This window comes from Lathamus discolor, chromosome 2, assembly GCF_037157495.1.
Source record: "Lathamus discolor isolate bLatDis1 chromosome 2, bLatDis1.hap1, whole genome shotgun sequence".
Classification (NCBI taxonomy): Eukaryota; Metazoa; Chordata; class Aves; order Psittaciformes; family Psittacidae; genus Lathamus; species Lathamus discolor.
This window is the reverse complement of record NC_088885.1, coordinates 148,365,485-148,476,435: the sequence shown is the minus strand read 5'-3', so window position 1 is coordinate 148,476,435 and position 110,951 is coordinate 148,365,485. Positions and strand designations below refer to the sequence as shown.

At 45.7% G+C, this 110,951-nt stretch overlaps 3 protein-coding genes across 12 annotated transcripts; 2 read left to right on the top strand and 1 right to left on the bottom strand.

The window, feature by feature from the left end:
• Nucleotides 1-22,757: 22,757 nt before the first annotated feature.
• Nucleotides 22,758-47,101, top strand: FBXO32 (F-box protein 32). The gene is made up of 9 exons (XM_065668909.1): nucleotides 22,758-22,993; nucleotides 25,931-26,043; nucleotides 27,751-27,800; nucleotides 28,482-28,574; nucleotides 34,890-34,983; nucleotides 35,840-36,024; nucleotides 39,420-39,602; nucleotides 41,137-41,280; nucleotides 41,940-47,101. The coding sequence occupies exons 1-9, from the start codon at nucleotides 22,878-22,880 to the stop codon at nucleotides 42,027-42,029; spliced, it is 1,068 nt and encodes a 355-aa protein (XP_065524981.1). The 5' UTR covers nucleotides 22,758-22,877; the 3' UTR covers nucleotides 42,030-47,101.
• NTAQ1 (N-terminal glutamine amidase 1) lies at nucleotides 25,289-72,310 on the bottom strand. Of its 7 annotated transcripts, none has more exons than XM_065668917.1 (6): nucleotides 71,924-72,283; nucleotides 71,711-71,810; nucleotides 71,127-71,177; nucleotides 69,000-69,148; nucleotides 68,550-68,674; nucleotides 25,289-25,311 (listed from the first exon to the last, which is right to left on the bottom strand). In XM_065668917.1, the coding sequence occupies exons 1-6, from the start codon at nucleotides 71,995-71,997 to the stop codon at nucleotides 25,304-25,306; spliced, it is 507 nt and encodes a 168-aa protein (XP_065524989.1). In that variant the 5' UTR covers nucleotides 71,998-72,283; the 3' UTR covers nucleotides 25,289-25,303. The 7 variants fall into 7 exon arrangements, with proteins under 7 accessions (XP_065524989.1, XP_065524986.1, XP_065524984.1 ...); XM_065668914.1 differs by lacking the exon at nucleotides 25,289-25,311 and adding an exon at nucleotides 33,874-34,211 and having other exon boundaries at nucleotides 71,924-72,286; XM_065668912.1 differs by lacking the exon at nucleotides 25,289-25,311 and adding an exon at nucleotides 38,831-38,948 and having other exon boundaries at nucleotides 71,924-72,291.
• On the top strand, nucleotides 72,180-108,063 carry ATAD2 (ATPase family AAA domain containing 2). 4 transcript variants are annotated; one of them, XM_065668908.1, is made up of 28 exons: nucleotides 72,203-72,724; nucleotides 79,167-79,309; nucleotides 79,826-79,872; nucleotides 80,239-80,392; nucleotides 81,134-81,227; nucleotides 82,181-82,265; nucleotides 83,203-83,316; nucleotides 83,766-83,874; nucleotides 88,619-88,732; nucleotides 89,513-89,621; nucleotides 89,817-89,932; nucleotides 90,696-90,870; nucleotides 91,498-91,586; nucleotides 91,927-92,086; nucleotides 93,064-93,154; nucleotides 93,573-93,884; nucleotides 95,429-95,555; nucleotides 96,597-96,780; nucleotides 97,571-97,756; nucleotides 99,143-99,278; nucleotides 99,422-99,618; nucleotides 100,261-100,420; nucleotides 100,784-100,906; nucleotides 101,003-101,152; nucleotides 102,422-102,682; nucleotides 103,223-103,347; nucleotides 104,473-104,601; nucleotides 105,375-105,564. In XM_065668908.1, the coding sequence occupies exons 1-28, from the start codon at nucleotides 72,506-72,508 to the stop codon at nucleotides 105,414-105,416; spliced, it is 3,951 nt and encodes a 1,316-aa protein (XP_065524980.1). In that variant the 5' UTR covers nucleotides 72,203-72,505; the 3' UTR covers nucleotides 105,417-105,564. The 4 variants fall into 4 exon arrangements, with proteins under 4 accessions (XP_065524978.1, XP_065524976.1, XP_065524980.1 ...); XM_065668907.1 differs by having other exon boundaries at nucleotides 72,203-72,736; XM_065668906.1 differs by lacking the exons at nucleotides 104,473-104,601; nucleotides 105,375-105,564 and adding an exon at nucleotides 107,501-108,063 and having other exon boundaries at nucleotides 72,180-72,724.
• Nucleotides 108,064-110,951: the final 2,888 nt, after the last annotated feature.

The window sequence follows — 110,951 nt, the reverse complement described above, 5'->3', positions numbered from 1 at the left end:
AGTGTGACTCATTTGCCCTGGAGCTGCAGGAGCAGCGACCATGTGAAGATCCAGATCAGATTGGTGAATCAGCAGCATCTGACACAGTTTAAGAGGTTAAGCCTATTTATATACAAATGAGGGTAATTTTCATAGCTGAAGGGATTGGATTTTATTACTTTTTTATAAATTCATAATAAACTCTAGGGAGGAGAATACTGAGATCTGCTCTCAGTTAACTCCTTGGAAACACGAGGAATTTTGTCCAAAACAGGGATGGAGTCAAAGAGACAGAAACTCAAGACTGCATTATCCTCACTGCTTTGCATTTTAACTACTCGCAGGATTAAGTTATGCATTCAGGACAGTACAAAGCATGTCTGTAGAGCCAGACCTTGGTCTCCCTGCATTGCACATGGGTGGGACTTCCCTGGCACCCACAGAACTGCATTTAATGGGGAAACTTGGAGGTACAAATCGGATGTGCACCCTTGGGGAAACAAGTCTCTTCTTTACAGGGGACTTTCTGTCCATCAACTCTTGCCTTAGCTCATACTTTACTCTTGTTTGTCACTAATGGTAGACACAGTTTGTCAGTGTGCATTAGCAGTGGTATTACACGGCATAATCAGCCAAGTAATATAGGATGGGACTTGCTGATTGTAGGTAAAATGCTATTTGTGTCTCTACTGCCACATCTTGAAAGTAAAGATAATACCAATGGCACAAGGACATTGCAAATGAAGCCATCAAAGCCTGAAAAACGCAGTCTTTTGTGAATTGCCACAGGCTGCTGTTGTGCCATCCTGCTGCAGCTCCTTGCTATTTGGGAAGTAACCACACCTACAGAAACGATGCTTTTAAGTGAAAATGATGATGTTCTTAAATGAACTGGTAACTGGTTGGATAAGTACAAAGACTTATAACATGAATGTGGATCTGGGTTTGACAGAGACTATCCACCCCACACCGCCCCAAAAAAACCCTAAATGTTCCCTTAAAGACTATCAGTGCTAGGAACAGCCTTTTGTAAAGAACAGGGCTGAAGTTCACGACCACTTCGTTTTCCTACAGTATGTTTTTGGACACTGCTTTCCACAGAAATCAAGAATGGATTGAATATGGAGTTATAGACCCACTGGGAAAACAGGCCTTATGAAAAGGACACAGGCACTTGTAGTATTTGCAGATTGATCGTGCCCATGGACTGGTAATGATTTTACTCAAGCAAGGGCTCTTCAGCTTGGAGGCAATCTCCCAAGTAAGCTTGAAGGTATTAGAATCATCCCTTTGGGTTCAGCTGAAACTTCTTTTCAGACTCAGAGTAGTGATGTGTGGAGCATTCCACGCACTCATTTCATTCCCAGGTCTGCAATGTCAGATCATGCCAAAACATGGCGTTTCCATAACACGCATTTCTACACCCACAGTCTGTAGGACCACTTCCTCGCTTGTTCTCTTGGAAAACAGCAAGTTTTTCAGTTCTTCCAATGTTGTTGCACCAGTCTTTCTGAGACGCCTTCTTATAGCCTCCCCTCAGCATCTGTTTTATTTTAAAAGGATAAAAATGCATCAAAGTCTCACACGTTCTTGCTACTTTCAAGGTTCTCCAACTATGTTATTTATATGGGGTTTTTCTGTATTTTAAATTTCATACACCCAGTGGCAAGGACAGAGACCTGCAGGGTGTGTTGTTTCTAAAAAAACCTTTTATTTTGTCTGTTCTGTGCTCAAAACTGCCTGCAAATGTAGGATTACAAGGATGTTTGGGCACCCGCCATCACTCTATTAACTTTAAGCTGATCTAGGAACTGGCAGTACTTGACTATCCAGTTCCCAAGTAGCACTGCGAACCACAGGAGTCCTTCAACCTCATCTTCCAAGCACAACTCCTTAGGTCCCTGCACTCACCACCACTCTCGGCAAGCTCAACCCATCCTGAAATCCTAAACTAACACAAGGCATCTCCATTCCTTGGCCTGTACATGCCTGTCGAGGCACTAAAGGAGACAGCAATGGAGGTGCTCAACCTGGCAACCCAGAAGACTTAACAGAAGACTTTCTGGCAGTGTTCAAGGCCAGGCTGGAGGGAGCCTTGTGTGGGATGGTTTAGTGTGAGGTGTCCCTGCCCATGGCAGGGGGGTTGGAACTGAATGATCTTGAGGTCCTTTCCAACCCAAACCATTCTATGACTGTGAAACAGCGCACACTTCATCTGTGCTTGTCCAAGTGAAAATTCCCTGATTTATCCCCTGAAGCTTGATCTGACAGTAAATGGATCAAATGCTTCAAAGCAGCCTTGGGGTGTTGGTTAAGTCCCCCAGGACTAGCAGGGGGGGTCCTTGGTGCTCCACTATTTCTCGCGCCTTCCCAAAAGCCGCTCTGCTCAGCATGCTTCAAGCAGGCAAGCAAACCAATTAACTATGTTTGACAATCCTGGCCTTGGCCTGTTATGCCAAGATTCTCTTGATAACAGCACTGCTCGGAGTGAGCAAAGAGCTTTCCTTGTTTTCCTCAATGCGAATTCAAGCAAACTCCTGCTGACCTCTTCATTTTGGCCGTTTGATTTCAATGGGAAATGGGCTGCACAGGGACCTCTGACTGAAAGCCTTGTATATTTTCTCTAATATTCTTTTATCTTCACTAAGAAACATTTACTAATATTTTAAGCTAATGTTTCTCTTCAGAGGGTCACACACAGTTCATCAGCATCCAAAGATTTCTCTAGGTCTCCAGAGTTAAGTTTTCCTAAACAGGTTGAGTATTTACTTGCTGCTGCTGAAGGCAGCCAGCAGAGCCCTTCCAGCTGACATATGAAATAATGAAAGGAAAACAATATGTAAACCATACTTTCTGGAAATAAACTGACCCTTCTACATTTACAGGGTCAGGGGAGTACAAGTGACCCCATACGTCCCCATGTGACTGCCCAAGTTTCTGCATAGCAGGAGGGAACAGGGCACAGTGATGTAGGTACAGAAGATGAAATGGGGATGCAGGGGAGATGAGGAAACGGAGCCAGATTTGGAGCAACAGGTGGGACCCACGAGGGATGAGTGGTGCTGAGAGCAGCCTCTGCTGAGGCAACCGCACGGCATGGGGTGGAAAACTGTCTGCAGGGATTTAACCCATGGAAATCAGCAGGGAAACTGGCACACGCAGCATCATCCTTTTCCTAGGATTGGTCCCGCAAGGAGCTCTGGAGAAACCTGACCCTGCGATAAGGGCTGTACCTCAGGACGTTGGAAACACGGGGTTTAGGCACCTGCTGTCCCAGGCTGTGTGGGACGATCAACAGACCACTTGGCCACGATGTGCAGATCCCAACAAGTGCTTAAATACCTTCACAGTCGTGGGCGTTAGTGTCTCAGTTCTCCTGTTTCCTTTCCATGTCAGGGGAAAAAATAGCTCTTCCCTACCTCGCACATTGGAGGAGACAAACGCGTTCTGCTGCACCAAATGTTGTTTGAAATGAGGTCCTTATTTTAGGGGCCCACTCGGCTCAGAAGAAATAACCCATGCCCATGTCTCTAGCTCAGCACAGGTACCTTGTGCGACCCTGCAGGTTTCTGCCTGGCAAGGGACAGGTCATACAGAGGCAGAAATCCAAGCAGAGCGCTGCAATCCAGAGGAGATCATGAAGCCACAGGCAGCTATGAGAGTGAACTCATAGCATGTCAAGAAGAAAACAATTAGCACAGGGTTTGAAATACAGTCTCTGGGGAAGCTCAGGAAGACTTTCCATAGGCATTTTAGTGTCTCACTCTGACACTGAGTTTTTTCCCCACCATCCTACCCCTCGTGTTGGCACGAGCATATAAAGAAGGCATGAAATACCATTCAACTTTATGTCATAGTTTGCCTCCAATTCATGCTTTTGAGCCTGTCCAAGAGAAGGAAGAGCTGGATTTTTACATACTAAGCTTACAGGATTACATTGCTGCTATGTGACTGGGGCTTTTAGATGTTAAAGCCAGATGGAGCCAGACCTCTCCTAGTCCCACTGACCTTTTCCCATTGATGACTAACATCAGGCCTGCCTATACGAACAGAGAGCAAACAAGTCCAGAGCGGCAGTTCCTTGGCAGGGACTTAGTTTACCTTTCCGTGCCACATTTAATAACACTGGATGGCACTTATCGGAATAGATTTTCCAGCAAGTGGCATGCCAAAGCCTTGATAAAATCAAGCCTTCTGTCTGGTGTCAATCACGTACCCTTTGCTAGTTCAAAAGTGCTGTCCATGCTGGAAATTCAAGACCCAAGGAACACTTCAGCCCAGAAGTGCACAGCTAAACCTGGCCTAGCAATACACTGTAGTAAAAAGAGGTCATCAGTGCATAGCCTTCAACTTCTTCTACACTTTGCGTTAAACAACACACTCACCAAACTGAGATTTCAGGGGCTTTAGTCTACAAGTCCTAGAACTTCTTTCAAAGATAAAAACGTTCAAAGCTTTCCCATCTGATCCTGCTCTTCATGTCAGTGTTGCACAGCCATTTTCAAAATGCTTTTACACCCAATCAGATGTGCCTTTTCAGAAGGCTCACTGTACATGAAATTCTTCTTTGCTTGTTTGAGAAATCAAACAGCAGCAGATTTTAGGTCACTGTAAAATAATCTCTTTTCTTTCCTGCGTAAAGTAGTTCTAGTTCTGGACTTTAGATACACAACTGAAAGTTGTGTCTGAATCTGAAACAAGGAACTGAAGCACCTGTACTAGTGTTGCAGGCCAAAACAGAGCCTTACTGCTGGGTGTGCTTCCACATGTCTTCCTCCCTGTTTTATAGGGAACCTTTCATGGACACTGGAGCTGCAATACATGCATAGGCATGGGTATCTATCAAGGTTATTAGAAGTAAAAGTGCATTCACCACCTTTTTTGCAGACATTCCATAATCTTTACAATAGACAGCTGATTACACGCATGTGAAGATTCAGGGTGTGGGCAAAGCTATTTCTCAGCTCGTGGCCCGAGCCCATCCTTGCTAAATATGCAAAACCAGACATTGTTCTCACCCTAGATTAGGTTATAGTTTTGGTTCTTGTTGTTCCCTGGTGTCAATAGGAAGTATGTTCTCTGGCATCTGCATTAGGCCCACTTGCACCAGTCCCCGATGGCTGCAGAGCTGCAAGTTCTGCTTGTGGGTGGTGACTTTGCCTCCTGATCTATTGTTTTCAGAATGCAGCTGCAGAGGAGAGGAACACGGCATCATTACTGCTATGAAAGGTCTTTTCATCCTCTGTGGTTTCCGGGTTAGAGCAGTGTTGGCTGAGGATTCCTCCCCCAGGGTGGAGGAGTAATGGAAACGCAGCCTAAAACAGGATCAGGAGGAAGATGTGAAAATGAGCGCAAACGCACAGCGTATGAGTCAGTACCACAAGGAATCTCTATCCCATAAGTCAAGATCACACCTCCTCTTGGTACAGCAGAGCTGTTCCCACACAAAAAGAAGGCATCATGTGGTGTTCAGCATCTTAAAAAGGACTTATGTCCTGACTGGAAGTTTAATAGTGGGAAAATGCTTTCAGGTCAGTAACACTGGAGCTTCAGAGAAGGACAGGAAAAGCAAGCACAGCATCACAATGTGCTGCATTCATTACCTGCTGTAAAATAATATGGACCTGGCACTGAAGGCCAAGTCCTCGGCATGTGCAAATCAACAAAGCCTCACTGGTGCTAAACTGATGCTGAACTGATTAACTCCAGCTGATGAGCAGGCCTTTGTAAACAAAGCCAGTTCTTGTACCATGAGGGGTCTCATGGTTTTAACCTGTCACTAACAGCCTCACCTCAGGCTGTGCAGGGGAATGAAACTGTAGCTTTAGCACAAGGAATAGGTGAAACTACTGCTCCTCTGTCAAGTGTCTCCAGACTCCGAGACCCTAAAGAGGCAGTCAATGGCAGCCTGGAGCTGCCTGAGGTTGGAGCTCAGACCTGAGCCTATGGGTCCTCCAAGGCAGATACAAAGTCCATCAGAGTTGGAAGAATTTGTCCCCCAAAGAAAGAGTAAGGGCCCAACAGAGAAAGAGCTTCTCCTCTTAAGTAAGCATGAACAGGGCAAGGCAGAGTCAAGCCCAAAGAGTAGGGCCAGGTTTGAGCCCAGGCAGGATTAGGAGGTACTCCAGTCAAGGCAGCCACAAGGCAGACTACAGAAGCTGCAGTGTACTCTGAACCAAAGGGACTGGCATGATCAAGGTTAAGGTACAATATAAAAAGAGTTATTTTTATTGCTGTTTATATCTTGAGGACCTGAATCAGAAGTGGGATGTAAGGGGGCAGGATGGAGCACAGCAACGGGGGGTGGGACTGCTACATAGACCTAACCATGGAGCAAGCATCAGCCCTGTTTCAGCTCCTCCTAGTGAAGCTTATCAAGCCCTGCCTCTCCCAGGGAGCCAGTTACCGTCAGGGACAGATAGCCTGGGTAAAGCCTCACGGTCCATGCAGCTGCACACCTGAGCACACATCGTGCTTGGCACCAGCTCACCGCTTCTCTGGATGTGCCTCACCGATAGCTGCAGGGCAGCCGCATGCCACACTGCCTGCTCCCGTGTCACAGGGCACACAGCAATGCAGCGCTGAGCTGCCCGCAGGACAGCCTGCAGCCCCGGGCAGCACGTCACATTCCTCTGCCATGAGTATGGCTCGCCTGGCCGCACCCAGCCTGCCACATCCACATTGCAGCACCAGCCCTCCTGCCACAGCTCCCCTGGGGAATGCAGGAGGAGCCTTTCCAGGAAAGAGGATGCTCCCAGAGGGGGTGGACTGCAGTGGGCACATGGCTCTGGGGACAGCCACCTCCAACGAAGCGCAAGATGAGGATGCTCGAGCATCCTACCAGCCTGCGAGACACCTCAAGGAACCCAGAACAGAGGAGGTCCAGGACATGGCCCAGGAGGGCAGCCTGGGCCATATTGGTGCTCTTGGTACCCATTTCCCAACCGACTCTTTAGGGGTCTCCATGCAGATGTTCACTCGCACTGGCAGAGGGGACACCTCTGTCACGCCTGGATCAGCAGGACATGGCCAAAAGCAGGTACTAAGCCATAGTGAGTGTGCTATTTTCAGGGAGAGGCAATGCTACTCTGTATTATTAAACATGCTACTCTATATTATGGAAGCCTCTGTGTGGTTTCTCGCAGTGACTGGTCTCTGCCATGTTCAATTTGTAAGTGCAGTGACTCTTCCTAAGTGCTGGAATGATGAATGCCGCTGGCCTCTGCGGTTCAGGATGTTCCCAAATAAAAACTGTGTTTCTAAGGACACATGCACATCTTCCTTTCTTCCATGAATTGGCATGGCTGGAACCCAGTGAACTGCTGACAAGGCATGAGGAGGAGCAGGACACAGGTCATTCTCTGGTATCCATCCTGGCTTATTTGAAAGCAGACCTTGTTTCAAATACAAAGCGCTGAGCAGAAGATGCCATTTGTCACTCTTGGGAGCAGATTTTCACTGTAGAGGCCCCACTCTCATGTACAATAAGTTGCCTCATAATGTGTAGGTGATTTATGCCATTCTTCAACTATGAATTGTATTTACATCTACTCCATGGCCTTTTTACATTGTTAAAGTGTAGTAATGTGACTGTGGGGTAAGCGATAGTGATAACTTGTCTACAAGGAGAAATACATCAGGATAACTGTGTGCATGAAGAGAAGCCTTTTTCATCTTGGAAAAGCATTCTGTCTGGTTTCCTCATGTGAAAAAAACATTTGCATCACAGATTTGATCTACAGGCGCTCTTTCACTTGACCCCAGCACCACAGATATGTGCTATGTCTTCCTCTGAAATGGGGTCAGGAATTATGAATCTCTCACATTAACTCACATTATTTTAATTCACAGTGTTCATCCAAAGATCCCAAGCAAGGAGGAAAAAGCTTCTTTCAGCAGCAATGGAAATTGTGAATGAGGATAAATGTGTCCTGTTTGCTTTTTTGGTTTGCTTTTCCGGTTTGCTTTTCCAGCATGTGGAGACTATATCTCTTCCTATTATAAGCTATTTTTCAAGGGTGATGTTACCTACGAGCAAAAATGAGCATTGTGAAATCAACTGTTAAATTTAGATCTTCGGGCTGGTTTCATCAGAACAAAAACACAGGGATTTGTAGCTGTCAGCTTTCCTAAAACTGATTCATACAGAAAGCCCAAATCCCGAGCTCAGTTACCTTAAGGTGGTTTCCAGTGATACCGGAGCCACAAGCATGAAATCAAGGTCCCTTAGGATGAGGGATCTTTTGAGCATTTCAGGCAATGACCGGATCAGGAGAGGTGATTGGGAAAGAGCCATTTTAGCGGTTTCTCGCTGCTAGCTTCCTGATGAAACTTTTGAAAGAGGAAAACAACATTTCTGGTGTCTCATTTTTCTTTCTATTTTAGGATATTACTTTGGCTACAGTTGGAGCTTTCTAGCTTTGAGAGCCAAATTCTACCGTTAGTTCTGCAGGGCATTTTATCTGGGAGGGGAAGAAGAGAGTTGGCTGGAACATGTAATGGAGGGCCTGCAGGATTCTTCTGTGCTCCAAATGCTGGTCTTGGTGGATCCATGCCGACTGCATGCTTGGGATAATACTGCATTTTGTTCAAGAGGGGGCAGTTCCACTACTACCTGCACCATTGAAACACATGCCATGATTGCCTGTACTAGGGGCTAAATCCTCCATTGTACTTTCTGATGACTTCTGAGGTCATATTGCTTAATACGCTAAATTACAACCTTATTATTAGAGATATTTTCATCTAACATGCCAGGGAGATGAATATTGTGCATAACACAATGCCTCTGAAGTTCACAACAGTGATTTCTGAGAAGAGACATCCATCCAGTTCACTGGTAAAAGTGATGTCTTGTATCACTTCCCAGCAGAAGGAATCAACCACTTACTGGATGAGCCTTCAGAGCTGTACTTTAGTCTAGGAATTCAGTCCAAGAACTAAATCCTGGGCCAAAACTCTGGTATCTGTCAACTGGAGTTTTCACCCTCCCCTGTTAGCCCAGCAAATCAGATCAATGATCTGACTGATACTGTGTCAGTTTAATTGCAGGAATCGTGTTGCACCACTTAAAGCTTTTACATGCAGGCTCGTTTCTGTGTTGTTTTGGATGTCCTCTACATCAGGTTGGTCTGTCCGAGCCCTGACCCTGTGCATCATCTCTATCATCTTGCTTTTCTAGGCGAAAAAAACAACAGCTTGCTACCAGACTCACTGATGCTGATAGTCTGTACTGGATAAAGTAAATTAAACCCATGCATGTGGTTGGTCAGAAAATTAGTTTTACATGTGAAGAGGCTTAACTCCAGTGATGGCTTTTTTGTATCCCTGTTAAACATTACAGGACCTGTAGTTAACACACGTTATGCTGCCAACTGTATGGGCCATTTCACTGGCAAAGGCCAAAACCCCAGGAAGCCCTGAAGAAGGAAAATGGTATTTTACAAGACTCACTGGTGCTGGTGCACCACAGAAGACCTTCTGTGGCTGACGACAGCCCATAGAAAAGGATTGGAAACCAGAGAAACAAGGATCCTGCCTTCTGGGGTACACCGAGGTAATATAATGGCAGCAAACCCCTCACATTTCTAAACCCAGAGTTTCCCTGGAAAGCAGACACTTCATGAAAACATGATAAAGTCGAATTTAAGCTTTTGCTGCTGGAAGCATTACAACCAGGCATTTCGCCTGCTGATAGAGGATACCCCTTTCCCTTTTCCTTTCTTTTGTTAACAATAGAAATATTTAGGCACATTGTACGGACAGTCAGGGCATGTCTACAGCTAGGGGAAAGAGACAGAGTCGGAATTTGGGAGGTGATGTCCTCTCCTGCCCTTTGTGCTCTCCATGCCTGGGGAACAGGGAGATATTTTTGGAATATTATTTTATAGAGCCGAGAGGGGCTATCAGGTTCCATTTCATCTGTTGGTTCAGGCCTGCAGTGCCAATCAAGCTACAACTGTAAATCATAGAATGGAGCCCTACGTGGCGAGAAGCAAAGGAGGAGACAATGCCCTCCTTCGCAGCTGGGGCATACCTGTGACCACCTGCATTTTCACCACTAAGCCCATGTTACTGCAATTACTGTCTGCCTCGGACTTACTTATTTGAAGCCTATTATGTCAGCTTAGTCAGATCAGCGCAGTAATGCTCTGCTCTCTGTGCTTCAGCCCCCAGCAGGAGAAGAAATAAGTTCCCCTTTCTAGAGGGAACTGAGGCTTTTCTGGCAATGTGCGATAGTGCACGAATACATGGATAGCTGACATCACCCAAGGTCTCAGGTCTTTACCCAAGACCCCCTCAGGAAGATCCATCCAGACCCCATGCACCCGAAGGAAGGAGGATTAACAGGGAGCACAACTGACTCCCACACACACTCCTCTTCTGTCTGGGAACAGCATCCATCTGCGCTTTGTGTTTTGTCCCTTCTTTACAGCCTACAAATCTTTCATCCATTATGGTTTTACTCCAACTTCCACTGTTGAAGCAGCTGCTGACTGTACAGCCTGACCATGTGAGGAAGATGGCCCAGAGATGCACTGAGCATCTCTCTGTTTATGTCCAGATAAGGCTGGATACTGGGATGAGGAAAGACTTTGAAGATCCATCAAGATTAGGGAGTTGAGTGGTATCCCCAGTTGACTTTCCTTGAGAAATACATTTCAATGTAGACTTGCACAAATCCCAGCACCAGGGAAGGGTGAAAAAGGGATCAACTGTTCTCATGGCATCAGCCACTCTTGTAAGCACTCAGCTGCAGTGAAACCACACCAGAAGATAAGGTGGGTTCTGACTGTAATGACACGAACACTTTGGGGCTGATCTTGGGTCTAAAGATTTTAAGTTGAATTTACCTTCTCTTTCTTCCTTAAACACTCTATTCGAAAGACAGCAGGAAGGCTTGTTCCAAAAACAGTGTGAAATGAGTTTTGTGGGAAAAGTAATACATTTACATTTTGGCTTGCAGGGTTGTATATTGCCTACACTGCCACAATGAGCTAATTTAGCTGGAGGAGTTAGGCTCCAATATGATGACAAAGGCTGTTTCTGCACAGGCTAAACAATAACAGCTTTGTACAAGATAAGCTTCAGTGCCTGGGAATGGGTGGAAAAGACTGGGGTCAAGCAATTTAAGGTAGGTAGCTGTCCTATAATGTATCTCTGCTTTTCAAACAGCTCTGAGGTCTAAAACCTCAGCTGTTTAATCAGCTGTCACCTGTTCAAGGTTTCCTCATTCTCCTACGCTACGCACACAGCCTTAGATGATACGTATTTTCCACAGACACATGATGAGACCTCCGTTAGGCCCCATGTGTCGTTACCCTCCCACATCAGAGCTTATGTCCTTCCCGTAATGCATGTAGATACACAGATGAACACGACATATCCCCTTCAAAGAAAGCTTTCCATGCTTTTTCTCCATTAAGTTAACCTCAATTGTATTATCTGGAATTAATTTTGCTGCAATAATTGGATGTTCAACAGAAAGATACAAGCTCTTACGCAAATTTTATGCTCACTGGAACAGCTGATCACTAAACTTGGATCTGGAAGGGTTTTCCTTCCTTGTGCTCCAGCTGATGTATTTACAGTGGTCACACTTTTAAAGTCAGCATCCTGCACACAGTGCTTAATACTTTCCAATAAATAGCACAGTATCTGCTGGGAAATGCTATTTCTTGGCCACCAGCTTTGCCTCCAGACTACTGGTCCACTGCAGCTGTCAGCAAAAAGCCTCATTTGCACCACCACAGAGTTTCCAGCTAGAGTATTCCTTAGGGACACGGGCTGCAAATTTAAGAACAAAACCTGCTCCACTAATATCAGTAGGAAAGTCGCCAACAGCAGCTGCAGGCACCAAGATAGATGTTCTGGCAGCAGAAGAGGAGACTTACTTTGCACTCTCAGATTGATAGAGGTACTGTGTCCCTCCTAGCCCGGGCAAAACCCACGTGACTTAGAGCAGAAGAACCTTAAAATTAAACGCAAACTTAGAAGGACCCACCTTTTTTAATGCAATATGGGGGGTAAATCACATCAGATAATAAAGCTCTGAATAAAAGCAACATCTGCTCTTAGGGACCTGCAACCTAAAGAACAGGCGGGGACAGACTCAACCAACAGACTCCTCCTTGCAGTTAAATACTGAGATGTAACAACATTCTGCCTGTGAGCTAAGCTGCAGTAACTGTCCCGAGCACACTTCGGACTCCAGTGAAACACAAGGTAATCTGACTCGTTTGATGAGCGGGCAGGCAGATAGCATCACCACCAGGAGCACGGAGCCACCGCATGCCCGCAGCTCTCCTTGTGCACCGGGACTTGTTAAACCCAGGTGACTGCGCATCGCGGCTGCCAAAAACCAGAAGAAAGGTCCTGTCCTGGGCCAGGTGATGTGTTTTGGATCAGAGGGACAACATTTTCTCCTGAACTAGCCTATAATTGTAATGTGGCAGCTCACGTATCCTTCCATGAGCCAAGGAAGGATGGAAGGTAACTTTTTTGTCCTTTAGGATTGATTTGCAGTGGCTGGGTACAGCACATAACTGCTTCTGCAGAGCTCAGAGGCTCATAATGCATACCAGCTCTTGCCAATGGAAAAAACCCAAAATCGATGTTCCAGCCATGCAGGTGGCCTGCTTGGGTTTCTTCTGAATTATGAGCCTGCTGAACTTGTTGAAGTTATTCACAGTCCTGCAGCCCCATATCCCACTTTTACTATAGTAGGGATTATTTATTCCATCAACCCCAAACACCTGATCCGCTGCCAACGTGTAAGGGGGCCTTTTTGTGATTTTGAGGGATTGTCATGGCTTGTACTTCAGCCTTTGGGAAAGGAGCCAAAAAATGCTCCTGCCCACCAGCCAAGTGCTGAGATGAGCAACTCAGCAAGAGGCTGTGTAGTTGCAGTATTAGCCACAGTTAGGAGACGGGACTTGTCTTTTTTAAATGGGAAGATGGTCAAAGCAGCAAGTTGCTTTATTTCCTGCAGTTTTAATTATATTTTAAAATCAAGATATATTTAGACTATATTCCTTAGAAAATAGATATTTTGGTATTACTTAGGTCTTCTTTCCATTTTACAAGGAGAAGGCTGCCTCTTTCACAGCTAAAACTTGGAAAAGAGAGAACTGCTGCCACAGAAATATGCACTTAAACTCAGAATTCATTCCTGCTGTTGCAAGCACCAGTGTTGTGCCTTCTCCTTGCACTTCCATCAGTCCAGCTCTGGGCTGATGAAAAACCTCTTGGAGAGCACTGCTCCCCCTTTCTGGCATCTTCTAGGAGATGGGCTCCAACTGCTTGCAGAAAGACTAAACGATCCTAAAGATGAAGTAGCCACTCATCACCAGTGTGTGCTGAAAATCCCCTCCTTGTAATAGCAGCAGTGCTGCTGTGACTTCTTGGCATTTTCTCTGCAAATCCACTTGCTTCCTGGAAAAAATCAGGCATGCCTTATTCCATGCCTGGCCAAGAAAGTCCAGATGCTTTACTGCTGCATCCCTGTGCTGCGCTTAGTTTGTTAATGCTTTTATGTGGAAACAGCGTGACACATGGGAACCATAAGCTGATACTCTATTTATTTCTTCTGTAAAGTCACTTCTTGGTGTGAGAGTTAAAGGTTATGAGTGAATGGCTGCTGACTCCAGGGGTTACTCTTCTAAAGCAAACCAACACTGAGTTTTATATCTGTTTATCTGAAGCTTGCAGAACACTACACACCATGTAAACATCACAAGGCAGCAAGGGGGGAGTTGAAAACAAGGACTGACCACTGTGATTACGTCTGCAAACAGCACAGGGAAGCACAAAAAAGCGGATTAAAAACTGTGATTGCTGAGCCACAAAGTCTTTGCCTCCACTGGGGCAATACCAAGCCTGAGAGACATAAAGCCGAAGTCCCTCAAATACATCTTTGTATTACCTATTGGAAGGGAAAATCTCTGATGTGCAGTGATCTTCAGCAGGAGAAGATGTTCTTTCATGCAGCTATTCATACAAAAAAGGTTATAAAAATATCGTACTTGTATGTATTTAGGTTAAGAGCGCTGGCATTACGGCTGCGTGCAGGCAGTAACGGGCAGGGCAAGGGAAAGGAGCCAACCTGGTCTGATGCCTCCTCCCTGCTCTTCTAAAAGGTCCTGGGTATGAGAGGAGGCCCATTGAGCTCACCATTGTCCTTCTCAGCACTTCACAGCAGTGAAGGGAAGAATCCGTCATCTATTTCAGGACACCTAAATCCCTGCAGTCCTAGATCTCAACATTATAAGTAGCTTCATAACAAAAAGGCTTGGTACACTGGCTTCTTTCCCTGACATTGCCAGTGCCAAATGCTTAAGGACCACAACTTAGCCTTAAAAACTTAATATTCCTTTCTGATTGTTTTCTTAAGCAAAGCACAGGGTATTTTGCATCTTTTGAACCATGGGAGCATGCTTAGAAGTCACCTCAAAGCTCGTCTCTGCAACTGTCAAGGCTGCAAATGTGCATTTAAACGAAAGCTGAGCTTCTCACCCCAAAACTAGGCTCCAGATACCGGTGCTGTCAAAGCCAGTTATCACAAGACAACAATAAAAATCAAAAAGATGGTGACTGCCCTTGCAGCGAAGCATTCTTTGTGGCTACGTGTAGCCAGCTGAATCTCAGCTATGTGGTTTTAGACACACAAGTTAGTTCCTCCAGCTGCGTGACAACAAGCCTTAACTACATCAACTCAAGAAGGCAGCTCCACCAGTGTCCCTGCTCACTGGGACCCACACTGGCCTGATGCACAGCTCGACAGAGGACAGTGGTACATGCACAGCACCCGTCGGATGCTCAAGGAACAGAAAATAAAGCTGAAAAAGTGGTGGTGCTCACAAGCCATAGATGTGAGGGGTAAAGAATAGATGGCGTTGGGTAGAAAACAGCAAAAAAGACCAGTAATTACAATACTTCTGGTCCAAGTACAAGTACACGGGCCAAGTGTCCCTGTTCAACTGAAAATGTATTTGGGAGAGGTCCCACACGAAGCCGCAGCGCTATTCCTGGCCGCACTCCGGGTGAGCTATGCCGGCCCAGAATGCGTGCTTCAGGAATGCAGCTGGACAGGCTGTGTTTAGGAAAACTTGTGTATCCTACCAACAGGGAGGAGGATCGGAACTCTCTAATAACCACACTCCTCCCTCCGCGGGGGGTTTTGCACGGCAAATTGCCCTGCTGCCCTTTGCTCCCATCACTGCACTAGGCACTGGCCACCCACGAGACTCAGCCACCCTGGAGCAGCTTTGTACGGCCCTCCCTGTGAGGCAGGGATGCTCCCTGCATCCCACTGATGCTGCCAGGGTGGTGTTGAGGTGAGGCTTGCTGCAGACATGGAGGCAAGCATCCTGATAAACTCCTGTGGGATCTTCACTGAGACCAAGCAGGAAAAGCTCTGGCTTCCATAGAATCAGCTGCTGGTGCAGGAGAGGGCTTCTTGCATGTGGAAGAATGAGCTGTTCTATCAAACACATAGTTCTGGCGTAGAAATATGTAAGGGACAAGAGGGTCACCTAAGGGGCACCTTCAAATCCAGTCAGGAGCAACTACCCAGGCTGCTCCCCCTGCAGTGCTTTCTATAGCACGACCATGCAATCTGCATTTGCTTAATGCTTCTATGATCTTGTGATTAATGGCCAGTGAGAAAAGCTGGGAGAACAGGTAGATGTGCTGGGTGGTCCCGCTGCAAGGAGTTACCTACCAGATTTTCTCTCCCATCATGTTGAATGAAGGCCTGAAGTGGGCAGCATGCCCCATGGGCAGGGCTGTAACCCCTGGCATCTTCCCACACCCCGCCTGGGGCCACCTCTCACCTTAGGAAAGTGCCCTGCCCAGGGATGGCTCCTCACACAATCGGGACAGCTGCTTTCTGAGGCTGCAGGAGGGACAGAAGGGTGGGAATTTCACACTCCGTTCACTCCATCTGTGTTCCTACCTTCCCTTCCAGGGATACCCATCCTCTGCAGCAGGCTCTGCCCTTGGACTGCACCATCCTTCCAACTCTGAAGGCTTCAAATCCCTATAGGAGATTAAGACGCAAGAAGGCTGCAAAAAGGAGTACCCCAGCATTAACCACCTCCCTGTTAACAGGCATCTAGAGAAGAGCAGTGGGCAAAAACAGGGAGAATTTGAGTCACCAAACTGGGTCCCTTGAGACTGCAGGCAACCAGGCAGTGATGCTTGTTGCACAGGGCGGCCTGAAAGCCACAGAAAACACTGCAGTGCCAGTAACAAACTTCACACCCATTGTAAGAGCCACAGCCCTGATGTGCCACAAGGAGGACGGGATAGATGAAAAGCATGGCCACTATGTGATGTCCCTGGGGTAATTACAGGAGCCCACTGATTATTCTAGGAGCTCGGCCATGATCTGCACTACAAAGCCAGGCCAAGCCATCCCCACTGCTCATTTGAGCTTCTCAGGTGCGATGCCCTCAGAGGTTAGTGCTTTTGGTCCCTTTTGCTTTCCCCAGCACTGGCGGGGCAGCACACACACCACCAGCAAGGCACTGAAGCTGATCCAGCTCTTGGCTTGGTGCATTGCTGTCCCCCAGAGAAACCCGTGTGCTGCAGGGCTGTCACTGCAGCCAGTTCAGGCACCGCTGGCTGATTGCCCACTGCAGCTCTGGATTCCTGCTCTTCTCCATTGTGGAACTGAATGTCAAGTACTAACAACTCCTGGCTGCAAAACCCTAGGCTTCGCCCAGTGGGTGGGAGGTGGAGACACCCTTTGACATGGAAAACATATATTTTCTATGAAATCAAATCCCAGACCTGCTGTCAGCTGCATCATGTGCTATTTGCTGTAACCAAGAAATAATTCCCAGATATACTTCCAGTTTGACAAGACACGAGTCCCTCGGGCTGCTCCTCCTTTCAATTTGCTGATATTAACTTGCTGCCAACCTCCTTCCTCCTTTAGCTCTACCTATGGCACAGGGAGGAGGGAGCACTGGCCCATCGCGTGTGACATACGTGGAAGCTGGCTCACAGGCAACACCCCGCTGTTTTTCTTTAGTGCATGGGGAACTGCCAGTACTATTGCGGCTTCCTCTTCCCTGCTATCTGTCCTAACCGCATCACCCGTGTTTAGGGGCACACTTCTGTTAATGAAGGTAAAGCCAAGTCATCATCTTACTTTTGCTAAGTATTTTCTGTTTCACACCAAACCCACTCGCAGGTATTTGCCCAGGAAGCTGTGCTGCTCCTCTCCCTCTGCTTCTTAAAGAAGCTGCGGCTCTGCACTGCTCCCATTTCACTGCAGAGCAGCCTTCTCCCCAGGGAGATCAAGTAACTCACCCAAGGTCAACCAGCAGCTGGTGAGACCAAACCCGCCCTTGGGGCCAGTGTCCTGGCTTGAGTCCTCACTTTACACAAACAGCCCTCTCGCCCCAACATCAGCACCAAGACCCCATCCACAGGGTTAAAATCCTAGGCTTGGGCTTCCAAAGGTGACAAAAAGTTCAGCCTCCTGATCCAGCCAGGAGCTGCTTCCCTTTATTTTCCCTTTATTCCCTTTCCGCATCCTTAACTGAGTGGTGTCACTGCCAGACCCAGGAGTGAGCTGTTGGAGGATGCACCCCGCAACTCCCCAGCCACATCCAGCACTGGAACCTGCCTCTAAAGGTGAGTCATGGCCCAGCACCTCCCCACGGGCTGCGTGACCTGCGCCAGAGGAGTCTGGCTCCCGCACCTCCTTGCATGCCAGCTACCTCCTTGATGACTACATGAGGTTTAATGGTCACGGGACAGGCAGGCAGGAACTGCTGTGATTTCATTGCAGCCGTGACCTGATTCACCCTTCATCACACCATTTACTCTGTCTCTCTGTGGAGCAAGGGTCAGGGGACTCGTCTATCTGGTATGAGCACTAATTCCCACCACTAGTGCTTTGAAGATGAGAAGAACACTGGGTACCACTGTTACTGATCTTAGACCTGTGCTGTGCCAACCTGAGAACCAGGGTCTAATAATGTACAGGCAGGAGTCCCTGGTGAGAGGCATTTGGTCATACACATTTGCATGATATCCCATCCCTGTTCCAGGAGGATCCCAAAGGAATTCACTGTTGGGCGCCTTGACTGACCCACGTCCACCAGGTTGCCACCAAGAAGCGTCTAGGCAAGGGCAGGAGGGTCCCCTCCCATGCCCAGGGCCAAAGGGGGGCCTGATCCAGGGTAGAGCTACTGAATGTTTTGGAAGATAAGGCTCCACAGGACACCTGTGAGCATCCAGACAGGAGAAATAGCGTCCCAGGCACAAACCAACTCCCCTAAAGCATCCCTGTAACACACACACCAGCGAGCCAAGCTTATTCTGGCATTTACTCTCACTCAGTGACTTGCTGCTTTCAGGGAACAGAGGTGTAGTAAAATAAAGCTTGGGCCACACCACGGCTCGCTGTTCCCAAAGTCTGATGCTCTTCATCGTCCCTGTGTGTCTTTGCCAGACAGCAAACCCTCCCACAGCACTGTGAGCCACATCGTGCGCAGCCAGGGATGACGGGGGCACAGAGGCTACCAGGCCTGTTTCCCTAAGGAAGTATCCATCAGCTGGTTCATGTGGGGGTAAAAGAGGGACACTTTTGCTTCTGAGGTCTGAGAGCACAGCTGCCAGAGCCAAACACGGCTCCTCGCCTCTCCCCATCAGATGGTGGGAGCTCACCGGGGGTGACCTGAGGATCCCCTAAGATGTGCTAAATGAGGGCTTGTTGCCCAGAGCTTGCTCTGAAAGAGGGTTCCTGTCTTTACCCCCGTGCAGGAAATGCACTCTTTTAATGCAGACATTGATGATACAATGACCACATCAATGTCTCTCCCAAAGTCCACTTTCCTGTGGGAGCCCAAGTGAGTCACAACCAACAGCCAAGCACCCGCTGCCTTTCTGTAAGCCAACACTGCTGGGTTTTGTTACACACGGCCCAGGGCAGTACCCCTCACCCACAGCCTCAGTGCCCGTTTTCACTGACAGAGCTGATTTCCAGTGTTAGCTTTGCCCTGTGGTGTCTGTAATCCATATATCCTGACCATGAGTCCATAGAGGTTGAAGTGGAGACACTGCTGGACCGAAGTCCCGACCACCCTGCATGCAGAGCGGCACCACTGCACCAGGGCTATGCCCACTCCCAGCTGCACCCTGTGGAAGCTTGGCAACATCACCCTGTACCCAGCTCATCCCAAAAGTTCATTTTTTCCCTTTGAAACTGTGCTATGGTGAATCCCCTCTGGCTGCAACCAGCTGTGGGCAAGGGCAGGGCCATTCCTGCATGCCCTGAGGTAAAACTCATTCCTCACATGAAGAGCCCAGCCCTGGAGCGGTTCAAGGTTAGGGAGCTCAAATAGGAGGCAATAGAGGCCGCTTTGATGTCTGTGCAACATGCACACACATGTGCACACCAGGCTGGCTGCCTTAATTGGTTTCTACAGGGCCAGTAATGCTGGCTGTGATGGACGTGCTGCAGGGAGGCCTCTTCAAGAGCCATCATGCTGGTGTAGGGATGGGAACATTCTCCCTTCACAGCTAAACACACCACTTTTAATCCCCCTGCTGCCGATCCCCAGATCCGTAAACAAGGAGCCACAACCAGTTACAGATGTACCACCTTTGGACAAAACCATCCCCGCATTTGCAAAATCTCTGCACCTTCCCAGGCAGTGCATAGGTTTGTGCTTGCCACGTCGACCCCTGCGTGCCAACAGCCTGAGGGCAGGGTTTGGGGTACCTGCTAAGTAAGGGTACTTTAATAATACTATAAAGGAGGCTGCTGCCCTGCAACACCTCGGTGTGGAAGCACACGTGTGGGAGAAGCCCCCCAAAAAGCCTCCCCACTGTGACCTGCTCCCATGCGCATCACAGCTACTGCGCCCGGCCGGTGGGAGCAGCGCAGCTCAGCCACGAGCACACCTATTTTGGTCTCCAGGGAAAGGGTCCATGCTCCGGAGCAGCAGCTCTGATTTCTGCCTATGCCACCGTTTCTGAAGTGTCAGTGCCTGCGGCAGGTCCAGCCCAGTGACCCCTGGCTCTGCGCCTGTGTGATTGCACAGCGAGCTCTGCTCTCAGTTCTGTGTTGTGCTTTCAATCATATCATTTGGAACTGGATGATCTTAAGGTCCTTTCCAACCCTAACGAGTCTATGATTCTATGATTTTACGGCTTGTGTTCAGGCTGTCCCACAGGGCTGATGGTGGCAGGTCTCCTGCCACACTGCGTTAAAACCTCTGCAGGGTTTAACGCTCCCCCTGCTTGGCTGAATCCAGAGCTCTCACCAGCTCACAGTGCTTTAGGGCAGCAGCCGACCACCTGCTGCAGATCAAAGAACCACAGAATGGTTCGGGTTGTAAAGGACCCTAAGATCAACCAGTTCCAACTCACTGCCATGAGCAGGGACACCTCACACTAAACCATCTCACCCAAGGCTGTCCAACCTGGACTTGAACGCTGCCGGAGATGGAGCATTCACAACAACCATCAGCAGTGGCTCCCGGGCAACTCACAAGGGTTTGATGGTGCTTTTGGGTGATAACCCCAGATCATGGCAGCTTTTAAGAGATGGGACAACTCAATGCCTGCATCTGCCTTCCCTCACACTCATTTCTCTCTGCATCCCCTTCTGCAGGCTGAACCTGCACTTTAGACCTGCCAAGCGATCCTTAAAGGATGAAGATATTTTCAGTGGCATGGATCTACCTGGCTTAACCCATTCTCCAGGGCAGGATGTGAATGACAGGCCACAGCCTTTCAGGGGCATACTGAGCTCAGTGATGCTGTTAACAGGTTGCCTCACACCAAGCAGCTCCACTGCTGCGGACCTGATCCCCTCCAGGATCTGCTGGCTGCATCACCTGCAGTGATTGTTTTGGAAGATGCTCGCTGGAAGGCACGGGGCACTTAAACTGCCGAAGAAACCCAACAAAGGTGATTTTGCTACTCAAAACACTCTCACAGCCTAAACAATATTCCCTGCCATGCAAATAATAGCTGGCACTGCTGTAAAGAAGGGTGGACCACTGCCCTGGGAGGGTGGATTGGATGAGCAGAAGGAGAGCCTGGCCCTGGTGGCCTTGTATTTGCATTTTATTTTATTCACGGGCTGTGGCTCAGTGCTGCTCTAAAGCACTTTCTGTCCCCAGGGACTGCAGCCACCCGTCAGACATGGCAGCATCTAACTGATGGGTTTTCACTCTTCCTCCCACTGGCAAGCCATGGCAGGAGATGGAGGTGGGATGGCCAGGGGATGGCCAACGCTCCTGGTGTGGAGCTTCCAGCATCAGCAGACACACACCCCACAGCTCTGCTGCCTGCCTTCAGCCGTGGCAGCACTGCATCTGCACACGCAGTCTTCCAGTGCTTGTTTTTCTTAGGGATTTGGGGTTTTTTTGAGGGTGAATATGTAACACCGTCACTTGCAAGCGCCAGATGTTGCCTAATGCCTGATAGCTGCCGGTAGTGCAGCCAGGGAACTGCTGGCAATGTGACCTGGATTAGGGCAGCTTATCCCAGCGGCCCTGCAGGCAGCTGCTCACCACGTCTCTTCTCTTCAGCCCTCAGCCCCAAGCACTGGCCAGGTAAGGCCGATGGTTGCTCCATCCCAATGGCCACCCCATCCCAATGGCTGCCTGTCCCTTCCCACAGGATTGGAGCTGCTCCTGGCCACCCAGGAATGCCCCACATGCAATGCCCCCAGGTAATGCCAACCAGCAATATGAAAATCAGTGTGTTGAGATCTATACACCACAGCACAGGGTAAATACGTTGTAATCCTAATCCAAAATGTCCTATATTTACAGAATGTCCCATAGTGCATCTCTGGCTGTGAACATGCCCCCTCAGCCTGGGCTTGAGTGCAAGACCCCTGTGTTTTTAATGTTCAGTACCTAACATTTCTGCTACCAAATGCCAGTGCATGCACACAATAAACTATGTGTATATATATCATACACACTTCCACATGCAATATTGCTATATATATTTATGTATCTTTCATATTATTTATCTATAAAATATAAAAATATTATATATGAAAATGAAATTAATATAAACCCACATGAATACATAAAAAATAGGTATATAAAACATACACATATGCTATACATAAACCATGTTATATACATGTTATACATGTTTTATGTTGTACATACATAAAACTTTATGCAAGTATAAAATATATACATATGAAGCATATATTTAGAACCTATTCAATACAGAAAAAAATCTCTGTATGTAAGTGTTCTCTATATAGAACCACATACTACATCGTATATATAGCCTGCATGTTTTCACAAGGTTCTAAATTTGTCTGTACGTTCAGATTCTGTATATTTCTATAAATAGAACACAATTTTGTAATACATGAAAATGTAAACCACATTCACAAGTATTAACAAACATGCCTGGGTAAATGCTTGTTGTTATCAATAAATCGAATATAGGAATGTATCTGGAATTGCAATATGCACAAGACGTTACGTTTACGTGTATCTGTAATCGATAGTTGATGTTCTATCAATGGAACGCAAGCACCCACGCTCACGCGCAGTCCACGGGCTCACGCACGTCTCCTCCCCGCATACGCCCTGTGACCACGCCCCCTCCAGCCAAGCCCCGCCTCCTCCAGCCAAGCCCCGCCCATAGCCCCGCCTCGGGCCTCTCGCGGAGGGCGGGGCGGTACCGATAAACACCGCCACGTGCGGCGCGGCGGGGGCGGGGTCAGCCTCGCGCTTCCGGCAACACTGCGCTGCATAAATAGCGCGGCGCGGCCCGGCGCCCGCAGCCCCGCGGCACCCGCAGCGCCGCTCTGCTCCGGCAGCCGTCTCCTCGCCGCTCCTCCTCCTGCCGGCGTCGGTCCCTCTCCCGGTGTTGCCCCGCTCCGTCTCGCCGCCATGCCGTTCCTGGGGCAGGACTGGCGGTCCCCCGGGCAGAGCTGGGTGAAGACGGCTGATGGATGGACGCGCTTCCTCGACGAGAAGAGCGGCGGCTTCGTCGGCGACATCAGCAGGTACCCGCTCCTGCCCCGCCTCAAGGCGGGGCCGCCAGGGGGCGCCGCGGTGCGGCCGCCCGGCGCCGGGGGGGGTCGGTAAGATGGACGGCGGCCTCTCCTCTCGTCCGGGCTGGGGCCGGCGGGGGAGGCTCCTGTGCGGGGCTGCCGGTAACACCGGGCCTCCTTGTCGCTGAGGCGAGGGGTCTCGGCGGCTTTCCCCCGCGCATGTGATGGACCCGGAGCCCGTCTCCCTCAGCCCCGGCGGCGGTGCGGGCTGTCTATGCACAGAGGCCGTTGTCCCTCTCGGTTGTGGGACGGGAAGGAGGGGGGTGAAAACAGCCGCAGCCGCACGGCTTGGACGATGTGCCTACGGGGAGCATCGCTGAGCCTCCCCTGTGGGATCTAGGGGTATCCCCGTCATGAAATAGCTGTGCCTGGGGCTTCCCGGCTCTTGGGCTGGAGCGGGATGATGTGTTTGAAGCCATGACTCTCCGCAGCCCATGAGTAATGTAGCTTCCGTGCTGCTTGACTAATCTGCCTGCACAACATCAACAAACCCCCCGAGCTGCGGCGGGCAGGAAGCCTGCGCGGCAGTGTGGGTGTTCGTGGTCTCCGGCCAGATTGCTCCTGTCAGAACCAAGCGTTTCTCAGAGCTGCATCTTGTGTTCAGTTAGGTTTGGGCTGAGGGATGGGTCAGGAATGTCCATGGCAAAGGGACGTGGAGAAAACAGGGATTTGCTGCGAGCCATTGCTGAAATGTTGTGCAAGGAGGTTTATGTAGCAGGTCTCCCTTTTGTGCAAGCTCTAAGTTAAAATGAAGTTTAGAATGGAAAGCATCTCATTTGTAAGTAGGTAGGAAAATGGCTGTTAATGTGATTGTGTTGGGAATACTGGCTTTGCCTTGGGTTTATACATCGCTTCTCCCATTAAAAAGCGAGCAGGTGACATACTGGCCCCAGTCTGAGGTCCTTCCAGTGCCAGGTGCTGGTGTCCAACTGTTCAACCTGTCAAGATGTCTTGGAGAAGCGTGTGGAAACCTGGCAGTACATAAACAGGGGATAATCTGCCTCCCATGCTGGAATTCGGCCACTGCTGTTGTTATGGAGGTTTCAGATTACAGAGTCATTCAGTAGGAAGTCAACAGTCAGGGGTGTGCTGTTGACACATGAGATTTAAAGCAGATCCATCTTGTGCTCTTGGGCCTGGATTCTGCCACCGCATGGAGAGTGCTGACCCATTATCGATTCTGTGTAACCCTGATAAGATGTGAGCTCGAACATCTCAAACCTGCTTCTTCCTTACTGCCATGCTCTGTTCTTGGGCTTTGGTTCCCTACCAGAAAGCAGCATGGATGGGGGAGATGTGCAGCTGAGATGTTCTGCTCTTAGGTTTAGGTGATCCTGGTGGAAGTGTCAGGCTCCCTGAGCTGTTACTGTGAATACTGTGCACCGGCATTGCTGCTGTTGTTCCCCTCCTGCAGTGTGGTGGAGGAACCTGCAGGAGTTGCTGCAGTTTTGTTGTTATCTGAGGAGAACATGGAGCAGAAGGGGGGAGCTGAGGCTTTTGATGTTCTGAAGCCAGGGACGTTTCTTCTGCATTGAGAGCCATGTGAGATGCCAAACCAGAGGCCTGGGTCCCTCATGGTGCTGAAACTGACCTGGTCACTTGGTTTCCATGTGTGCTGCTGATGTGGCTGTGCTGACGGGTGGCAGACAGGGGAGATGAGGAACCTTGTTGCCCAGATTTCATTCCCTTGCAGGAGCCTGTGCTGGGTAGCTGTCAGAGGTGTGAGCTGGTGTGGTGCTCGTGTTGTCTTTTGGAGGCAGTATAAACATGAGGTCTGTGGAGGAAGCGGTCTGGCTGTGTGAAGGTCCTCATTGCTGCTGTGGAGGAAGCTTGCCCAGGGCTGTAAGCAGCAGCTCTCAAGGGCCTGCCAGAGCTCCAGGGGTGTCCCAGCCACAGCAGTCGAGAGGTGCAGTGGTGTGCTTGGGACCCTTCTTTGAACTCAGAGCTACAGACAGCTATCTCCCATCCCTTGTGAGCTGCTGGGGCAGTGGGGGAGCTGTCTGTTTTGTTCTCTTGCATGCATATCCTGTCTTCACAGCATCTGCACACATAGACATCATCCCCACAGCTCTGGGCAGCATGGTGGGTGCAGGGTCCTCTGGTGTGAAAGCTCCTGGTGGGTGCTGCCACCCCCATGGAACTGTGCTACAGTGATGTGACTGCCCGGGGGCTTCCCGGTTTCATGTTGCTACATGGATCTGCTCATTTGCAGGTCTGAAGAATGTGGAGATGTTGATGCAGATCCTCTTTATAGACAGTCTTTCATTGCCCTTGAAGGAAATAAGGGGTTATAGTTCTCTGCACTAATCATATAGTTACAGCAGAGCTCCAGCAAAAGCAGATGGGCAGTCTTGAACTAGAGATCCTAGCTGTTAATTAGTATAGCTGCTACTATGTGGTGTTTGGAAAGCCACCAGCCGAGTCTGGACCTCAGCTGAGCTTGAAAGAATGTTTTGTAGGGACTCTTTTGTTAATAAATATTTTGAGTGCATATACCTGTCCACAGATGTCTAAATATGTCTCTCTGTGGAAGTCTGAATGGCTCAGAGGAATATGCCACCTACAGCAGGCGGATACGGTGCTACATAAAGACAAACAGGTTAAAGAAAGGAAAATACTGGCCAATAGTGTCCCAGTGCTAACTGTGCAATCTGTATTACTTGTTCCTGTTTGCTGTGGGTATTGTAGCGCAGAAATGAGACACGAGAGGCTCATTTAAGAATACCATTACTGGATGCAAAATCTGCATGTAGACTTCTTGAGAGCAGCCTGCAAGGAGGCAGCTTTGGAGCTCCCAGAGAAAACCTGTGTATTTTCTCTCCTTGCAGGAAACATAGTGTTCAGCAGACTGCAGAAATAAACAGAAACCTTGCTTTGTGTCATTCACAGCTTTTGCAAGAAGGATGATCACAACAAAGAGAATCTCTTCAACAGCCTGAACTATGATGTTGCTGCCAAGAAGAGAAAAAAAGACCTGCTGAATAACAAAGCCAAGATTCAATGTAAGATGTCTGTTTGGGCTCTCTTTTTTAAGAGGAGTTGCTGCAATACAATGGAAAACGCCTCATATCTCTGGTTTTTGCAGTCTATGAAGGCTTCCAGAGTGTCTTGAAGGGCTTTGCGCCCGTGTTTGACCTAAGTAGAGAACTTGGATACAGTTTAATGTGAAGATTTATGCCCCTGTTATAATCCTTGCTCTGAGGAGTTGTGCTTGTTCTGTTCAAATTTGTCATTTGTGCTTGTCAGAAGGAGGGTAATTTTTTCCTATGGTACATTCAAATGAACCAGTTCCAGGGTTTGGTTCCCCCCCTCCCCCCCACCCCATAGACTTCCTTGTGCACAACAAGCTAAATTTATTCTTCCTTCCATATGCATGTTGAGCACTAATCTACATTACTGGAGGCTATAAGCCTGAATGCGAGCTTTGATCCTATCTCTGTGCGCGGAGTGCGTGAAAAATGAAATAAGATTTCAGCTCACTCAAAACAATGGAAGGTTTGAAATCTCTGTGTGCTCAGTGAGCAGCAGGGGTCTGGATGGTGCACTGTGGAGGACTCGGGGGAGCCTGCAGGGGCGGCAGGGTCTGTGGTGATCTGATTGGAAGATAGGTACTAGAGTTCAATGTGAGGGCTACAAATGTAAACACACACAGAGGAAATGAGTTACAATTCCCACACTACTATTAGCTCATTGTGCATCCCCCAGGATTTCAGAAACTGGTGCCAGAAGTTGGCCCCTCAGTGTATTTGGTTCTCTGAACAAACAGATGTTACCATGACAGTTTTTGGCTGGATTCTGCTGTGACCTACTATTTAAAAGGGCCTGGTGCAGGGTCTGCACATCTGTAACTGGGATGGGTTGGCCTTGGGCTTGCAGTACCAGACAGCAGTGACATCGCTGCATCCTTAGGTGGAAGGATTCCAGAAGCCTGATATTTTCTTTAAGGAAAGAAGTCTAGCAGGACAGGGAGAATAATTTTCCTTACTCTAGCTGTTGATTGACAGCGTGTGGTGGAAGTAGTGTCAAAAGCCTGTGGGAGGAGGATTGAGCAGCAAAACTGCTTACAATAAGGGCTTTACTGCAAACCAAGTCAGTGTGTGGTGGGTACAGGAAAGCTATTTTGGGGAGTGGATGGGACAACTCCCATTTCTGAGGGAAGGGAGGGGCAATTAGAAATGGGAAAATTTTGGTCCCAAATAGGTTTTTCTTTTTTAGCAAGTTAGCTGCAAGCACAAGCATGCTCCTCTGAGCCTGACCTCACTGCTAAAAGCTCTCTCCCACATGCCTGGTGTCTCATGACATTTTTGCTCAACTTCAAATTTGACATTCAATCCCAAGCCTGTAACTAAGGTAATGAATAGTTAATAAAATCAATAACAACAGAACCTGGCTGTCAGCCACACTTACTGTCTGGGACCAAAGAAGAGGAGGTGCTATGGTATATCTGTGGCTGGCAGATTAAACATTTAGAGTCTTGAGCTGTGTCACTGAAACAGAAGCCCTCTCTAAGGCTCAGGGCTGCAGTCTCAAATGAAGGAGTATGGAAACAAAGCAGCTTAGCAAGTTGCTAGATTTGGTTTCAAGTGCAGATGGTGTAAACACAAAATAACTTCATTTGCACTAAAAGGGCAGTGAGCGTTATGAGCAGAACAGAGATCCAGCCCTCTGAGGTGGGAGATTAACTGAGCAAAATGTCTTTATCCAAACAGATTTCCACCAGGAGAAGTGGATCTATGTTCACAAGGGGAGCACAAAAGAGGTGAGTGCCTCCATAGGTTCTTTGTTCCATTTTCTACCGTGTTTTTTTTTCCACACAGTGGGAGATACTGTATTGATATAAATCAGCAGAAGCTCTTCAGAGATAAGTGGAAGATCTGGCTTGTGGTTGGAATTTCAGTAATGATTTTAAGCCCCAATCAGGGAGCCAGGGCTTGCTGCACATGTGTTTAAAATATGACTTGTTTGCTTCCCTCAGTTAAAAAAAAAAAAAAACAACCAAAAACCCAGCCATTTGCAGACCAAGCCATAATACTGTTCTTGGCTTTCACCCAGAACAGTCCTAACATGGAAAATCATTGGAATTCATCACAACGCCTTGCTTGTGCTCATGGAGAGAAGCAGCTGTATGAGACTGTTCTGAACTTGCCCTATATATTGAACCATTGGAATGTGTGGCTTATTCTCACCTGTAAATTCATGGGTCATGAGCAGATCTCAGGTCACTGTTGAGGAAAATACCTTAATCTACATCTGGCCATGCCCACTCCTGATGTCAGTAAGTGTGGCTCTGTGGGAGGCCTCCTCCAGCTGCAAGCTGCTCTCATGGTTTGTAACCATGAGCTTGCTCAGTTGAGTTTGCCCTGGGTCACATTTACCTGGTGCTGTCAGGACTCATGTCGGGCAAAACATGACCCAGACTGTGTTGTTTTTATTTCCTCAGCGCCATGGTTACTGCACCCTGGGGGAAGCCTTCAACCGACTTGACTTCTCCAGTGCTATCCTGGACTCCAGGAGATTCAACTATGTTGTGAGGGTGAGTGAAAGGCCAGGGTTTATTTTGCTGTGATGGTGGTAGAGGCTCTGAACTGAGCTGCAATTGGGTGATGGGAAGCACTGGCCAAGAGAGGCCCAGACATGAAAGGAGAGGGTGTTGTGCTTTGCTGCATGAAGTACTTGATTGTAGCTGTGTTGATAGATGCCCAAAACTTCCTCTTTGATCTGTTGAAATGGAGAGGCATGTAGGTGGTGGTAACGTAGGTGATGGGCTGTCCTTAGCCTAGCATTCCTACTACTTTTCCATTGTGAAATTCACTTCTGAAACCCAGAAAACTTAGCTTTTCATCCCTGACTTCCAAGTTCAACTTAAGTGTAACTTCTGTAGCCCCCAAAAGGAGCATGGGCTCTCTGCAGAGGCCATAGAGCAGCAGAAATCTCTTCATGTAGAAGGCTTCAGCTCCATGAGGGCTGTGAAGCTCTATCTTGAAGTGATAAAGGAGAGACACTGAGGAGCTGAGAGTTTTGAGAATGAGAGGATGGGCTGAACCTCTTGGAGGCACTGCTCTTCTGTGCTAAAGATCATGGTTGCTCTAAATACTGTGTGACTAGCAGTGGTTTCAGTGGGTGAAGCATTTGGTTAGTCCTGACACCATTAGTTGAAAGGAAGGAGGAATCAACCCCAGGTTCCCCACATTCTGGCTTTGCGTAACAGGTCTTTTGGCTCTGTGTGGCTGAAGGGGGTGGTAGTGGTTGGGGAGCTACTGTCTCAAGGACTGTGGATGCTTGTATGTTATGTGCATGTGATCTGCAAATTGATCTTGAATTTCAGATGTTTATCAAGGTTTGGCATTCAATAAGCTTAAAAAAATCTGTTATTAACTTGAGGCTGTTTATAAACAGCTCCTTTTCATATCTCATCAGCAGCTGATCACTGGTGAGGCACCAGCTGTTCAGGTTTTAGGTTCTGGAGCAAGCAGCATTGGTATTGCTTTCCCTTTGGGTCAAATGTCATGAAGTGTCTAAGGAAGAAGTGATCTGAGCAGGTTCACCTTGGTTTGTCTAGGTGACAAGGAGCCTGTGGAAGCCTCTGTCAGCCTGGGAAGGTATCTTGCATAGGACTGCAATGATCAAGCAGAATTCCCATTTAACATTTGGAATAGTGAAGTTTCAGTGAGGCTGGTGCGGTCTGGTGGGGAGACTCTGGCTGACCTTCTTCCCCTTTTTCCCATGAAAGCATCCTGAATCGGCTGTGTCGAAAACAGCAGTTTTCTGTATGGAAGTCAGCATGTGTCCTTGTTTCTCGAGATCGCCTCTCTTCTGAGCTTTTAAGAATAGCTTTCCCCTCGGTAGTTTTAAGGATACAGCACTACTGAGAAGTATGAAGCTTTCTAATTGAGGCTGACTTGTGGTTTGGCAGATTAAAGAAGGTATTAAACCTGGTACCATGGATCAAATAGAAAACTGGCTTCTTAAAATGAAAGACTTGTATCAGCCAAGTCTCCGGTGGATAGTAGCTCATAAAGTGCCTTAGGGGCCAGATTTACTCACGAAAAGCTCTGCCTAGATGTGGATCTTGTTTATGGTCCTTTGCAAATCACAGGCCTCCTAGAGCACACAGATGAGCAGACTGTCACATGGAAAATGCCTTTGAATATTGGCAGGCATAACATTTTTCCTTTCCCTCCCTTGTTCTCTCTAGTTCCACCCGTTGCTTGGGGTATCTGATTAATGTCATGCTACTTAGTTCGCCAAGCAAATGCTTTCCAAGGAGGGAAGTTTAGAGTTGGAGGCTGGGGAAGAGTAAGAGGTTGTCTGTAGGGGAAAGGGGGAGAGAAACAGCTGCAGGCTTGGGATTCCGCTGGCTACACGCAAATTTGCCCTATAGAGAAATAAGCTACATCAGTGCTGACAGGAAAATGGGCTCTCAGGCTGAGCATCAGCTTGTCTTTTTCAAAGCATTCCTTTCTGAATTTCTCTGAACTTAAGTGCTACAGTGGTTTTGGTGCTGATTTTCTTGTCATGCATGAATGTCTGCTGCTTAAGATATTCCCAAAGTAATACTGACAGTGCACTGATCAAATGGGCACCTCTGAGGTGGTGTGAGCTGCAGGAGGCATGGCAGGTATTCACGAAGCCAGTGAGTTCATATAACTGAAGAAATTCTCTTCCAACATCAATCTCATCTTGACAGTCTGGTGATACAGTGCTGGAAGTGCTAAGTCTAGGCACTGGTGCTAGGATTTGATTCTTGTTGATCTTTTAAACTGTACCATCTGCCTACATGTTACAGGACAAAGTTTTGGAGCTAGTAAAGAAGTGTGTGATTGATAAAGAGTACCCAAACTGTTCTTGGTCTTGAAGCAGCCCTGGTTTCTCTGGCTTTAAAGACTGGAAGTATTTTGTAAGCAGAAGTAATATCAGCAAAGACAACAAGTACCTACAGCCCAGCAGTTGTTTTTTATCCTTTGGGATCACTGTTCAGATGACAGTGAGGTTTTACAGGTTGCTTTCTTAAGAAAGGTTTGTTGTATGATGGTTGTGCAGTAATATCTCAAGGGAAGGTGCTGTATCTCATCATAAAAGCTTAGGTCAGGTTGAGCAGCATGGGCACAGCTCTGGAATAACATGATCTAGATAGTGTGCAGTCTGCTAAAGTAGTCTCTTATAATGTTTTTACGGCAGTTAGCTCCAGGAGTCCTGGATTTATGCTGTGCTGAAAGAAATCAGCTCGATGCTGTCTCATGGAGATCTGTCAGCACCTGTGCTGTAAATCATTATAACTCGCCCTGCTCTTGCTCTACATCCAAGCTGAAAGCCAATGTGACATTTCAGCCACAAACTGAAGGGCTGTGAGAGCAAGGTGGGGCTGGAGGAGGAATTTTTCATTGCAGTACATTTTTCTTAAGCTGTACAGATGTGAGGAACCATAATCCCCAATCAGGAGGAGCTTATGGATCCCCACAGGGTGCAGTCCAGGTTCCCTATAGCTGCTTTGAGGTATTAAAGGGGGTTTACACTTGAGTAGTTTGAGACTTGTGATTTTAATAATTACAAATCATTTCCCTTTTTGAGTCAAGGTTGCACCCATCTGCTGGGTGCTGCAGGCCTGCTGGGGGGGGTTGGGCTGTCGGTGCTATAAGCCCTTAGCTGTTGGTTACCTGGGGTATGGATTGCCCATGCATCCCGGTGTTGAATGGAGACAGTGGCACAAGGGCCATCTGGCTGTAGCAGGTCTAAGCAATGCTGTGCACAGTAGTTGCTGTATGCGACTCATGTCGTGTGTTCTCATGGTCCTGAAACAGGGAACTTTATGCCCTGCCACACAGCAGTGTTGTGTTTGCTGGGTTTTCCCCTTGTTATGATAGGAGAACCTGCTCTGCTCCTGAAGCTGAGTGGCTCATTGCACCAGCAGCTAGTGGGGTTTGGGCAGGAGCCCCATCACTTGTGGGGAACTGAGCAGGTTATTGCCCTGTTGCTGAAGATGCTGCCTCCTGCCAGCTTTGCAGAGGCTCTGGAATAGCCCGCTGCACCTCTCGCCCTTCCTCTGTGGCTCTGGCAGACCTCTGAGCACACAAAATGTGGGTGAGATGGTAGGAAGGATTTCCTGGGGAAGCTACCAGATCACCTTTATCAACTTCTGAGGAGCTGAAAGAGTGAATTGGGATCTAATGTCCTGTTTTCTGAAGGTCTTGCAGGCTTCCCAGGCCTAGTTACAATCAGTTGGAATGCAATCACTTAGTGGTTTTGAAAGCAGGCCTTTTAAAATTGCTCTTAACCTTTCCCTGTGCACTCTCTCCTACCATCTGTCCCTCTCAGTTGAGCGTGGGTTGGACTTAATGCAACTGCATCAAAACACATGCTTGCAGCTCTCCAGGCTTTTTACCCTACTCAGCATTAATCTGAATTCATCAGTCTGCTCTTGGTCTGTATTATGCAAGTGGCAATATTGATTTACCTTTTATAATGCTGTAGACCCCCATTTGGCAGTCCATTAAGAGACCATACTCTGGGTCTGTGCCAAGGCTGAGACCCTCCAATACACTGAAGCATGTGGGACATGGATAAAACTGTATTGCTTACTTGGGTCTTATGTATTACATGAGGACAGAAGAATAAAAAGTGTCTTGGTTTGGAGGGCTAAGCTGGTTGCTTCAGCCAGCAGTCCCTGTGGAGCAGTCCTAGAAGTATTCACAACATAGTTTTCATATGGAATTTCATCCTGTGTTTATTGCTGCAGGGAAAGGGAGGTGACACGTGATATCTAAGCTGGTTCACTGAACATAAATTGAACCTTGATAAACAGAGACAGGGCAAATTTGAATCTGTTCATTTGCTAAATTGGGACAAAATTAATTTAGCCGTCCTTCAAGGAACTGAGATTTTTATCCTTGTTCTTAAAGAATGGCCCTGGCTTCTCACTCCTACAGTATTGCATTATGTGATGCTTATCACTGGGTGCATTTTGGTGTTTTCTGTAATGGGCACAACATTGCTAACACCCAGCCTGGAGGAAGCTGTCTCTGTGCCAGTTCCAGAATGGTGCAATCTGGAGACAGCAGTTGTTCATGCACAGAAGACCTGATCTGGGTGCATGTGTGGCTAATGTACAGATGGAGTCTGGTGAATTGATCACTATAATCAAGGTCTAAAGGCTGAACAGTTCAGTGTAAGCAGGGTATTACAGACCACTTTGGGGCACTGATATTTTTTTCTAATTCTGTTATTTCAAAAAATGAATAAAAGACTTCTTATTAAACATCTTGAGCATCTTGCAAACTGCCTTGTTTTTAAGAGTATCTGGTTATTGTCTCAGTTTAGCTGATACAGCAAGATGATGCCTGTGCACCAAGTATTACCAAACTCCTGCATCTCTTGTTTCCCCTCAAATGAGCCAAGAAAACAGGCAGCCTGCCCTTCACAGGAGCTAGCACAAGTCTTTTTTCATCTTGTTTTCTTTCAGTTGTGAGAGGTACAAGATATTAATAGAATGTAAACTCAAATCCATCTGATGGTGGTGTTGGCCTGGAAGTCAGACAGAAGAAGATCAGTCACTCAAGGCAACTTCACTGCTCCTAAGTGGCAGTCACATGTGAGCAAAGCAGGCGAGTGACTGCAGTGACACCTCTTCCCAGCTCCCTGCTTCATGGCAAGCTGCCGGTGACTTTTTGGATGCATTCCTGTCATTCTTACAGCGGGGCAAACAGTTCAGCTCATGACTTATCAAGTCTTGTCAAAAGCCATCTTAGTTACTTGACACAAGTGGTTGCACCTTTGCTGGGCTCTGCAGTGCCAGCAACTGGATACTGTAGCTGCAGATGATAAAGGATTAATAAGCTAGTCATGTGGTAACGTGTTGATTGACTTGTAGCATAAAAGGTTTTCCCTTTCCTTTCTAAATTAAAACAGGAGGCTATGTACATCCAAACCAAATGGACTGACATGTGGATGGCCTGTGTATTTATATAATGCTGGGGGAAGGGAGGAAGGCTTGGAAGATCACAGGATACATATTCTGCAGTGCATTATCCATAGGGAGCTTCCACAGCTGTTCTTGTGGTGGTAGAGCTGGGGAGGAGAGGGCATCTTCCCTACGGGAAGTGCTTCCTTTAGCATCTGCAGCCTGAATTCAGTGTTCAGCTTGTACACAAGTCAGATCAATGATGGGAAACAAATCCTAATGGAAAGTAAAAGCGAGACCTCCATTAGGGGAGGTTAACAAGTAAACAGGACAAATGGGGAAAGGTGGCTTGGTGTTTCAGCTGTAAGAGCTGAACAGGGGAGGAAACCTTGGGGGAAAAGGAGTTTGTTGAAGGGGGGAGGCTGTTTTTAATAATACAGTGCTCAACCTTTCTACCATGGTGACAGCACTCTGACAAAACCCATGCAACCCAGGAGCTTGACGTAAATCGCGGAGTCTGATTCTCATTAATGCTCCATCAATAATATCCCCATCCAAACAGGCATTTGCTCATGTTCCCTCATGACAGGGCTTGTTTATGCCCCAGCAAAGGACAGTGACGTTGGCTGTTCGTTGTTCTCTTGGTGTGAATAGAGGCTGCCAGCCTCAGCGCTGCTCTGTGGTTTCTCTGTCTCTGAACCATGAAATCAAGTTTTCTCCCCCCACCCCCCAAGATCATTAGAATGCTCTTATCCCCCCCTTCGATGTGGGTTTAATTATTTGGCCTCTGCTCTCCTCCCCCTTTGCATTAGCTTGCTCTGTTGTTCTAGCTCCCTTTTATTTTCCAGCAGCAAACAAGTCCGTGGACTGTTTTGCTGTGTCATGTGACCAGGAGTCAAGATTAGAAAGGTATCTCTGTGCTCTAAGGCTTGCAACCTCTATTTTTATCCCCAGCTGCTGGAGCTGATAGCAAAGTCTCAGCTGACGTCACTGAGCGGCATTGCCCAGAAGAACTACATGAACATTTTGGAGAAAGTGGTGCAGAAAGGTAAGAGACAGGAGCGGGGAGGAGGAGGCGGATCTGATCTGATCTAATCTGCAGTCCTGTGTGAACCACATCCTTGAGAACAGCCAGGCAATACACGATGGGTGAAGAGGGGCACCATTGCTTATTTCTGTAGTGCAGCTCCATTTTCCCTCAGGGAAGGACTGGAGAAGGGGGTGAGTGGGAAATGGCTGTATTCCAGTAGGTATGTGAGGTGATTCCTCCTTTTCCTTGCTACCACCCCTTCTGCATCCTACTGAGTCCTATTTCTGACTGCAGAAGAGATGGGCTGCTCCTGCCCCCAGCCTATCTGCAGCCTCTGCTGCCGCCTTGTTGCCAGTTTGCTGTATCAAGTGCTCCCACTGCTCCACAGGGAAGGAAAGCTCCAGAGCTGCCTTCACCTGTGAGAGGGGCTGAATGGTTGACATGTGGCACTTTCCTCCCTGATGCTCTAGCTCTGTCTGAGGGCTGGGAATAGAGAACAGCCTCTTAGTGTGTGTATACATGATGAGAAAGGAGATCCTGAGCTGTTTCCCTGCATGTCAGCTGGGGTAGATGAGGAAGAGGTACACATGGATATCAGAGGGGAAAACTGGCTGCTTGCCAGTGGTGGGAAATGGGAAGTGATGCAGAAAGGGCAGATAGTTCATCTGTTTATCCTGGAGGATCTCTTTCCATCTGTTGTCTAACCTACTGTGCCTGGCTAATGTTTTAAGTGCTTTCCTCTAAAAAGAAAATTACAGGCTGGCTCTCCTGGCCTGTGGGGCTGTAGCAGATAAATGGACCTGCCTGAGGAATGTGTAGATTTAGAAAAGGATTTGGGCAGTTTCTAATTTTAACCTTTCCTGTTCTTCCAAAGTCCTTGAAGATCAGCAGAACATCAGGCTAATACGGGAATTGCTGCAGACCCTCTATACATCCCTCTGCACGTTAGTTCAACGCGTTGGCAAGTCTGTCCTGGTTGGAAACATCAACATGTGGGTGCACAGGATGGAGAGTATTCTCCACTGGCAGCAGCAACTGAACAACATTCAGATCACCAGGGTAAGCACAAATCCTGAAAGCTAAAAATAACGTGGCTCCTTTGTGAAACCTTCTCATGTAGCAGCTCTCACTTAGGTGACTGCATCTCACTGTACTCCCAAGTGCAAGCACAGAGTGCTGGGGAAGGACCTGGAGTTGCCAAAATAACTGGATGCATTCCTAGCATTACTTGTGTCCCTTAAATCAAACTCAGTGTACATGACCCAGGATCATGCTCACTGTTACTGGTCACAGACCCAGTGGTTTGACTCCTTAATGGCCGTGAAATGTTGTGCAAACAGAGCTGGGCAGGAAACCACCTCCCCCACATGAGAGTCCTCAGAGACTAAGCCTCAGTATAAAAAGTCAACTCAGTCTTTGTGAAACAGACTTTGTCATCAAAACCTGTTTATCAGATAGTTGAGGTTTTTAGATTTGCTCAATCTGTAAATTAAATGCAAATTTCCAAAGAGCTGTGCAACTTCGTGCTTCCTGGCTGAAAATATCAGTGATTCTTCCAATAGTCTGGAGCTGCCTGTTCTAGCTGGATGAGTCCTGCTTTTACAATGTGTGTTTTCAGCAGTGTCTGTGTGGATGGGGAAGATGTATTGAGAAATTCCTAACCTGGCTTTGCATGGGAATAGTCTGAATTTGCTCCATTTCAGAGAATCACAGAAGGGTTGAGGTTGGAAAGGACCTCTGGAGCTAGTCTGGCCCAACACCCTTGCTCAAGCAAGGACATCTACAGCCAGTTGCCCAGGACCATGTCTAAACATTTTTTCCACTTGGGATGGATACCTACTCACAGGAATGATCAAGCTTTCCCCCAAGGCTGATCTCTGGTGTGCCCTTTGTAGGACTTTCCTGTAGTGAACTGGACTGTGAAATTGGGTGGGCAGACCAAGGCATGGCTCAAGAGACTATAAAGAGCACCTTTTTCTCTGGGGGGGTTAACCAGAGAGGCATTTGCAAAGGATTAAGCAAAGGGCCTGTATTCACCACTTTTCCTGGGAGCACCAGGAAACAATTTCCAGTCCTTCCCTGAAGTGATGCAGGCAACAGGACACGGGAGATAAACTCTGCGGAGTTTGAAGAGCTGCAAAAGCAGCAGTGCCTGATCTGATGGTGGTCAGGGAGTCCCCACCTGCTGTCCCTCCCAGTGTGCAGCTTTTGGGATGGGCCTTGCAGGGGAAGCACTGGCCCAGCTGTGTGGTGGCTCTGGGGCACAGCAGGTCCATGAGCTGGGGAGCTGCCCTGTGCCTGGGCACTGTCAGGCTCAGCTCACCTGGGCATCTGCTGCCCCAAGTGCTGCTTCCCTCATAAAGGACAGACAAGCATTTCAAAGAACTCTGTCTATCTAGACTAAAGCGCATCAAAATGTTGCTTGTGAACAGAATTCATTTCTGTGTAATTACATGTGTATTTACAGGCACTTTTCTAAAATAAAATAGGTGTTGAGCTTGCAAAGCAAATTTCACACCCCTGAAGATGACTGTAGGTTAAGTTAGAACAAAACCAGCTGAGTTTAGAGGAAGGAAGAACAAGCTCAGCTCTGTGCAGCCAGTTGCTTACAGTGCACTGAGTGCTTCTGGGGTTTCTGGAGGGGGGAAATGTCTTGCAACAGCCAAGACCTAAACCTTTAAAATAAAGAAACTTGCAAAATACTGCTTGCTAGAGCTGCTTTAAAACAAAAAACCAACTCTGTCCAGAAAGTGACAGCGAACTGCTCTGCTCTGATCTCATCTGTGTTCTTTCTCCAAAATAAGTAATGTTCGAAAGTCCTGGAAAGGAGTAGTGAGGGAAAAGAAGTAGCAGATAAGTCTTTGGCCCTGACTCAGGAAACCTGTAAGGATTTGCTTGAGTCACTCGTTTCTTCAGAAATAAGACATAAGCATGAGCTTTGGGGCTTTTTTGAGCCTCTGAGCTTAGTCTTTCATGTTGTGCCCTAGCAAAGTGTGTATGTTGAGAGTGCAGGAGAATGGAAGGGAGATCACTGGGAGGTGATCCAGGGCTCCAGTGTATTCTTCCTACCTCAAGATATGACCCAGGCTGTAATGGGAAGAAGTGTCCTCTGGAGGTGGCAGAGACAGTTCACTCCTGGAGCGTTTCTTTCGGGCCTGTTGCTGGTGGAGATGGCCAGAAATGATGCGTTTGAAAAGCTGTGGCACTTGCAGGTACTGGGCAGTGCTGCATGGTTTGGCCAGGCTGGTGATGAGGGCACTGAAGGGAAGGTGGGAGCTATTTGTGTACACACATACTTGTTGTGCCTGTGGAGTTTCACATGGGATGACTGGAGATGGAACCACATGATTAAAAGCAGCTTCATGCAGTGTTCCCCTGCTGATGGTGGGCCTCGTGCTTCTTGTTTGAAACAGTTAATAGCTCTGCCAATTGTGAGATGGGTGCTGTGACTCTGTGACTTAAAATAGCAGCATCTCTGTACAGGGTAAATGATAAACTTGGCACATCTGTCTAACATTGTTTCTTCATTGGGACCTAATCCTAAAAGCTGCTGTTTGCCTTAATAAGGCTGGGGCTGGTTTTGGAGCAGTTGGAGTCTGGGTTGTGGTCCTTGCTGATGCTTTGCTCCCATGTGTGCCTTGGATTTCCCCCAAGTGCAGGGCCTGCAGATCCATTGTGGTCAATTTGTCCTGGAGCTGTGCCACCATGATGACTTGCAAAACAGTCCTGCACCCCATGTAGACCAGGCAAAGGTGGATGGGGTGTGAAGGTAGCTTTTGTCTCTGTGGGCTAGGATGTGCTCTGATGTGGCTGAACAGCCTGGAAAGCCATGGCTGCAGCTGATGGGAAAGGGGCAGGTCCTTCAAGTGTTCACAAAGTTAGTCTTGCCAGCAGCGACCTGAGAAGACATGCAGGGAAAAACCCTTCTGTGGGTACTCATCAGTCACTGCTGTGGTTACAGCGGGGTCCTGTGACAACAGAACCTAAAACACATGTCAGAAGAGCATGAGATTCCCAGCAATATGTGTAACATGAGGCTGAACTTGAGAAGTAATACTGATCTCCCTCATGGTGGAGAGACCTGGATGGTTTATAGTTGATACCATGATGCAGCCAATGTCCTGCTGTAGTGAAAGCTGGTGGTGGTGCTTCTGGGAGCAGTCTCATGAGTATGGATGTGGGATGCACAAAAAGGGGAGGAGGAGACTTGAACCGCAACTCTGCTTCTAACTGCTGTATTACATGTACATGGCCTCATCCTTGAAGGTATTTCAAACTGTTCTGAGGCAAGAGGCTAAATATCTCTATGTAAAATGTCTCCTTGTTCAAAGAGGCAACTACAGCATTATTCTTTATGTGAAGAACAATGCTAAGAAAGCAGTAACTCTGCTGCAGCATAGAATTACTTGGGTTTTCAGCTTCCTGTGAGCTCTATTTTTGTCTGTCTCTTCCAGCCTGCCTTTAAAGGAACCACTTTCACAGACCTACCATTGTGTTTACAATTGAACATCATGCAGCGACTGAGCGATGGGAGAGACCTGGTTAGCCTTGGTCAGGTGGCTCCTGACCTGCAAGTGCTCAGCGAAGACCGGCTGCTGTGGAAGAAACTCTGCCAGTACCACTTCACAGACAGACAGGTACTACCACCACTTTGCTTGTTGTACCCCACTTGCAAGTGAACACATGGGTAGGACACTCTTTATTGACTCTCCTTGGATCTAAGTGCTGTGCCACAAGCTGATAATGCAGGCTGGCATGAGGATGGCTGTGAAGATGATTTATATAGAGGGCTTTGCATGCCACAGCAATGATTCCTGAAACAGGAGCCTGAGGAATTAGTCATACGGTGAACTTCAACCCTAATCCAGGTAGTAACAACTGCAAGTCATGCTCCCCTCCCCACGTGTGTGGGGAAAACATGCAGGCAAGCTCCAGCCTGGACCCTGATGTCACAAGGACAGACACCCTCATGGTGAATCTCTGTGGATGTGGTCCATGAGCAATGAGTTGTACTGCCTTACACTTTAGAGCAGGAAATCCCCTCTGAGCTTTTCTGTGAGTGACAGGACTATGCAGAAAACAGCCCTGTGGAAAACAGCCCTACCAGTACCCAAGTTTACATAGGCAAGCATCTTTAACCCTTTACAAGCTGGTAATCATATAATTGCTCGGGTGGGAAGGGTCCAACCCCCTGCCACGGACTGGGACACCTTCCACTAGAGTAGGTTGCTCCAAGCCGTCCAACCTGGCCTTGAACACTGCCAGGGATGGGGCAGCCACAGCTTCTCCAAGCAACCTGTGTCAGTGTCCTCACCACCCTCGCAGTAAAGAACTTCTTCCTCATATCTAAATCTACCCTCTTGTCCTGTCACTACTTGCCACTGTAAAAAAATCCCTCTCCAGATTTCTCGCAGGCCCCCTTTAGGCACTGGAAGCTGCTCTAAGGTGTCCCTGGAGCCTTCTCTTCTCCAGGCTGAACAAGCCCAACTCTCTCACCATAGCAGAGGTGCTCTAGCCCTCTGATCATCTCCACGGCCTCCTGGACTCATTCCAACAGATCCCGGTCCTCATGTTGTGGGCTCCAGATCTGGGATCTTCTGAACTTAAAACCAAAGGCCCTCTCTGTATTTATAGGTGAACGTCAGGGGTATTTATACCAGACCTCAGCACTTCATGGACCATGTGCCACATCTCTGACTTGACTTTATTTGCGTATTCTGAATCTGCCTTTGGAAGTGACTGGGGAAGTTAATTCAAATTCGGTCTCTGCAAGTAATGAACCCTTGAAGATGGGTGTTGCCCAAGCTAATGTGACAAATCATTGACTCTGCAAGTCAGCGAAGGAGCAAAATAACTTCCAAAACAGTTAAATGCAACTGTACTCACTGTCCTGCCAGCCAGAAACAGTGGCTAAAGTAGTTACAAAATAGCTCCCAGTGTTTCAGGCTTCATATGGTAATGTTAATGAAATGGGGATAGACCCTCATAATGGTATTGGGTGAGGCTGTTGCTATTAGGAAGCTGGTTGTAGCTGGATATTCAGAGCAGGAGCTTTCTCGGAAACTGTTACGGGACCTCACAAGGATGCAAGGGAGAAAACATGAATTGGGAAGAAAAAAGCATTATTTTTTTTTTTTTTACCTGCTTCAGTTGTTGTTATTTTCTCTTCAGATTCGCAAACGGCTAATCTTATCTGACAAGGGACAGCTGGATTGGAAAAAGATGTACTTCAAGCTCATAAGGTGTTACCCACGGAAGGAGCAGTATGGTGACACGCTGCAGCTCTGCAGGCACTGCCACATCCTCTCCTGGAAGGTATGAGGTGCTGGTGGGGCAAACTCAGTTGGGGTGGGAGCTCTGAGGCACCCAGTGCTTTGTCTGTTTGCAGCTGGTTTGGGGTGCTGTGGTTCCTTTGCCTCCATAACCTGGTGTTTTCCTACATCTTAATCCCCCCTCAGCTGTTAAGGTCCTTTCTCCCCTATGCTTGAGATCTCATCTTTATCTTGAACAAAAGTAGTGGCCTTCAAGGCCAGAGGGGAGGGAAATGGGCATACTGTAGGGCTGCCTGCAGTAAATCACCCTAGCATTGGCAGCAGCTCCTCCCACCCGTTATATGGAGGTGGAGATCTTGGCAACACAATTAGCTGGCTACAGAACAGCCTAGACAAAAATCTGCTGGCTGCTGTGGTAGGGCAGGTCTCTAGTTAAGCTCGTGCTGCTGATGGGAGGCTGCAGCCTCTCATCCCTCAGAAAAAGGGAAAAGTATGAACTGGATCTTTGCTGGTTTTATTTCCTGTGACTTGCCAGGAGCCCCTAATCCACAAAGCCCAGTTCTGACTGGAGAGTAGAAATATTATTCTGGGCTCTGCTCTCCTTGCAAGCAGGATATCTGGCAGGGGGCAGTGCTAAGTTGGCTGATGCTCTGGCGCCCTTTCCACCGTCTCTCTAAATGGAGTTGTTTTCTCCTTTCCCAGGGCACTGATCACCCCTGCACAGCCAACAACCCGGAGACTTGCTCCACTTCACTTTCGCCGCAAGACTTTATCAACTTGTTCAGGTTTTGAACTTGTGTCACCGCAGCTTATGTGATTCTTACAGGACACTTTATGCCACTGAGCTTGGACACTCCATTTGTAAATAGTGTAAATATTCATGTCTGTTCGAAGATCCTGAGTCAAGGAACAAGAGGATCTCAGAGATGAAAGGTGAAGTTGCTCACTGACATGCAGCACTTAAGGAATACAGACTTCCATAGGACTGGTGTATAAAAGCAGCACGTTGTACAGAGTCCCTTTTTTATGAATCAGAGTACAAGATACAGGGCAAAAAAAACTTCATTTTCTTGTTTTTAGAAGTTAAAAAAGAAATTGCCCCTCAACCATTTGAGAACTCTTTGGGTTTGTTTCTTACAGAGAGAAAGCAATACGAGGCTAGGACTGTTGAACTGTTCCTCCATCTGGTTTTATTTAGCATACATATTTATAAATATGATGTTTTAAAACTATTTATGAAAAATATCCCTGTGACAAGTTTAACTTTTGTTTTTAAAGGACACATTCTGAAATGCATAGAACTCTAGCCTACTTGTGAGAGAGAATGGCAACATACTACTTTCTACCTCTACTAGATTGAGTACCTTTCAAACAAGAATCCAGTGTACAATGTGAACTTTTGTATTTTGTACAATGATTTAAAGGGAAATGTTTGTGATAGTAAGCATCTTTTCTTGTATTAATGCTTACCTCTTTACATTAGTTTTCTTGCTCTGTGCTTGAATGCCTAGATGATAGGCACCATATAAATACCTAAGACTTTACTCCATCCTCTTTTAATTTGTTGGGTTTATGAAAGACTAAGCAAAAGGGGAAAGTGAAGCCACAAGGATGAAGATTATCTAAAAGGGAGGAAGTTCTATTATAGAGAAACAAAGTACTGGATTTTATCTCATCATGTAAAGCCGTATCAGCTCCACTAGGTTAATTACACTGGTTGAAATCCCAAGTGAGGTTAGAATCTGGTTCTTCAAGCCATGTTTTCCCACACTGCTCTGTATTCCCAGTGCTGTCAAGTGAATTCAGTCATCTTGGGGCAGGTAAAATACAGGGAGAACTGGACCATCCAATCTAGTGAAATTATGCGGTTTTTAGTCACTGGAGGACTGGCAGCATCATTTCAGACTACTGGAGTTTAGGGTGATGAGCAAGACAGCATAGAATCACAGAATAGTTCGGGTTGGAAGGGACCTTCAGAAGTCATCTGTTCCAACCCCCATGAAGAAACTGGTCAGCATTTTCCTAAAACCAGCAGTGAAGTCTGGGGTAATCAAGGGATTTCCAGCATGGCACTTGGCATCTTTGCTACTCACACAGAGAAATAACCAAAGACCCAGCCTAATCCCTTCCACTTCCAGTGCTGAGCTGCTTTATGGGATCATCTAACACCAGTCTAGAGCTAAACTTTCAGTCCTATGGAGTAAGTGGTCAAACTGACTTCATTGTGGCCGTGATCTGGCTCGACATCTCCTCTGTTGCATGCAATGCTTTGCTCTTCCCTACAGTGGAGCTCGAAGCATCCAGCTCATATCTAACAAGGTATGGAAGGGTTTTGCTGTTTGCCAGTAGATTTCCTGTATAGCACTTTCTCTGTGCTGATGTAAGCAGGATACCTTGGAAGGGTAAACATTTATGTGACTATGTACAAAGAACTGTGAGGAAGTGGAGTACTCAGGACAATTCAGGAAGAACTACTTGAGTTAATTATTGTTAACTACTCTGTTCCTTTTTTTTACATTTTTATAACTGACTTTCCACACTTTTCTGCAGGTGTTTATATTAAAAATTGACAGTATTTGCATTTTTGCAAACTAAATCACTTTGCATTTTCTTGGAAGAGATGCAGAAAGGGAAAAAAGCTGCCTCTAGATGGAGCACTGGGGAATGGGGGAGGAAAACCAGGAAAATGCTGACAAGAGCTGCCCTTCTGCTTTCCAACAGCAAACCCAAGCTTTTGCTCTGTGAACCTGTGCACCCTTAGCCATGGCCCAGAGCTTGGCACTCTCCAGAGATGAGGAGACAACACATGCAGCATACAGAGCTTTGTCTTGGTGTTGATGCCCCATCCATCAGTTTGCTGGTGGAAAGCATAAGCCTGCTGATCATACTCATGTCAACTGAAAGTGATTTAACAGCTGTTACCTTGGAGAAATGAACTTGTGCTTGTCTGGGGGGATGTTTGAGTGAAGGAGGCCAGTTTGTTTTCATTCCCACACTGGGTGTTCATATTCATACCCACAGTGGGTAGATGAGGCTGAAATCTGGCTTTGTGAATGAGGATATTAAGGACAGAAACATGCAAGTGAAATGAGTGAAGCACTGCCACTGTATTTGGAGATTGTTGTAGCTCCTTTTTCTGGAAGCAAGAGTACCTGTGCCCCTTGGCAGCATCTGTTTCCAGCTCTGACCTAGGGTGGGTTTATTCCGTTGGCTTGCCACCCATAGTGAGCCAACTTCACCATGGTTGATGGGAAGGCAATGCTACTTCACTATGAAATGCTGGGGGGTTCTGCCTAGTCTGAGTCCATGCTTAGCAGATAACACTTATCCACTGTGAGATTGTGACACTGGGTGAATTTCAAGCTTGGGTTTGAATCCAGCCTAGTCCATTCCCTACACAGCAAGACAAAATCTCAGCATTTAGCTGTGATTTGGGAATGTGTGAGCATTACCCATTGTCTCCATCAGCCCTTCGCTGCTCTTGAGCAAAGAGTTTACTCTGTGTCCTCTGCCCAGAGACTACAGGTCATGCTCACAACATAATGAGCAACTGAGGCTCCTATTTATAAAGCATCAGTTAGAGGTGGGGTTTTTATTTATTAGCACTATATAATCTTAAATGGTCAAAGAGGTGAAGATTATTTGTTAATACTTACAAACACTTGTTTGTTGCTCTTGTGAGGTCCTGAGATACTGCTGTCTGTGTCCAAAGCAGCAGAAAACCAAGCAAGTACTGTGCTGGAGAACAAAATGGACTAAACAAAAGGAAACAGAATAAGCCTCACTCAGTTACTGCCTCAGTCATTACCCTTCTGCTACAGCAAGAGTCACATGAGGCCTTGATCTCTTTGGGAAACTGATTGTTTCTTGAAAGGCTGGTACAGGAAGATGTTGTGGTGAATTCAATACTCTTGTATTTCAAATGAAATGCTGTTGCATCCAAATACCTTAGTCCAACAACTTACAAACAAAGCGATCAGTATTTTAGCAGTGCAAAGGCATCTGCTTGGCTGAGGATGGCAGAGTAACAGAACTGACAGTGATAACAGGGGCTTCCAGGCTGGATTTGGTTTGAGGCTGCTCTCGTGCAAAAAGGACCTCTTTATTTTAAGACAATGGTGGCAAAGCTGTTGTAAAGGGAAAACAGACTTTTACTTGTATTTTGGAAATAGAATGTTCTTTTCAAATGACATTTCACCTTCCAGTTAGTGGAAGGAGGGTTTTTTTTCCTCTCTTGTATTTTTTCCTGCCAGCATATCCAAAGAAATCTCATTATCTTCAGAGGATGTGTTAACCAGTGCAGCAGTGTAGAACATGGTGTTGTGAAGAGGAAAAATAGATCCATGCAGGGGAAGGAGGCGGCTTAGGAAGGGAGAGATCCCAGAGATTGCAGTTCAGCTTTCTAGAAGAGGCAGGCATTTGGAGTTCGTTTTAATGTGATAGCCACTTCAAGAGGCGTAATTTCAGCTGTACATACCTTAAGCCCTTTATACTAACTATGGTATGGTAAAGATTGATCATAAAATGTGTACCTCCTCTTGTATTGTTTGGGTTTCTGTTTTTTAACTGTGGGAGTTTCTAGATCCTTTTATTTTGTAAAGCGCTTAGGAAGGCCTGTATTGCTCTGAAGATACTGCTTTATATGTAAACATTTATTTGCACCCTGCCACTTTCTGTATATGGGAATATCTTTTGTATTCTTTTTCTTTGCCCCCACGTTTTGAACTGTTTGTGTTCCCATTTCTGTTTGACCTCAGTTACCTTTGCTAAGCTGTCACCTTCTACAACATATGCAGGTACTAAACCAGCTTTTCCTGCCCAGAAAATTCCTTGGCTCTTAGTAGCTAAAATGTGATGTAGAGCAGGAACATTTCAAATTCTCTTGTGTAGCTCATAAATCAGATGTGCTGTTTCACACTTCTCTCCTGCTCAGGATAGCAAACCAGCATTGTTTTCTGCGGTTGTTCTTAACAAACCCATTGCACAATTTCCCCATAGATCAGCACTTTGCCAAAAAGACATAGCTTTAAATTAAAATGCCACTCTTCCTAGCTGGCCTGCTTGCAAAAACACACACCCTGTGGAGCCGATGGCTGATTAGATTGATAAAGACTTGCTGTTACAAGGTTTGGGTCTCTGGTGTTCTGCTTGTGCTGCTTTTCTCAGCTCATGGCTTATAATGGTGCTTGTTAAAGGTTCTGAAGACTGTCACACAAGCTGTCAGCGTGTGGCTGCTGGGCTGTGTGAGTGTCTTTACCTGCCTTTAACAAAATCACTGGAGGGAGATGTGATAGACATCGGGTGCTGGTAATCAGCTTTGCAGGATCTGGCCCTAGGGAGAACAAATCCATTTTGTCCTTGACACATGCAGTCTCTAGTATATTAATACCTTGAACATGAGAGAGATTCTCCTCCACTAACCAAGCATTGCTGCTTCCCCTACTGGGAGGGCAGCTGAGGGTGGAACTTGCGTATTTGTTTTAGCCATCATGTGCTGCACAGAATGCTAACAGGTCTGCTACCAAGAGAACATTTTAATTTGAAACAGCAAATATGCTCATCCTTAGGAACTCATCTGCAGTAATTATAAATACCTACTTATATATGGAAGGGAGCGTGTGTACTGCTTTGTTTTTCCTTAAAGCTGTAACTAGAGATGATACGAAGTGAAAGGCATCCCTTATATAAGACTTCTGTTTAATATTATTGTGTGGTTAGAATCCTTCCATTATAAATTTGCACTTTTTTTCCTTCTTCCCTTGCATGTTCAGCTCTGATTTTTACATCTGTTCTGTGCAGACAGTAATGTATTTTTGTAAAACATTTTTGACACTGAATTGCAATAAATGTTCAAACAATGTGAACCACAGAGTTGGTTGTCTTATTGCTTCGAAGTTGACCTTTCAGACTTAACATTTCTGGTAACTGTAAGCAACAGAGGAACATCCAGATGGAGGAACATCCAGAACTTGGGTGGTTGTGGCAGTAGAAGAATAAACTGGATAGAGCTGTGGCTTCATTGGACCTTGAAGGAGATTGAGGTGAATGGAGCCCTTACTTCTAGCAAAAAACATTGCTGATGTGGAGCTCGTGTTCTCTGGACAAAGCACAGGAGTGATTATTGCCCCAAAAGAGATCACCAGTGCTCACTCTGGTCTGATAGCTTCAACGCTAACCCGTGGCTTACAGAAATGTTGTTTTTCGTGGGCATGTTATCCAAGCTACTTATTTTTATCTTTTTTCAGTTACAATTGCATCTGGTTGGCCAGGACTGCAACAGGCTGACCCAGGCTCCTGCTCAGAGGGAATGTGAATAGGAGCCTACTATAAGGACTCAGTAAATAGGGGGAACAGCAGTTGAAAAGGCAAATGATATGTTTCAGGTTGGAAGAGGAGAAGTTACCATGGTAAAACAGGATTGCTTGCCTGATAAAAGCTATGCCAGCTATGAAAATAAGCATGAAATGCAGATGCTTGGGGTTTAATCTCATTTGCACTGTCAAGGTATGCTTGAGTGGTTTCATAGGTCTTTCTGTAGTTATGCTATGCCTCAGGTTTAGAATTAAGAGGGCTGCACCCCCAAGACACAAGGCTTTGCAAACAAGAGACAGTCTGCAAGATGACCAGAGCCTTTTAAACAAGGGGATGAGAGAGCTGTTAAGACGTGTTTATTTTACACAAACTTCCTTGAAAATGTCCAATTCAATGTATTTTAATAGGCTCAGTCATTAAAGGGGGATACTTTTTAGGAATATGGTGGGTGAGGTCTGTCTACAATTCTCATATTCTCTATGAATATGATAATTATATATAATTCTCTATATTATTCTTCCCCTGAGAAGAGAAGGCTGCATGGAGACCTCACAGAAGCCTTCCAGTATCTGAAGGCAGCCTATAAGGATGCTGGGGAGGGACTCTTCATTAGGGACTGTAGGGATAGGACAAGGGGTAATGGGTTAAAACTTAAACAGGGGAAGTTTAGATTGGATATAAGGAGGAAATTCTTTCCTGTTAGGGTGGTGAGGCACTGGAATGGGTTGCCCAGGGAGGTTGTGAGTGCTCCATCCCTGGCAGTGTTCAAGGCCTGGCTGGATGAAGCCTTGTGCGGGATGGTTTAGTGTGAGGTGTCCCTGCCCATGGCAAGGGGGTTGGAACTGGATGATCTTAAGGTCCTTTCCAACCCTAACTATTCTATGATTGTTCCTACTTCTATGTCATTGCTGTTAACATCTCTACCTTTTAAGAGCAGTCAGGGTAGCTGTTGAGGCAGCCAGAAGCATGGATGAGGTCACTGGATGGTTTGGGTTGAAAGGGACCTTAAAGATCATCCAGTTCCAACACTCTGCCATGGACAGGGACACCTTCCACGAGACCAGGGTGCTCCAAGGCCTGTCCAGCCTGGCCTTGAACACTGCCAGGGATGGGGCAGCCACAACTTCTCTGGACAACCTGTTCCACTTGGACCAATAACCAGTCACCCTGCATAATTCCTTGAAGCATCCTCAGTGCTTGGAGCCTAACAAAGGAGCAGAGTTTGGGCAAAAGGCATTTTGAAAAGCACACATCAACTATTAAGATCATGACTCTCCTTTGCCCCAGCTTTCCCCAGTTCTCAGTTCTGCTTCACAAGGGGTGTGGGGTGAACCCCTGTCAATCGTGTAGGGGGTTGCTTTATTTTTAACAAAACCTGAGCTGCTTCTGTCATCAAAATTGCAGGAATGGGAGAGCTGTTTTCTAAAAGGCTCTATAAATAACTCGTGTGGGTTCAAAGGCCTTCCCTAAGCTGGAAAGAAATGAGTTCACCCCTTGCCATTCTTGATGTGCAATATGCTGTGCTTTTTAGTAGAAAACAAGCAAACTAATGTCTTTTTAATGTGTTTTCCTTGGATTGTTTCAGTCCTGCTCAGAACAGGCCTTGGATGCAGGAGGCAGCCCCAGCAGGTTTTGGGGCTGAGGTGGCAGACCCAACATGGGGTGCTGCGGTCCTCATGCAACTGCTGGAGGGAAGGAGCCCACTGCCCTCTCCACACACAGGGTAAACACCCACCCCTGTGGGGTTTGTGTCTGTGGAAGAGAAATGAAGTCAATGTAGGAATTGCAAGTCCCTCCTTTTCATAGCATGGATTCCAACTGACTAACAGGGCTTTTGAGCACTGAGATAAGCTTGTTCTCACAGGCATATTATTTGTGAAGTACCTAAAAAGATGTCTCTGCGGGTAATCAGTGACGGGAATGGTGTGTGTGGCAAGGGGCAGCCTAGAAGCCATCTCAGTCTGTGCCTGCTCCCAGGGCCAGGGTGGCTGCAGTTCTCTTTGCTCCTTGCTTTTCCCTCCAAAGCCTGTACTTTGCGAGGGCTTCAGCTCATGTCACTGACCAGGAACCTCTTTTTCTCCTTCCTCCTGCCCTGGTGCAGCATCCCGGCCCACAGGAAGAGTGTCAGAGGAGGCTGTGCACCCACGGGGCCATTGCCAGGCTCAGCCTAGGGCCAATGTCCATCCCAACCACCATCCAGCTTGAGCCCACTGGGTCTGGTCATGCCTGAAGAAGTACTTAAATGATGTGGAGTTTGGGCCCTAACACACTGCAGCCAACGTGAGGTGCCTCTTGGTACTGCTTTAACCCTTGAAGTACAGGGACATTCTGTCCATGGGTCTCCCATCAGAACCTGGCCATGGTTTTCAACGTGGGTTCTCTTCCAAATGACTTTCTCCCAATCTTATTATAGCTTTCCCAGTGAAGTGGAATTTATTCTTTCATTTTTGGATGTAGCCGGAGGTGTAAATCCAGACAAATATAACTCACGAAGGGGGATCAATGTGTCCCTGCTGCTTGTGTATATAAAGCAACCGGGAGCCTTTTTAAACCTGTGAAACTAAAGTTATTTTATTTGGGTTTTTTTTTCCTTTTCTTGCTTATAGACAATTAAATGGTTCTCCTTGAGAAGAGCTGGCTCCTGGTTGTAGGTAGAAACCTACAATCTTTCTCTTACCACACACTTTTATATATAAAGCCTCTATTTTTAACCCAATGGTGGGATTGAGGGTTAATGCTCGTTAGATCTGTGTCTAGACAGTTGTGAAAAACAGGAAATGAATTACATTATAGTACGAAGGGAGAATTTAACCTTTTCTCTCCTCGCAGACGCACGTGACTGGGGAAAACATGTTAGTGCCCAGTGTTTTGGAAAGTTTAAGGAAGTCGAAAAATGAGAAGGGAAAAAAAAAGAAACAGAGCTGGGTTTCCACAAGGCCACGTGGGAATTGTTTCATAGAAAATAATGAGCCAGGCTCTGCCCCCAGCTACACCCAGGCAGGGATTTGTTTCCTCCGGTCCCTGAGGAAAAGTTGTATTTTATCATTGCCTGCTTATGCTGAGCGCTCAGGAGCAAAGAGCCAAGTGAACCACCTCATACACGTGTAGCTGTGAGAGAGCGGCTGCCATGCGGCACCCGTCCTTGGCACATGGAGCCAGGCAGAGCGGGTCTGGAGCACCGCTGGGTGGAACAGCAGCACCTCACACCCCTTCTCCTCAGGTTGCCAAAGGCCCCAGGGTCACTTCTTTGGTATTTACAAAGTTATTTATTCTTTACTTGAGTTAAGAGACTGCAAAAATGCAGCATTCCCTCGGCTTGGCCCTTCCGGAAAGCGGGAGCCTGAGGGCTGGCTGCCCCAGGGCCTCAGCACAGCGATGCTGCTCTGCTGTCAGCAGGGCAAGACCTCAGTTTTAAAGGAGTGTTGCGAGGAACCCAGGGCACAAATTAAGCCTGAACTACTGCGGGCAGCTGGTCTGCTTGGGAAGAGCTGGGAAGTGGAGGCCTGGCGGCTCTTTCCCCACTTATACCCCTTGCCCCTGCAAAATGGCTGCTGTTGGGATGTGCAACACACCATGATCAAAAGCAATGCTGCAAGCATAGAATCACAGAATCATAGAATTGTTTGGGCTGGAAAGGACCTTAAGATCATTCAGTTCCAACCCCCTTCCCTTGGGCAGGGATGTCTCACTCTAGACCATGTCTCCCAACATGTCCAACCTGGCCTTGAGCACCACCAGGGATGGAGCACTCACAACTTCCCTGGGCAACCCATTCCAGTGCCTCACCACCCTCACAGTAAAGAATTTCCTCCTTATATCCAATCTAAACTTCCCCCGTTTAAGTTTTAACCCGTTACCCCTTGTCCTGTCACTACAGTCCCTAATGAAGAGTCCCTCCCCAGCATCCCTATAGGCCCCCTTCAGGTACTGGAAGGCTGCTATGAGGTCTCCACGCAGCCTTCTCTTCTCCAGGCTGAACATCCTCAGTTCTGCTTCAAGCTCTTTCCTCAGACCCCCAGTGCCCCCAGTGAGGTATTTTCAACCCTTTCTCAAGCTGTTCCCCTGTCCCCAGCATGAGCCGTCAGCCGGGAGCCCCAGGAGGCTGCAGAGGCACCCAGCAAGTGCCCAGCTCCATCCTCCACTGACGGCTTCATCTCCCTGTGCCCACCTCTTCCCCCCTGCAGCCCTTGCTCAGCTTAGGCGCTATCGCAAAGCCCCTCTTTATCTCATGCACAACTTGCCTCTTGTCTGCAGCCCTTTGCTGGAGCCAAATGTTTACGCTCGCTGCACAGGCTGTCAGCGGGCCAGAATCTTTAACATCCCCATGGCAGAGCAACAAAGCCCTCCCAAGCTCAGCCCAGGGTCTGCCGCTCCTGCCCTCCAGGGACCCCGGCTGGCTTTGGTGGCTGCTGCGAGCACAGGGGAGAGGGATTAGGGCCTCCTCAGGACTGTTTGTTTGCTTCGTGTTATCGTGGTTGCTTTTAATTTTGAAGGCCCATGAAGTGTACGAACCACTGGAATAATACTGTAGTTAATTTTATGGCGTCTTTAGCACCGTCCAAAATGAGAATTAAAACCCAACAAACAAACAGCTCCCCTCGCAATGGAGCAATCTAAATAAAGTTTTTTAAGCAGGACAATATTTGCCTGTATGGCTGTCAATGTTTCCACTGCCAGTTTGTCTCCTAAGGAACCAAGCTTTGGCATAGCTTATATCAGGAAAAGATAACATCTTTCAATGTTTCCAAGGGGGTATGGGATGGGGGAGATGATGGGAGTGCAGTAGAACACTGGCCCGAGAGCCTCAGAAAGGAAGGGGCCTTGATTTAACCAGATTTACTTGCCCATGATTGTGCCAGCGAGGAGGGAGCAGAGCAGGAGCCTTCACATCACTTACACCCAGGTAGGCAGCAGCAGCCAAGGTGTGGGTCCACCTCAGGAAGAGCCAACTGCTAACAGAGCAGTGAGGATATAATTTAACACCTCTCATTGCTAATGCTGAGGTGAGCTCAGCAAGCTCAGGAACCGATACCCACTGCAAAGGAAGCCATCTGTGTCTGTACACGCGGAGAGGCACGCAGACACGCGTGTGCGGGCATGTGGACACACAATAAAGATGTCTTTCAGAAGTCTCACTCTGTAGTGTAAGAAGGCCAACAGTTTTCTTGTCAGCAGCAGCTTTGCTGGAAGGAGAGGCTTTAGGACACGGCTCATCCTGCGGTGGGGAAGGAATGTTTCTGTATTAATCATGAACCTATTCTCTTTTTCAGGCAGAATGTCTTCTGCCTGATGTAACTACAGCCTGCTCAACAGTCTAACGCAGCCAGAAACGGTGTTTGATTTATGGAGGAGGTAGAAATCCAAATAATAGAAAAGGATACACGTATTCCAAGGGCCCTTCTCCACGAGCACACATTACCCCTGAGGTCTCTTGGCACTGGAAACTGATGGAGGAACCCCAAAGCTCCTCTTGCTGGTTGCTGTCGTACCCTCTCAGGTATCTCCCCCAGGAAGCCACCTTTACCTCCAGCCCATCCTCAGGTTACCAGATTAACTGCTTCAGTAGGATCTTGCATCCCACTTAATATTTAATCACCCTTTGCCCTCATTCTCTTCAGTTGGCAGTGAAACCCTACCGAGCCTGCGTGCCACAGCACTGGGGTGTTTTATTGCACAAAGCTCAAAACAAAGCTTCCACTTGCTAATCCAGCCGTGCTAATGGCTGTACCGCTGCAGATCCATAGATCATTCCCCAAACACATTAAGCAACAGCAAGAAGTAGTCATTATTTGAATCATCTGCAAGTAGGCTCTACTGCATTATGCGGGCAGGGCAAAGGACCTTACTGCAAGATACAACAACGTCTCTCTCATTTCAGATGAGACCAAGTGACAGTGAAGACGATAACGCCTCTCTTGGACCCCATGCATGTGCTTTTGTTACATGTTGGGCCTCGGATGTCCTCAACACTGGACAACTTCCACTTATGGGGTTTTGTCACAGACTCCACCTCCTAAACCAGGGCATTTGCTCACTGAACGAGCATAAATAATCCCAATTTCTGAGGATTTCCATAAACCCAGCAAGTGGTAATGTCCTGCCACCCCCACTGCCTGCACTGCCCCTGCACAGCGCCAGCAGCAGGGCCATGATCCCGGCAAGGGCTGAGGATGCGCCCGTGTGGCCAGGGCTGGGCTGAGCCATTCCACAGCCCTGGATTTCTGTGGTGATTCAAAGCAGCAAGACCACAGCGAGCACCAGCAGTAAGGTCCCACTGGGGCTCTGCAGCTGCTGGAAGGGTGACTGCTTCACCCTGGTTCACTCAGCCTTTAGGGGGAGGCTGGGGCTTTGCTTCCATGCATGGATCCAACCTGTGCCTGGTGTGAGCTTGGAGGGGCTGCCAGGACCATGGGAGTGTCTTCCCTGCTGGGAATGAAGCCCCTCACTTGGCCTTTCAGATCTCAGAAACACCCAACCTGGGGGGGGGTTACTTAATACTTGTCAAATAAGGTAAATGAGATCAAGGATTAAGGAAACTTCTGAGTAGAACACCTCTGTCAAATACAGCCCTGCAAATCCCCTCCAAGTCCATTCTTCCCACCTTTCTGCTGGTACCAGGCTGGATCCCTGCAGCACTGGGTATTTTGCATCTCTGGAGGGAGCTACTTGCGCTCCGCTTATTTTGTAGCAACTCCATGGAATGATGCATTTGAAAACAAGCCCTGGCCAGACGCATACCTTAGTGTATTAAAAGGTATTTTTAGTACCTCTGGCAGAGCAGATCAAACTGTGCTTTTAGCTGCACTAAGACAACTCTACGGACGCTGCTGGCAGTGCTGCCTGTTCATACCAAGGTAGCTGCTGGTAGAAGCTACTTGACTAAATAGTCCCATTTCCTTCACAGACACAGCGCAGACAGAGGCTGGTGGGATCCCTGCCTTCCACAGGGCTGTATTTTTTTTCCCTCGGAGCACGACTTTGCCTGACAAAAGTCTGAGCTGCTGAAGAGCATCACGTAGTGAGGAAAGAATACTCTGAACGTCGCCTCCTCGGTCCGCGATGACTTTGGTTTTGTGCTGGTATAAATAAAACTGTCACCATTTCATACAGCGAAGCGCTCTGTGATGAGCACAGTATAAATAGCCGAGCTGATTACACTGGCTATAAACAGGGACTGGAAACCCTGGCTTCACGCCGGCAGTGGAAGAGCTTTACAGCGAAATGGTTAAAAGCCACAGCAGAACGTTTTCTCGGGATGGCTCCAAGTGCGGAGCTGGTGCGCTGCCATTTCAGCAGCCAAGCTGAGACAGTGGGAAGCACGCCACCACAATTGCATACTAAAGAGAAGGGAAGGCTGAGATAACTACCATCTTCTTGCTGTGTAGGCCGTTTAAAAAGGAATAACATATAATGATTCCTGCCTTATTGCAGTGTTTGGGTTCCAGATATAGCCCTGCATGGGAAGGCCAGTATGACACTGAACCAGGCCAAATGAGCATTTCCTGCTTTGAAGTAATATGATGTCAGGAATCCAGCTCATCGGAAATACCCTGCTCATGGCCCTCTGACCAGACACTTAAAGTGAGCTTCAGGTGAATAAAGCTGCTTCAGCTCAGGCTTTGTGAGTGACAGTTCACAGCTGAGGTCCTTCGAACACTTATTATTATCACTATAAAATGAAGCTTGGTACGCCTCATGCCTAAGAAGTGGCTCAGCTCCCTCAGAAACCCAGGGACTTGCCAGAGGCCTTAGATAACAAAGTAAGATTTGGTTTAGCTGCCCTCAATATCCAAGGTATTTCCTACTGTAAGTATAAGGAAACACTGAGGATACTTAAGGAACCATATTTGTTTATCTTAGGTCAAACTGGGGAGATTTTCCAGAACCACTGGTGCAGCTGCACTTAACTTGTTGAAAGACTGTATTTGTATGGAGTGCTTCACTTCTCACTCCACGGTCACAAATGAAAGCCTTCACCTAGAGTTGAGCTCCATGGAAAGGGTGCAGGCAGCTGCTGAGCAAACCTGAGCAGATGTCTCCACACTCACTCTCTGGGTATGCTTCATTAACCTTGGCCTCAGCTGGGCCAGCTCTTGCGTAAGGAGGGAGCCAGAAGGGAGAAGAAAATCACCACATTCCCTCCCTCACATTTCTGAGTTGGTGATTATCAGATGTCCAGACAGGTTTCACCTCAAGAGGAGATTAAATTCTATTCCCTAGTACAGCTTCTCAGGTCATTCAATCCACAGCTGTGTTTGATGAGATATGATAAGATTGGACCAAAGTCATTCTAACAAAAGGGAAGTGGACCCCAGAGGTGGTGATTTCACAGTAGATGTTTGGAAAGCAACAGTGCTTCAGGGCATGCACAAGGCTCTGGATGGACAATGACCAGGTAAGAAGTGGCCATGCAGGTCAAAATGTCTTGACCGGGGCTGTCATACTGGACTCTGGCTCATACAGATACACCCCAGTGTCTCTCTGCCTCCTTAGGCTCATGGAATAGTTAGGGTTGGAAAGGACCTTAAGATCATCTAGTTCCAACCCCTGCCATGGGCAGGGACACCTCACACTAAAGCATGCCACCCAAGCCTCCTTCACAGCACAGATCAGAGTGCAGTATCCCTGGTACATAAATGTAACCTCTGAAATCCATAAATTGACAGCGAAGCAGTTAGTCTGACATTTTAAGGGATTTCCCATTTCAGTAGGGATTGTGAATGCTGAACAGATCCCCAGACACTGGTAGGTGTTTTGACACTGCTGCCATATAGCCCTTGATGGATGGACTGGCTCTCACATTAGAGACAATACATTGCCCACAGCCTTGCAGATACAGACTACCTCTGCACTGCTGTCAGGGTTATCTTTCTGTAACTGCAGCAAGCACCAGCAGGGCAGAGCAGGCAGGAGAGCAGCTCTGGCCAAGAGTCCCAAACCCGTCCACCGAATGCTGACTGCTCTCTCTGCTGGCCAGCTGAGAAATGGTATTTTCTCAAGACTGAGCTGCTCATGCTGGTGAAAACACGCTGACCAAGCAAATACATGCCAGGAAAAACAACCTTTTTGTTTTCCTGAAGTCCCAAACAGGCAAACAGAAAAGGCTAGTTACCAAATAAACTATATTATTAACCAAAAACCAACAGCATAGAAAAGAAAAAGGCAGGAAAGACGAGGGTGTCCTACCTCACGTTGCAGGTTACTGCATCAATAGCCTGATGGACACAAGAACTACCCTAAGATAGAAGGACATGGAACTGTTGGAACAAGTCCAGAGGAGGCCACGAGGATGATCAGGGGACTGGAGCACCTTCCGTATGAAGACAGGCTGAGGAAGTTGGGGCTGTTCAGCCTGGGGAAGAGAAGGGTGCGTGGAGACCTCATAGGAGCCTTCCAGTACCTGAAGGGGGCCTATAGGGATGCTGGGGAGGGACTCTTCATTAGGGACTGTAGTGATAGGACAAGGGGTAATGGGTTCAAACTTCAACAGAGGAAGTTTACATTGGATGTAAGGAAGAAGTTCTTCACTGTGAGGGTGGTGAGGCACTGGAATGGGTTGCCCAGGGAGGTTGTGAGCCCTCCATCACTGGCAGTGTTCAAGGCCAGGTTGGACAGAGCCTTGGATGACATGGTTTAGTGCAAGGTGTCCCTGCCCATGGCAGGGGGGTTGGAACTGAGTGATCTTAAGGTCCTTTCCAACCCTAACTATTCTATGATTCTATGATCCTAAGATAGGTTGTCCCCCCATTATGAGTATAAGGCTATCAGGGACTTGCCCTATGATGTCTAGAAGCAAAAGTGATGGAGAATTTCCAGTGACAAACAGAATACAGATGCTGGGAGATCGTGGGATTGTGAGTAATTGACCTGAGAGCAAGGGGTTTTCTCCTGGCTTTGTTCAGTGCCTGACTCAAGGGTGACCTAGTCTATAAACCCACCACTTAGGGGCCTTCAAAACATAACTACTGTAATAACCAGACAACATAAAGATTTCACGATGCAAAGGACAAGGTAACGAGGGCTGAAAGGCAATGGAAAGCTAAGCTGCACTAAGAAACCATTGCAGTGAAAGCGAATAAGCAGATCGTCTTTGTGAGGGACAGAGTGGGACATCATTTGGACACAGGGAGATTAAAAGTCTCACAGTCTATCAACAGCATAGAGTACAGGTGAGTATGTGCTGTTCCTGCTGTGCCAGTGCATCCCAGCAGTAATGCCAAAGCTTCCATTGTACTTCGTATCTCACAGCAGCAGTAGCCCAGCTCCCTGCAGCAGGGTGCAAGGCTCTCTCTAGAGCACCACTTTGGCTGGGTGAATGTGCTAGCTAGTTTGGAGCTGCACCTGAGGACCACCAAGTCATGCTCTACTGTATGGCGTACCCCATGCCTATGCACACCCGTGGTATAAAGTCGCTTGACTCTTAGGTGTTGAAATACACCTATTATCTCAGAGCTGATAATCAGTGGTAATTAGTGGCAGTGAAGTTGCCTCATCACCATCAGCTTTACAGCGGCTGTTTATTGCTTGTACTTGACATGTGCTGCTTCTGCAGGCACTTGGCAAAGCAGCTCTCAACGAACTCTGCTTTTCTGCCTGCAACTTGTGGGGCTGAGTGAGTAAACTGTGCCAGTGGGGCCACCTCACACATCAGTCTGAGGTACAGAAGAAAGGTTAACACAGCAAGTGCCCCAAAACAGTCAGAACAAGGGGTAATTGGAGAGAGAAAGGAGCAAAAAGGGAGGGAATTCACTAAGTCCCTCTAATGGGACACCAGGGCTAATGAGCTTTAGAAAACAGGCTGGTCTCTGTTAATTGTAGTGAAGCAAGCACCTCCTCCTATTTGGGCTGTAAATGAGCACTTGGTGTACTCCTGAATTGTTTCTGATAGCACAGCTTCCGAAATGGTGATGAAACACCACCAGGCCTGAAGGGCTACACAGGCAGCACCACAGCATCAACCTGCTCAGCACTGAGTGAAATCATGCTCTGTCTTCTGCCTGTCCCTGTGGAATGACAACTTTCTGCAAGAGCTACAAAAAGATGGTTAATTCTAGAAAAGCTCTCATGACACCCAGCTTGCTACATGCAAAATTAAGCATCTGTTCAGCACGATTAGACAGAATTGGTGGGTTTTTTTAACTTCTATGTTCTGAATAGTGGTCGTGACTGTTCTCCGTAACAGCCTTGACCGTGAAATTAGATTAAACCAGGCAAATTCTTGTCTCAGCCCCAGTGAAGGGAGTGTGTCATGGATTTCAGGCACTAGAAACCAGCTGAGGTTGTCAGCTCAGTATTTAAATCAAATGACATATTCAAGTACGGAGGGATGAGAACCTCATGTTCTGCAACAGCTTAAAGGGTCTGTTGATCAGTGCAGAGGAACACTGTGTATATGAGATTCAATCACTTGAGGATTAAAAGTGCTTAGCACAACCTGCTCTTCCAAAGTGTGCATCTTTAAACTCCTAGTTCTGCTACTGTCTAACATGGGCAGCGTTGGGCTCTGGATTGTCACCTATACAGAGCTCAGCAAACAAACTGCTGCTGCTGTGCACGTTCACAGTCAATCTTGACATCACCCAACAATAGTAAGTAACACCACCTTCACTCACTCAAAGCATGGCTGCCACACCAGTGTCATGCAGAAAAAGCTGCTGTTTCAACCAAACACAATAAATCAGACCTTTCAGAGGTGTACCTGGTTACATCCAGGCCTGCCCCCTCTCTGGAGAGCTCCAAGCACCAGTTTATCAGGAACACCAAGTCCCATCACCTCAATCACTTCTGGTAAAGCTGGTCCACAGAGACAGAAACTACAGAGCAACTCTCCCACTCTGCGGATGAGTGGTGCCTATCCATAGCTCATGCTGGCACCCAAGGGATCCATGTGGTAGCAGCCTATCTGCACAGCAACCAGCCATGCTGGTCTGTCCACAGAAAGTCAAGTTTCTACAGTCAGCCAGCCCTTATGGCACAGAAAAAGTGACGTCTGGGTGAAGTAAATCAGTCCCACTGTTGTTAATGTGCTGAGTAAATTCTCTGGAACTAATGGGAGATAGAGTCACACAATATATATACAACAGTACATCTGTGTAACAGTAATATACATAAATACCTTTGAAGTTTTTATACTTTTCTGTACTTACAAATAAAATGATCCCTTAATACTTACGACCATTACTATGCTTTTCCTCACCAAGACCAAAGTTCATCACACATTTGTCAGTAGCCTCAATCCCAGTGGGTATCCAAGGCCTGACTGGATAAAGCCCTGAGCAGCCTGGTCTGACCCAATTCGAACATGAATTATTCTACCAGTTTGTAATTCTATGATATGTTAGGAGGTAAAGTAGAACAGATCCAAACCCAGATAATTAAACACCCCATCGCAGCTTATTTCTGCAATCCCGTGTTTTTAGGGCACTCTTCTAAGACGTGGGAGACTGCTCCAAGCTCCCAATCAACACAACGGCTTTCCTGGGTTCCCCTGTAAGCTTGGTATCACCTCTAAGGAAATTCACCAGCAAGCAGCCCTGTATGGGGGAGGCTTTCTCATTCCCTTCCCCCCAGCCATATGTCCCAGCTATTTCCTTATACCAGCAGCTGTGTGACCCCATGACAAGCCAGTTCAAGGAGCTAAGACGCAGGAAAAAAAACCCATCCTTCTTCCTGTCATTTTAGCTTCCTACCCTGGATTACTATGGGGCCAAAACAAATGCCAAGTGCAAACACATGGGGGAAGGTGAGGACACACAAGTGTTAAGCAAAAGCAACTACATCTTCCAGCAAGCGTCAGCACTGGGATAGTTTAACTGAAATGGCAGCACATTTAATTCTCCCCTTGTACAGCACAAAAACTTAGATACTTGTCTGGTTTTACGTAGCGCTTGGGAGTTCATGCTACTAAATCTGTCTTCCCTTTGTGGGTCTGACCTTTAGGCTTCTGCTAAATAAGGCCCAATTGATAATGCTGGTGACTAAACTGAGATGCACCGTCTGTTATGTAAGTGATAGGAATCATAACACAAAGCAAACATACTGCATCTCACTTCTGAAATGTGGTGACATGTAGCAAGTTGAGCTACACTGTTCAGTATTTCATGCATATTTTTTTCCAGAAGCTTTTCTTACAGCATGCAAACAGTCTTTTCACTTTGGGCACAGTAGATGGAAAAGTAATATGCTTATGGTGGGATATCTGCTTTTGATTTGACAGTAAAAACCAAGCTCCTTCTGACATAATCAAAATAAAAGGTTTTATTCAGTGCATGCTATTTCTGATTGGGTATCCTACCTTCCCAAATACTTACTCCATGTACAGAAATGTAAACCATAAATAAAACATAAAAGCAGCACAACACTTAGAACAGAAGCAGGGAGAAGATCTTTGTTCACTTCACTGTCGTTCCAAGGAATAGCTGTAGTCAGTCTGTCTGCCAAATCGATGTACAAAGTCCGGAAGGGGAAACACTGAACCCCATCCCACTTTGGGATTCATACTGATAAAATCATCCAAGTTCATCTTGGAATCTAAAAAAAAAGACCAGAAATGGGCAATATGTAAATTCTTGTTGCAGCTTCTGTAGCACCTATGCAGAGAAAGCCCCAAGACTCCTCTTTGATAGCTCAGTTCAAAATAGCAAAGAGTTCATAGCATGTTGGCTGAGCAGCAGCCCAGCAAGGCTTTGAAAATTGTACAGTGCTCTGAAAACATCTATTTTCAGCCTCTGAAATGTTGCCTTTGCCCCTGATCCCTCTCTCTGCCCACAGCAATAATCACATCGCTGGATCAGTCAGTATCCTTAGTCATTAGAAACTAGTGTGCATAGAAAGAGTAAGATTTTTCCCTGCAAAGGCAGCCTAGAAGGGTCAAGTAGCATCAGAGAACTGGAGTGCAAGGAACAACCAACACAGGGAACTGCAATACAACAGGTACTTGCAGTCTTCCTGCGTTCACACCAGTGTCACTACTCAAAAGCAGGGGAGGTATTATTCCCCCATTACATTCTGAATCAAAGTCAACTGAGTCAGCTTTTGCACTGACTACAGAGGAACTGAGTCAGAGCAGCGGTCAGACCTGGAACTTGCTTAGTACCTCTAAGAAGTGATTCGCCCCTTGGGAAACCTAACATTTGTGACTCCCCAGACTACAGCATTTGCTCCGGATTTGCTTTCCCTGCAGCCCTGAACCTGCACACCAGTGCGCTGCAAGGCCAGAATAGACACACAAGAGGAAATGTGTGACTAACCCTTCATGTAGCCTGGAGGGATGCTCGGGTGAAGAAGGGTATCAACCTAGGCTGGGGCAGACACAGGTTGGTTTGAATCCTGAACCACTGTACAAAGTCAGTAGCCATGACTGCTCTTTGCCAGGAGTTTGATCTGCTCTGACTCCTGCAGAAGAGGTAGAAATCATACTGTCACTCCTATGGATCCCAGAGAGCTCAGTGGAGAGTGCTGGTATGCAGTTATGGGTGTTTAGGTACCCCATACATTCTTTTTCTGGAGCTGGGCTAGTGCAAAGCCTTGCCATCTCACGCTGAGCAGATTTCCAATTCTTTGGCCTATTCGGCTCTGACTACAAACTTCCTTGGACCTCCTTCTTTCATGTTCATACTGACAATCTGTGCACATATGCTTTTTAAATGCCCATTAAAAGAAAGCTGGAAGAGAATGAGCTTAAAAAACAGAGTGGGAGAGGCACTGGATTTACTGTTACAGCTTTGCCACTGTATTTATATATTTATTTTAACATGGGTGATTCATGTGTGCATTTAAGAATTAAGAACTAAACATATGTAGGCTCTAAATGAATTTATTATAAAACCTACACGATGGAATTTGCTTCAGCTGCAAAAAGCTTGTGTAATATGGACAACATAAGCAAAGAAGGGAAGACAGTGTTCAGGAATCTCAGACCCATGAGTCCCAGCCATTAATGCAGCCCCTGAAGCCTCTGTTTGCACCACATCTACACCAAGGTACAGCTCTGTGATTTGCCTAATCCCAGCTCTCATCACTTCTGAGGTCAGGCCCCTAACTCCTTTCTTGTTAACCTGTTCGGGCTCTGCACATGGAAAATCCTCATGTTCAGCCAGCCACGCATGGTCCTGCTGCGGAAGTGAGTCTGGCAGAACAAGGCCAGCTCCTGCCTGACTGAGTGGGAATTTAAAATAGCACAAGCCCAGATTTGCTGTTGCAGGTCAAGACCATTGAGGAGCAGTTAACAGCTCTTGCTGGTAGCCTGGCCAGCCTGTTTTCCAATTCCCAACTTGTCTTTTCCTCCCAGCACTTTATATGCATTGAGCACAGTAGAATAATTTCATAAAATTGTTCTGTGACTGGTAAAGAAGCCCAAAGGGGATTGTTCCAGTAGGGTTACAAACACAGCTGCTGCAGTTAGCAACTTGGAAGTTGCTGTCACATCGCCTGTAGGAAATGAAATACTCTCTTAAATTCAGGATTATGGCAGAGCATCACAGAGATTCCTGTGAAGAGCGGATAGTCTAAGAACAGTCGGTAGATGGCACTGAAGCAGTACGAGATCTAGCCACAGGAAAAAGCGTAGTGAGACCTCTTCTGTTTCATCCGAGCGATAACAGTCTCTGTGCTGCTCTTTTTACGCAGAGGCTGTATCTGAAAGTCATGCGTGTTATGTTAGACCTTAAGGAACAGCTCGGCAAAAATGCATATGCACAGCACGAAGTGCTCTTCCTGAAGCAGATGAGTGACAAACGGCAGAATTTACAGAAGAGACATCTGGATGCTACAGCTAACAGACCGAGAGGATTTCACTCCAAAAGCAAGGAGGAGCATGCTTTATAGAACACTCATACACGGTCAAGAGCAGCAGAATTAAAACAAGATTTACACTACACTTTCAGTCCTCCTGAGGTGCTGCAGCTATTCTATGAGCTTGTGTTTGTTCATGCTCAGAGCTGCTCTTCCTCTTGGACCAAACCCACTTTTGTCACACACACATGCGCTATGAGCTCTAGCTGCTGCATTTGGGGATCCTGCATCACTTCATTTTTTTAATCAAGTCTGACACTTTTGCCCTGAGCAGGGATGAACTAAAAGGCTGCACACTAGCAGATGGCATTGCTAGCCAGGCTACTTGTGCCTGCTGCCAGCAGTAGTTGGAGAGCAATGGTTCAGCCAAGCCTCAGGTTTGCTCACAGATGTTGGACTAACGGCAGTGCCAAAGGGCTGCTGGAAGCGAGCAAGTCTGAAACAGTGCCTCCAAGATCAGTTCTGCTGCTGCCTAATCTTGGGGGCACCTGAAACAGAAGCACAGAATCAAACAGATTAGAAAAGACCTGTAAGATCCTAAAGTCCAACTGCTCCCCAGCACTGCCAAGGCCACCACTAAATGGTGTCACTAAGATTGGGTTCTTTAGACTTGTATAGATGTCTGTAGATCTCTTCAGATCCCCCTTCCTTGCAGGAGTAGGTAGAGGAGTCTTTTTGCAGGCTTTTACCACACTCAGCTGGAGGGCACTGGTCCCACAACCAAGACATAACTGACTGCAAACCATTCTGGTCCATCTCAGTGTAAAACAAAAGCTCATGATCTTTCACAGAAACTGCTGTAATTTCAGTAAGTCTTTCACAGAATTTAGATACTTTTATCCTTAATTGTACCTTTACTGCCTTTACCCTGACTTGATTCTTTACTTTCACAAAAGCTCATGAAATAAGGACTTAACCTGACAGATTGGTGTTTTATTCTCAAGGAGAACAGAAGGCTCCCATGAAACAGATATGAGCCATTTACATCTGTACTGGTGCCTGCTTTTTGCTTCCACTAGGACAGAAAAGCATCTGCCTGGCCTCTGTATAGCAGCTTGCCTGTTCCATAGATGTCATACACAGTGCTTCCATAACTTCTCAGCTGTCCTACTCATGCTCTTCAAAACAAAACAAACCCCGAACAAGTGAAACCCCATCATTTATGGCCACCAGGGATTTTAATAAGAATAAAAAGAACAAAAAGCCTTTACGAATCAATCCTGCCAGTATGCTACCAAACACGTGAGGAGATCTAAAATCCAAACCAGTGCTTTTCAGTGCTAGAGCTGATGCTAACGGTTAAACCATAAGACCATCTGTTCCAGGTAATTCTGAAACGCACCTTGCAAGCTGTATTCTACGCAGGCTTGCAATAAGGAGGGCTGATCTCATCAGGACTCAAAACTAAGCAGAATCAGACCTCATTAATCTGTGGAAAGAAGACTTAAAAGAAAACCCCAGGCTGTGCTCGCCAGCCCTGGAACGATGAATCTGCGCACCAAATCGCATCTTCTTTGGTTTTGTATTTGAACAGACTACCAGATTGGACCTTGTTTTCTTCTTCAAATAGGAGGCCACTGGCAACCTATTCTGCTGCAGCTCAAGTATGCTTATTCCAGCAGAGGATAGGGCTGTGTGAGAAAGCACCACGCACCCAGGTAAGTTGTCCAGCTTCTCCTGGCACTCACAGCAGCAGAGTAGAGGCCAGTAGGAAACACAGAGGCCTGGCACTAGGAACCAGCTAGAGCAGTGCCAGTTCCAAAGGGCTAATGCTTAGCATGTGAGTTCTGATGAGATACTGAGGAGTTTTCAGTTATGTAGCTTGGGATTGTTTGCTTTTTGAAAAATAATGCTTTAAAAAGCCACCTAATTCCAGCTTCAATGTTTTTAAGCATGGATTGGAATGGATGACTTATTTTAGAAGGTTTATTTTGCAACACCACGAGCAGTGCAAAGACAGCTGAAGAATTATTCCTTTCGAGTTAGCCATAGTTTAAAAAAAAGCTGAATTGGTGACTGGTAGAGATTCCTTTATTTAATTCCATAAGGAATTTCATGGTCAAACATTTCCTGGTATACATCATAAGAAAGGATCACTGGTCCCAGATCCTGTCCTAGCTCCACACTGGGTAATTACATTATCCTACTGATGGTCCTATATAATTTACACTTGACTTTGATACTACATAATTTCCTTTTCCAAAGTGCTATATTTAGGCTTAGCAGCTCCTCTGCAAGAGGCCGTATTTTAGCAAACATTCTTGTCTTTTAAGTTAACTAAAAGCTTTAAAACCCAGTGGGAAAAGAGCAGCAGTGTATATAAACGTAACTAATATGCTTTAACACTTAGCAAATTGCATCAACAGAATAGTACCAGAGTGCTGACTGTCTTTAAACACCAAGAGCTCATGGGCACATTTATTTTTAACAGCACAATGCTCATGCATTAAAAGAAGGACTAATATATTTTTGTTGTATTTTTCCAGTCTTCAAATATTTGCTGTAATAGAAAGCAGTTTAATCTTATGCAAACACAAATTATGAGGCAAAGCAGAGTACTCTATCTAAGTGAGACGGCAGGGAGAAAACAGTTATCTGCCACGGTATTTGGCATGGGCATGAACACTAATACCCCAGGCCCTTTTATGATAAAAAAATAGGTTTGGCACCCAGTCTTCCACCAAGGTTAAAATAAGTCGCTTTCATGCCTGATAAAACCATGCTGAGACATTACCAGTCTCTAATGGGAAAGAATTACCAGTTCCACTTGTTGACAGCAATGCCTTTAAAACCTGTATGTTGGCCTACAGGACACAGACTCATCTACAGACACCCAGGGCTTAGATTCAGGTAAAGTAAATGCTTGCTCCACAACCATTAAACCAAGATCCCTCACTGACTAGGCACAATGAAGCACACATCATTGTATCTCACATTAATACTGGGAGGTCAAAATTAAGCTGGAGAAACTCATAGTGAATGAAACACAACTTGAGGCATCCTAGATCTATTCCTGCTCTTGCCCAGAACTTGAAGTTACCTAGTGAATGATCTTCCACCTTCAGTGTGTGCAAGGGTAACCAGTTTCTTTCAGCCAAGTAACTGACCAGGAGACCAGAGCGCATGAGCACAGAGCTGGAATACTGTATCCAGTCTGGAGCCCTTCAGTACAGGGACAAAAACCAAAACAGTGACATACTGGAGTGAGCCAGAAGAGGAACATCAAGTTGTTTGGGGTGGGAGAACATGATATTCAAGGAGAAGCTGTGAGAAACTGGGTCTGTTCAGTCTTAAACAGAGATGAAGGGGAGCCCTTACTGCTGTCTACATCTACCTGATCAGAGGACACAAAGATGGAGCCAGAGCTGCCTTGAGGAGCCTGGTGACAGGACAAGAAGCAAAAAAGCAAGTTGGAATATGGGAAATTCTGATTACCTGAAAATAGGAAAATGTTGTTTATATATTTTACCATGACAGCGGTCAAATATTGGGACAGATTGCCCAGGAATGTGGTGGAATACCCATCCTTTGAGGTGTTCAAGACTAGACTTGGGACAGAGCCCTAAGGAACCCCTGTTTTGAGCAGGTGTTGGACTGGACGACCTATGGATGTTTCTTCCAGCACGGCAAGTTACAAAGCAAAGAAATAAAGCATAAGAGGAACAAAGACTTGTGTATCTTTTACTATCTACCACATCACAGAGGCAATCTGGAGGTTGATTAAGGCCACGTGGCTGCTGCTCACCAGTGAGATAAGCTCAGCCAAACAAGACAGATAAGGGGAGAGTTAGAGGGTCTGCAGCTATGGAGTCATTTACTAGAGCTGGAGGTACATGCACACACCTGCGATTGGTTGGCATTCTGCAACTTACTATCCATGAGTAGTGCCTTCTACTCTTTTGATTCTAATAGCACTATTCCACCTTCCTGGTCTGGCCTGATCTATATTCCTCACACTTTCATTAGCTCTTAACTGTCATAACAACAAGGTTTCCACAGGCAAAAAGCCTCCAGTGCCTAACAGCGAACTGTCAATTGCAATTCAGGCATTCTCCACCTGCTACAGTACCTTTGCTGAAAACTTTACTGGAGATAAGGACCAAGACACAGAATTTAAGGTGCTTCATAACCTGAACTGTCTAGAAAATACCTAAAGCTTCAAAATGAAGACTACGGTGGTGCTCCTGCCCACATTCATGATTCATTCTACTCCAGTGCACAACACCAAGCTTCTATAGAAGCCAAAGACTGAAGATTAACTTCCCAGCAATTTAAAACCATAATAAACTTGGACTTAAACACAAAAGATGTTTCTTTGACCCTGCCTTCTCTAATATAAACACACAGCAGTGCTGCATTATTAATAAAGCAACAAAACCAAACATGCAGAGCAGTTCCATGAATACTCCCTTAAAGCACAACTTTACCATGCCTTTCTTCATTTGGGAGGAAAACCAGAGAACAAACAAACACATGGCAGATGTTAGCCAGCTTGCCAAGCACATGATTAGAATAAGCTGAAGTGCTGTGTGATAAGAATGGTTTATGCAGCTCTACAGAGGAGACAGCAAGCCTTTACTTCTCTCTCTGCTTGGCCCAGAGGCTATTAGGTAGAATAACACTTAAAAGAGGCTTAAGGCTTGGGCGAAAATTTGCTGATTTCCCAGTTTGCCTTAAAGCGTCCTCAGGCCCAATTCACCTGGTAGAGACTTGCTCTGGCAGGATGGGGCTTGCCAGCTGAAGTGTGGTATAATGAGCATGTTAAAAATTCACTTTGTGACCCCCTAAGCAAGTTATTTGGCCTCCTTGCTTCAGTTCCCTGCTGTAACAACAGAACAGCACAGAGCCTTGGGTGGCATGGTTTAACGTGAGGTGTCCCTGCCCATGGCAGGGGGGTTGGAACTGCATGATCTTAAGGTCCTTTCCAACCCTAACTATTCTATGATTCTAACAGCACTACTTACCTCCTGTTCTCTGCTCAGCTTTTGAAGATCAGTAATTAATGTTTGATAATGGTAGCTGCCAGGAGGCATGATAGACTGTATATGTTCACAAAAGGAAGTGCAAATGCTTCACAGACATATTAAATACTGAGCTATCTGGATGTGGTTCCAGAAACACATTATGGAAGGGTATCTATTTCTTGTGTGCATCTTGGACTATGTCATTCACCATTGTAAGCAGGAAAAATGAGCTCTGGCAGCTTACCTGCAGTTTCAATACAAGGGTATGAAGGAGGAGGTTTGTGCCATTTCCCGTTTGCATCTTTCATATGAGATCTGTCTGAAGCAAAAGTCTTCAAGTACAAATCTGCTCGAATCATTCGGATTTTCCTAAATAATAATGCAAAACTGTATCAGAAGATGCATGGATACAATACTGCATCACTCACTCACTCACAACAGCTCTTTCATCCCACCAAGAAACATTTATTTCATGAAACACATAAATCTCAAATACTGTGGCAAGATGTTAACAAGCAGAAAAGAAAGAAAAGGGGGTTTGATGACTAAAGTAAAGAGCTTTAGAAAAATAACATAGTGCATTTGTTTTACTGGGGTATAGCACAAAGCCCTTTGTCACTACACACCCACAAAGAGAACTTCAGCTTTAATTTCATGGAAGAACATTCCTGGACTTTACGTTTTATGTCATTACCTGTGAAATTCCGGACGAAGGCCATCATCCAACCTAAAGGCCTCCACACTGTACATGTCAAAGGGACATGGGAATGGCAACACTGTGTCGAGATCATAAATGAAGTTCTGCTCCCCGCTGGAAACGTGAAGTAGAATGACATGGTAGTCCTGCGAAAAAGGGTAATCGACATGAGTTAAACAGCTTTAACGAGAAACTGGCAAAGGGAGAGGGGAGAAAAATGCTTCCTAAAAGCAGAAGTTACAGATCCCTTCTTTAAATCCCACTTCCTGCTCTTGAACTATTAAGCCTGTAACATTTCTGGCACCAGGGGTTTTCCCTACACCTGTCTGGCTCATTGGGCCTTTCAAGAAGCCCTGCTATTCCATCCATTCCTTTGCAGCCTCCTTTGGGGCTTATCTAACATCTACATTACTCCTAAGAAACAGCAAATCTTTCCCATGTCCTGCATCAAAACACAAAAGTTGAGTGGGATAAGTATTTTTATCTTGGACCCAGCCCTAAATAAATGCTCACAATGATATGATGACAGCTTAAGACTAAAATTATCTAGTGATCTCTTCTAATAAGAGACTTGTACCTGTTGCAGTAATTTGGATTTGAGTGCAGTGTTCAGCTGCCAGAAGCACCTGAAAAACCAGCATGCAACTGAAAAGGCAGCAGACAGCTCACATGAAGAGGACCGCTGAGAAAGACATGCCCGTAGCAGCTCTTGTAGCTAGGCAGAAACACATATACCATAATTTTTCAAGGTAACTATTTTGTCTTGACACTTGGGTTGTGAGGTGCGGTTTTATTCCTCAAGTCATAAGAGACATACAAGGTTGTGGTGGAGGTTTGGAGACGCTGCAGCTACTTATGTCAGCTGTTAGGTATATACACTGCTGTGTTGCAAAATTAAACTGAAGGCAGCTGTTACCAGCTCACTAAAGCTTACATTAAAGCCACTCACAAAAAGAGTTTGAAGCACCATCTTTTGGCACTTTCAAGATCAAACAGAACCACAAAGGGACTGGGAGGAAAAAGATCTTGGGCAAGCTACTTTGACAGACCACTATATGTATGTGTATATATATAGACACACACACACATATATATATGTAATGTATGCAATGATATTTAGAAGAATCTGTTACAGAATATAAGAAAAATTAACTTTACATGTCCTATGATCCACTGAAACATCCAAGTTAAAACACCTTTCGATCCATGAGACATCCACATTCTGCAGTGGCCTTTCCTGACTCTCTTATTCCTTTTGAGATCATCTTTGTAAGACTTAGATTTCCTTAAATGAAACCTTTTTTGTGCTATGAAGATACTGATATCTTGGGAGAGAACAAGTGATTCAGAAAACACAGAACTTCAGTTTGCAGATTATTTTGCACAATTTCAGGGGGAAAAACTGCGACAGAAACATTTTTTTCCAGGTAACTGAAAGGACTCTAATCATATATATTTAAAAGGAATTCTGTAGTGGCAACTACTGAATGACATTAATTGATTAAATGACACCCCAAAGCCACCATTAATTAGTTGCTGACACCTGAATACATACATTGCTTATTTTTCTGTCCTCTATCAAGCCTATACAGATATTTTCATTCATCTACTTTGTAGAAGTACAAACATTTACTTCAAATCCTAAAAAGCTGGTAGCCCCAACAACACCCAGATAATAATCTTATCAATGTTAAGGCTTGTCACCTATAGATATTATTGTCTTGCTGTTGATTTGTTATGAATGGTAAAAAGGAGCACCAGATTTAGGTTTTTTATAAATCTGCTGTAAAAGAATACGTATTAATATGAAGTTATAGAACGGCTGAGGTTAGAAGGCACCTCTGGAGGTCACCTGGGTCCAACCTGCTGCTCAAGCAGGGACACCTAAAGCCAGCTGACCAGGACCATGTCCAGATGGCTTCTAAATATCTCCAAGGATGGAGATACCACAACCTCCCTGAGCAACCTGCTCCAGTGCTCCATCACCTTCACTGTAAAACAACGTGTTGCTTTATGTTCAGATGGAACAGTCTGCTGCAGTAAAGACACTGCCCATATCTGATCCTGCAGCTGTCCACTACAGAGGCACACACTCAAAATCACTGAGAGCACAGAACGCCTTACCCAGACAACAGGCTCATCTCCATGTCCCGATTTCTGCTTCCACAGTGGAATCTGAAAGTTGTAAGTAAATAAATCAGAAGTGAATAAAACCTTTCAATTAAATACAGATTCCCTTTGGGTTAATTGGTTTGTTCTTTGCTAATCTATCCACTTCCACAGCTTACATCTGTACTGCAGTCAGAAAGATTTCTCTCATTTCTATTTTCCAGGAGCACAAAGTTGGAGATACCATTCTGGATAACATCATCATCCTCCCAGACTGACAGATCACAGGGAAGAATGCTCACAGGGGCATTGTGGCTTCTCCACTGTCCTGAGCGCAGCAGATAACAGACCTGACCAGGTGTCTGAGCCAAAGGGAGCTAGAGGAGGGGTTTGGACCATGTCTTACAGGTTGGGCTGCAGACTAAAGGCCTTTGAGCATCTCTCACCTATGCCAGGCTGTGGTTAAAATGCCTGGGACCACATTTACCTATGCCAGGCTGTAGTCTAAAGCCCTGGACCACGTCTCACCTACACGGGGCAGCAGCCTGAAGACGTGACCCTCTCCATAGCTGCACCCACATCACACCCCATTGACTCACCATCCTCCTATCATTGGATACGAAAACAGCATAAAACTCTTCTAACGGGTACTGGTCCTGACTCCTGATGTACTCACAGAGCTTCCAAACGTTTTCTTCACTGCAAAACACGAGAACCGATTATACCTGTTTAAACAAGCAGTGTGGGGAGAGGGTCCCGCCTCAGCGGGGGCGGACCCCACCACCCGGCTCCCACCCGCGGGCCGCCCTTACCAGTAGCAACTGGTGTAGGCGCAGGCGGGGCGGGCCGGCACCGCCGGCTCGTAGGCAGCCGCGGGCCGTGCCATGGCCGGCCTCGGCGGGGTATAGAAGCGGCGAAGGAACCGCGGGGAACGACGGCGCCATAAGCTACGGCTTCACCGAGGGGACGCGGCCGCACGGCGGCTCCGCCATCGCGGCTCCGCCTCAGGTGTTCCCCGGGCACCGCGGCCCCCGTACCCCGGCGATGCCTCAGGCGGGGCGCGGAAGGACGAGAAACCGCGAAGGGGCAGAGCGGCCCCTTTAAGCGGAGGCCCCGCCCCCTACCGGCGGGAAGCGGCCGCCTGGCCAATCCCGGGCGGGCGAAACAACCCGCATCAACTTTTACGCGCCAAAAAAATCAAACCATCTTTCCAACGCTGCGTTGTATCCTTCCGCCATCCGCGCCGGGACTAGCTGCTGGGGCGGGGAAGAGGCAGCAGACAGCGCAGAGGGAAGCAGTGAGGCGGAGGGATCCAGAGGGAGGTGGGGCGGCGCCGCGCCTCGCCTCACGCGGGCGGGCTGCAGTGTTAGAGGCGGAACGGAGCCCGCTCGGCCATGGTGGTCCTGAGGAGCAGCGCTGCCCGCCCGCCCGGGCCAGCGGCCCGCGGTAGCCGGCGCCGCGGCGCCGCTTTCGACCTCCTGGACTCCAGCTCCGAATTCATCTCCCTGGAGTCGTCCTCGCTCAGCAGCCGCCGCATCTGGACACGCTCCGGGGCCTCGTCGGTCACCACCAGGGCCGCGGGATCCAGGGGGACCAGGAGAGCCGACGAGGACGTGAGTAAACGGGTAAGGCTCTGCCTGCTGGGCTGTGGGCCCGGGTAGGGGTTTGCCGGTACCGACCATGAGCCTCCGGGAGCTGCTGGGAGGAGCTGGGGAAGCCGCGTCCCCTCGCGAAAGCACCGGAGGTCGGCGTCATGGGGAGGGAAAAACGGGAGGAGGGGGATTTAGCGTGAGAGCCCGCAGCTACGGACGCTTGTATCACCTACGGCTGCGGCTGACTGTGTTACCCGCAGCTGCGATTGGTTGTGTTCCCTACAGCTATGGCTCATCGTGTCACACCGGTTGTGTTACCTGCAGCTGCGGCCGGTTGTGTTGCCGTGTGTACGGAAGCAGCTGGTGTCGTCGTCTCCGTGCCCGCCCTCCGCAGCCGGCCGGGTCCATCCCCACCATTCCCCAGCCCCGCACCCGGTGTCCCGCAGCTGTCAGGAGTCTGGGCACGACCGCTGTTCTAGGGAGCGGTGACAGGGCAGGGAGAGAGCCCCGGGCGGCCCTGTCCGGCTGAGCTGCCCATAGTATTGAGGTTTGGCGTGTGTCTCTGTTGCCTCTGCCTATGTGTTTGGATATAATTTGTTACCTAAAGAGTTGTCTTCGAAAAACCCGTGGGGCTGCTGTGCTGTAGTTGTGGCAGTGCTCACAGGGAGAACTCGCTGCGCTGGTGACAAAAATGCATCAAAACCAGCGCTCAACACAGAATACATGGGACCTACAACCGCGTTCCAGCTGGCCTGAAGTGCCCGTGAAATGCTCTTTAGTCATGGTTATATCGGTGCTACTTTGGACGCTTTATAAACAAGGCTTTGGTTAGAGATCAGGACTACTTTAGACTTAATTAAAACACTTATATGAGTGACCTGAAGTGGTGAAAACATTACTTGAGCTTTTGATAATTTTAATCTATCCCAGTGGAAGAGACACATTATGTGGTTACGAGGGTTGTGAAGTAGCCCATGCTGTCTGCATCTCCATGTTGCTTCTTTAGTAACTGAACCACTTCACTTTGAGAAGTTCATTGGTTTTAATCACAGAATAGTCAGGGTTGGAAAGGACCTTAAGATCACTCATTTCCAATGCCCTGCCATGGGCAGGGTCACCTCCCACTAAACCATGCCAGCCAAGGCACCAGACTGGCCTTGAATACCGCCAGGGATGGAGCATTCACAGCTTTCTTGGGTAACCCATTCCAGTGCCTCACCACCCTCATAGTAAAGAACTTCCCCCTTATATCTAACCTGAACTTCCCCTGTTTAAGTTTAAACCCATTATCCCTTGTCCTATTGCTTTAGTCCCTGATGAAGAATCCCTCTCCAATGTCCTTGTAGGCCCCCTGCAGATACTGGAAGGCTGCTGTGAGGTCTCCACACAGCTTCTCTTTTCCAGTCTGAACAGCCCCAACTTTCTCAGCCTGTCTTCAGCCTATGGGAGGTGCTCCAGCCCCTGATAATCCTTGCAGCCTTCTCTGGACTTGCTCCAACAGCTCCATGTCCTGTTTATGTTGAGGACACCAGAACTGCACACTGTGCTCCAAGTCGGGTCTCATGAGAGCAGAATAGAGGGGCAGGATCACCTGTGTTGGGGTTGGCTTTCTGGGCTGCAAGTGTGTTTGAAAAAAGCATTTAGCATTTGAAGGCTAAAGCTCTTCTCTGCTCTTTCCAAATAGGGCTCTTCTCAGGGTGTCCTGCCTTTCCATAACAAATAAAGGCAGGCCAGATCTAACTTGGAAGAGGTCTGCTCTTTACTGAAGCCCTGCCTTGGAGTGGTGCTTGTAATGGACTCTGTTTCCTTCCAGCAGAACTTGGGATTTTCAGTTGTGTGGATTCTCATTATTTTCAATGATACTGAACTAATAAGGAAGAAATCCTTAGGTCCTGGTTTGGTTTGTTGGGTGGTGGTTTTTTTTTGACATGGAATCTGCTTAAAGGTCACCACTTTGCTTTTGCAGTCCACACTAGAAAGGGTTGTCAGAGGCTACAGGGAATTCAGCTGCCTGTTGCACACGGACACACAAAGGCCGTTCAGAGCCAGGCAGGTAAAGTGGCTGGCTTGTGTTCTCAGTGTGGAGAAGAAGATTGAAGAAGCTAACTATAAACTTTTCACTGAAACCAAAGCAGACTCCTCATTGTGAGACTGTTTGCAAGGTTGTTCTTTGGTTTCTGTATTTTCTTTCATCTTTCGGTTTGTTTTGGTTGTGTTTTTTCCCTTTTTGCAGACCTTTCCCATTCTTTGAGGCACAGTCATTCTTACCTCATTTGTATGATGGTCAGGCTCTGCTAGAATGCAGAGACAGAAGTGCCCTAGATGATAAGATGATGATGATGATGCTAATTGCATGTTCAGGTCCTAATGCCTCTTTCCTGTCTTGTTAATGTGCAAGGACTTGGCAGTGGCAGCTCTTGAAGTTTTTCTAATACCAGCAAGGGATTTATCTTTAGTCAGCTTCTTTTCATGCATAGTAAGGAGCATACAGCAGGAAGTCTGAGGTAAGCCGCCAACATCTGTGGGTTTATTCTCTTCCAAGTTTTCAGTCCCAAGCAGTTCCATGGCAAGTAAAAAGTGGTCAGTGTCCCATTGAAAGCTGTGTGTCTACAGGTGTATAACCCTGGTGTAAGTCCCCAAGGTGAACAAGATTGCTGTCGTGCAACCTGTATTTGGGGTCAGTGTGCTTCAGGGTTCCCTTTTTGTCTGGGCAAAATGGAAACTGCTGTTTTTCCAGGCTGAGCCTTCATGACCCATCTGTGTAGGGACCTCATCATCAGAGTTAACAGCCTCGTTGCCTAAGGACCTTTATCTGTTTTGGTAGTACTTCAACACAGTTACTTCCTCAGACATTAGAGAGCTGAACACAGTTTTTGTACAGAGGCTTTTTAGAAACAATTGCCAGTTGCTGTCTGTAGGATGAGGAAAGTAATAAAATACGAAATGCTTACAAAAATTTAAATACTTTCCAAAACTCTTTAATCCTTATCTTTGCTGTTGAGCCATTTGCTGCTTCTGAGTTTACTTCTTAAGTGTGTGTTTTCAGCCTGGTTGGGTTGATAAGAGTTACTCTTGCTCTGCTGGCTGCTTCTTGGTGTCTGCCATCTTGCTGACCTGGGATACCTTCCTACAAATGGAGAACGATCACAGTTAGCAATATGCACTGTTACTGCTTTGCCTGTGTCCTAATTTGAGCCAAGATTAAGGTAAAAAACACAGTACAAAGGACAGTAAATATCACAGGTATATTACATGGTGAACATTGCATTAAAAGTACATGACAATAGTGAACAAGTGTGTAAGTGCACATAGAAGTATTTCCCTGGTTACTATACTGGGCTTTTCCTAACATCTATTCTTCCTTCAGTCTGGCCTTTGGCTCAGAGATTTGTGAAATGGATTACTGCAATCATCTTTTAACTGATGTGGCAAACCTTTAAAGTTGCTCACAAGGAATATTCTCACCAACAGGGAAGGGATGGTTGGAAATGTGACGCTCCAGGGCAGCCTTGGTTTTAGCAATCATGAGATGGTTGAATTCGAGATCCTCAGGACAGTGAGAAGAGCGTGTAGCAAGCTCACTGCCCTGGACTTCAAGAGAGGAGACTTTGGCTTCTTCAGGAGCCTGCTTAGTAAGGTTCCATGGGATATAGCCCTGGAGGACAGGGGGCCCAAGACTGTTGGTTGATATTCAAAGATCACCTGCTACAAGCTCAGGAGTGCTGCATCCCAACTAGAAGGAAGTGCAGCAGGAGGGCCAGGAGACCTCCTTGGATGGATAAGGAGCTGCTGAGGAAAATTCGAAGAAAAAAATAGGCTTATAAAAAATGGAGGCAAGGACAGGCGGCCTGGGAAGAGTACAGGGATGTTGTCCAGGAAGCTAGGGACCAGGCTAGGAAGGCTAAGGCCCAGTTAGAATTAAACTTGGCCAGGGATGTTAAGGATCACAGGAAGGGATTCTATAGGTACGTAGCGAATAAAAGACAGACTAGGGACAACATAGGCCCCCTGAGGAAGCTCTCAGGAGAACTGGCTACACAGGATATGGAGAAGGCTGAGGTTCTTAATGACTTCTTTGCCTCGGTGTTCACTGGCAAAGGCTCTGACCACAGCACCCAACTCTTGGAAGGAAGACTCGGGGACTGTGAGAATGAAGACCTTAGGCCCACTGTAGGAGAGGATCTGGTTCGAGATGATCTTAAGCACCTGAATGTGCACAAGTCCATGCGACCTGATAAAATCCATCCATGGGTCCTGAAGGAGCTGGCGAATGAAGTTGCTAAGCCGCTGGCCATCATATTTGAAAAATCATGGCAGTCGGGTGAAGTTCCCGACAACAGGAAAAAGGGAAATATAACCCCTATTTTCAAGAAGGGGAAAATGGGTGACCCGGGGAATTACAGACCAGTCAGTCTCACCTCTGTGCCTGGCAAAATCTTGGAACAGATTCTCCTGGAAGGCATGCTAAGGCACATGAAAAACAACAAGGTGCTTGGTGACAGCCAGCATGGCTTCACTAAGGGGAAATCCTGCCTGACCAATTTGGTGGCCTTCTATGATGGGGCTACAGAACTGAGGGACAGGGGTAAAGCAGTTGATGTCATCTACCTGGACTTGTGCAAAGCATTCGACACTGTCCAACACGACATCCTTGTCTCTAAATTGGAGAGATCAATTTGATAGGTGGACCACTCGGTGGATAAAGAACTGGCTGGCTGGCCGCACACAAAGAGTGGTGGTCAATGGCTCTGTGTTAGGCTGGAGACCAGTAACGAGTGGTGTCCCTCAGGGATCGGTGTTGGGACCGGTCTTGTTCAACATCTTTGTTGGTGACATGGACAGTGGAATTGTGTGAGCCCTCAGCAAGTTTGCCGATGACACCAAGCTGTGTGGTCCGGTTGATACGCTGGAGGGAAGGGATGCCATCCAGAGGAACGTTGACACGCTTGTGAGGTGGGCTGATGCCAACCTTATGAAGTTCAACCATGCCAATTGCAAGGTCCTACACCTGGGTCGGAGCAATCCCAGGCACAGCTACAGATTGGGCAAAGAAGAGATTCAGAGTGGCCCTGTGGAGAAGGACTTGGGGGTGCTGGTCGATGAGAAAATGAACATGAGCTGGCTTCAGTGTGCGCTCGCAGCCCAGAAAGGCAACCATATCCTGGGCTGCATCAAAAGGAGTGTGACCAGCAGGTCGAAGGAGGTGATCCTGCCCCTCTACTCTGCTCTTGTGAGACCTCACCTGGAGTACTGTGTGCAGTTCTGGTGTCCTCAACATAAAAAGGACATGGAACTGCTGGAACAACTCCAGAGGAGTGCCACAAGGATGATCAGGGGACTGGAGCACCTCCCGTATGACGACAGGCTGAGGAAGTTGGGGCTGTTCAGCCTGGAGAAGAGAAGGCTGCGTGGAGACCTAATAGCAGCCTTCCAGTATCTGAAGGGGGCCTATAGGGATGCTGGGGATGGACTCTTCATTAGGGACTGTAATGATAGGACAAGGGGTGACGGGTTAAAACTTACGCAAGGGAAATTTAGATTGGATATAAGGAAGAAGTTCTTTACTGTGAGGGTGGTGAGGCACTGGAATGGGTTGCCCAGGAAAGCTGTGAATGCTCCATCCCTGGCAGTGTTCAAGGCCAGGCTGGACAGAGCCTTGGGTGACATGGTTTAGTGTGAGGTGTCCCTGCTCATGCCAGGGGGTTGGAACTTGGTGATCTTAAGGTCCTTTCTAGCCCTAACTATGCTATGATTCTATTTACTTCTAGATCAGTGATGTAGAAATAGCCCAAGTGGCAATTATAGCTCATATATCTTAGAGTTTAAGCAAGCTAAACTTTCCAGAGTCACTCCCAACCTGGGAGTCTAATTTCACAAGTGATCATGTATGTAGAAGTACAGCCTCTGAGTTAAAAAGTTGTCCTTACTTGAAACTGTTGTATGTTCAGAGCAGCTGAATCTAGAAGCTGTATGGAGAGTGCAAATGATCCTTCTTCCCTCTCTGGCTGATCAGGATGAAAACCGATTAGTGGGATAATACACACACATACATAAGTTTATATATGTAATATGGGCCCCTGTGATAGATGGTGTTGGGTATTCACTCTGTCTGTACCTGTCCCCTATGCTTGGGTGTCCCCAGGGGCTGGTTGTGTGAGCCCTGCTCCAGTCGCTGGTATTTAGACCCAACATGTGTGCACACACCCCTACTGTGTATATCCCTCTGTAAATGTTCTCAGGCACTCAGTCTAATCAGTAACTGGTTCCAGATGGTGTGGCCTCCCTGTTACTTCAAGTGCAGATGTGTCCCTGGCCTAGACCCTGAAGTGGTTCAAGACTTACGTGCTGTTATTTGCACTGTAACTCAGAAGAGTTACAGAAAAAACTTGCCTAAATGCGGTAAAACTGCCTTCTCAGCTCAACATACGTGGTGTATATAAATGGTATTTCTTTCTTTTGCTAGGAATATTCCTCTAGCAAAATGGAATGTTTCGGTGGACACTGTTTAAGATCAATGAGAAAAAGCATGCCACCCTGTTCGGACTCTAGCTTTGACAAAAGCATGGAGATATTAAGTGAAAATATCAATCAAAGACACTTAACAAGGTACTGTATTTTTGGGTGTTCAATCTCTGTTGAATAGATAGAATGAAAAGGAAAAGTGAAAGCATGTACAGTGAGTCACATCATGATAAATCAGAAGCCTGCAGGGGAATATGGTTATGTTAAAATGAGTGCCGGTATCTTAGAACTAGAATTCCTCTTCATAGTACAAGTCTTCTGCTTGTAGCAAAAGCCATGCATCTTCTTCCAACTCCTTTTTGCTCTCTCTTCTTTGGTTGCTAAGGTACTATATGCCCCATTAGAACTTCAGGTTTAGAATGTTGTGGGGCGTCGGTTGTTTAGAACTGTGGTTGCATAGCACCTGTGTACACAGCAGACTTGGGATCTGAATCCTTGTGGTCCACAGGCTTTTCTTTGCATGACCGAGAGCACGAGGTTATAAACTAGGTCAAGTTCCCCAGTCTTGAGGGGGAACATTTTGATGCAGTATGATATGGTAGGATATAAGGAATACTTCTGTACAGTAATTCTGATACAGTGTCCTCTTTCTTAATGTAGGCAGTTGGCAAAGCAGAAATCAACACAGAAAAAAGATTATAAAGAAGGTAAGTAGCAGGGATTCTATAAGGTTCCTTTTTAGCCCAGTTTCTGAGGAGGATTGCACTTCATTACTCTGCCTATTTAACTTAGCCCCAGAAACATCTGAACTCTTAGCCAAAACCAGCCGAAGCTGTGAAGATATCTCAAAGATAGTGAATTTCCGATGAATTCTATGCAAAGAGGTAGATCAAACAGTAAAGTTTAAACATAATTAAGTTGGGTGTTGTCACCATGACATTAACTTTGAATTCAGTATTTAAAGAAAAAATCACTCCACTGCAGCTTTTATGTTTACTGGAGCAGTGGTGAAATAAAGGTAGTGATGCATTTTCTAAATGTCTCAAAATACTTTCTATGTTACCGTATTTTAGTCACCAGGACACTGAAGACCAGAGCTGAGGTAAAAGCTGCAGAACATGTCCATGAACAAAATGGAGATTTAGAGGTCCGCCGAAGCTGCAGGCTTCAACAAAGTCGTTACACCACTACAAATCAGTCTGTGTTGTTTGACAAACTTATAACGAAGTAAGTGGTTTTTTTTCCATCGTCTCACAAAGCCACTGACATGAACCTTTTTAGCAGCCTTTGTGCTACACTAGCATACCCTGGCTAGGGGCGTTTTCCTTTTGACAACAGGAAAAGGTATTGCTAGTCCTGGCAGCAAGAGCTCAGTGGATTCAGTGGTTAGGCTGAGACCTCCCTACATGCCCCTGTGTATGTGATATGTTGGCACAGCTCAGAAAGGTTTGCAAAGTGTAACAGCAAGAGGGTGGTTTTTTCCAATATCTATAGCCACAGAAAATCAACATGAAACTTAAATTACAATTAAGAAAAGAATAAGCATCCTGTTGTCTGAGGAAGGCTGTGAACTAAAAATGACTTAATGCTATCATGCAGAGGCAGAGCAGCTGTACAGCTATTGAATACTGCTGTAATTTCTGTTATCTTACTAGGATCTTCAGAATTCAACTTTTTTTACTAAAACAGACTTTTTTAAGGTTTATTTTTACTGTGATCAATGAGAGGGGAAAATAAATGTGGAAACAGCTTGTTTGCAAATCCTCAAACACTTGTTCTTAAATCTGCTCTAAACCAGTAAACATTTCAACTAAGTTTCAAGTAGTGTTTAAGAACTTGGCTAAGTGTCCGTTACTCTGCTTTGTGCATACTCTATTAGAATGTCGTACCAATTATGTGTATTCTTGGATATATTTGGGGGTTTGTACTTGCCTATCTTTGCTCTGACATGTCAACTTTTTATGTTAGTACTGCAGAAGCTGTCTTGCAAAAGATGGATGACATGGAGAAGATGTGTAGACGGCGAATGATGCAAGACCTGGGAGTGTTCAGCAACGCAAATGTAGATGCTGATTTATTTTACTATTCTTTTGTCCAAGTAGTGTGTTTCACATAGGGAAACCATTTAGTTTGTCATTTTAATTTAACTGAAATAACTTTTTCCACAGAATAGTGTGGTCCAAAATAACACTTGGTTTTGCTGTAATTATAATTTTGGTGTTAGTGGTCATGCTACAAATGGGCTCTAAGGGTGGAGGAAATATCTTCCTCAGAAGACATGAAATAGCAGCGATACCCTGAAATGCATGTCTTATATTGTGCTGTATGAATTGCCTTACGATTTTTGAATGAATGCTGTTTACAGACAGCTGTTTCAGGGCTTGGGTCTTAAGAAACACTGAATTATTTGATGCTTGATGTGTGTTTCTTCTTGTCCGGCCTTGCTTGTAAGCTTAAGTAGTCTCTGTCCCTAGAGGAACTTGTGCTAAAATTCTATACAGCAATCCTATTTTCTCTGTCTTGGTTTTGCTCTATTAAATCAAGTTTTTCTGCAGTCCATCTGAATGACAGGCACTTCATTTTGAAACCTCTTCATAGCCTTCCTTTATAGAACCGAATTCCTTTGTTTAATGAAACTGGAATTGTCCATAGTACTTTGTACATCATCTCTCAAATGCCCATATAGTTAATTTTTTTGTCTTCTAGAAAGTGCTTTTTCCTAGCTTCTGCCAGGTTGTTTGATAATTAATGATAAATTACTGTGATTAATTAATACACATTGGATTTTGTATGTAGAAAAGTATTTAACTATCACATGTACCAAACCCTATTTTGGAGGGGGAATTCTTGATACTAATCCTAGGTACCAGAATGATGTCCCTGTTCTCTTCTCCCATACCCTAATTTTATCTTTTGTATATATGGAGTACCATAATACCATAAAGAGAAATCAAATATGCCCATGTCAGGTTTCCTGCATATTTGTGACTGATCTTTATTGTTTCTTTTAATTAGGAAAACCTCAGTATGTACTCCCGAGGAAAGAAAGAAATCCAGAGAGCTGACAAAGAAATAGCTGATAAGCAAGGGGTCATTGTAGGTTAGTTCTGGTTTAAATTTTCTTTACTATGCTCTAGCCAAAATCCTTGTCTTAAGCAATTGGGATGACCTGATTTCTCATCTATTAAAAAGTCCTTATTCTTGACATTACAAGCCATAGTTAGGGATTCTAGGGCTGTGCTGCAGTGAGCTCAGAACAGATATTCAGAGGTAAAAAAATTGGGTGCAAGAGGTAGCTGTGGACAAGTGGGAATCTAAAGAAAAGTGTGGTATTACTCAGAATGAGAATGAATGACCCCACTACAGCGGGAGCACGACCGTGTGCAGGGTTTTAGTGGTACAGTGAGAATTCTCAGGAATTCAGGTAGGTTACCAGATATGTATGGAAAGCTGCTCCCTAGTATGAAGATCAGCAGGGGAGAAGATAGGGTGTTCTGCATTCTTATTATCTTTCATGAAAACCCCCTTCAAGTTACTTTACAGAAGCTAGTGACATAAACTGTATGCATTGGACATTACTTTTTTGACTGGGGAAGTTCAAACCTGTAACTTGCCCATTATTGCTCCGGAGATCTGTGGCAGAGCTAGGACTTGGAGCTACATTACCATGCTTAGTCTTGCCATTCTGGAGTATGAAATACACTTCCCTGAAACACATTCTCAGAAATTACTTCCTGAAATAGTGGTTTTCACAGCAGCTGCATCTTGGCTAGGCGAGATGACGCAATTGTTGTTACTGAGATTGATGAGCAGTCACCAGCAATTGGAGCAAGGACAGAACAATAACCGTTATCTGTGCTCCTCTGTGCTTTGTAATTGCTGGAATGTGTCTTCATAAATTGGTCTTCATGTTTTGCAGGTTCTCAGATATATTGTGTCATTACATGAAGGTAGTAGTAAAACTGAGAGGCATCTGTGTAGTGTGTTTTTGAATATAATTTGCAACAGCATTTAAATGTTTTAATGTTGATGTACAGCAATTTCATCAGACGAAAGTGAAGAGAAAGAAGATGAAGATGGTGAACACACTCGAAAGCGTTATTTCTTTCGACAGAGGAAGACTGTGGAGCGCTACCAAGCGCCACTGGAAAGTAAGTTATGCTTTTCTCTTATGAGCCGATTTCCTGCATATAAGTGAGTTTGGTTTGTAATGCAAATCTGTACACACTCAACTTGTATTTCAATTTCTTACTTTAATTCTACAAGTAAATTTTATTAAATGCATGTAGCCTGTGCACATTGTATTTCTTTGCGATTAAATGACCAAAAAATGACCTGTGTATCCTTGAAAAAATAATACTGAACAGATTGGATGATCTTACTCTTGTGGCTTTCAATTCTCCTGTTTGTAGGGGGCGGGGTGGTGGGAGTGGTTCACTTTTATTGTGCACTGATTTAACACACCCACACCCCTAAATCACTCAAGTATTCCCCTGAAGCTAGACATGGGTAGAACACGTCACATTTTCTCCCTCTTTCACTGTCCTGCTTCCTGTTCAACCTTTTTGAAGCATTACTCTAAATTCTTTGCTTTCAACAGAACCAAGACAACGTAAGATGTATTTTCCGGGCCAGTCTTCACCTGTCAGACAGACGTGTTCATTTACAAGTGCTCAGCCGCAAGGCTCTTGCTGCAAAAGTAATAACAGGTTGGTGATGGTTAGTGATAGTTCTTATTTATCAGTAGTGCTGCCAGTCACATCACTGAATAATGCTTTCAAGATGTTTTGGATTGGTGGTAATTACAGATGAATAGCATGATTATTGCTGTGGTGGTCTGAGGGTATAAAGAAAAATACTGGGGCGCAGGATGCACTTTTTATTAGCCATTAGGTTTGTTTAAAATGCAGGGTTTATGGTCAGTGATAAGGTGATGATGAAGGTTGTGGCTGAGGTTGTGTAAATTCTTTTATTCTGGAATTGAAGCCAGAATCTTCCTCTGAAAATCTCAAGACTGTTTAATCTTGAAGGATAGGACTTTCTTAAAACTGAAGATAACATAGAGGGGAGAGCCTGTATGGAAGTGTTAATGGATCTTTTTTTAATCACTCAGAATACTAATTCTGTTTTTTCTTCAGAATCAGTTGATATTTCTGTACGAAACTACCCTTAAGCAAGAAAAATACTAAATGAAATGATAAATTGCAATAGTCATGACAATGGAGTTTCGGATCCTGTAAGCAGTTGGAGCATGGAGAATGCCATCTCTTGCTAGATTTGATCATGGTATTTAGCATAGAATCATAGAATAGTTAGGGTTGGAAAGGACCTTAAGATCATCTAATTCTAACCCCCCTGCCATGGGCAGGGATGCCTCACACTAAATCATCCCACCCAAGGCTTCATCCAACCAGGCCTTGAACACTGCCAGGGATGGAGCACTCACAACCTCCCTGGGCAACCCATTCCAGTGCCTCACCACCCTCACAGTGAAGAACTTCTTCCTTATATCCAATCTAAACTTCACCTGTTTAAGTTTTAACCCATTACCCTTTGTCCTGTCACTACAGTCCCTGACTAAGAGTCCCTCCCCAGCATCCCTGTAGGACCCTTCAGGTACTGGAAGGCTGCTATGAGGTCTCCACGCAGCCTTCTGTTCTCCAGCCTGAACAGCCCCAACTTTCTCAGCCTGTCTTCATACGGGAGGTGCTCCAGTCCCCTGATCATCCTCGTGGCCCTCCTCTGGACTTGTTCCAGCAGTTCCATGTCCTTTTTATGTTGAGGACACCAGAACTGCACACAATACTCCAGGTGAGGTCTCACGGGAGCAGAGTAGAGGGGCAGGATCACCTCCTTCGACCTGCTGGTCACGCTCCTTTTGATGTGGCCCAGGATATGGTTGCCTTTCTGGGCTGCGAGCGCACACTGAAGCCGGCTCATGTTCATTTTCTCATTGACCAACACCCCCAAGTCCTTCTCCACAGGGCCACTCTGAATCTCTTCTCTGCCCAATCTGTAGCTGTGCCTGGGATTGCTCCGACCCAGGTGTAGGACCTTGCAATTGGCATGGTTGAACTTGATAAGGTTGGCATCAGCCCACCTCACAAGCGTGTCAAGGTCCCTCTGGATGGCATCCCTTCCCTCCAGCGTATCAACCGGACCACACAGCTTGGTGTCATCGGCAAACTTGCTGTGGGCACACTCAGTCCCACTGTCCATGTCACCGACAAAGATGTTAAACAAGACCGGTCCCAACACCGATCCCTGAGGGACACCACTCGTTACTGGTCTCCAGCCTAACACAGAGCCATTGACCACAACTCTTTGTGTGCGGCCAGCCAGCCAGTTCTTTATCCACCGAGTGGTCCATCCATCAAATTGATATCTCTCCAATTTAGAGAGAAGGATGTCATGTGGGACAGTGTCAAACGCTTTGCACAAGTCCAGGTAGATGGCATCAACTGCTTTACCCTTATCCATCAGTTCTGTAGCCCCATCATAGAAGGCCACCAAATTGGTCAGGCAGGATTTCCCCTTAGTGAAGCCATGCTGGCTGTCACCAAGCACCTTGTTGTTTTTCATGTGCCTTAGCATGCCTTCCAGGAGAATGTGCTCCAAGATTTTACCAGGCACAGAGGTGAGACTGACTGGTCTGTAATTCCCCGGGTCACCCATTTTCCCCTTCTTGAAAATGGGGGTTATATTTCCCTTTTTCCAGTCGTTGGGAACTTCACCTGACTGCCATGATTTTTCAAATACGATGGCCAGCGGCTTAGCAACTTCATTCGCCAGCTCCTTCAGGACCCGCAGATGGATTCCATCAGGTCCCATGGACTTGTGCGCATTCAGATTTTTAAAATGGTCTCGAACCAGATCCTCTCCTACAGTGGGCCCAAGGTCTTCATTCTCACAGTCCTTGCGTCTACCTTCTAAGACTCGGGTGGTGCAGTCAGAGCCTTTGCCAGTGAACACCGAGGCAAAGAAGTCATTCAGAACCTCAGCCTTCTCCAAATCCTGTGTAGCCAGCTCTCCTGAGAGCTTCTTCAGTGGGCCTATGTTGTCCCTAGTCTGTTTTTTTGTTTGCTACGTACCTGTAGAATCCCTTCTTGTTATCCTTAACATCCCTGGCCAAGTTTAATTGTAACTGGGCCTTAGCCTTCCTAGCCTGGTCCCTAGCTTCCTGGACAACATCCCTGTACTCTTCGCAGGCCGCCTGTCCTTGCTTCCATTTTTTCATAAGCCTCTTTTTTTCTTCGAATTTTCCTCAGCAGCTCCTTTTCCATCTAAGGATGTCTCCTGGCCCTCCTGCTGCACTTCCTTCTAGTTGGGATGCAGCACTCCTGAGCTTGTAGCAGGTGATCCTTGAATATCAACCAACAGTCTTGGGCCCCCCTGTCCTCCAGGGCTATATCTCATGGAACCTTACTAAGCAGGCTCCTGAAGAGGCCAAAGTCTGCTCTCTTGAAGTCCAGGGCAGTGAGCTTGCTGCACGCTCTTCTCACTGTCCTGAGGATCTCACATTCGACCATCTCGTGATCGCTGCATCCAAGGCTGCCCTGGAGCGTCACATTTCTAACAAGCCCTTCCCTGTTGGTGAGCACAAGGTCAAGCATGACACCTCTCCTTGTCGGCTCCTCTATTACTTGCAGAAGGAAGTTGACTTCCACACAATCGAGGAACCTCCTGGATTGCTTGTGCGTGCAGTGCCATTGTTCCAACAGATGTCAGGGTGGTTGAAGTCCCCCATGAGAACAAGGGCCTGTGAGCGTGAGGCTTTTCCTATCTGTCTGTAGAGTGCTTCATCCACAGGTTCTCCTTGATCAGGCGGCCTGTAACAGATCCCCACAGTAATGTCTCCCATGGCTGTTTTCCCTTTAACCCTGTCCCACAAACTCTCTGTAAACTGCTCACCTGCCCCCAGACAGAGTTCCATACTCTCCAGCCTATCCCTAACATAAAGGGCAACTCCCCCTCCCCGCCTGCCAGACCTGTCTTTTCTGAAGAGCCTGTAACCTTCCATTCCAACACTCCAGTCACAGGAGCCATCCCACCATGTTTCTGTGATGCCTATTATATCATACCCCCGTAGATGTGCACACATCTCTAATTCCTCTTGTTTGTTCTACTACCTATATCCCTAGCACCCACATGGATCACCAGGAGCGGGCAATAGTCCATGGAACTTACTAGAGCAGGCAGCCTCTCTGTAACATCCCTGATCCGTGCTTCCAGTAGGCAGCACACCTCCCTGGAGATGGGGCAGGCCGACAGACAAGTGCTTCCGTCCCTTTCAAAGTAGAGTCCCCTATGACTACAACCCGCTGCTTTTTCTTTGTAGCGCCAGTAGAGATCTTTACCTGTGCATAATCCGGCTGTTTGTGGTGCAAGTGCGTTTCCTTGTTAGTCTCCTGCAGGACAGCAAAGCGGTTCTGCTTGGGGACAACAGATTTAGGAGGAAGCCCCTTGCCTTTAATTGTCCTTTTCCTTCTTCTTTTGTTATCCTTCTTTGTCACTAATTCCCAACTTCCCGGATTGGTGGCCTCCTTCTTTCCTTCGTGAACTGGGGGGAAGCTTGAGGCCCCCGCACAGTTTGGGGCTGGAGCAAGCAGCCCCGCTTCCTCTCAGCTACCCTGACATCTTGCAGCCTGCTAATAGCATTCTGCAGCTCAGCCACCTGCTGCAGGAGGGCCTCCACCAGGGAGCACCGAGCGCAGCCCTGCCCATCGTGCACCTTTTCCTCCCCAGCCCAGTGCAGGCACCCTCTACACTCCGAGCTCTGCACTGCAGCCTCCCCTCATCGGCTCTGTCTGGGTGCCTACGCTGGCCACCGCCGGGGCAGCCAGAGCAGAGCTCCCAGAGCGGGCCCTGGCCATACGACGGGCGCTCACCATCCCGCTCGCCTGCCTGCGCAAACTGCCTTGACCCGCTCTGTCGCTGTGCTCCCTGGGGCAGGTTTTTAACCACTCAGGGTTGGTGCTGCTGCTCCTGGCTTCACCCCCTGTGAGTCCCTGCCCGTGTCAGCTGAGCTGCCGGCTCCTGGGCAGGTTCTGTCCTTGAAAGCGGACGCTTAGGGCAGGAAGCCAGACTTTTAAGTCAGTTTAAAAGGTCTGTGTTTCACAGAGCGGATACATAATGCGAAGTGAAACTCCATTTGTGTGTGTGAGAGAGATTGAAACAAGTAATTTGTTTATGAAATTTCTTGGCAAGATAGTTTAACATTTTCCCTTTCCCTAACATTTTTCTGTCACGAGAGAAATCATGTAGTGTCGTTTGAAATCATATTTATAAGAAGTACAACGCTTAGAAACTTAGGAGAACTCTTAAGTCAATTCTGAGATAGAATTCGCCTAAATTTTTACATTACTTGATATTACTTTTGATGTTACTTACAATTCACTTAAATTTTGATATTACTTAGTACTTTAATTTTCTTACTTGTTTAAATGTTTGCAGACGGAAACATGCGGTCCACAGCAATGATTCCACATCCTCTTCCTCCTCATCTGATGATGATGAAGAGCATTTTGAGAGGCGTAGAAGGCACAGCCGTAACAGAAATTTAAGAAGGTTAATGAAATTGGAGAATAGGGGTGGGAGGAGTCTGTTGGGTTTTAATCAGTGATTTGATTTCTTGGTGGGAACGGGAAGAGTACACTTTGATGTTCATTTTTAAATAGAAGATTGTACTGCTCCTGTGCTTTATAGTAGTTTGTTCAGAAAGAAAGCCACCATAAGAATATGTAATAAAGAGAGGAAATGATGGAGGTTTTGTTACTTAACAAAAGCTCTAGAAAAACTATTTTAGTAAGAATCTAACAAATAGGTTTTCAGCCTATTTCAGACATGTGTCTTGTGGCACACACATCCCAAAATCCCTGTGAAGGGCCATCAATGGTGGGAAGCCTTTAAAATGTTAATCCACATGGAAATAAGTATCCCTACAGGCTGCAACTTTTTGAATGTAGTAGCAAAAAGTCTTTGAAAGGTGTCAATGTGTTCTTGGGAGAGGTTCTTCCATCACACAACTCAAGGTCAGTTCACAGTCTCCACATAGAACAAGTTATTCTCTAAGCTTGCATTCATACACCTACTGTGTTGGCTGGCATGGGTATTCCTGCGTACTAAGAGCTAGTAAAATAATTAACTGTTTCGTCTCTGGAGTGACCATTTTCCTTTAGTTATTCATGTACATGAAATGTAAAACAACTTACACAAATACTTATTTAGGAAGTTTATGCTCATTTACAAAGTCTTCTGCATTCACTTGCTGTCATTCCAAAAGCAGAAATCTTCTGGCTGCATCTGAAGTTAGAAAGCACCTTTTTCTTTCTCCTTCATTCCAATAAGGTGTCTGCCAATAAACTTCCAGACAGATGAGCTAAACGGAACTCGCAAGGATCGAATGAAAATTGGAGCAAGTTTGGCTGATGTTGATCCAATGCAAATTGATTGTTCAGTAAGTATTGCTGGGTCATGGTGTCAGTGAGAGGTTTCCAGCAGGCCCTCTACAATTGGCTTGGTTTCCAGTGTTCTCTCAAGCAATTTGAAAGTTGCCCCAAACGTTTCCTTTCTGCTGACATAAAATCAATGATGGAATCTTATGGAGGCTGCAGCTTTCTTTAACATATCAAATGTGTTGTGTTGAATTCAGGTACGATTTGATGCTGTGGGTGGTCTTTCTGACCACATTTCATCTTTAAAAGAGATGGTCGTTTTTCCATTGCTGTACCCAGAATTCTTTGAGAGATTCAAGATCCAGCCTCCAAGGTAACAAACACTGTTCAAACCAGTAGATTCTAGTTCACCTATTTTGGGGAGAATATTCAACTGAGCTATCTTCCGTGCTTCAAAATTTTCAACAGTGATGATGGGGATTCCTTAGCAGTAGTAAAAAATAATCTCTTTAACAATGGATAGAATCCAGAATGTCTGTAGGTTCAGAGATTTACTTTGTGGTGAGAATGTATCTAGAAGTGTCTTGCCTTGAAAAGGTGTGGCTGTATCTAGCTGGGAATTCAGAATAGGCGCCTAGCTTTGGACCTCCTCCTTCTTTGTCATTGGCAATGGGAGACCAAATCCAGTAACTTCAAAGCTTTTTAAGGGAGAGTTACTTTTAAAATCTTGCCTTCTGTGAAAATGAGAGTGGATATTCAGTGTGGCACTGGAAAATGAACCCATGATTCATCAGTTAGCCCAGTCTCAGAACATGTGAAGTCTGTTCTTGCTTGGCTCATCTGTGCTGTAACCACCCCTGTTAATTTGTCACCAGTTTTGGAAGTGTCCTTCTGGGATATTAAGATCTTGAGGTTTTGTGCATATGCATTATCCTCTTGTTCCATTTGCTGCCTTGTTAAATTGTGTAGAAGCACAAGACTTCAGCTGTTACTGCTATCTTTGTGGTTTGTTTAGGAGAGAAGAGTTGTGTGTTTTAGGGATGGGGGTTGTAATAGTGTTTTATTGTAATGAAGTTTTCTTACAAAAATCTTCTTTTTGTGAATCTTTTATGGGGTTTTGTTTGTTTTAATTGCAGAGGCTGTCTGTTCTATGGTCCGCCAGGGACTGGAAAGACACTGGTTGCTCGTGCACTTGCTAATGAATGTAGCCAACATGACAGGAGAATAGCCTTCTTTATGAGAAAAGGTGCTGACTGCCTGAGTAAATGGGTGGGAGAATCCGAACGACAGCTTCGCTTATTATTTGATCAGGTGAGGTTGAAACACGCCCTGTGTTCTGTCTGAGTGGTAATGGTAATTTTCTGCTGTCAATACTTTGAAGGACTCAGTCTTTTTCACATTTTGTCAGTTCCTTCCACTGAAACGGGATTGAGTTCCATTTTTTTCTGTGGGTTTTTTATGGGTTTGAAATATTGAGATTTAACGGGGAAGACAAAACGAATGGGAGTACCTCACACAGGAACCCCCTCAAACTGCAAACAGCCACCAAAAAAAGGTTTCAAGAGGCAAGAGATGGTGGCTTTAGATCAGAGGGAAACAGATGCAGGCTACTGGCCATTTAAATTCACAATGGAAGTTTGCTTCCAGAACCTGTAATTGAAGTAAGTCCCCACATTGTTCTTGGTAGTTGTCAAAGAGCTGCAGAAACTACTGGTATGATTTGTTTCCTGTCACCCAGTCTCAGTGGCTGACATAAGCTGCTGTCTTCTGTTACTCGTGCCACTTACTCCATTAGCTCAGTTAGTAAAGATCCCTGGTGCTAGTCTGAAAAACCCAGTTCCAGTGACTTTTCCAACCATAACATAACATTTTTCATGCTTTTTCTCTTTACAAGACTGCTGGTTTACTTATGTCAATATTCTTGTGTTTGCATTCTAGGCCTACCAGATGCGTCCTTCAATTATTTTCTTTGATGAGATAGATGGTCTTGCTCCTGTGAGGTCCAGTAAACAAGACCAAATTCACAGGTAGTGAATTTTTTGTGCCTCCATAGAAGTTGCTTGACCTTTTTAGAAAGAAGGCCACAGCCTATTTAAGTTTGTGACACATAGATTTATTCTGGAAACTAGAGACTCAGAGCACTAATATGTCGGGTGATTTTTAAACAGTGATAGAAAACACTTCATGAAGCTCGGTATCAGCACAAGGTCTATGTTACCTTGTCTGTTTATGTCTTAAAATGAGCCTTTCATTAATCAGCATCTCTTCAGCTAAAGCTTACCCTTTTTGAGTGTTTATTGGAGAAAGTCATGTCGAATATAACAGAAGTTACTAAACCAGTGAATGAAAATTGTATTTTTCTGTTAGCTCTATTGTGTCGACACTTCTGGCACTTATGGATGGCTTAGACAGCAGAGGAGAGATAGTGGTGATCGGAGCCACCAATAGATTGGATTCTATAGATCCAGCTTTACGAAGACCCGGACGCTTTGATCGGGAGTTCCTCTTCAGCTTGCCAAATAAAGAGGTCAGAACTTCAACTCAGCCTTACTGCTAATGTGGCAAAGTCCATCTTTGTAACACAACGTCCTAACAATGCAGTTAAAGTCGAAATCAGTGTTGTACAACTCAGACAAAAGAGGGGGATGCTTGGAGAAGACTGTCTTGTATTGTGGAGGGCAGATCTGATACTGGATATCTATGAATAAGGTGATTTCAAGTAGTTAGCTCTGTCATGAGTTTTCGTTTCACTCTGGCCAGTCAAGACAATGGGATGCTGCTGTTCGCTGGAAAGATGACAAAGAATTAATGTATGAATTAGTTATAGATCACTGCTGTTGCATCTTGAAAGAAATGGTGTGCACAAAAAGTGCATTTTTGCTAATCTCTGGATCAGGAAATACTTAAATTAAAGTCTTGCTGAGATCAGAGATAAAGATAGGCAATGGTTGTCAGTCTCTGGATCAGTGACAGTAGTTTGAGTCCTAAATATTGTTCTTCTTTGTAGTAATTGTAACAACTTGAAACGTAGTGCTAGGACTGTTTTCCTTGAGTGAACTGGCAGAAAACCAAATCTGATGAACTAATGAGACTGTCAGCATGAAATTGTGCAGAGTTTGAGAGAATTCTCTTTGATGAAACATTCTGTTTGCAGATAAGGTTGGGGTTTTTTGCTACATTTTTTTCCTCAGGATCATTAGCTCTTACACTTGTGGAAACTTGGTTTTCAGGGAAGCTACAAATATCTTTTTCTGGGGACCTGCACTGAAACAAGAGTTTAATGTGACAGGTTAAGAATTATTAAATGTCCTGCTTGAAAAGGCAAAAAGAGCATGTGAACTGAACTTTAAAATACCTAAAGAGCAGCAGATAAGAAAAGTATCTGTACTAGCGCAAGGGGTTCTGGGGTTTTGTAGTGGTTGGTTTGGCTTTGGGTTTGTTTGTGGGGTTTTTTTGTACAAGTAAACTTAGGACAAACTAAAATTCAACCATTGTTGTTTCCAGGCCAGAAAAGAGATTTTCAGGATTCACACACGAGACTGGAACCCTAGGCCACTGGACACATTTCTTGAAGAGCTGGCTGAAAAATGTACTGGTAGGTTTGAAAACAAAGTGAGTTACTGCATGTGATTGAGTCCTGAGGAATCTGAGCTTGTCCCGGGCAGTACCTGAGCTCTTGTGCCTTGCTGCAGAGCGAGGCAGTGAGGCAGCTCCACGCCTTGGGAGCAAAGAAAGGCAAATGCTGCCTTTTTTGTAAGTTTTTTGTGTCTCTCAGAACATTGACTGGGTTTGGGGGACATTCCTCAGGAGCAAAGTCGTGGCTGTTTCATAAACACAGGATATCAGTCATGTAACATCTTCTCTGCAATGCAGTGACTCATTAAATTCTCTCCTAACATGTTAACTTTTGGCTGCCTACAAAGTCTTTCAGTTATTGCACTTTAGAAACCTTTGCCTTGACTTTTGTTTTGCCTGAGACTGACATAACATTTGATTCTTGTTTTGTTTATTAGGATACTGTGGTGCTGATATTAAATCCCTATGTGCTGAAGCTGCGCTCTGTGCTTTGCGCCGCCGCTATCCTCAGATATACAAAAGTAGTGAGAAACTGCAGTTAGATATCGCTTCTATTAAAATAACAGCAAAGGATTTTGTCATGGCTATGCAGAAGACTGTTCCAGCTTCACAGAGGGCTGTGGCTTCACCTGGGCGAGCACTGTCACCTATTGCAAAGCCACTGTTTGAAAACACACTAGCAAGAATTTTACAAGTCTTGCAGAGAGTATTTCCCCATGCAGAGCTTGCACTAAAGGACCAACAGCAAGGTATATCAAGAACATACACTTTGGTAAAATTCTGCCAAAGCAGAAACTGCTGGTTTGTGCCATCAACCTCTCGGCTGTAATGGCACTAGAATTTTAGAACAGACACATACATGGTGCTGGGTGGGAGCTGTGAATGACTCTTGGTACACAGTGGAGAACTATATGTTCTCTACTAGAGCACCCCACTTGGACAGCAGCCAACATGTTTATCGTTTAAAGAGTTGGGTCTAAGGTTTAATGTATGAGGCACCTCTTTCAAGAGAAATGCTTCAATTGGGGGAGAAGGCTTTTTTGCAGAAATGCTTCTAATTCTGGTCTGAAGCATGTCAGTATCACAATACAAGTGGTTTAAGCTAAATACTGCTTTAGCTGTCATAACTTTTAACCATCACCTTTTAATTGAAATGTCCATGGATCACACTTCTCACTTGCATGTGAGATCAGAATGTTTTAGTGGTGTGTACTTGGGGTTTGGCTTGCATAGCATACGTGAGTTCACGCTCCTGACTGCATAAGCCCTGATCATAGAATGGTTTGGGTTGGAAAGAACCTTAAGATCATCAAGTTCCACCCCCCTGCCATGGGGAGGGACACCTCGCACTAAACCATGTCACCCAAGACTCCATCCAACCTGGCCTTGAGCACCGCCAGGGATGGAGCATTCACCACTTCTTTGGGCAACCCATTCCAGTGCCTCACCACCCTTACAGCAAAGAACTTCATCATTATGTCCAATCTAAATTTCCCCTGTTTCAGTTTAAACCCATTACCCCTTGTCCTGTCGCTACAGTCCTTGATCAGGATTAGTCTGTTGGTGAGAGCAAATAAATTGATAAACTCATTCCAGTCCTGATTAATGCAGATCCATGAATAATTTATTATGCTAATCCATGGAGAATACCCATCCTACCAGTATTACTCCCAGTGGAGCTGGTAGATCATTTGCAGTGTTAAAACAGATACAGAAACCCACCATCAAAACAAAAGCAGAGAGGCTAGGGGATGGGTAGTTGCATCCTGTTTCTGTTGTCCACTTTTCATTATCTTAGAATCATAGAATAGTTAGGGTTGGAAAGGACCTCAAGATCATCCAGTTCAACCCCCCCTGCCATGGACAGGGACACCTCACACTAAACCACATCACCCAAGGCTTCATCCAACCTGGCCTTGAACACTGCCAGGGATGGAGCATTCGCAACTTCCCTGGGCAACCCATTCACCACCATTCACATCTTCTTTAGGAATCTTTGAGGAGCCTTATCTAGAAGATGTTGGTCTGTATAGTCTGACTTGATAGTCCTAGACAAATGGAAGTTTTCACCAATACAGAGAGTATCTTACACAAATCATGGGACAGCTTTGTACAGACCTGTGTAATCTCCTCAGATTTGTGGTGGAATGAGCTTTTCAGAAAATAGCAGTGAGTGCCCTTAAGTGAAGATATACAAGATAAGTGGTTTCCAGTGCTGATTTAGAAGCTCTGTTAATGTGAGAGCAAGGTACAGACTGTTCAGGAAAGTTAACAAACCTCTCTTGTCTTTCAGACAGTTTAAATCCCACTTTCAGAAATGATGTGATTGATAGTGATGCAGAATCATCACCAATCTTTGAAGAGAATCCAACTCATAAAACACCTGGTAGACAACCAGAAAATTTCCTCAACTTTGGCAGGTAAATGTTTGTCCCCTTTATATTGTCAATATGCCTGGGTCTGGAAACAGTTCTGGTGTGAGGGGTGGTAGATGAAGCATTTTGCTGCCATAACCCATCACAGTGAATGTTCCAGCCCTCTTTTCCCAAGTCAAAAATGGTCCACAGTCTATGGGAATGTGTTAATTTAATCCATCGTATTGCTTGAAAGACTCAAGAGTGAAGAATTGGGCTGTCTGTCTGTCGTGGTTTAAACCGATTCACACAGCTCGTCCACTCACTCCCCACCTTCTTTCCCTCCCTCTACTCCTGGAGGGACGGAGAGGGGAATCGAAAAGAATGCAACTCCCACGGGCTGAGATAAGAACAGTTTAGTAACTAAGGTATAACACAAATCACTGCTGCTACCACCAGTGATAATAATGATAAAGGAAATAACAACCCTGCAGTCCCCCAGCCCTTCTGGGTAACTCCCAGTTACCTCCTGGGCATGATGTGCTGTGGTATGGAATACCGCTTTGGTCAGTTTGGGTCAGGTGTCCTGTCTCTGCTTCCTCCCGGCCTCCCCTCCTCCCTGGCAGAGCATGAGGCTCAGAAAGTCCTTGGCCAGACCAAACATTTGAGCAGCAACTAAAAACATCAGCTCTGTTCCCAGGCCAGAAAATGAAAACATAGCACTGCACTAGCTACTAAGGAGAAAAATGACTGCTACTGCTGAACCCAGGACACTGTCCCTCTAGATAAAAGCCACCTATGGATTTGTGTAGCCATCTTTTGCTTTTCTGCCTTCCAAGACTGTTAAACCCATAGCAAATTACATAGCAGAAACGAACTGAGAAATGGTTTGTTAAAACACTATGAGGAAAACTTACACAATGGCTGCAGTTTGTACCTTTACCCTGCTAAGCTTTTGTAAACCTTTTGATAGCTTAATGTGAAAGTCATATAAGCCAACAGTTGCAAAATAGGTTGTTTTCATCCCCATTGTGTCAGTTATTTTTGTCACTTTCTTAAAATTCATCACTTCATTTATTTAACTTGTTTTTTTCTTTACTGTGCTAGAAATGTTTATTACCAGCCAACATCTTGTAGCCCACGGTTCTTACTAGTGGGAGAGCCAGGATATGGTCAAACTTCTCATTTGGCACCTGCAGTAATACATGCCCTGGAGAAGTTTCCAGTTTATACGCTAGACCTATGTATGTTGTTGGCAAGCGTCACCTCACCAGAAGAAACATGTGCACAGGTATCTCTTTTTTTCCCTCTTTAATCTCAAGGCATTCATGAACTGTTTCTAAACTCATAAAGTAAGCCAAATTCACTGTTGGTGGAGTAAACTTCTGTCTGAAAAATGCACTTTTCTTCCAGAGCAAATGATATGAAATAAGTATATTATACGTGGCCATATTTTCCATTCCAAATTAAATAGTGAGGATGTTGTAGCAGCTCGGAAAGATGGGAGGTGCTGCTAACAAACCCCTCTCTATGGCAAGAAATGCTGCTGGTCTCAGTGGGATCCAGGAAGTTGTTTCCATTGCCTCACAAGAATCTGTGCTCCCAGTAGATGGCTCTGTATCAGCCTGACTGCGTGTCAGGCACTTGGAGCTGCGTTTTTTGTTAGATTTAAAAGGCAGTGGACGTTTTGGGGGTGAAAGCAACATTTTTCTTTTTTTACATAGACAGCTTCTAGTGCTGCAGTGTATGCAGTCAAAGTATTAAAATTCTCTGACATTTGTACACAGGTGTTCATTTCTTCCCTAGGAAAATTAAATCTAAGCAGATACTGATAATATTGATATTCTGAATACTGATCACCTGGATATCTGAATATTGATAATCTGAAAGGGTGCATGGAGGAATTTGTCATGCGAAAGGGCTGTTCCCACTTCCCTCACATGGTAGATGCATGTTGTCTTCTGTGATTGTGGTGCTATCCGTAGGCAATGGCTTGTGGTCTTCCAACACGTGTAATCTGGTCTCATGCATTGTTATTAGCCCATGGGTTAGTTTTCTTATCCAAGCTTTCATTTTGCTAGGTGATGCGAGAAGCTCAGAGAACGGCACCCAGTATAATTTATATCCCACGTATTCATTTATGGTGGGAGGCTGTTGGAGCTACACTGAAAGCTACTTTTACAACACTACTGGAGAACATTCCAACATTTGCTCCAGTTCTGCTGCTTGCAACATCTGATGTGCGTCACGTGGATCTCCCAAAAGAGGTATTTCTGGCCATACTTTTCTGAATGCTTTTTTGTTCAATTTCTTGTTTATAAATAAATCCTTTAAAAGCATTAGGAGTTCTGTGCACTCTGAAGGATATTCACACTGTTATTCCTCAGGCATCCAAACCAGGTCTCTTAAAATCTGTTTAGACAAAACACTGCTGAAACCATTTGTTTAAAGTGGTTTTGGAATAAAGGGACTGACTTTAACCCAACTTTTTCTCCCTTCTCTCACACTCATGTTTATTAGACATATATATAACTTCAGACAATAATTCCAGTGACAACAAGATGGTTGGGTATATACTTAGTCAAGAATATACAGTGCTTGAAATGGAAATGTGGAAAGGAAGTTTGACAGAGTAGAAAGAGAATTTTCATCTTCTCTTTAAGTCACTTGGAAATCAGTTGTTGTATTCCTTAATAAAATTCAGTAAGAGGACATGCTGCGCTTTTTGGACTTCTGAGAGTGTGCATGAAAGGAAGGTGTTCAACATGTGAATGTGCTGCTCTGATTATTTTGCCTCATTTCCTTGGGGAGAGGATGAGGGCTTACCTAGATGTGTTTTATCATCAAATGCTTTGAAAGGGCTTCACTTTCTACACAGGTTTTTATACTGTTTACAAGTTCTTTCTAAAAGAAAGATTGAAATTCCTTCTGTGCCTTTTAGGAGCAGAGATTACAAAAATGGAGTAGAACTTGGAAGTATGCAACTTTAGACACCTCATTTTAACTAATTAAAGTCATAAAAGAAACCCCAACCAAACCTCCACCCCTTTACTAAAAGCCTGTCCGTTCCTTCTAGAGCTGCCTTAAAGATTTAAACTAAAGGACAGCAAGGAGGGTAAATATGAAATGGAGAGTCCTGGAGGTGGTGTTGAATGTCACCACTTCATCAGTGTACCAGATGATCCCTTCATTGAGCTGAACTCCAGAGGTGTTCCTCAGAGAAGATGTTTTCATTTGCTGTGCTAACCTGTGAAAATCTGGCCTTCAGGGCCAAGTGGATGACTTTTCACAGTTTGTCTTATAGAACAATAGACTCATAGAACAGTTAGGGTGGGAAAGAACCTTAAGATCATCTAGTTGCAACCCTCTGCCATGGGCAGGGACACCTCACACTAAACCATGTCACCCAAGGCTCTGTCCAACCTGGCCTTGAACACTGCCAGGGATGGAGCATTCACAGCTTCCCTGGGCAACCCATTCCAGTGCCTCACCACCCTAACAGTAAAGAATTTCTTCCTTATCTAGCTAAGTCTAGGTGATTATCTAGTCTAGGTGATTATCTAGCTTCATTTAAACAGGTACTCATCTTTTTAGAATAGAATGTGCATTTGTGTGGCCTTATGTCTGAAACAGCTTTTCTTCTCATGCTTTAGATCAAAGACTTATTTAATGACAGCCAGGAAGAAGTTTTCAAAATCCAGTTGCCTGACAGGCAAGAAAGAGGAACGTTTTTTGAGGACTTAATTGTAAATCAAGTTGCTAAACCTCCTGCACCCAAACCCAACGCAGGTGAGAGTATTCTACGTACAAACTTTGCTACCTAAGTTCACAGCTGTATAGTAGTTACTTGGGTGGTAATTTTCTCTGAGTAATTTTTTATCTGCTTGTATCTGAGTACCATAAATTGACTGAAACTTTACTCTTCATTTAAGCTTGGCGTCCATTGGAAGAACTGCCTGTAGCACCACCACCTAAGCCTCGACAATTGACAGAGGAGGAAAGAAGGAAGCTGGAGGAGCAGGAGGAGGATATATTGCGTGAACTCAGGATTTTCCTAAGGGATGTGACTCATAGACTTGTCATTGACAGACGTTTCAGAGCATTTTCAAAGCCTGTTGACCGAGAGGAGGTAAATTAGATATACTTCCAAGTCAGCTGTAGTCTTAATAGAGCTTTGTGTTTCAGTAAAGTCCTGTTCCCATCAGCATCTACCAACTTCTCTTTCCCTTTACTTCTACTTGGTTTGTATTATTCAAATCTTGGGAACACAGATGTCACCATCTGAACTAGTTGTTAGGCTCCTTTTATGGTCTGAGTAAAGAATCTGCACCCCTGGGTCCAGGTAGCTCATTCTAAAGCAGATGCCTAAGACAGATAACTTGAAAGGTACAATTCTTGCAGCCTTTTTCTTGCTGCCAACAGCAAAGAGAATGTTGGGTGACTTCTGTGAGAGTCTTCTTTCCTGTGGTTTTCTGAAGTGAAGTGAATCCTACTCTGGATGTCCGTTCCTTTCTCTACCCACACATGCTTCTTCCCTCCCTGCTTCATTTTTTTCCCTCTACTGGTCTGTTTCTTTGAAGCCAGTCAAAATAGCCCTTCCATTTTCAAGGAACTAACTGTTAAATGTAAACAGAAACTATCTGGTTAAATGCATCTTTGTATGTGTAGTAAATATTTGAGGATTTTAAGAAGTCCTTTATTTGGCTTCATTAAAGTCATTAATTTGGGGGAGACACTGTGTTATATCTGAGCATGTATGTTTCATTTGTAGGTACCTGATTATGACACAGTTATCAAACACCCCATGGACCTTTCAACAGTTCTGTCCAAGATTGACTTACACCAGTACCTAACTGCAAGAGACTTTCTAAAAGACATTGATCTAATCTGTAGCAACGCATTAGAGTACAACCCAGATAAAGAGCCTGGAGGTGAGGATGGGGTTTTTTTTTTCCCTAATTTGGAAAAAATTAAAACATATAAATTGATGAATGTCGCCTGTGGCCAGCAGAGATGGGATTAGATCATTTGAAACATCCACAGAGCAGCATTGCTTGCCAGGTTGTAAATGTTGTAGCATTAAAATACTTGGATGTGGAATTCTCACAGAAGAGTTAATCAGTAACTCTTTTGCTTTAATAATGAACTTTTATGTTGCTATGCTGAAAATATTCTCTGAGAGAACCCTTCAGAAGCTACCTGTGAGAAGAGCAAACTCTTTGTGTCTTAGTAATTGAAATGGAGGATGTCTTTGGCTGGTAAAAAATGCTCAGTTCTGACTGTTGGAATTTCAGATCGTCTCATTAGGCACAGAGCTTGTATTCTGAGGGACACTGCATATTCCATAGTGAGGGAAGAAATGGATGAAGATTTTGAACGATGCTGTGAAGAAATACAAGAATCTCGTAAGGAAAGAGGTATGGGTTTTGATACTAAGGGTTTTAAGACTTGTCTCTGTATTTGTAACCGACAGTGCACAACACAATTCTTTGTCATCTCTTCTCTATTGCAAGGTTGTAGCTCTTCAGAGTATGCTCCATCTAACTACCATGTAATGCCAAAGCAGAACTCTGTTGCTGGGAGTAGGGGAATGGACCCGAAGTGTAGTGATAAACTGAAGGAGCCAGCAGAGCCTGTAGGCTTCAGTACACCCCACTCTAAAGGCAAGTTGTATTTTATTCACACTTCTTTAGAGAAGGTGCTAATGCTACTGCTACCTTCTCTGTTCTTGGGACTCAGCAGGTTTCTGTGACGCCTGGTTCTTCATGCCAAAGGCACTGTATTTTTCAGTTTGCTCCCTTATTATGAGATAAATGCGTTCATTCAATACGGTTATGAAGTTCAAGTGCAGCGCTTGCTTTACATTGTAAGACAGCGGCCTTTGTTGCCCACTGACATTTAATGGCTCTTAAATGTTGAAATCTCTTGAAGTCAGAAATGTTGTATTGGCAGTTCCTGAATCCCCAATGAGTTTCCAGTTATATGAAACAGTATTTTTCCCTTTCCTGCCCTCAGATGCTAAACTCAATGCCACCTCTTACTGTGATACCCAATTGATGTGGGAAAAGGGAAAAAAACAGAGGAGCAATACTAGTAGCTCTGCAAAGGAAGAATCATTATTTCCTCACTTTTCCTGTGAAAGGAACATAGAATCATAGAACGGTTTGGATTGGAAAGGACCTTAAGTTCATCTAGTTCCAACCCCCTGCCATGGGCAGGGATGCCCCACACTAGACCATGTCGCCCAAGGTTCTGTCCAAGAAACAAAGCGGCTTGGGCCTCTTTCAGTTAAAGCGCATGACATGGTGTGAGGTTTGCTGGTTTCGCTGGCATGACTGGGGATTTTGCCAGCAGCTTCACCCATCAGCTCTGTGTATGCAAAGAATGGTGGGGTGTCTGGAAGGCAGAAATGGGAAGTTTGTTTTACCTGAGCTTACTGGAATCAGCTGATGAGGTGTTTGTCTTTATGCACAATTTATTCTTCAGCAAACACTCCCTTCAAATTGTCTCTAACTCTGCCTCTTATGTGTTTAACTTCTGGAGTTTACTGCATTAGAACAGATTTGAAGGGGTTGTCTCCAAATGCTTTTCTGTTCATCTGTATCTGTTCACATCGTAAGACAGCAACTTGATCTAATAACCTTGCTTTGCAGCAATACTTCTTATCCAGAGTAAGAATTTGCTGCTCTTAAGATCTTGAAGCTGATGGTTTTGTGAATGAAATGCTGTAGCTGCCTTTGTAAAATCTAATAGCAAATTGACCTCGGTAATGTACAGCTCTTTAGTCTCTAGACAGATGTGGGAGAGAGAGAATGGCGGTTGAGCTCCTTTGGTCATTTTCCTTGAAAGTCAAGTGTGATCAGGATGCTGGATTTAGAAGGAAAAAACTTTTGGGCGTGTTTTGGGTTACTTTTCCTGTTCCCTTTTTGTAGATACGGAAAACAGAAAACGTAAAAGGAAAATGCATTCGAATATCACAAACAAGAGGATAAGTTTTCAGTTCAATAAAGAGAATAAAGTTCCAGAAGAGCAAAATGAAGTAGAGAGTGATGAGGAGTTAGAAACAGGAAGACCTGTTTCTACCACAGATTACAATGAAGGGGAGTCTACACAGGATTCTTCAATGGAAGAGAATGAAAATGTCCTGCAGGAACGACACAAAAATGCGAATGAAAATAAAGCTGGTCCAACAGGTAATTTAGCTCTTTTTCTCTCCCTGAGGAGGATTACACAATTGTTTGGGTTTCAGCCTCCTTCAGTCCCATTCTGTTCTGTTGTATCTCTAAAGTTAATACGCAGAATAGTGCTGCCCTTCTAGCTCTGCCAGCCAAGCTCCCCTTCTCCTGCAGCTGCTCGGGTTTTGATTCTGAAGTCTGTTAGTCAAAAACTTGACAAACAGCTGTTGACTTGCTTTTATTATGTGAGTATCACAATAGGAGATGTTTCCTAACACCATGCAGTGCTGTGATGGCAACAGGATGGTATCTTTTTTGCCCTGTTTTTACCCTGCCTTATTCTCCGGTACTTTTTTTGAGTGTCTGTTTCCAATTTTGATGGAGCAGTGACTTTTGACAGGAAGAAAGTAAAAGTTGAGTATTTCTCAGTGGAAAAAACGGTAACAGTCCTGTGTCTGTCCTTGCAGAGAGAGGCTGTAGCCCAGGTAGAGGATACTTCACTAATACTGTGTTCCAGATAAACAGAAATCCAGACTGAAGGAATCTGTGTCGTTGCAGATGTGTGGGTGCCCCGTGTGGTTCGTGCGAGGCGCTCTGGGGGAGAAGAGCGACTGGTGATGGGTGTCGAGAAAGCGATGGAAATTCCCACGCAGCCAGTGGTTGTGGATTACTTTGAACTCAAAGTAAGTCTGATTTTATTTATTAATACTGAAGTAGCTACACGTGCAGTTGTAATGGAAGTCAGTTGTTAATTGATGCAAATTAAAACAATTTATGGGAAGGATACATAAGTTGTTAAATAATTCAGCCTGTGATGGACTATGGCTGTCGTGTTTCCACGCCAGGTGTGGGCTGCTCTTCTTGCTTTTGGTGACTGGGTTCTCTTCCTGACTTTTAATTTAAAGGGGCTTGTTGAATTGTAAAATAGCTGTCTGACAGCCTACTAGTACTGTTGGTTATTAATGTGTTAACAGTTTTTATGATGGATTTGGGAGTTTTGCTGTGGTATTTGCATGTCCTCAAAAGGACCTTTATTTCTAGCAGTGATCAACTTAACCCTGAAGGTGACATAAAGCTCATCATGACAGGACAAGGGGGAATGGCTTTCTACTGAAAGAGGGTAGATTTAGATTAGATACGAGGAACAAAATCTTCCCTGTGAGGGTGGTGAGGCACTGGCACAGGTTGCCCAGGGAAGCTATGGCCACCCTATCCCCGGCAGTGTTCAAGTCTGCAGTCATGTATGTGGCAGCAATTGGAAATAGTTTCACAGGGGATTGTCATGGAACCAATAAATTGAGGCTGAATGATATTTATTGTTCCAACTCAAAGTCTACCAGCAGTAACTCCACATTCAGGATGGCACAGCTGTATCTAAAAGATCTGCAGCCTGGCTTCCAAAGATGCAATTACAGCACCCTTGCATGGCAGCCATAGCTTCTCTAATGGAAAGCAACAGTGGCTTAGCAGTGGCTGCTGCTCTGTAACCAAGTGGGTTGTGTCATTTCCTGCTGTTCTGGAAGCAGTTGATTTGGAATGATGATCATCGATTAGTAACAAGATACTGTATGAAAATTAAACTTTCCTTTTCTGTGAAGTATGAAAAATTAACTCATTTTCTCCAGTTAAAGCTTCTGAGATACTGAATCCCGTCTCTGAAGTGTCATTTGTATTTTATTTTACAGTAGAAGAAAGTAGGATGTCACTTCTGTTGTTACTGTTTAGCTTCCGAAAACACGGAAAACCCTGTTCAAAGGATCTCGCACTAGAAGTCTAAACTTGTGTTTCCCTCATTCTTTTTTCTTCAGCAACTGTTGCATTTTGTCACCGTGATAACCAAGAACTTCAACATTCGTCAGCTGGAAAAACTCTACGCAGTTATCAGTCAGTGCATTTACCAGCATCGGGAAGATTACGACAAGACCAAATTAGTGAAGGTGAATTGGTTTTTGTCTTCTGGCACTTTCTATCACTGTCATGTGGTATTTGGCATAATCATTGGCTGTTTTAGTAGGGAAAGCCTTGAACTTGAAGGTCCACCCTGGCAAAGCAGCTCGCCTCATTATGTCAACAGTCCTCCAGATGCTTTCTAGTGCTGGGGGCTATGGAAGGAGGGTGCTTTACTCAGTCTGTGGCTCCCTCTTTCTCCCCTTGCAGGCAGTCAGACATGGCAATACTTTGTGTTGTAGTCATGCTGTTCTTGAAAAGACCGGAAGTGTGAGACATAACAGGAGTGTGAGACTTTTCTCTCGTCTCGCCATAATCTCTTTTTAACCAGCAGGGCTTGAGCATCCTTCATTTGACAGGCGGGGAGATTCCTGCCTGTGACCGTTTAATGGTAGTGAGTCAGATTCCCTGACCTCTTCCTCTAAGAGATGATTTCTGAGTTGTCAGAACGCAGGAAAAATCTTCCAGAGGCTCCCATGGTCTCAGCCAGGGATTCCCAGGATTGACTTGATTTTAATAAGTTGGATATTCAGATACAGACTCATACAGCCCCTCTTGCCTACGTGATTCTTGGACATGAAAGGATGCATTTGAAGCTAGTGGGAATAGCAAGGTGTTGGGATGGTGGTAGCACATGGGTTTGTTAAATATAACAAACTCCTCCTGTATGTGCACATTATTTATTCTTTCTTACAAAGAAATAAACAGGGTTCTCCAAGATTTTATTCATGCTAACTGCTAGTTTGTCTTCTTTTCTCTTTAGGAAATGAAGAAAGAGATTGCAGCCTTCGCGTACTCCCAGTGACTCTTGATTTTGGACTAAAAGACTTCTTGCTCTAATACTTCCTTTTCATTGCATAACTCATTAAAGATTAGTTCTACATATATATTTATAAAAAGATATATTTGTTTAAGATTAAGAAAGCTCAAATAAAGTCTTCTAATTGCTTTTATCTTTTTGTCCTGTCAGTGTATTTGTATGTGACATACGGCTGGGATTGCCTTTGGAAACACTGCAGATCTGAACTTCTACGTAACTTAAGTACCTCTCTTTAAAAGAAAACAATCAAAAATATTTCTTTGACAAGCCTATTTCATCATTTTCCAGCTTCTGGAAACGTGTTTTTCTGAAGTAGTCAGGTGCTGTATAGTCTGTTGTATATGACAAAAAGGCTTTAAACCAAATCTCTTTTTTGGTATATGAAAAGTCAGTTCTGTAGAAGCATCTTAATGCAGTTCAAAGGTAACATTGTGGGGGTTTTTAGTTACCTCATCATACTCCAAGTTGCTTTCATAGAATTAACCTAAAGAAAGCATGTGGGAGAAACACTCTTCTCACAAACCTGAGAGCTTTTTTTGTAGCATCTTTTTGCCTATCAAAACCACTTAACTTGAAACAAAAGCAAGATCAACGAACTTCCTACAGTAAAGTTTAGTCTTGTTTGTAGTAACAGCAATCTTCTTGATAGTGGATGTCACAAAACCAATAAATTGAGGCTAAAAGCACTGTGTTATTGGAACTTGGTTAAAGCTCCACCAATGTTAACTCCACGTTTGTGATGCCACATGGATTTTTCACTACACTGCTGATTCTTCACGTTTATGGCCAGTGAGCCAAAATGTACAATCACTCACCTAAAAGGGAGGGCTCTCAACCTCGAGGAGTTCCCTTGGATGATGTCGTGACCCAAGGGGAGAGTCCCCAGCTCTAGCCCTGCTGCTCTGAGAAGCAACTCCAAACGGCTGCCCAAGGGGCTCCATTTCTACCCTGCTCAGATCTGAGCTGTGGTCAGATGTGGTCACATAGTCCCCATGGGCTCAGTTTTCCTGGGCTCTTGTCTGTTGGGGGAAGCTTTTGCAGGCTTTGGTCTGGGCTTTTGTCAGAGTGGGTGTAGCTGCCACAGGGATGTTGACCATCCACCTCTGACACATCCTATCTTGCTGGTTGCAGCAGCCAAAAGCTTCTTCTCTGCATGTTGGATAGAATGAAGTTGAGGGGAATACTCAAGGTTTGCGGTCGATGCTCTGAGGGAGGCAGACTCTGATGAGAGGCAGTTGCGAGGCAGTAATGTTTTCATTTGGTATGGCTGCTCTCTTAAGCTACATCTTCAGAACATCACACAACACACAACCACTTAATGGGTCAGGGTGAGCGCCTCAGGATCCTTCTGTTTGCAGCTGGCATGGCTTTATCTAGAAGATCTGCAGCCTGGCTTCCAAAGATCCATGTACAGCGTCCTGCATGGCAGCCACAGCTTCTCTGATGGAAAACAACAGTGGCTTTGCTGTGCCTGCTGCTCTATTACAAAGTAGGTTGTGTCACTGCTGTTCTGGAAGCAGTTGATTTGGAATGATGATGGTTGAGGTGATAGCTTGATTAGTAATAAAATAGTGTCTGAAAATTAAACTTTCCTTTTCTGTGAAGTATGAAAAATTAACTCATTTTCTCCAGTTAAAGCTTCTGAGATACTGAATCATAGAATCATAGGCTGAGAAAGTTGGGGCTGTTCAGCCTGGAGAAGAGAAGGCTGCGTGGAGACCTCAGAGCAGCCTTCCAGTACCTGAAGGGGGCCTATAGGGATGCTGGGGAGGGACTCTTCGTCAGGGACTGTAGTGACAGGACAAGGGGTAACGGGTTCAAACTTAATCAGGGGAAGTTTAGATTGGATATAAGGAAGTTCTTTCCTGTTAGGGTGGTGAGGCACTGGAATGGGTTGCCCAGGAAAGCTGTGAATGCTCCATCCCTGGTGGTGTTCAAGGCCAGGTTGGACAGAGCCTTGGATGACATGGTTTAGTGTGAGGTGTCCCTGCCCATGGCAGGGGTGTTGGAACTGGAATCCCATCTCTGAAGTGTCACTTGTATTTTCCTTATTTTTTTTTTTCCTTCAGCAACTGTTGCATTTTGTCACCGTGATAACCAAGAACTTCAACATTCGTCAGCTGGAAAAACTCTACGCAGTTATCAGTCAGTGCATTTACCAGCATCGGGAAGATTACGACAAGACCAAATTAGTGAAGGTGAATTGGGTTTTGTCTTCTGGCACTTTCTATCACTGTCATGTGGTATTTGGCATAATCATTGGCTGTTTTAGTAGGGAAAGCCTTGAACTTGAAGGTCCACCCTGGCAAAGCAGCTCGCCTCATTATGTCAACAGTCCTCCAGATGCTTTCTAGTGCTGGGGGCTATGGAAGGAGGGTGCTTTACTCAGTCTGTGGCTCCCTCTTTCTCCCCTTGCAGGCAGTCAGACATGGCAATACTTTGTGTTGTAGTCATGCTGTTCTTGAAAAGACAGGAAGTGTGAGACATAACAGGAGTGTGAGACTTTTCTCTCGTCTCGCCATAATCTCTTTTTAACCAGCAGGGCTTGAGCATCCTTCATTTGACAGGCGGGGAGATTCCTGCCTGTGACCGTTTAATGGTAGTGAGTCAGATTCCCTGACCTCTTCCTCTAAGAGATGATTTCTGAGTTGTCAGAACTCAGGAAAAATCTTCCAGAGGCTCCCACGGTCCTAGCGTTTCAACAGACACTGTCAGGGCAGGTCCAGTGGCTTGTAGCTGAATTAAACCGTAAACAGTCTTCTAGGTACCTGGAGAGAATTGTATCTGGCTATTACATCAAAGCTAATATATTGTCGGTGTAAGTATATTTAAGGGCAAGTAAAGCAATACCCTGTTTGGGAGATGTTTGCCCCATTACACCAGTAGATAAAATTTCTCTTGGTTGATTTGTCAGAAAATTACAATAAAACAAACAGAATAAATCTTAGTGTGTTTTGGGATCAAACATGGCAAAATACACAGCTGTTGTGCTATGTCACCTCGCACACACAGCTGGTGATGCTGAATGTCCAACTGTGCATTCTCTCTGTGGGTGCTGGTTTTGTAGGTGAGTTTTACTTTGTTTCTAGTATGTTTGTCCCAAACGTGTGTACTATGCAGAATTCCATCTTTTGTACTGTTTGAAGGTGGATTCATGGAAAATCAATGAACTTCTTGGATGTTTTTGTCTGTTCTGTTTTTATCAGAGAATAATTTTGATCAGTAATGTGAAACACGAACTCACTCCTCTAAATAAGATAACAAGGTTTTATTGAGGGACAAAGACAATAAAGCAAAAGCAACAGCACTGGGCGCATGACCGTAGTGATTCGGAGTGATCATCTGGGTCGCCAGATTGATTCGGAGAAAACTCCAGGAACAAACTTGCCAACAAAGTTTTCAAGCTGACAAGCAGGTATTCTTTATTGCGGCGCCGGGAGACACGGGGGATAGCTCCTCCTAACGTGTGTCTCTCCCTGTTGCTCCACAAGCCGTCCTTATATAGTCCCTGGGCATACATACATTACATCATTTCCCAGAAAGTTCTGCGCATGCGTACAGAATTGTGGTGGTGGTCTCTGAGGGTCGTTTACTTCTTCCAACAATCTTCATCACTTCTGGCAGCCTTTGGAGCACGCGCAGTAGATGCTCATACCAGTTTAATTGGTTCGTTAGCACAGGAGACATAATAATCCTCCTGTCCTCCTACTTATCAGTTGGTTTAACAGTAGCCCATCCTGGACACCTGCCATTCCCAGATACTCCTTATCCCTGTGTCCTGTTCTTCTAGCCTGTTTTTCTTAAAACTCTGTCAACTATAACAATTTATCTTGTACAAGAATTCTCAGTATGTTCTCTAGCTGCACTCCATTTTTTTTTTCTATGTATCATGAACTTCAGTAATTTTCCATTGCTACTGTTACAAAGCCATCAAACTTAGCATTACTTAAAACTGATTCTAAAGGGTTTTATATTCCATTTTGTGATTTTCTGTCCCCCTTGTTTCAGTAGCCAGAGGCGCGAGTGATTAGTATTTGTTACAGGTTTACGTACTTTCACTATTTCATTACATACATATTCATAATACCTGCATATAGGCGGGGAATATTATAACTAGCTCCAAGAACTTATTATCAAGTAAGTCTCCTCCTCTTGGCGTCTGCACACTGCTCTGCAGTGATTGTGGGCAGGGGTCTTGAGGATGAAGTAAGCAGTCTTCCTCTTGTGAGTAGGGGTCTTCAAGATGAAGTAAGGAGTCTTCCTCACAGTGTACTTTTCACCTTTGGCACAGTTGGACGCCCCAGTAATCACACAAGTAGCTGAAACCAGCTATAATTCTTTTGATACCTAGGAAAGATTTAAAACTGTGACCTTCCTGCTAAATTTATTGCAGGACGGGCAGACAAGGACTATCCCAAGCTAGCAGATGTTTGGGAGGCTCTGTCTCTAACTGATAAGTAGCACGATGGTGTGAAATAACTCATTCATGTTTAGTGGGGCCACTAAATCCTGTTACCTCACCACAGACTTACAACACAAACACTGTTCTTTAAAACTAAAGATGCTTTAGAAGACGTGTGTGAAACAATTAACTCATGTTTAGTGGGGCCACTGCATTCCACAGACTTACAAACATTATGTTCTTTCTACAACCTAGGTTAAGCTAAAAGTACTTTATGTTTTCCAGGCACTAGCTTTTCTTATATCAAGCCCCCCCCCCCCCTTCTTTTACCTTTACAAATTCTTTTGCTATGTGACTCCGTTTTGCTCGAGTTCTGACCCTTTTTAACTTGTTGTCTAATCTTGTGTCTTTAGGGAGCTTTGTTTCTGTTATTGTAAACTCGTACAGTTATATCCACATAACCACACCTATGACTTGCGAAAGCCAATACATTTATGTGTTTATCACAAGTCACATCCCAACACTTCAAAGCCAGCTCTTTTAAATAAGAACTGTATGCGAGCAGCCCACCCTGCTCTTGGTGTGACGGTCATAAGGCAACGGCAAGCAGAGGAGGCAGAAACTATAGTGGAAATTCACATTCTAATGCAGTGCGTGACACTGGAAATGTCACAAAGGAATTAATGTCGTTCTTCCTTAACTCAGTCTCCACCTCATCTGCTGCCAGCGGTTTCCAGCGGGACAGTAGGGCCAGTCTGCCGCCCACCGAGGCTCCTGTCCGAAAACCTCGGCACGAGTGACGGGGCGGAATCGAGGAACCAGGAACCTTCCTGGCACCCAGACTTCTTCTCTCGAAGCTTTAATCCAACCTCTTCCTGTCACTAGTCTTGACAGGATACCGTATCTACACATTTTAATGTCCTTAACTGTTAACTGTGTACATCCTGATCTCCCATGATCAGCTGTTAGCAGTTAACTCCTGGAGATTCCCGCATGCCACAACTTCATCTTCCTTTCTCAGGGAAACAGTCGTGTTTTAGCGTCTGACCTAAAATGGCAAACAACGACGAAAGGATTCTGCGTAGCGGAGTTAAAAACTAGAATGCGACTGGAATACG

What these genes read in the sequence shown, in the direction of transcription:
- FBXO32 (XM_065668909.1), top strand. Translation starts at nt 22,878, where the DNA reads ATGCCGTTCCTGGGGCAGGACTGGCGGTCCCCCGGGCAGAGCTGGGTG. An exon ending in TAACAAAGCCAAGATTCAAT is followed by an intron (nt 26,044 to 27,750) that starts GTAAGATGTCTG and finishes TTATCCAAACAG; the next exon opens with ATTTCCACCAGGAGAAGTGG. An exon ending in GCCACATCCTCTCCTGGAAG is followed by an intron (nt 41,281 to 41,939) that starts GTATGAGGTGCT and finishes CTCCTTTCCCAG; the next exon opens with GGCACTGATCACCCCTGCAC.
- NTAQ1 (XM_065668910.1), bottom strand. Translation starts at nt 71,997, where the DNA reads ATGGCACGGCCCGCGGCTGCCTACGAGCCGGCGGTGCCGGCCCGCCCC. An exon ending in GCCTACACCAGTTGCTACTG is followed by an intron (nt 71,811 to 71,923) that starts GTAAGGGCGGCC and finishes CGTGTTTTGCAG; the next exon opens with TGAAGAAAACGTTTGGAAGC. An exon ending in CCCTTGTATTGAAACTGCAG is followed by an intron (nt 61,080 to 68,549) that starts GTAAGCTGCCAG and finishes CTTTTTTTTTAG; the next exon opens with ATTCCAAGATGAACTTGGAT.
- ATAD2 (XM_065668904.1), top strand. Translation starts at nt 72,506, where the DNA reads ATGGTGGTCCTGAGGAGCAGCGCTGCCCGCCCGCCCGGGCCAGCGGCC. An exon ending in ACTAAAGGACCAACAGCAAG is followed by an intron (nt 93,885 to 95,428) that starts GTATATCAAGAA and finishes CTTGTCTTTCAG; the next exon opens with ACAGTTTAAATCCCACTTTC. An exon ending in AGAATCTCGTAAGGAAAGAG is followed by an intron (nt 100,907 to 101,002) that starts GTATGGGTTTTG and finishes CTCTATTGCAAG; the next exon opens with GTTGTAGCTCTTCAGAGTAT.